At 48.0% G+C, this 143398-nt stretch overlaps 1 protein-coding gene and 1 long non-coding RNA gene across 5 annotated transcripts; both read left to right on the top strand.

The window, feature by feature from the left end:
* Positions 1-24829: 24829 nt before the first annotated feature.
* On the top strand, positions 24830-107162 carry CCDC12 (coiled-coil domain containing 12). Of its 4 annotated transcripts, none has more exons than XM_074943455.1 (8): positions 24830-25042; positions 71728-71798; positions 94899-94978; positions 101504-101565; positions 101689-101723; positions 103248-103324; positions 105010-105093; positions 105806-107159. In XM_074943455.1, the coding sequence occupies exons 1-7, from the start codon at positions 24896-24898 to the stop codon at positions 105087-105089; spliced, it is 552 nt and encodes a 183-aa protein (XP_074799556.1). In that variant the 5' UTR covers positions 24830-24895; the 3' UTR covers positions 105090-105093; positions 105806-107159. The 4 variants fall into 4 exon arrangements, with proteins under 4 accessions (XP_074799556.1, XP_074799555.1, XP_074799558.1 ...); XM_074943454.1 differs by having other exon boundaries at positions 24831-25042; positions 105801-106203; XM_074943457.1 differs by lacking the exon at positions 24830-25042 and adding an exon at positions 36453-36476 and having other exon boundaries at positions 105801-107162.
* Positions 107163-117897: 10735 nt separating this feature from the next.
* On the top strand, positions 117898-124005 carry LOC141981824 (uncharacterized). The gene is made up of 3 exons (XR_012637932.1): positions 117898-118287; positions 122580-122639; positions 123627-124005. It is a non-coding gene; the product is annotated as an uncharacterized LOC141981824 (long non-coding RNA).
* Positions 124006-143398: the final 19393 nt, after the last annotated feature.

Here is a 143398-nt window from a genome sequence, read left to right as displayed (position 1 = left end):
CATTGGCCATTATCTTTGAAAACTCATGGCGATCGGGGGAAGTCCCGGAAGACTGGAAACAGGCTAATGTAGTGCCCATCTTTAAAAAAGGGAAGAAGGAGGATCCTGGGAACTACAGGCCGGTCAGCCTCACCTCAGTCCCCGGAAAAATCATGGAGCATGTCCTCAAGGAATCAATTCTGAAGCACTTAGAGGAGAGGAAAGTGATCAGGAACAGTCAGCATGGATTCACCAAGGGAAAGTCATGCCTGACTAATCTAATTGCCTTCTATGATGAGATAACTGGTTCTGTGGATGAAGGGAAAGCAGTGGACATGTTATTCCTCGACTTTAGCAAAGCTTTTGACACAGTCTCCCACAGTATTCTTGTCAGCAAGTTAAAGAAGTATGGGCTGGATGAATGCACTACAAGGTGGGTAGAAAGTTGGCTAGATTGTCGGGCTCAACGGGTAGTGATCAATGGCTCCATGTCTAGTTGGCAGCCGGTATCTAGCGGAGTGCCCCAAGGGTCGGTCCTGGGGTCGGTTTTGTTCAATATCTTCATTAATGATCTGGAGGATGGTGTGGATTGCATCCTCAGCAAGTTTGCGGATGACACTAAACTGGGAGGAGTGGTAGATACGCTGGAGGGTAGGGATAGGATACAGAGGGACCTAGACAAATTGGAGGATTGGGCCAAAATAAATCTGATGAGGTTCAACAAGGACAAGTGCAGAGTCCTGCACTTAGGACGGAAGAATCCAATGCACCGCTACAGACTAGGGACCGAATGGCTAGGCAGCAGTTCTGCGGAAAAGGACTAGGGGTGACAGTGGACGAGAAGCTGGATATGAGTCAGCAGTGTGCCCTTGTTGCCAAGAAGGCCAATGGCATTTTGGGATGTATAAGTAGGGGCATAGAGAGCAGATCGAGGGACGTGATCGTTCCCCTCTATTCGACATTGGTGAGGCCTCATCTGGCGTACTGTGTCCAGATTTGGGCCCCACACTACAAGAAGGATGTGGATAAATTGGAGAGAGTCCAGCGAAGGGCAACAAAAATGATTAGGGGTCTGGAGCACATGACTTATGAGGAGAGGCTGAGGGAACTGGGAATGTTTAGTCTACGGAAGAGAAGAATGAGGGGGGATTTGATAGCTGCTTTCAACTACCTGAGAGGTGGTTCCAGAGAGGATGGTTCTAGACTATTCTCAGTGGTAGAAGAGGACAGGACAAGGAGTAATGGTCTCAAGTTGCAGTGGGGGAGGTTTAGGTTGGATATTAGGAAAAACTTTTTCACTAGGAGGGTGGTGAAGCACTGGGTTATTTAGGGACGTGATGGACTCTCCTTCCTTAGAAGTTTTTAAGGTCAGGCTTGACAAAGCCCTGGCTGGGATGATTTAGTTGGTCCTGCTCTGGTCAGGGGGTTGGACTAGATGACCTCCAGAGGTCCCTTCCAACTCTAATATTCTATGATTCTATGAAATGCAGTACCATGGAGTCTCTTCTTTCTGGTAATAAGAACATAAGAACGGCCGTCCTGGGTCAGAATAAGGGTCCATCTAGCCCAGTATCCTGCCTTCCGACAGTGGCCAATGCCAGGTGCCCCAGAGGGAATGAACAGGACCGGTCATCATCAAGGGATCCATCCCCTGTCGCCCATTCCCAGCTTCTGGCAAACAGAGGCTAGGGACACTTCAGAGCATGGTTTGGGATTTTAATTGATTCCTCTGCATACGTGTCAGACATGAGGTAGACTTTGTCATAGGTTCAATATTGTCCCTCTAGCGTCATAATGAAGTGTTCAGCCAAATCGTGGCAGGTGTTAACAGTTTCTGATTTGTCGAGAGTTTGTACATCAGCCATGCCATCTATGATTGCTACGCTGAAAGGCGTCTGCTGGCGTAAGGTACCAGTCATGTTGTCAGTAGGTGCTCGTTTAGGAAGAGCATGCAAGACGTGCGTTAGTTTACTTTTCACCCACATGTATACCTTGTTCTGTCGCATTCAAACGTCGATCGTGGTACCATGGAGAACCTGCACGTTCCCAAAGTCTCACAAAAATCAACACCACGCTGAGATCTGGACACGACCAGGAGATAAACATCCGCTATGAAACCCCCACCTACTGCAGGACAATATGCTTTTGCATAAAAATTTAGCAGCTGCAGACTGAGTCTCCGTATTACTGTTGGCATCAGCACTTTCTTCCTCTTTTGACAGTGCCACGTCTTTTGCAGCTTTTAAAGATATGGGCTGTGATTCATTTCTGCGGATAGGATGGCTAAAAACGATACCCATATCCAGCAGTTCATCTTCAATGCACGCTTGAAGAGCCTTTTCGCTGTGCAGTTGTTCCTCTTTAATCCCATTTGATGCACATTTTCCTCTGCTCTTTGCCTCTTCATCAGTCTTTGCCACCACTTCCCATCCATTAGCGCCTCTGCGAGCAACTCATGAACTCCAGCTGAGTTGCACAGCTCGCAGAAGTGAAATCAGTTTTCTGTTGCTTTTACCTTTTGACCCAACACATTGCATATGTTCTTGGTCTAGCAGTCAGTGAGATACGCAATGTGATATGTGCGGGCGTGTTTTTGGTCCATGCACCCTCTTAACTTTACTTTCCATGCAATGTTCTCACTAAGGCTGCCTGCTTCATACAGTTTCTCACCTGTCTCACATGTTGAAACTGTGCTTAATGCATGCCTTCTGGCTTCCCGCTTACTGCAGGAGAAGCAGGTATTCTTCTCAAAACACATGCCAGGGGATCTAGTATAAGGTGAGTCTCATCCACAGAAGATGTCATGGCATTTTCCACTTTTTCCTGGTGCGGGATGTTCTTCCTCTCCAACCTTGCAAAATTCAGTTTAGGGTGCACGTCTCATGTAAGGTGCCACCAAGCGTTGTGTTTAACCAGATCCTCGCGGTGGCATTCTCCAAAGATTCAGCTACTAGTTGGTACTCCTCATCTCCCGCCAATGCCTAAAAGTTATAAGACTAACGTAAAAACAAGGATTTGGTAATAAATTGCTTTGGGACTGTAATTAATCGTGTTGTGTAATGTATGTTAGGTAACTATGTGTGTACCTTTGCAGACAGATTCCCGTAATTTCTGGCTGGATGCTGACTTCTTAACCAGTAGCTCGGCCACTCTTTTGCCATGATAAACAAAGCAGATAATCAATGCCACTGAACTGCTTCTTTTTTTGCCAATGTTGGCAAAGCAACTTGCAGCCCTCCTTCCATTTACAGTAATGAGCGGCATTAAACAAAGCAAGTATCACGTGCTCAGCATTAACCAATCACACAGAGCTGTCAGTTCAGAGCCACCAGTGAACTTTGTGAGGGCTGCATGTTTGACGTGCCAAGGTTAAAGTATAATTAAAAAACTTTTGACCTGTAAACATTTTTGACTATATATCGACATAGTTGTTCTAGGTTTGTCATGCTTAGTACCATTGTGTTCGTGGGAGAAAGGGCTTTTGAGTGATACCCAGCTTGACCCACATCCCACAACACCGTATGACCAAAATGTCCACCAACTGGAAGACTTGGCATGAGATGGCAGCGAATCCCCCCTGCCACATCCCAGAGGGTGACACCACTGAAATTAGGAGTCGGTAGATTTTTACAAATCAAATGACACCTCCCTACGGAATTACATCTGCTCCAGAACCAAAATCCCTTCCAAGGTGACGTCAGCAAAACTGAAAAAAAGCACTCTTTGACTGGAATAAGAGTGTCCACGTGGCAGTTTGTAGTGGTAAAAACTCATGCCTTAGCTTGCACTGGTATAACCTTCCCATGTAGACAAGGTACATGGCAACAAGAGTATCTCATCTGTATCTTGTAACCACTGGAAGCTCTTCCAGATGAGAAGGGCAGTGTTCCCCCCGGCTCACTTTTCACAGCTGTATATGACAACACACAGTGCAGGGCTGGGGAGGTCAGGCACATCATTCATAGCCAGGCAGCGCCCCTGGAAATCCAAACGAAAGGCCATCTTTATTACCATATTAAAAATTAGGTTAAAGCCCATGTTGTGGTTTTCCCCTTTATTTAAACTCCCTGGCAGCCCCCATTTAATTAAATCTGAGACTCTTCCCCAGTGATTTGCTAAATATATTGGGCCAGATTCTCTGCTGCAGCATGCTGGGTTTAATTTTCACTCATTAAGGTCCACTAGCTGTCTGCTCTGCCGCTCGGAGTGCGTTTCCCCCCTCCCCTCGGAATTTCACCCTGGTGGCCCCGCTCCTGCGAACACTTACACACGTGGGTAAATATACACACATGGATCATCTCAGGCTGTGTCTACGCTACAGACTTCTGCACTCTGTTGGTCAGGGGCCTGAAGGGGGGTGCCAAAGATTAAATGACTCGGCCAAGGTCGCCTGTGTTTGAACGAAGAATCAAACGCAATTTTCCTGAAACCCAGCCCACTGGCTTAGCTGGGAGAGGATGCTTCTGCCAAGCAAGTGCCTCCCACCCTCTGCACCATTAGGTCACCTCAGGGAACACCCCACTGCCAGAGGCTACTTCCATTGACTAAACTCGGTCAGGTGACTACCAGCAGATGGTTGACTGGACACTAGTGAGCATAAAGCTTCCTGCTGCATGCTGTCCCACCCTCTTTTCTGAGCAGCTAGTTGCTAGGCCTGCTGCTGATCAGACCCCTGTTCCTGCCTCCCCCTTTGCCTGGCTCTTGCTCCTGTTACTGCCCCTTGTTCCTAGCTCCTGCCACCTTGCCTGGTTTCCACGCATTGCTCCCATTACTGCTTCTGCTGCTTCACCCTAACTCCAGTGGCTCACTCCAGCTTGTCCCTTGGTTTGACTTTTGACTCCAATTCTGGCTTAATCCTTGGTGTGGCTTCCGACGCTGGCACTGACCCTTGGCATGACTTCCAGAGGCGACCCTGACTCCATCCCTGGCTCTAACTGCTAGGTCAGACTGACGGCGACCCATAGGTCACTCAGTGTTCTTGCCCCACAACTGCCTACAGCTGTTTCAGCAGCCTGCAGGGCTCCAGGAGACCTTGTGGATACCCAAAGTAACTGCAGGTTCATTGACCTGCCCCCCACTCCACAAATCCTCTGCATCCTGCCCAGGGAGCCTCTAGAAAGCACAATTCCATGCCATGCAGAGGGGAGTGTAGTGTATTGAAATCTGTATTAAAATTGTAAGCTACCACTTTAAATGTTCAGGAGTTTTTCCTGCTTGCAGGCCAGGAGGCTCTGTAGGGAAGCATGCAATCAGGGACTAGCAGAGTCAGTTCTCCAGATAGGCAGCCTACAGTAAAGCGGAGTGAGTTGTGCCTCGCTGTTTTAGGGAGCAGCCTGCTTTGTCTCTTTCTGTTTTGGGTTCTTGTGTGTTATTGGTCTGGATTCTAAGAAAGAAAGTCATGCTACATTGCAACCTTCTGGCAAGAGTATTTATGGTTTTTTGAAATCTAGCATCTCTGTGTGTGTGTGTGTGTGTGTGCCGTAAACATAACAGGGAGGATATCCCAGGATCCTGCCACCCACCCATTGAGCTGTGGAGCCCGTTTCCATCCAGGCTTTCCCAGGATACAGAAGGGGAGGGCAAGACTTGATTTAAATATTGGCTTTCCTGGCCCCCGCTAGACTCATTCCCAAACTATGCTTTATACTGGGTTTGTAGAGCGCCTCTCCAGCAGTCTGCTTCTCTGGGGCCAAAGCCTCCGCTGGAGTAAATTGGCACATCCCCGCTAAAGTCACCAGCTGAGGAGCTGAGCCTTGTTCTGCATGAGCAGATGTATTATGAGTACTCCTTTTCATGCGCTCCCCTCCCTTCCTGTGTGACATCAGCCTGCCACACTCCCCTCTCTGGGAACGTGTTGCTTGCACAGTGCGGTAAAACGCCTGCTCAGGAAGCATCTAGTCCTGGAGGTCAGGCCATCCAGATCCTTGCCAGGCAGAGAACCAAAGTCCATCTAAATGGGTTACATAAATAATCCAGTGCCTGGCAGGGGCCCTAGGGTAGGCTAGGAGTTCTTTGGCTCTTCCAGACAAAGGGAAATAGGTTTTATTTTGAGGTGACTCATCCTGTGCTGAGCTTGTAATTGTGTCTCTGGGCTGCCACCTTCCTGTCCCAGGCAGCACTTGGACCGGGGCTGGGGGTGGGAGGGAGCCTGAATTTTCCTGTGGGAGGGCGAGAGGTTACCTGCCAAGTAGCGCCGGCCCAGAAATGGAAGAGGTAGAGATGGCAGCCCGGAGGTCTGGGAAGTGGGGAGCTGTGGGGAGAGAGACCAGCTGGAACCTCTCCCCCATATCCTACTGGGTAGTGTCTATGCAGGGACGGGGGGAGGCCTAGACCTCTTGAAAACTCCCCTGCCCCCCCACTGGCTTGGACAGCAGCTAATTCAGGGTGGGTTCTGTACTGCTGAGCGGGGCCAGCCTGACAGCGCCGGAGAGCGACCTCGGCTCCTCCACAGAGCCCTGTTGCTCCCAGCCCGCCTGGAGCTCAAGATATGGGGGCTCTCTCTGTGCCTCTGCTTGGGCCGGTCCCTTCCCTTCTCTGAGCCTCAGTTCTGTACCTGTAAAATGGGGCTGCTCATTCTGCCTTTGTCTCAGCTGTGTCTAACGGGCAGCTCTTTGAGGCCGGGATTGTCTCTTCCTCTTCTACCCCAGTGGGGCTCCAACCCCAGGTGCAACCAGGGCCGGCTCTAGGTTTTTTGCTGCCCCAAGCAAAACATTTGCCGCTCCGAGCTCTGAGAGCACAACTGCCCCAGCCAAGAAATAAATAAAAAAATAAAAGGAAGGCCGGAACGCCGCCCCTGGAAACCTGCCGCCCCAAGCTCGTGCTTGCTGGTGCCCAGAGCTGGTCCTGGGTGCGGCTGTAATTCAACCAGTGATCCCAGCTGCAGCAGCAGAAGTGGGAATATCCCCTCCAACTCCTCCCTAGGATTCTGGACCATCCGAAGAAGAGTCCGTCCTCCAAGAGGAGCATCCTTGGGTTTTCTGCCGAGCCCAGTGCATGCCGGGACGGGACGTGGAGCGTTCGATCAGCAGCGCCCCAGAGACCTGGCAGCGCAAGGCTCGGAGCCCATCAATACTTCTGCACGGGAACAATCCCGCAAGTCAATGGGCACTGAGGCTCCTAGAGCACTCGTGGAAATTAGGCTCTTTAGCCCTGTTGTAGGTGCAGCTCCTCAAAGGTATTTAGATGATTCTAGGGGGAGTTAGGTGCCGAGGCAGAACCTTCCCAAAAGTGTGGGGGGACAGGACACCAGGAGCCCCTGCCCTCTCTGTGGCCCCACTCCGACCCCTCCTCTTCCCCTCGAGGCCCTGCCCCCGGCCAAGCCAGAAGCTGGAATGGGGCCAGTGAGCCTGGGGCCCTCCACCTGCCTGGGGTGGGGAGGCCCGAGAGCAGTCCCCAGCCTGTGTTCCCCTCCCCCCGCCCCCAACAGGCAGGTGAAGGGTCCGTGGCTCCCCACAGCTGCCCAGGCTCCAGCTGCTGGACTGGCCCGGGGCAGGGGCAGGACCCATGGTGAAAAGTGAAGGGGCCAGGCCCGTCCACTATCATGGCCCCCTGGCTCACCCCTGTTCCGGCGCCCCTGCCTTAGGTGCTTGGGAAATGTTACCCATAAACTCAGGGGGAAGGACATCCTCCTGGCTGGGCATTAGACTATGTGTCAGGTGACTGGAAAACCACCTCCTGGGCCTGCCTCAGGCTTGCTGTTGAATTCTTGCAAATGATCCCAAATCCCTGCTCAGAAGAGTTTTCAGACTCAGCTCACTGAATACGTGCACTCTAGGGCACCTGTAATCTATGGAGGTATCTTCCATACAGCCATCATCGTGGCATCTGGGCCCAGCCAGACGGTGGCACGGGGTAGCTGTGGCTGGCAGGTCTCACACAACACACCAGCTTTCAGCAGGGTTACCGTAAGGGAAAGCCCGGCGTCCGGAAAGGCAGCAGGACACAAAGGGAAGAGGGTACAGGGGTAGATTATCCCACCTCTGCTGCTGCACTGGCCTCAGGGACTAATTCTGTGTGCTTCCGTGCAATTCATACAACTTCTCCTCTCTTGGTTACCCTGAAATCGGCGGGGCTCACCCAGGGTGAGAGAGAGGAGAGTCCAACCCACCGTGTTGACAAACCAAAGGCAAGCGCTGATCACACCCAACGAAAGCAACACTTGCCAGGAGCACGAGAGCACAGTCAACAGCACGAATGGGAATTGCACAGTGCTAAAATCCCAGGCGGGTGTGACATACCCCACCCCACCTCCTCTTCTGCGATCGCTCCCGCACACATCACGTTGTTATCCTTGTTTACTATTTCTATTATTATTCTAGGAGCCAGTCAAGGGCAGGCCCCTATTGTGCTAGGCGCTGTATGAACATAGAATAAGAGCCCGTCCCTGACCCAAATTGTGTACAATCCTAAGGACAGGGGAAAGGTCAGGGATAGAACACACAAGCAGTGTAACGGGCTGCCAACATCTGGTTAACGCCATCGTTTCCTGGAAGGGACGTGTGGGGCAGGTGGAGGGAGGAAGGTTGAACCCACCTAGGGCAAAAAGAAAAGGAGGACTTGTGGCACCTTAGAGACTAACAAATTTATTTGAGCATAAGCTTTCGTGAGCTACAGCTCACTTCATCGGATCAGCTCACTTCATCAGAATGCATCCGATGAAGTGAGCTGTAGCTCACGAAAGCTTATGCTCAAATAAATTTGTTAGTCTCTAAGGTGCCACAAGTCCTCCTTTTCTTTTTGCGAATACAGACTAACACAGCTGCTACTCTGCCACCTAGGGCAGTCATCATGCCGGGTTGCAGCTGTTCCCAGCATATCTCAGTTTCCATCGTGTAATGTGACTTCATAGCTTCATAGTGACCATTTGCTCATCTAGTCTGATGCAGGACAGAGACCTGGTCCTGAGCCCAGCGGCAGATCCTCAAAGGTAGTTAGGTGTCTATCTTTGAGGATCTGGGCCCTTGCTCTCCTTGCTTGTTTCTCATGCTCCTTGTTTCTCATCCACTCACGCTACACCACGGATCTTTGTTCCCATCTTCTGGGTGGTCCCCACAAGAAGCTATGAGTTTGCTACAGGTCAGGGTTATTTCTGTAGCTCGGGCTCATGCTTTTCTGGCTGAGGGACTGAGGTTCTGACCCTGCCTTCGACCCAAGCAGGGCTGGGTATGGGCACCCCTGCTAGATGTTTTAGCTTGTTTCCATTCTTCTAAGGGATCATGTGTCACCCAGCCTCCTTGGGATGTGACCTCGTCAGCACTCACAAGCTGAGCTGGGCCAGTACTTGCATTCCTCCCAGGGAAACCCAATCAATGGAGGAAGTGCTATTGAGGATTCAGAAGGTGGAGCTCTTTCCCTAGGGCTTCAGTTCAGCACTGCCCCAGAGGGAAGACCTGCTGCTGGACCTGGTGTCTTTTGGAAAGGGTGGGAAGCCCAGGTCTGGAACTCTTCTATTCAAGATCCCCTGGTGCTATCTGGCCTTATTTATATCTGCTTTGTCAGGAAGCTTTTTCTAAGTGTGGAGCCTGGTTCTCAGTCATTCCTTTCCTGCGCATGGGGCAGGGATGGAGCGGGAGGTTAGGGTGGCTTTAATCACCTTTGTGCTCCCTGTACTCTGAATCCATGCAGCCACCGCTGTAAGTTAGAGCAGTTTCAAGGTTGCTGTGGCTTACACACTCCCCTGTGGGCCATGGGAAGCAAATAGCCCAGCCACATTCCTGTCATCGCTCTGATCCATCCCCTACACCAGGCTCTGGGAGAAGCATATGTCCCCTCTGCACAAATTGGGGAGCTCTCTGCCCAGGGAGTATTCTCATGGGGCCATTCCCGCTCACCTTGAGGCCCCTATACACTACCAGATCGGCCTCCAGGTAACGTAGCTTAACTAACAGCAAGACCAGATGTGGTTTGTATCCACCTTGTCTGTTAACACTCTGGTGCTGGCCAGGGTGGCTAGGGCAGAAGTTCGTTAAAGCCAGTCTGGAGACGGGTAGCTATATTAAGCAGCTGCTGCATTCCACCCCAGAGCTGGCTGCACGTCAGTGGTGTGTGAAGTCCTTTCCTATTGTTTTGGCTGAAATAATATTAAGGTCTTATCGTAGCCTGACTCCTGACATCTGGCCATTACTATGTATTATCTGTATTAGAGTAATGCCCAGAGATCCCAAGCAAGATAAGGTCCCATTGTACTAGGCGCTGTACATATATGCATGTAACAGGGGAGCTAGCCCATTAAATGAACCTGGGCTCAACATTCCTGTTCCAGTCCAGGCGCTCCTAGCTGGGCCAGTTAAGAGGGTGGTATGACCCTAAACACCCTGTACTCACACCCCACACACTACTTGTACAAAATACGCCTTGTGAGGCATCATTTGAAAATTTAATAGCACGCTGATCATTGCTACCGTTGTCAAATGCATGTGTTACCCTTAGACGTGAAGTTACGAATTCCCTCTGTATCATGTGACTAGAGCAGATTTAAGAAGACAGCCTAGCCTAGGCAAAGGGGACCAACAGGTCTGTCCTAGGCAGAGGAATGTGGGGTTACCTCAATGTACATATTAGCCATAAACAAAGCCATTAAGAAAAGCAGCAGCGGTTTGAACTCGAGAGACAGAGAATTAATATGGCTGCTGCACCCCAGAGAGAGACAAGAGACTGAATGATCCGCAGGCCTTTCTGACTTTGAGAACAAAGACAATTCTTTTGGAATATAAGGGTCAGAGAGAGACTCCATCTTTAGCTGTCACCTATGAAGGCAAGGGAAACTAGCAACTTATACTGCGGTGGAAGGTCCCGACTGAGAGGCAGCCAGCCGGGCTGGACCAAGAGTAATTGGTGAGCAAAACCATCTTAAGCAAAGGCTGTACCTTGCTAGATGAAGTGTTAGCCTTTCCGATGCGTGTTCTCACGTTTCTTTGCATGTAACCAGCTTCACCTTTGCTTCTTTCACTGGGCATCACTTCACCGATGTCCTCCTGTTAACAAACCTGTTTTATTTCAATCCAAACCAACCCAGTGCAGTGCTTAAATAGAAGTAATTATTAACTCCAGTTCATGTGGTGAGCAAACAAACCTTATTATTTCTCCAAGTTATCCGGGGAGGGGGCTGGACACTTCAGGGCAGGCGGTCTGGGGGAAATTTGGGACTGGAAGTATGCTGGTGTCATCTTGCCAGGTGTAACCAAAGCTGGTGGAGAGCAGGATAGGGCTGTTGTGTGGAAGGCAGGCAGGCTCGGAAGCGCTGACTCAAGGCGATGCAGCTCACAGACACTCTGGATGCGACATGCTTGTCTGCTGGTGTCTGGGTGGTGAGCCACGCAGCAAAGCATTTAAGGCACACAGGTCAGGCAGCCTCACAAGCCTGGTTGCACCTGAGAAGGTGACAGGCAGGGCAGCCCCTGGGAAGCTATAAAAGGGCAGTCAGGAGATAGACAGGAAAAGAGAGCTGCTAGAGGCAGAAGGTGGTTCCTAGGAAAAGGCTGAAGTCAGGAGAGAAGCAAGAGGGGTTTCATTGTTGGCATCCTGGAGCCATGGCTGGAGAGGGCTGAAGGCAGGGGAACAGCTGGGCATTTACCCTCTGATTTCAGTGAGAGGGCCAGAGGGAGTGAGGGATGCTCCTAGCAGAGAGGCTGGGGCTGCACTCCAGAAGGAAGGGTAGGGGTGGATGTCCTGGCAGACGGACGGAGGTGTGGCAGAAGACACCGGGGGATGGGGAGAAGGAAGCCGGGTTGAAGGACGACCTGCACGGTGGTGGTCTGGATTATGGCTTGGGAGACTTGATTATGGACTGGCTGTGCTATGCTTTGTTAATAAACTATGTTGCTGGGCTAGAGGGCAAATGGGCACAGATTTATCAGAGACTCAAGAGGGAAACTGAGGCGAAGGGCCACTGGCAGGCCTGCTCCGAGGGTGCTCCTAGGAAGAGGCCACTCGTTTACATCACAATGAACAGAGAGTCCCTGCCCAAGGATCTTGCAGTCTCAATAGGAAGGACAGACAAGGGTTGGAGGGGAAACAGCCTGGCTGTCCTCTGTGAAGGGCCACTGTTCCAGCGGGATGCTGCCATGGCAAAGAATTCAAAGGCCACGTAAGCGCGGCCTGTGGTGCTATCACAGCCCTGCTGGGAACCTCCTTAAAACGCACACAGCACCTAACCAGGCCACGACAGTGTGGGCTGGCCTGGATGGACCCAGCTGGGATGATCACCACATTAAAGGACCCATTCTGAGCAGCCCTGAGAGGGGAAGGATGGCCTGGTAGGTATGGCACAGGCCTGGGACCCAGCAGATTTGGCTCTGCCACAGACTCCACGAGCATCCTCTGGCAAATCACTTAACCTCCACTTCCCTACCTGTAAAACAGGGATAGTAATTCTCCCTTCCTCCCACCCTGCGCCTGTCTCGTCTATTTAGACCGCAAGCTCTCTGATGCAGGGACCATCTCTGACGAGGTGTCCAGGCAGTGCCCAGCACAATGGGGCCCTGATCTCAGCTGGGCCTCTGAATCTTACTGCCACCTAAAGAAGCAGCAGGAATGAAAGTGGCACCTAGCCCGGCACGTACACCTCCTCCCCCAACGCCTGCTTGAGCGCCTGTGAACATCTCTTGGCAGAGCCCTGATTCTGCAGACAGTCCAGTGCCGTCCTGTTGGACATTGCAATGCAAGGCAGCATTTGCTGGGCTAACAACGCTGGGGAAATGCCAGCCAGATTAGCCAGGGATGTTTTCAGCAGCAGGGGAGTATTTTTCCTCCTGGGCTTCATAAACTTTCCACGTTCCAGGAGGAAAGGAGGACGGGGGAGGGGGTGGGGGAGAGCAGTGCGTGGCCTCGGGGTTGGAGCAGCAATATTACCACCAACTCCTCCAGTAAAGGGTTGGGGGGATGGGGGACAGCAGCAGAAGCAATTCCTCCCCCATCCATTTTGTACCTGGCTGAACCCACGTGGGTCATTTCACGAATCGTTCCAGGTCCGCCAAACGGCTTTGCAGCAAATAAACGATGCATCCAAAAAAGACGTGGCCTCGCTCTACTCTCAAGCTGGCTGCAGCTCTCATGCATTTGCACCCCGGATCTCCCCCAACGCTTGTAGCTCTGTCTTTCGCCCCCAAGCCGTGCTGTGGCTAAGGGGCAAGCAGGGCCTTCAGCGGCTGAGATTCCAATCCCAGCTCCCTCTGAAGTTCCCGTGTTGGTCCACCTGGCTCACCTCCCTCTGGATAGCCCCAGCGGCTACTCTTGGGCCAATCCGTTAAGCTCAGGTTGCTTGGAAGCAGTGGCATAGCTAGGAGCAGAAATTTGGGTGGGCCCCGACTTTCGAGTGGCCGGGCAACGACAGACGGTGCTAGCGCAGCGTCTCCCCCAGTGCCATGCCCTCATCCGAGCCCTGGTGCCCCCAGACACCGGGCTTCACCAGCCGAGCTGGGCCCACGCATGGGGCGGCTCAGAATGTGGCAAGGCAGAGCTGCCGGAGCGCACAGCTCCGTCCTGGATTTCAGGGGCCCGAGTGACGCTCCTGGCCGCTGTGGCAGCTCTACACCCCTGCTCAGATTTCGGTGGGCCTGGATGCTAAGTGGGTGGGCCGCAGCGCACCCCTGGCTGCACCCCTGCTAGGAAGGTGCATTAGACAGGCCCTGGAAAAGAAGAGCAGGAAACTCTGGCAAATGAAAAGGGAAATAATGATAATGCCACCTGCCATAGGTCCCTGTGAGCAGTTGCACTTGCTGCCATAGCACCCCCTATTGTCAGAGCTTCGCATTGCCTGGGTTCAAACCCTAGTAGCCCCTGCTGGGCACCCCCCTTTGTGTAGAGTTCTGTCCTTCAGCTAAGCAGCTGCTAGTTCACATCCCTTTTGGGGTAACCAAGAGTCACTAACAGCCAAAATGTCTCTGTAAATTAGCCCTTCCCCTGGGCTCTGTCTTCCTTCCCCTTCCTCAGCTATCCTCTGGTCTCCTCCCCAGTGAGCACTGGCCCCCCAGGCTCAGTCTTGCCAGGGTCTCCATTTCCCCCTCTGACTGAGGTCCAGTCACACCCCACAGCCATAACCTCCTCACCCCCAGCCCAGCCTCTCTCCCCTTTATGAGATCCATGTGTCCATTAAAGGATCACCTGACCCTGTCATCCCACCTCTCTGGCTGAGGAGCAGCTAATTGGTTAATTACAGCACAGGTGTAGCAGATAAGACTAACTTTTAACCCTGTCTAGCCCATGATGGGTTTCACCCCACCAAAGACCCTAGTGCTCACAAGGGGCCCAATCCAAAGCCCCCTGAAGGGACCAGAAAGACTCCCACTGACTTCAGCTCAGGACCAGATTCAGTTAGTTTGAAACCTCTGCAGCTGACAGCTCAGTTGCTCTATCATCTTGTCTCGCCAACCCCAGCTGTTCAGAAACCACCCGATGGGCTTAAAAATCACATGTGGGTTTTTTTTCTAAAGGAATGTTTGGGCTCTGTTTATTTCCCTTTTGGTTTCTTAGCCTTGAGGTCACCCTCAGGCCACATATTCATGTTTTTCTCCGACTGCAAGGGCTCCAATCTTTCTCTTTTTAAGAAAATGCAAACGGGGATCCTCAGCAAAGCCCATGGCTCCGGGAGCTGGGGCTTCAGGAAAACATCAAACATGGCAAGCTCGATGCTAAAAGGGCTGTCAGGCTCCCAACCAAGGCAGTCAGGACCCAGGGGCAAACCCAAGGCTGGGAATAACGCATAGTCAGGTTCCAGGCCAGGGTCGATACCAAGGGTCAGAGTCCCACTCAGGAGGCAAAATCCAAATCAAGCCAAGGTCAAAGCCAGGAGCAGAAATAGCCATGAGAGAGCTACAGGAGAACTACACTATTACCTGGATGCCCCTTAGGTTTATATGGGACGGGGCACCAATCAGGAGCCATGGGGCTGCTGCCTATCAGACCCCTTAAGACAGGACTTCCCATGGTCTGTGTCCACAGTGGGTGATGGGCCATAGTACACAAGCTGGTTACATCAGCTGGGAGATACCAGGGACCTAACAGCTCTGCAGACCAGGGTTCTAGACCTGTAGGGCCTTATGGCAGCAAAAATTGGTAATGCGGTGGCAAATCACATGCTGTGACTCCCCCTGCCCCAGCTCAGCCATCCCATACATGAAACACAAGGTGAGGTACAGATCATTTGCCACTGAGCATCTCTGCATTCGGCACCCCTAGATCTCGGCTCCCTGTCTCCTCGGAGCCACTGTCACAGCAGCTCAGAGACCTTTGAACCGGAGAGGAACATGATGAGGAAAGTGATCAGGAACAGTCAGCATGGATTCACCAAGGGTAGGTCATGCCTGACTAATCTAATCGCCTTCTATGATGAGATTACTGATTCTGTGGATGAAGGGAAAGCAGTGGATGTATTGTTTCTTGACTTTAGCAAAGCTTTTGACACGGTCTCCCACAGTATTCTTGTCAGCAAGTTAAAGAAGTATGGGCTGGATGAATGCACCATAAGGTGGGTAGAAAGTTGGCTAGTTTGTCGGGCTCAACGGGTAGTGATCAATGGCTCCATGTCTAGTTGGCAGCCGGTGTCAAGTGGAGTGCCCCAGGGGTTGGTCCTGGGGCCGGTTTAGTTCAATATCTTCATAAATGATCTGGAGGATGGTGTGGATTGCACTCTCAGCAAATTTGCGGATGATACTAAACTGGGAGGAGTGGTAGATACGCTGGAGGGCAGGGATAGGATACAGAGGGACCTAGACAAATTGGAGGATTGGGCCAAAAGAAACCTGATGAGGTTCAATAAGGATAAGTGCAGGGTCCTGCACTTAGGACGGAAGAACCCAATGCACCGCTACAGACTAGGGACCGAATGGCTAGGCAGCAGTTCTGCGGAAAAGGACCTAGGGGTTACAGTGGACGAGAAGCTGGATATGAGTTAGCAGTGTGCCCTTGTTGCCAAGAAGGCCAATGGCATTTTGGGATGTATAAGTAGGGGCATAGAGAGCAGATCGAGGGACGTGATCGTTCCCCTCTATTCGACATTGGTGAGGCCTCATCTGGCGTACTGTGTCCAGATTTGAGCCCCACACTACAAGAAGGATGTGGATAAATTGGAGAGAGTCCAGCGAAGGGCAACAAAAATGATTAGGGGTCTGGAGCACATGACTTATGAGGAGAGGCTGAGGGAACTGGGAATGTTTAGTCTACGGAAGAGAAGAATGAGGGGGGATTTGATAGCTGCTTTCAACTACCTGAGAGGTGGTTCCAGAGAGGATGGTTCTAGACTATTCTCAGTGGTAGAAGAGGACAGGACAAGGAGTAATGGTCTCAAGTTGCAGTGGGGGAGGTTTAGGTTGGATATTAGGAAAAACTTTTTCACTAGTAGGGTGGTGAAGCACTGGGTTATTTAGGGACGTGATGGACTCTCCTTCCTTAGAAGTTTTTAAGGTCAGGCTTGACAAAGCCCTGGCTGGGATGATTTGATTGGGGATTGGTCCTGCTTTGAGCAGGGGGTTGGACTAGATGACCTCCTGAGGTCCCTTCCAACCCTGATATTCTATGATTCTATGATTCTATGATTCCTCAGCCTCTCCGCCCGGCTGAGCGGCTTGGGGGCCAGGTGGATATACAGCGTAACAATCATCATTGCATCATCATCTCCGGGCCCAAAACTAAGTCAGGGCCTCCCGAGCTGGCCTAATAACAGTGAAGACGAGATACTTAGCTCCCGACACACGCGAGCTGATTGTCTCTGGGGCTGGGTTGTTGACCCAGGTGCCTGATGCTCAGGCTTGGTATTATTTTAAGTTCTGTATCCAGGTGCCTTTTTTAGCAATTGGTGCTGAAGCTATTGAAACCAAGGAAAACATCCCATCTACAGCCAGCCCAGCTTGGCTGGGTTCCCTTTTCTCTCCCACAAGCTAAGCAGGGCTGGGCAGGGTCAGCACTTGGAGGGGAGGCTGCCTCGGAAGAGCTGGGTCCTGTAGGCTCTGCTTTTGTTCGGTCACTGGTTGGTGCGCTCCGCTGGGAGCCAGTATTACAATCATGTCCTGGGAAGGGCACTGGCTGCACTATCGTCAGTGGTAAGTATGGTCTAGTCCAGAGGTGGCCAACCTGGAGCTCTGGGAGCCCCACGCGGCTCTTCAGAAGTTAATATGCGGCTCCTTGTCGAGGCACCGACTCCGGGGCTGGAGCTACAGGCACCAACTTGCCAGTGTGCCGGGGGGTGCTCACTGCTCAACCCCGGGCTCTGCCACAGGCCTTGCCCCCACTCCCCCCCTTCCCACCCCCTCCCCCTGAGTCTGCCGTGCCCTCGCTCCTCCCCCTCCCCCCCAGAGCCTCCTGCATGCCACGAAACAGCTGATCGGGAGATGCGGGGAGGGAGGGGGAGGTGCTGATCAGTGGGGCTGCCAGTGGGCGGGAGGTGCTGGGAGTGGGGTGGGGGGGAGCTGATGGGGGGGCTGCTGACCTATTACTGTGGCTCTTTGGCAACGTACATTGGTAAATTCTGGCTCCTTCTCAGGTTGGCCACCCCTGGTCTAGTAGCTGGAATGTTTGACTGGAAGTTGTAAGACCTTGTTTGCTGTATGACTTTGAGTAAGTCTCTTCCTCTCCCTGTGTCGTGTCTGTTTAGACTGTAAGCTCCTCTGGGCAGGGAGCTTCTCTTCCGATGTGTCCATCCTCGCACAACAGGGCCCTGAGCTTGGCTGGAGTCTCTAAGGGCTACTGCCATGCAGCGAACAGCAACCTGAAAACTTTGGGCCTGGCTCTTGAAGGCCCCATGGTGCTTCTGCAAAAGTTTCGGTTCATTTTGGTTATGCAGCACTAACAGCGTGTCCAGTGCAAATGGGAACGCGAGGTCCCCGCCCTGAGCAGCTTACAGTCTCCATAGGGCCTTGTCTACGCTTGTGGCGGCATGCAAGTCTGTGTAGCTACATACAGCTGTGAAAGGCTGGCTGTCCCCACTCTGCAGGGGGTAGCTACAGGTGGCAGTGAAAGGCTCTGGCAGAGAGCAGGCCGTGGGGAAAGGCTCCGGCACTGTCTGAAATAGCAGTAGAGACGTGGGAGGCGTAGGGTGTGTACCCTGGAGGTTCTGGCACATCTGTACTCTACTCGCCTAAGCAGCCTCACTTTCCACACTGCTGTTCAGGCCTGGGCTAGCTGCGTGTGCACCTGCTGTAAGTGTAGACCTACCCTAGGTTGGGTCTGGGGAAAGGGGTGTCACGCAACCAAAAAGCAAGTCAGTTCAGCTGCCTCAGTTCCAGTGGCGGCCCTAATATTATGCTGCACCTCCCTCCCCCCGATGCATCAGCCTGCTATGGCATTCATTTTCACTTCCGGTCCTATACTGTTGTCGAGCGTGACTTTTGGCTGCATCTCCTTGCTGGAGGGAGCAATCCCTGGAGAAGGTTGTCACTGCAGCGTGGGAAGTGTCCAAATTGCTTCGGGAATAAAGCTGCTATGTAAATGTCAGATGTTTTCCTCTTCTAAAAGCCAGACCATTTAAAACAGAGGAGGGGAGTCCTACAGAGCAAGTGGCACACCCCACAAGAAAAGCTGGGACCCCTGGCGAGGGCCAGCACTGAACTGAAACTCTTAAAAAGTGGGGTAGTGTCCAAGTGCAGAGGCTTAAGGAAAAGGCCGCTACCATAGCGAGCTCAGATCCAGGAGGGGGTAGGGTCTAGTGATTAGAGCAAGGGGCTGGAAGCCAAGCATCCTGTATTCTGTGTCTGGCTCTGCTAAATCCATGCCGGCTAACCTCACCACTTAATCTCCCAGACCTCAGTTTTCTCAGCTGTAAAATGAGAATAATAAGACACATACCAGCTCCCAGGGCTGCTGGGAGGCTCCATTTATTAATGCCCATAAAGCTCTCAGAAGTCCATGGATGCGAAGTGCAAAGTATTCATCCATCATCCTTTATTACATGAATGGCAGGTCTCAGCGCAGGCTCAGGGAGGCCACCGGCGAGCACAGCAAAGGACGGCACCCGCTCGTCTTCATATTGTCCTTTGGATCATTGCAATGGAACGCATTCTGTGCTTGATTTATATTTTCGGGGAATTCATCCACGCCCACTGTGAATTTCAGGAGGGGATGATTTGACCAACCTAATGCTGCTCCTACTTCAGTGCTAGCTTCCCAGGAATGAGCTTTCTGAGACAGAAATGTACTGAGGTAGAGAGACCAGACTGCCCCCCGCATCTCCTACACACGCTGGCCCAGGGCTGGAAGGGTCAGGGGTCTGTCCTGAAGCTAGTCCCACCCTGGAACATCTGTCAGTAACATCAAGCCTAAGAGGCAATCATAAAGGAGGAAGCAGACTTCAGAAGGTGGTTGTCCTCGTAGAAGGATCGGGAGTCCGAGGCTGTGTCTACACTGCAGTTGGAGTGTGATTGCAGCTTGGGAAAAGGTACTCACACTAGCTTTAACTGAGCTAGTGTAGCTAAAAATAATGCGGAAATGTGGGCTGTACAAGCCTGCCCGGAACCTTGGGCAGGTACTTGCATTGCTAGCCCGTGTTGAAGCCCACACCCCTGCATCTTCACTGCTCTTGGTACCTGCCCTAGCTAGATTAAAGCTAGCACAGGTATCACACCTCCAGCTGCAGAGTAGACGTAGCCTGAGGCAGAGAGGACCAAGGGGGTGAGCTGAGCAGGCCTAAATGAGGAGCCCTAAGAGCAGCCAAGCCTGGCTTGTGTTGTGTTGTGTGTTTGTTAACAGAGTCAAGCCCCAGGAAGGGGGTGAGTTTTGACCCAACACAGGGCAGACAGACTACATTTTAGAGCTGGGGGATGGGAGAAAGTCAGCTGTTCTCACATACACTTTGGCTTTATTTTAAACACCAGGAGGGTTTCACTGACTCAGCATGTTTTGAGGAATGATTTTATTAACTTCTGTTCCCGACCAATTACTCTCCATGCAGCATTACTGCTGGAAGAAAACGAACAGAATAAATTGCTGAGGCATTCATGACAACTTCAGCATTACAGCTTATTTAGTGGGGGCGGGAGGGGGGGAGGAAATTGCAACTTGTGCCCTGGATATATTATTTTGAAGGCCTGATTTTCAGTCAGAAAATTCTCATGCATTTGTCCATGTGCAATTGTGCGCCTACTGTAGATGTGCACTATTGCACGTGCCATTCTGTGTGTGTGTGTAATCCACTGGTGAGCGTGTGTTACAGCTCCTGCTCTGTGCCAATCTGCAGCGGATAAGAGTTGTCACAGCCCTTACCTATAACAGCTTGCCTTTTTAGCACATGATCTAGCTGCTCATATTTTTCACTCTGGAAGCCCCTGGTTCAATCCATAGGGTGTTGGGCAAGAGGGCGGCTGTCACATATGGAAAGATCGGTGCTGGCCTAGATTCCTGTTTGCATAAATCCCCAGCACCCAAGTTGCCAGGGTTCCTTCCCCACTCTGAACTCTAGGGTACAGATGTGGGGACCCGCATGAAAGACCCCCTAAGCTTATTGCTACCAGTTTAGGTTAAAACTTCCCCAAGGCACAAAGTCTTTGCCCTTGGATTAGGTAAACGCTGCCACCACCAAGTGATTTAACAAACAATCAGGGAAAGGACCACTTGGAGTTCCTATTCCCCCAAAATATCCCCCCAAGCCCTTACACCCCTTTTCCTGGGGAGGCTTGAGAATAAACAAGATGAGCACAGACCAGTCTTGGATTTTTAAGACCCCAAAAAACCCAATCAGATTCTTAAAAAACAGAACTTTATTAGAAGAACAAAAAAAGATAAGAGAACAACTCTGTAAGATCAGAATGGAAGATAATCTTACAGGCAATCAGATTCAAAACATAGAGAATCCCTCTAGGCAAAACCTTAAGTTACAAAAAGACACAAAAACAGGAATGCACATTTCCTCTAGCACAGCGAATTTCACAAGCCAAAACAAAGAAAACCTAACACATTTTCTAGCTAGATTACTCACTAACTTTACAGGAGTTGGAGGGCTTGCATCCTTGATCTGTTCCTGGCAAAGGTATCACACAGATCGACAAAAGCCTTTTCCCCCACTCCAGATTTGAAAGTATCTTGTCCCCTCATTGGTCATTTTGGGTCAGGTGCCAGCCAGGTTACCTGAGCTTCTAAACCCTTTACAGGTAAAAGGACTTTGCCTCTGGCCAGGAGGGATTTTATAGCACTGTATACAGAATTCCCTTTATATTTATGACACATGTGGTGGTGTAGGTGCAATTGTGCCTGCAACCAGCAACACTGACACGCTGTGAATTTGGTAGGGCCATATTCATAAGAGTTTCACCTGAGGATCTTTAAACACTTTACAAATATTAATAAATTAACTGCTCCGGCATGTAGGTGTTAGCTGCATTTTACATGTGGGGAAACCGAGGCACAAAGCTGTGATGATATTTAGCTAAGATTAGCGAGCTGTGAGTAGAGCCCAGAACCCCGGACTCCCCCTCTCTGGGCAGTGGGGCCTCTTGGACAACACATGAAATGGGATGAGATTAAAAAAGAGGTGTGTACATTGCAACTATGAAAATACAGTTTTATCTTTACATACCCAATACAGTGCCTATAAAATCTCATTACACATCAGTTTAAAACAATGCGGGCACTTAGATGGCCCAAGTACAAATTCTGTAAAGCACTGTACATGTCATAACAAACAAGCATGTTTACAAAGGCAGTCTATCAAATTTAAACTTAAAAATAGGTCCCCTCTCCTGCTGGATGTCTCTGAAAGACCTCTAAGCAGATAAGCAATATGCTAATGAGTTGCATTTGCTCCTGCCCTTCACCCGTTCTGACACTGAACCTACAGATTCCTTTGTCCAATATCTCATTATGCACGTTCTTGTTGCTGACAGTGCTACTTCCATACGTTTCCCTTGACGTCTACTTAATATAACCGCTTTTCAATTCTTTAAAATGCAGACACCAATGGGCCCATCTAGCTTAGTATCATTCCCAAGGCCTTCTATTGTGCACAGCCAGTACCCTCATACCTGAATCTATCTAGATAGCCTCATGCTTTGTTTACATTTAGGCAGAAACCAGCTAACATGTGGATTCAGGAGACCCTAAAATAACAGTAGTCTTTAATGTAGCATGTGAACAGTTGTTTGGGTGTGATATTTTCCCTTCCAAAATGACCTGCCTAATACCTGTGGCATGGGGCTCGAGAAAGTTTTCATGGTGTAATTTACTGCATTTTGAACTGTTTAATTCTTCTTTGATTTTGTCTCTAGCTATTTTTAAAGCAGGATTTCCTGTTTAGTTCACTGCCAGAGTCTGTTGTGGGACTGAATTTCTCTTGAAAACAGCTCGTGACACTAACGTAATTCTGACAAGCACAGAGGCACATTTGTGTTGTGCATAAAGAAATACTAACACCTAACTTGAAAGAGGTGTTTCCTAGTGGTCTGATTACGGGTCTGTGAGTCAAAGAACCCTGGAGCTCTAATCCATCTGTTACAGTGACTCTGTATGTATGCCCTTGGGCTAGTCACTTAACCACCCCATGCCTCAGCTTCTCCATCTGTAAAATGGGGATAATGATACTTTCTTCCTATTGAATTTAATGGGCACTGGATCAGGGCCTAAAATGGTTACTCTAAAGCATGTGAGAATCTCTCTTAGTCAGACATAAGCGTCTGTCCTGTAACCTAGCCAAGCATGCTTCTGTTCAGTCTGGCAGCCAAGAAGTTACAGCAGCTGCCACCCGAGAAATGCAAAGCTTACAAACGTTCTTTATCACCAGCAGGCAAGTAGCTTGCTCCATAATGTCACAGACCCACTGCGGATGTAGTGACTGTATAAACGGTTGAACAAGGGCTCCTCTCCGGGTTTGAAGGTTGTGCCACACTGTATCATCAGAAAGGTTATTTCCCCCGGAGGGGTCCTGTTTGATCTTTGCTCAGTGCATTGAGTTGTTAATGATTCCCACACATGTAACAAAAAAGCAAAGCAGCTTGCAGTTTGTTGGCAGATTTGCTGGAAAGTTCTGAACTTAAAGGCTAAATGAAGTTAGTATAACTTATTCGCTTCTCAGATGTCACTTATTTACTAATATTTACTTAGTTACTGGTGGGTTTTTTGGTGAAATGAATTTGATGGGTCCCAAATGTTCACATCCCAGAAACCACTAGAATATTCAACACTAACTGGACTCACTGAGCCCAATTCTTCTCTGCTGCCAGCCTTGCCAAGGGACCTTATACCAGCGGTCAGTGAAACAGAGCTCTGGTCTGCCACGCCTCTGGAGTACCCGCTACCCTGGAAGGGAAGGGTAGCAGCTGGTGCAGAAGTTGCCTCCGTTGGCACAAACCCAACAGGAAGGTCCCGTTCACAAGTGGAATTCTCCTCTGGCTGTTTTTGCCCATGATTGTCACTCTCAGCAGAGAGGCCAGGCACTGAAAGGGTCATGGGGACTCTGCTGTCCTCTGTGGGTTAGGACCCAGCTACATTCATGACCACACTTCTAGTCACGATCCCTGAAGACAGCTGTCCCTTCGGGTAGATGTCAAGCCCCAGGACGAGGTGTGTGAGTGACACAAATTGTTCACAGTCAGAGGGCTGTGGGATGAGCAGGAAGAAAACAAGGAGAATAATCCTGGGATTCTGCCCTTTTAGCTTTTTTCAAGCCATATAAAGGGCTGAAAGAGGGACCGTGTAAGGGTTATTTTCTTCTTGTTCTTATACATTAGAAAATCCATCTATACTCACGCCCCCCTAAATCCACCTGTCATTTCAATTGGACGTGAGACTCTTCCCTCTTTCTGCACTAACCTGCTGTCTAGCGCTGTCCATGTGCTGCAGCCTCCCACCCCAGGAGAGGGTGAAATGAACCCATGGTCCCGTTTGTGTCTCCGTTCGCACATTGCTTTGGGAGAGATGGGGCGAGAGATTCCTAGGGCTAGAGTGTCATCCTGTGGATGGAGAGATCTAGGGGCCAGGTGGAGTTTCCCAGTGACAGGAATCCTAGGTAGCATGCGGGGAGCCAGGGACAGGAGCCTACCAACCCCGGCAAGCCTAGAGACTAGCAGGGAAAGGGAGGCCTACTCCTGAGGGCAGCTGCTGCTGTCCTGTCCCTGATTCTCCCCTGCCTTCTCCTCTCCCCCTCCCTTCTACTTCCCCACTCTCCCCTAGTCCCTTCCTCCTTCTCAGTCCTGTTACCCCCTCTCCCAGCCTGCTCCCCTCCCCCACCCTGCTCCCTCCTCCTGCCCCATCCCTTCTGCTCCCCTCTCCCACCCTGCTCCCTCCTCCTGCCCCATCCCCTCTGCTCCCCTCCCCTTTATCCCTCCCCTCTGCTCCCCTCCCCCACCCCGCTCACTCCTCCTGCCCCATCCCCTCTGCTCTCCTCCCCCACCCTGATCCCTCCTCCTGCCCCATCCCTTCTGCTCCCCTCCCCCATCAGCTCCCTCTTCCTGCCCCATCCCCTCTGCTCCCCTCCCCCACCCTGCTCCCTCCTCCTGCCCCATCCCCTCTGCTCCCCTCTCCCATCAGCTCCCTCTTCCTGCCCCATCCCCTCTGCTCCCCTCCCTCACCCCACTCACTCCTCCTGCCCCATCCCCTCTGCTCCCCTCCCCCACCCTGCTCCCTCCTCCTGCCCCATCCCCTCTGCTCCCCTCCCCCACCCCACTCACTCCTCCTGCCCCATCCCCTCTGCTCCCCTCCCCCACCTGCTCCCTCCTCCTGCCCCATCCCCTCTGCTCCCCTCCCCCATCAGCTCCCTCTTCCTGCCCCATCCCCTCTGCTCCCCTCCCCCACCCTGCTCCCTCCTCCTGCCCCCCGCCCCGGATCCCCTCCCCCACCCTGCTCCCTCCTCCTGCCCCCCGCCCCGGATCCCCGCCCCCACCCTGGCTCCCGCCCGAAGCGCTCAGGCTCCGATCGATGCGCTCGGGGCTCCCCCTGGCCCCGCGGAGGCCGCTCGATTGGCCGGGCCTGTCCCCCGCGCGGTGTCTGCCGGGCGTTGGGGAAAATGGCGGCCCCCGTTGCCACCTCAGGTCCCGGCCCCGACCCTGGCTCGGCTCCTGCTGCCGGCTCCGGCGTGGGGCGGCTGCAGGAGGCGGCGCTGCGGCGGAGGGAGCGGCTCAAGGCCTTGCGGAGCCGGACAGCGGCGCACAAGGTGACCCGGCCGGACCCCGGGGTGGGAGTGTGGGGGCCCTGTGGGGGAGGGGGGGCGGGGGGATGGCTGGAGGAGCTGGGGGGGCCCTGTGGGGGAGGGGGATTGGGAGCGGGGGGGATGGCTGGAGGAGCTGGGGGGGTCCTGTGGGGGAGGGGGATTGGGAGCGGGGGGGATGGCTGGAGGAGCTGGGGAGGGGGATTGGGAGCGGGGGGGATGGCTGGAGGAGCTGGGGAGGGGGATTGGGAGCGGGGGGGATGGTTGGAGGAGCTGGGGAGGGGGATGGGAGCGGGGGGGATGGCTGGAGGAGCTGGGGGGGTCCTGTGGGGGAGGGGGATTGGGAGCGGGGGGATGGCTGGAGGAGCTGGGGAGGGGGATTGGGAGCGGGGGGATGGCTGGAGGAGCTGGGGAGGGGGATGGGAGCGGGGGGGATGGTTGGAGGAGCTGGGGAGGGGGATGGGAGCGGGGGGGATGGCTGGAGGAGCTGGGGAGGGGGATGGGAGCGGGGGCGAGAGGGGAGCTGTGGGTGTTACAGGATTGGGGTGCACCAAGGGGTGGGTTGTGTGGGGAGGTCTGAGAGCTGCTGGTGTTGGGGGAATGGGGGGTGTCTCGTGGGTGTGAGTGTACCCAGTGGGGGGGGGAGTTGAAGGGGTTCCTGGGGCTGGGGGAGCAAGGGCAGCTGAGTCCAACCAGGGTGAGAGGAGCTGAGGGAGACAGGTGCGCTCAGTATTTGCGTGGGGCACAAGGACAGTGGGGGGCACTGAGGAATTGGAGGGGGGCTACAGAGGAGCAGGGTAGTAGGGAGGTGTGCATGGGAGTTGGGACAAGACTGGGGGATGTCTGGGGGAACCTTTCAAGAGTGGCAGGAAGGGCGTGCGCCCCAATGGACCTGCCTGTGGTATATAGCTAACCAGTAACCTGCTGATTGAGCCCCTGATCCGTAATTGGATATCTGTGGGCAGTCGCCTCCATCTGTGTAGGGTTCCTACTGACTTCATAAAAGCTCTGTAAGGGTTGCAGGGGATCCCCTGTGTGGGTCCAATTGCAGAACCAGAGCCCATCTCTGCTACTTATTAATTCATTGTTATCTTTGCTCCATGTGCTGTATATTCGCCTTTGCTGAATAACCATGTAACCTTGCTGATGTACAATTCCATTCCTGCTCTTGGCTGTTGTCTTGTCATCCACCTTGTTTGCCTTGTGTCTGTTTTAGCTTGTAAGATCCACGGGATCGTGTCTGCTGTCTGTATTGAATGGCACTTAGCTCATTTAGTTTTGGGTGGTGTTAAAATAATAAATAAGCCCCAATATGAAGTGCACAGATGGGAATCGGTGGTCAGAGTTAAGTACAAACTGGGGATTAATTCTGTCATGTTCAAATATTTTTTATTTTTTAAAGCAGTTTCTGATTTATCGGGGTGGGGGGAGAGGTTTACAAATCTTAATTAATCCCCCAAACAATCTATCAGAAGGGTGTTACCTGCATGATACTTATGGGGAAACTGAGACACGGGGTCTGTGATTTACTCAGACCATGCACATGTCAGTCCCATGATTATGACTTGGGAGTTTCATGGCTCTCAGTCCTTTGTTCATTGCCTGTCACCTTGGTTTCCTAACTTTGTGTTTTGTGATGGTAAATTTGCAATGATAAATGATAGAATACTAGCCCCAGATCAGCTGTGTGGAAACACCTAGCATGAGGACAGTAAGTGAAAGAAGGGGTTGGGTTGGGTGAGCGGGGAAAGAGTCCCTTGAAGAAGGAGGAAAGATGGGCATGAGTCCTGTGGAGAGGTGAGAAGTTACTCAACAATCACTGGGGAGAAGGCAATGAATGACTCAGATGGCTTGATCGTCATTACAGTGCCTGAACTCTGTGTGTAAAGTAGACCGAGTTACCACCTCGTGGATTTTGTCCTTCAGGGAAAAACCATTTACTACATGATGCTGAGATATGATATTGTCTCATTGTGATGTGACTGTACAGTGCTGTAAGTGTACTTATTGCTGTACAGTAGATGATCTGTACCAAATGGATAACGGGTCTCAGCTACAAAAATCAGCCTAAAATCAGTAGCAGGAACATTACAGGGCAGTGCAAAACACAACAGAAAATAATATATAGTCAACATACCTGGAACCTTAGATTGTGTGCCCTTTGGAATAGGAACTGCCTCTTTGTACAGTACCTAGCACAATGGGGTTCTGGTCCATGACTGCACCTTCTAGGCCTTTTTTACTGTATTAATAATAATAATTAATAATGTGGTGTTTTTCTAGGCTGAAATTATTTCTGGGATAGTTAAAAGTGGCTTTGCAATCACTGCTTGCTGAATCACTCTGGACTGATGTTTAGGTACTAAGGTGGTGGGGTTTGTATAAGTAGCTTGGCAGGTAAATTCAGGATGACCTTACAAAATGACTTAAGTCAGTTTTGGTCAGGGCATTCTCTTTTCTCCCTCAAAGGTGGAACTGGAAGATTGTTGGAAGGAGGGTTGCAATTGTTAGTCTCATCAGGACAGTTTTATAGTCATTTTGAAGACACATACAGAGTTTGTTTAGCTGCGGCTTCTTGAAAACTATTAGTTCCACTTCTTTTATTATCCTTGGTCTTTAATGGGGGTTGCAGAACATACGACTCTAGTTTGTGTCCTATTTGGACTGGCACACAAGATAAGGAACCAGGTAGCACAGAGCCTTTGTACTTTTTCTAGGGTACTTTCAAAAAAGTTGATATATATTTTCCTTCCATCTATTAAATCCCCTTCCTGTACATGGTACCATGTGTTGCCCTGTTCTTTTGTCTCTTTGCTTTTTGGAAGACAGATGAGGCTCGGGCATTCCTTTGTTAGTGGGAGACATTGCTTACACTATGGGAGTCTTGTCACGTCTCTTGGACAGGGCTGGCCAACCTGAGCCTGAGAAGGAACCAGAATTTGAAATGTACATTGCCAAAGAGCCACAGTAATACGTCAGCAGCCCCCCATCTGCTCCCCAGTGCCTCTGCCTGCCGGCAGCCCCTTCCAATCAGTGCCTACTCCATCCTCCCCACGCCCACCACAATCAGCTATTTCACCTGCGCAGGAGGCTATGGGGAGAGAGGGGAGGAGCGAGGGCATGCAAGGCTTAGGAGAAGGGGCAAGGGCCTTGGGGGAGGGGGTGGAGTGGGGGCAGAGCAGGGGGTTGAGCAGTGAGCACCCCCCAGCAAATTGGCAAGTTATCATCTATTGCTCCAGCCCTGGAATCAGTGCCTCGGTAAGGAGCCGCATATTAACCTCTGAAGAACCGCATGTGGCTCCGAAGCCACAGGTTGGGCACCCCTGCTCTAGGAGTTGTCAGCTACAACTGTAGTGTCCACCTAGTGAGAAAGAGGCTAATTCTGAGACTTCCACTCTGTTTCCTCAGGGGTATCGAGTCACTTCAGGCTGGTTAGAGTCTTTGGAAATTCAGAAGAAATCCATGCAGTTAAGAATTTGGGCTTTTCTTGGAAAACCTGTATTACACTACACATCTGTAGTGCCTTTGATATTGTACGCCAGGCGTGAACGTGGCCCACTTTTTCATTCAGTTGCTGGCTTAGACATCATGATGTAAATCCTTTTCTCAAGCAAACTAAAGAGTGAAAGCTTCCATTGTTGTGCTGCTCAGGAACATGCAAAATAAATGTGTTGACCTCTTTCTGGGTAGGAAACCGTTGCTTCATGCTGGGTAAGTGTAATGTGTGGCTTACTTTGTTTCTTCATTTGGGTAGTTTTCAAAATTAGGTAAACAAATGCAATGTGCGGCAGATAATTTTTTGAGTTCCTGTTGGATGCCACTTAATCATAGTGCTACACCTCAACAAGAGATCAAATAAAGGTGTGCTCTTAAATTTGCCTGTGTTGGTGTCCTTAAGAATTCCTGTAAGTTGGGTTGTATCAGTGCTTGACTTAGTTTCTGCAGTATGTTTATAATAGGTGTGAACCAAATGATGACTTATCACTGTCTTCATTATTGGGGCTTGACCAACTGAGTGTAAATGACAGGTTTCAGAGTAACAGCCGTGTTAGTCTGTATTGGCAAAAAGAAAAGGAGTACTTGTGGCACCTTAGAGGCTAACCAATTTATTTGAGCATGAGCTCACGAAAGCTTATTTAAATTTAAATTGGTTAGTCTCTAAGGTGCCACAAGTACTCCTTTTCTTTTTGAGTGTAAATGGTGGATGTTTCTGAAGTAGCTCATAGGAGCATCAAAGTCATCAGCCAGAGCTTGAAACACTTATTGTTATTTGCCACTTTAAATAGCAAAATTGGAAAACATATTCACGTTCTCTATATGTGTATATATCTATCTTCTTACTATATGTTCCATTCTGTGCATCCGATGAAGTGGGCTGTGGCCCACGAAAGCTTATGCTCAAATAAATTTGTTAGTCTCTAAGGTGCCACAAGTACTCCTGTTCATATTCCAAAACAAACTCCCTCTTAAAGAAAGGGATAACATTTGTTGAGATACACAATAGAGACGTGATTGGTGCAATGCACACCGTGATTACCTTATCTGAACTTGGCCTGTACAACATTTGAAAAGCCCATAGTCATTGCTATGCAATCTGAATTTTGGTTTGAGCTCTTCTTACTCAATTTGTGCCACTGCCAAAGCTGATGTTATTCCCTGTGTGATACCATCAGCTGTCCCAGATTCCAAGTGTACTCTATCACAAAGATAGTACAAGGTTTCCATCCTACACAAAACTGATGTATGCAGACTCTTGGTTCAGCTACAGACCTGTCAGTGGATCCAACAGCAAGTATGGTAATAAAACCTAGCTTTCTGATTGTATTTCTGAGAAACTTTTTTAAGACCCTGTATTTGTCTTTGTAAAGCATTTCCCTGTGGATGTTAAATATAGCTTGCTCCAAGAGTAAGGCCATCTTTGGCTTGCAAGTTGCAATGTATTTCAAAATCTCAAACTGAAGTCATGTTTAACTGCTCTATAACCGGTGTTCAACAAGCTCGGCAAGTTTAAGATCTTCTCATGGAGCAATCGGTAATGGGAGCTTTTTGGGGACAAAGTGATGCGTTTCCTGCTTCCATGCATTTCACATGAGCAGCAGAGTGGTTGTGTATGTTTAGGAACCCAATTCTAATGGTCTTACACCCACTTACAAGCAGAGTGTCCTGATGACCAAGATTTTCATGCTTTCTGCAAAGTACACAAGATTTTATCTTTCTGACATGAAAATGATAGCCACTTTCCGACTGTGACCTTTAGCGTGCAAGCTTTATTCTCCCTCTTAAAATCAAATCAAAGTCTGCCTGGCCAAAGCTTCTGCTGCTAAACTTACATGGCTCTAGAAGTTGCTATGTAGCCTATTTCAGCTTGGCTGGAATATTAAACATTTGCTTGCCTTTGAACTACCTGAGTGTAACTAAAAAGCCTAAACCACATCTCTTGGTTCTCCACTCACCATAGACCACTGATCAGTGCACTAAAAAACACATTCAAGCTGAGGCCCAGCAGAGGTTCTTTCCAGGATGCTATCACCTTCTCCCAAAGCATTGTATGTAGTTGGCACCAACGAGGCCCATTCGTCACCCCTCTGACTAGCAGCTCAGTAGTTCTGCTCTGCTCAGCCCCTACTCCCCTTACCACTAAATTCTTTGGTTCACTGCCACTCAGCCCTCCTGGTCACCCTCACCTCTAACTGACAGCTCAGTTTGCTGTTGTTCAGATCCTGCACCCATCCTCCCCTGTTCTCATCCAATGGGCAGGAAACCTGACCCTCTTATTTACTCAGATGGTGCTACGTCTTGCCTTGGGCTCCTAGGCAAAAGGGGTTTCCCTAGCTGGGTTGGAAGATCACTTCAAGCTAAGTGACTAGCATGTATGGAAGGTGCTTTTAACCCTGTATGATTATTTGTGTTGTGCTGGTACCTAAGGGAGCCCCGGTCATGGACCAGCACCTGATTGTGCCACACCATTTTCCTAAAAGCTGATGTATTTGTGAGTAACTGGGGAAGGTGTAAAACTGACAAAAGTTCAAATAGCCTTTTATCTAGTATCCAACAGAAATCCATATGAAGGGACAACATGGGAGCAATGCTTTCTGAAGAATAAACTTCCCCTCTTTTTGTTTCTTTCTAGAAGAGGAAATGTGCCAGACAGTGTCTTGATGTTTAATATGGCCTTGCACATTTTCTGCAGGCTTAGGATATTTAAATATCTTTGATAGAGGTTGGTTATATAATTGGCACTTAGCTGATGTTTTTGGTGCCACGTCCAATTAAGAGGAAAGCAGCACCGGGTTTTCTGATGCCAGCCTTGGTTAACACTCACATGATGATGTCGATCAGTCTTTTTAACTTTTAAGAATTTTAATTTTGAAACAGAGTGAGAAGTGCTTCCAGCTTTTGGGGAAAAACGGGGGTGGTTGTTCTAAGTAACTGAGTGTGCGTCATATTATATCTATAAGAGCAAGCCTCTCCCAAATGGAGAGCATAAGAGAGAATGCTTGGAGAGCATAAGAGAGAATGCTTGGGGAGCAGTTTATCACTTAGTCATTCGGCACAGCAGTGGGGCAGAAGAATCTGACACTGCATGCGTTTTATACAAAAGTGTAAAACCGCATAATAAGTACTAGAAGCAGCAGCTGCATTTGTACTGTAGTTGCATCATAATGTTCTCAACTTGCTTAAATCTTCTAATGTTAATTCTAATTAACATAGTAACGTTTTTCTTATCGTACCATGTAGTCCAGCCCACTTATTATCTGCTTCTTTCACATGACCTATCTTTTTTCCATTAAATAGCTGAAAATCAAATAATTAAACAGAATGCTGCTTTTCACCCATTGTTAAAGGCTATTATTGCTAAAGAATTAAGTTAGGCTCATTTTAAAGCTTAATACTACATGCCTGGTTGTTTTTAGTGCCCATCACTTAGCTACCAAGTACAGCATCACTATCTGATTATAAATCTTGGAACACAGTTAGAGAATGTGGTCTCTTAGATTTATTTAAAGCTTTTAGGCACGTGATTACCTGACTTCTCATGACTCCTAGCTTGCTTAGGCTCCGGTCCTTCCAACATTTAAACACATACCTAACTTCATGCACTTCAGCAGTCTCATTGTCAATGGGACTACTCTCATGTAAGTGTTTGCAGGATTGGGGCAGTAAAGCATAAGCCTCAACATCATTCATTTACAGTAAATGAAAATAAGATGGAGGGTAGCTGTATCATTCCTCGTGGAAAATTGAAAACCCACTTGTACTACAGGCCTCAGTTGACTCTTAGATCCCAGCACTGCAGTTCCTAATTGAAATTACTGGCGAGCTTTGCCTACATAAGAAGCGCAGGATTGGGTCCAAAGGGCTGTTTGGAGCAGGGAAAACTGTTTAACAATTAACCCCAAATCAGAAATTGGCCACTGGTATTAAATGGGCACACTTGCATTTAATCAACATCAAAACATTTAGGGTTGGACTTCCTAAGTGACTTAAGAGCACAAGCTCTGTTGAATGTCAATGGGACTTGTAAATCTAAATCATGTAAGCACTTAAAAATTCCACCCTTAGTACATAGAGAATCTTATTCCCACTTACCACAATTTTCCATTAAGCTAGTTGACATTACAGACTGTTAGCTTTATCTTTTTCTGTTGCAAATGTTTGAGTTTGTATGTAGTGATGTTATAACCATTTTGGTCCCGGGATATTAGAGAGACAAGGTGGGTGAAGTAATATCTTTAAATGGACCAAATTCTATTGATGAGAGAGACAAACACAAAGCTCTTCTTGAGGCCTGGGAAATGGAATATGTCAGAGCTAAATACAAGGTGGAACAGATTGTTTAGCGCAAGTAGTTAACACATTTCAAGGGACCATTCAAGGTGAAGTGGCCTGTTAACTCCCGTCCAATCATAGGGGGAAAGGAAGGGTGGGAGGGGGGAAAAAGGCAGTTTGGGGGGTGATCGCTAGTGGGTTACAGATTGTTGTAATAAGATGTAAATCCAGTGTCTCTATTAGTCCATGATTTTTAATGTCTAACTGAGTTAAGAATTTAAGCTCCCAGGCTCGTGTTTTGAAGGCATTGTGCTGGTTTCCTTGGAGAACAAGGACTGAGTGGTCAGCTATAGAGTGATCATTTTGTGAAAAGTGTTCACCCACAGGTGACTGGGTGGTTTTGTCTTTTATCATTTTTCTGTGAGAGTTTATTCAAGGGTGTAGCGATTGTCTAGTTTCATTGACATAGTTGTTACTGGGGCATTTAGTGCACTGGGTGAGGTCTCATCTTTGGTTATCCCTCGATGCGAGGATGATGTCTGCCAAGGGGGTTCATTGGTGGCTTTTTAAGTGGTTGAGGAGCCCAATTCGTGCCCTGCAAATTTTCCCACAGAAGTGACAGATGTAATCTTGGAGGAGACAGAGTTGCTGGCTGGACTTTTGTGTCTTTTCTTTCCTCCTTTGTCCCTAGCCTCTGTTTGCCAGAAGCTGGGATTGGGTGACAGGGTACGGATCACTTGATGATAACCTGTCCATTTCCTTTGGGGCACCTGGCATTGGCCACTGTCAGAGGACAGGATACTGGGCTTGATAGACCTTTGGTCTGACCCAGTATGACCGTTCTTATGTTCTCTGGCTCATGAGCACATCTGTTCTCCTCAAAGTGAGCTGTGGCTTGGTGTATGGTGTGACGCCACCGTGTTCTCCCAGTTTGTTGCATTGATGCCTCACTTTTTAAGATGTACTTTCAGTATGTCTTTGAAATGCTTCTGCTGCCCTCCTTCCCTGATTTAACTGAGAGAAGAGTACTTGCTTTGGGAGGCGAGCGTCAGGCATACGTACAAAGCGTCCAGCTCAGTGGAGTTGGCGTTTCATGGCCTTTGCTTCTATACTGCTGCTGACGGCTGCAGAGAGAACCCTGATGTTACTGCGTCGGTCTTCCCAGCTGATCCTGAGAATCCTCCTGAGGCAGCGCTGCTGGAACCACTCCAGCCGCTTGAGATGTTGTCGCTAGGTTACCCAGGTCTCTCACTCAGAGAGAAAGGTGGGGATGACAACTGCCTTGTAAACCAAGATCTTGGTGCCAGTTTGCAGACCCCTGTCATTGAAGATTTGTTTGAGTAGTCTTCCAAAGGACGTGCTGGCACAGCGGATCCTGTATTCAACTTCTGTATTAATGCTGACTGTTTGGGAGAGGTGGCTGCCAAGGTAAGGAAAATGGTCCACGTTTTCCAGGGGTTCTCCACTGATGGTGGTTTGTAGAGTGTGAAGAGTAGTTTGTGCAGGTGAGGGCTGATAGAATACCTTGGTTTTCCCGATGTTGAGAGAGTGACCCAGGCTGTGATAGGCATCTGCAAAAAGGTTTAGGGTACTTTGCATGTTGGCCTCTGTGTGTGTGCGAGAATGACGCTGTCATCTTCATACTGAAGTCAGTGATGCCAATTCTCGTGATCTTAGATTTTGTTTGGAGACGTCGAAGATTGAGGAGTTGATCATCCATACGATACTCAGTCCTGATTCCATCAGGAATGTGGTCATGGATGAGAGTTAGGATCACGGCAAGGTAAGTGGAGAAGAGTGTTGGAGCAATGACACAGCCCTGCTTGACACCAATGTGAATGATGAATGGTTCGGTCTCTGAGCCGTTACACAGCATGGTGGCAGTCATCCCATCATGGAGTAATCTGATGATGGAAATGAATATTTGTGGCCAGCCAAACCTGCACAGCGCCTTCCATAGGGCATCACGATTGATAGTCAAAGGCCTTGGTTAGATCGATGAATGCTATGAACAGTTCCTGGTGTTGCTGTCTGCACTTCTCCTGAATCTGTCGTGCCACGAAGATCATGTCAGTTGTGCCTCGGGATGGCCTGAATCCACAATGTGATTCAGGGAGGAGTTCCTCGGCAAGGGGGAGGAGGCGGTTTAGTAGGATCTGGGCAAGGGTCTTCCCTGTGATGGAGAGGAGGGCAATACCTCGGTAGTTCCCGCACAAAGATTTGTCCCCTTTCTTAAATATTATAACAATGTTGGCCTTCTTAAAGTCAGGTGGAATTTCTTCACAGGTCAAGATTTTGTCAAGGAGTTGGCAAAGTTTGTGCTGGAGCATTGTTTCACTGGCTTTAAAAACCTCAGCTGTCTGGGCCTGATGTCTTGTGGGTTTTTTTTGTCTGGGTGATAGCACACTCAGACTTCCTGAGAAGATGGGGGGGATCAGCAAGGGGTTCCATTGCAGAGCCTTGTGGAATAGACTTGATGGTGTCTTTAGAGACCGTGGATTCGCAGTTTAGTAGGCTCTCAAAGCGCTCCTTCCAGCATTGTTTAGTGGCCGCATTGTTCTTGAGGAGGGTGGAGCCATCCTGGGAACTTAAGGTGGTTGGGCCTTTGGAGCTTGGCCCATACGTAGCTTTTGTTGCTTGAAAGAAGCTTCTCATGTCATCCTGATCTACGAAACCCTGGATCACAGAGGCCTTCTCTTGCCACCACTTATTTTTGATGTCACATAACCTCCTTTGGACTTTGACTTTGAGCAAGTGGTAGGCCTCATGTTATCGTTGGTTAGAGGAATCATTTTGCCAGTTACAGAATGCAGTTCTTTTCTGTTGAATTAATACTAGGATTTCCTTGTTGTTTTCGTTAAACCAGTCGTGGTGCTGATAAGTGGAATATTCTATAGTTTCAGCACATGCACTGTGAATGGTATTTTTTAAGCTCTTGAATGTCACTGATGTTATCAGGCAAGTTAGAGTTTCTCAGATAGCTGTTGCTGGAACGTCTCGCAGCTAGCTTGGTCTTGAAGTGCTTTGACGTTCTACTGCTTTTGCTTAGTCTTTGGGTGTTTGTGGTGTGGTGGAGCGAGCTGCAGGTACATGAGTGATCTTACTAATCGATGGTCTGTCCAACAGTGATCTGTACCTCTCATGGCTCATCTTATATGGAGTCAAATCTCAGGCTCTGACTATAACATAGTCAAGGAGGTGCCGGTGTTTGGACTGAGGCTGTTTCTAGGTGGTCTTAAATTTGTTACTCTGCCTAACGATGGTATTTGTGATGAGCAGGTCATGCTCCACACATTTGCTGAGGAGGAGAATACCATTGGGGCTTACATTTCCCACCCCTTCTTTGCCTATTGTGCTGCTCCAGAGTTGGGAGTCCCATCTGATTCTGGCATTGAAATCTCCCAGGAGGATGAATTTGTCTGCTTTAGGTGCGGCTGTGAAGACTGCATCGAGAGCACTATAAAACTGCTCCTTGTTGTCTTCCTCATCATCAAGTGTTGGGGCGTATACACTGATGACTGTGGCATATTGGTTGTTGCTGAGCTTGAGCCGAAGTGTCATGAGATGCTCCTTGATCCCCACAGGAAGCTCCAAAAGCTGACTGGCGATCTTACTTTTGATGGCAAAGCCAATCCCGTGAAAGCCTCTCTTCAGGTGGTGAATGAAGAAGGTGAGTGAGGTACATTACATGTTGTAATAGGCATGTGTAGGGCCCATGGATATTGAAAGGTGTGTTGTGCGGGGTGTTGGTCATCGTAGCAGTGGAGATATGTCTACAGGTTTTGCATCTGTTGTTCTGGCAGAGTCTGGTGCTGTTTTGAGTTGGTATGTCCTGATCTGTGTGGAGCTTGCTTCTAACAATGAGCTTGGAGAGGTTGGGGATTGTTTGAAGGCCGGAAGAGGGGGTTCAGGAAAGATTTCTTTCAGGATGTGGTCCCCATTAAGTATGGATTGCAGTTATTTAATGATAATCCGTATAGATTCCAGTGTGGAGCGGTACGTGACAACTAGGGGTGTGCGTTCGGAGGTGGTTTTATTTCTGTATTGAAGCAGGTTCTCTCAGGGTGTTTGGATGGCTTGTTTCGTGATGCAGTCTACTTCTCTGGTGAAGTATCCTTGTTTGGTAAAGGCAGTTTTAAGTATGTTAAGGTGTATATATCCTGGACTTCTTACTCCGAGCATAGTTTGTGGTATCTGAGTGCCTGGCTGTAGATAACAAATGTCTTGATGTGTTTTGGGTGGTTATTGGATCTGTCCAGATAGGTGTGGTGGTCTGTGCGTTTCTTGTTTATATTTGTCTGTAGGGTTCCATAGTTAAAGCTGATTGTGGTGTCCAGGAAGTTGATGCTAGTGTGGGAGTGTTCTAGAGTGAGTTTAATGGATGAGTGATGGTTTCTGAAGTTGGGTGGAAATCTATGAGGGAGTTAAGGTCATCTATCCAGAGCATGAAAATATAATCGATGTATCTCAGGTATTGCATGGGTTTTGTGGTGCATTTATCCAGAAATTCTTCTTCAAGGTGACCCATGAAGAGGTTGGCATACTGGGGAGCCATTGTAGTACCCACCGCTATTGTCATGGTTTGGACAAAGTGTTTGTTGAATGTAAAATTGTTGTGGTGAGGATGAAATGGATGAGTTTGATATGTTTGGGGAGTATAGCTGAGGGTTGCCCATTATCTTGTAAATATCTGAGGCAGGCAATGCTTGTTGGTGTATAGGGAGGTGAAATCCATGGTCGCAAGGATGGTGTCTAAGAGATTGGCTCTTGAGAAAAGACCTTATTTGTACATCTGCATCTGTCTACTTTAGGGTTCTGACCTTCTGCCGGTCACTGGAGTATTTGAGCGCTTTCTCTGTAGGAAATGTATAGGGTTTCAAAACCAGAAAAATGTCATGTGATACGGATTCTTCAAAGGGCTACTTTATGGGCGTGTACTGGGGTACATCCGTAAGTAGATGAAAACACCGTGTACACTGGAGCGTGCATTCATTAGAATTGCTGATGCCTCAATGTATTTTAAGCAGAGATTTTGGAATCCATTTACCATAGACTGTTTTGAAAACCGAGCATGTAAAATGGGGAAAACCTAGTTTTTCTTAGTTGCTGTTGGATACCACAGATGTGTCAATGTGTGGCCCAAATAGTTAGTTTCACTGTAGGGAGATGTCAAGTTTCCTTCCCCACTCTGAACTCTAGGGTATAGATGTGGGGACCTGCATGAAAGACCCCCTAAGCTTATTTTTACCAGCTTAGGTTAAAACTTCCCCAAGGTACAAACTTTGCCTTGTCCTTGAACCCTATGCTGCCACCACCAAACGTGTTAACAAAGAACAGGGAAAGAGCCCACTTGGAGACGTCTTCCCCCAAAATATAGCCCCAAGCCCTACACCCCCTTTCCTGGGGAAGGCTTGATAAAAATCCTCACCAGTTTGTACAGGTGAACACAGACCCAAACCCTTGGATCTTAAGAACAATGAAAAAGCAATCAGGTTCTTAAAAGAAGAATTTTATTTAAAGAAAAGGTAAAAGAATCACCTCTGTAAAATCAGAACCGTAAATACCTTACAGGGTAATCAGATTCAAAACATAGAGAATCCCTCTAGGCAAAACCTTAAGTTACAAAAAGACACAAAAACAGGAATATATATTCCATTCAGCACAGCTTATTTTACCAGCCATTAAACAGATGGAAATCTAACGCATTTCTAGCTAGATTACTTGCTAACAGAAGTTCTGAGACTGCATTCCTGATCTGTTCCTGACAAAAGCATCACACAGACCTACGAACCCTTTGTTTCTCCCTTCCTTCCTCCTCCTCTTCCCCCCCCCCCCCCCCGCCCCGCATATGAAAGTATCTTGTCTCCTCATTGGTCATTTTGGTCAGGTGCCAGCGAGGTTATCTTAGCTTCTTAATCCTTTACAGGTTTTGCCTCTGGCCAGGAGGGATTTTATAGCACTGTATACAGACAGGTGGTTACCCTTCCCTTTATTTTTATGACAGGAGGCATTTTGATTGTAATTACAATACATAGCAAAGTATTCTTTAGCTCTTTCCTCGCTGCTAGTGCTGTAGTGAAGCTGTGGGTCTGTGAATTATCCATATAAAAGAATCAACTGAGCTGTTTTGCCTTTCTTGCGAGCTGAGCCCTTTTCACACAACCAGTTACTTAGTAATGTTGTTAGCAATATATTTTCGAACAGTGCAGTTGCCTTAAACACTGCTTTGTCACCTGGGGTTTGCTTCTTAATCTCTAATGTGGAAATAATTGTGTGTGTAACCTTTAGATTTTGAAATGGGGGAGGAAATGTTCATTGGCCACTGCTGGTGTGATAAAGTCTGTGGCTTGCTCTTGCTAGGGGAGGAAGCTGCTACTGTATTGTTAATTCAGAGTACATGAGAGCGGGAGGATGTTTCTTTAACAACAAAATTTGAGCATTAAAATCAAGTGTGGAAAATTGTGAGGCCTCACTGTGTGGTGAATTACTGAGTATTTGCATCTGCTTACTATTTGTTGGTTCCTTCTAAAAGATTTGGAGGACAGGAGGGTTGGAATAGAGAGAAAAAGCTTTGAGTGCAGAGATCAAACTCTCCATACGAATATACAGATACAAGGCATGTGCAGTGCAGCACAAATGATGAGCACAAAAGTAGTAATCTGTTTTGAAGGGTGCTGTTAACTTGTAAGATCAGTTTAAAACAAAGTTAAAACTAGTCTTAGGTTCTACACTTGTCCTTTTTCCCCTGCCAGTCTTTATGGTTTTTAATTTTTTTCTTCCATTTTCTAAAATGAGTTACTCTCTGCCATTGCTGTATGAAAGACCCACACAAACGGGGAAAAAGACTATACAGGGGAAACAGTGAAAATGACTGGACACGGTGCTCCTAAATGCACAAAGTAAATAAATGGGGGATATTTTCCAGTGGTCTGTCAATTTACAATAGTCTGGGGTGTTACTTTAACAAAAGTAGGTAAAATTTCAGGCAGAAGTGGTTGTTTTGATCTTTTCGTACTTGTTTCTTTGTCTTTGAATCATATCTAGCTTGTATGTTGTGTTTTCCACTTAGGAAGACATAGTCAAACTATACCGAGGAACAGTGGGTCTTCCATCACTTCCTTTGAGAGACAGATGCAGTGTAGAGCAGTGGCTCTCAACCTTTCCAGACTATTGCACCCCTTTCAGGAGTCTGGTTTGTCTTGCGTACCCCCAAGTTTCACCTCACTTAAAAACTACTTGCTAACACAATCAGACATAAAAATACAAAAGTGTCACTGCACACTGTTACTGAAAAATTGCTGATTTTCTCATTTTTACAATGTAATTATAAAATAAATCAATTGGAATATAAATATTGCACTTACATTTCAGTGTATAGTATATAGAGCAGTATAAACAAGTCATTGTATGAAATTTTTAGCTTGTGCTGACTTTGCTAGTGCTTTTTTATGTAACAGTGTTGTAAACTAGGTAAATATCTAGATGAGTTGATGTACCCCCTGGAAGACCTCTGCATAACCCCAGAGGTATGCATACCCCTGGTTGAGAACCACTGGTGTAGAGCATAGGAAAACCGAAGAGAGGCTGGTTCACATCCTCATTTCCTACTGATGAGCAAACTGAAGCTGAGAGGTTGTCACCTGCCTGTGGTCACATGACAAGTGAATGTCAAACTCAGAAGTCCCTGGCTCCTAGTTCTACGTTTAGACTACAAGTCCATACCTCTCCAAGGTGGCTGTCTCCTTCCTTATGTATGGCAGCACGTGACCACATTTCATTCCTATTTCTTGTTATCTAGGTGTTTTCACGCTCTTTGCTTTTTAATTTTTAAAGCAGCTTTGTTGTTGGTTGAGGTGAGTATTTAACAGAACTTGGCTGGTACAAATAGATGCTCATTGCAAACTAAACATGACTAGCTCTTTTTCTGTGTTGTTGCTTTTTTGCAATTTCCGTAAGATGCTGCTTTCCATTTTTGCATAAAAGCAGCAAAGCAATCTAACACACTGGCATTTAGAGGCAAATCTTTGAAAACTGCTGCAAACTCACGTGGACATCTTCCCCTTCCCCAGTATAAAAACATTGTAATATAATAAAACCCGGTGAGATCCCATATTTATGTTGTAAATGAGGATTAATTTTCACACGAGAAACTGGCAATAAGTTTATGGGATCTGATTTTCATGATGCTCATTATCTTGACTTATTTTTGCATTGCCATGGTAATGGGCAGAGTTTTTACTTTTTCCTTTTTTCTATTTGTATCCATAAAAAAGATTAACTGCTCCTTTTCAACACAAACTGTGCTGTGCTAAACCCGTGGCTCCTTTAATCTGCCGCTCAGTGGTCCCAGCTGTGCAGTCTGACTCTTCTTTCTGCTGGAGCTTTTGAGTGGGCTCCATGGAAATAGATGACTGACAGGCATCTTTTCATCTGTAGCTGGTTGTATGCACGCAGTGAATGGATACAAGCTCCAGACGGTGGTGCAAAGGCAGACAAGTTATGATACTAATACTATATACATGGGGGGTTGGAGGGGAAGAGAGCGTGACAGCTCTCCTGTGGTACACATCCTCTACCCCTTTGCTTCAAATGAAACTTCCGATGTCACCTTCTTCCGGCCCATCAGAAATTTTTGTTCAGTTTGTTTAAATAGCTCACAATGGGAGAATCAGGGCACCTTTTTTCCACTGGAATTTGAGCTACCATCTATTGTTTTTGAAGGAAGTGAGCAATGAATTTGGGGGCAGCATCAACGTGGTATTGAGCTCTTGCTCTTAATGGCCTGAAGTTGACTCACTTGAATTGAATAGCTTGCTGTCTGTTGGAAAATAATGTGGCTAGAACTTGATCTGAGCCCCTCCCGCCCACACACTTGTTTGACTCTCTTTTTCTAACACCTTCTTTGAAACTTGAAAATGTGTTTGCCTTCAGATTTGGTCGGGTTCCATTTAACAACCCACTACCTCTTTTTAATGGGGCTTGACATTTGTTTTCTTTAAAATCTTAGTTCCCTAAATATAGCCAACGCACATCATTCTGCTATTCGAAATGTCTCGCACACAGCATGAATGTTTCAAAGGTGATGTATTTACAGCCATAGAAAAATAATATGAAACACAGATATTCAGTGGCTGGAAGGTGTGTGTGTGTGTGTGTGTGTGTGTACTTCCAAAAGCCTCCTTCAGTTTGAAAGTGGTACTGAAAATTGGGAACCAAAACTGATTATCCTAAGCGGTGAATACCATCTGAATGGATTTAGGAATCTTACAGTGGGTGTTCCATAGAAGAATTACCCTCCTTGGATAGAGCGATATGAGGGATGTCGTGGGCGGGCAAAGCAATATAATGAAGAGGTGCAATGGAGTGACCATAGAGAGACTCAATGAGCATGACATGAGATGCCTGACGTGACAGGCTGGGTCTGAGACGTACCGCTTTGTAAAGGGTCATAGCAGAAGGGACAAACGGGATGGAATAGGAGGTCCCATTGTCCAGAAGTATAAGATTTTGTTTATTCACTGTAACCAGTGGTGAGCTGGAGCCGGTTCGCACGAACTGGTTGTTAAATTTTAAGCAGTTTTAGAACAGTTTCATAGAATCATAGAATATCAGGGTTGGAAGGGACCCCAGAAGGTCATCTAGTCCAACCCCCTGCTCGAAGCAGGACCAATTCCCAGTTAAATCATCCCAGCCAGGGCTTTGTCAAGCCTGACCTTAAAAACCTCTAAGGAAGGAGATTCTACCACCTCCCTAGGTAACGCATTCCAGTGTTTCACCACCCTCTTAGTGAAAAAGTTTTTCCTAATATCCAATCTAAACCTCCCCCATTGCAACTTGAGACCATTACTCCTCGTTCTGTCATCTGCTACCATTGAGAACAGTCTAGAGCCATCCTCTTTGGAACCCCCTTTCAGGTAGTTGAAAGCAGCTATCAAATCCCCCCTCATTCTTCTCTTCTGCAGACTAAACAATCCCAGCTCCCTCAGCCTCTCTTCATAAGTCATGTGCTCTAGACCCCTAATCATTTTTGTTGCCCTTCGCTGGACTCTCTCCAATTTATCCACATCCTTCTTGTAGTGTGGGGCCCAAAACTGGACACAGTACTCCAGATGAGGCCTCACCAGTGTCGAATAGAGGGGAACGATTACATCCCTCGATCTGCTCGCTATGCCCCTACTTATACATCCCAAAATGCCATTGGCCTTCTTGGCAACAAGGGCACACTGTTGACTCATATCCAGCTTCTCGTCCACTGTCACCCCAAGTCCTTTTCCGCAGAACTGCTGCCTAGCCATTCGGTCCCTAGTCTGTAGCGGTGCATTGGATTCTTCCATCCTAAGTGCAGGACCCTGCACTTATCCTTATTGAACCTCATCAGATTTCTTTTGGCCCAATCCTCCAATTTGTCTAGGTCCTTCTGTATCCTATCCCTCCCCTCCAGCGTATCTACCACTCCTCCCAGTTTAGTATCATCTGCAAATTTGCTGAGAGTGCAATCCACACCATCCTCCAGATCATTTATGAAGATATTGAACAAAACCGGCCCCAGGACCGACCCCTGGGGCACTCCACTTGACACCGGCTGCCAACTAGACATGGAGCCATTGATCACTACCCGTTGAGCCCGACAATCTAGCCAGCTTTCTACCCACCTTACAGTACATTCATCTAGCCCATACTTCCTTAACTTGCTGACAAGAATACTGTGGGAGACCGTGTCAAAAGCTTTGCTAAAGTCAAGAAACAATACATCCACTGCTTTCCCTTCATCCACAGAACCAGTAATCTCATCATAAAAGGCGATTAGATTAGTCAGGCATGACCTTCCCTTGGTGAATCCATGCTGACTGTTCCTGATCACTTTCCTCTCATGTAAGTGCTTCAGGATTGATTCTTTGAGGACCTGCTCCATGATTTTTCCAGGGACTGAGGTGAGGCTGACCGGCCTGTAGTTCCCAGGATCCTCCTTCTTCCCTTTTTTAAAGATTGGCACTACATTAGCCTTTTTCCAGTCATCCGGGACTTCCCCCGTTCGCCACGAGTTTTCAAAGATAATGGCCAAGGGCTCTGCAATCACAGCCGCCAATTCCTTCAGCACTCTCGGATGTAACTCGTCCGGCCCCATGGACTTGTGCACGTCCAGCTTTTCTAAATAGTCCCTAACCACCTCTATCTCCACAGAGGGCTGGCCATCTCTTCCCCATTCTGTGATGCCCAGCGCAGCAGTCTGGGAGCTGACCTTGTTAGTGAAAACAGAGGCAAAAAAAGCATTGAGTACATTAGCTTTTTCCACATCCTCTGTCACTAGGTTGCCTCCCTCATTCAGTAAGGGGCCCACACTTTCCTTGGCTTTCTTCTTGTTGCCAACATACCTGAAGAAACCCTTCTTGTTACTCTTGACATCTCTTGCTAGCTGCAGCTCCAGGTGCGATTTGGCCCTCCTTATATCTTTCCTACATGCCCGAGCAATATTTTTATACTCTTCCCTGGTCATATGTCCAACCTTCCACTTCTTGTAAGCTTCTTTTTTATGTTTAAGATCCGCTAGGATTTCACCATTAAGCCAAGCTGGTCGCTTGCCATGTTTACTATTCTTTCGACTCATCGGGATGGTTTGTCCCTGTAACCTCAACAGGGATTCCTTGAAATACAGCCAGCTCTCCTGGACTCCCTTCCCCTTCATGTTAGTCCCCCAGGGGATCCTGGCCATCCGTTCCCTGAGGGAGTCGAAGTCTGCTTTCCTGAAGTCCAGGGTCCGTATCCTGCTGCTTACCTTTCTTCCCTGCGTCAGGATCCTGAACTCAACCAACTCATGGTCACTGCCTCCCATGGTCACTGCCTCCCTGTTGACCTGCTCCCCTGCAGGGGGCGCTGAGGCTTTGATGGGCTCCGGCTGGGAAGTGATGTAATTCCTCCTCTGGCCACCGGGGGCGCTGCACTGCGGGAGCCACGTGGGCTGTCGCCTGGCCCTGGGCACGAGCCCTGGTGCTGCTGCTGCTCCCCTGGCCCTGAGGCTCCCGCTGCTGCCTGGTGGGTCCCCAGCTGCTCTGCTGGGCCTGGGCTGCATCCTGCTGCTCTCCCCGTGAGCACCCACCACCCTGCCCGCAGCCAGCCCCTGCCTCCAGCCACCCCCGCACCCCCTGCCCTGCCTGCAGCCGCACCCCCTGCCCTGCCTGCAGCCAGCCCCGCACCACTTGCCTGCAGCCAGCCCCCGTCTCCAGCCACCCCCTGCCCTGCCTCCAACCACCCCCACACCTCCTGCCCGGAGCCAGCCCCTGCCACACCCCCTGCCCTGCCTGCAGTCAGCCCCTGTCTCCAGCCAGCCCCGCACCCCCTGCCCTGCCTGCAGCCAGCCCCTGCCGCACCCCCTGCCCTGCCTCCAGCCACCCCCGCACCACTTGCCTGCAGCCAGCCCCCGTCTCCAGCCACCCCCGCACCACTTGCCTGCAGCCAGCCCCGCACCTCCTGCCCGGAGCCAGCCCCTGCCACACCCCCTGCCCTGCCTGCAGCCAGCCCCTGCCTCCAGCCAGCCACCCCCGCACCCCCTGCCCTGCCTCCAGCCAGCCACCCCCGCACCCCCTGCCCTGCCTCCAGCCAGCCACCCCCGCACCCCCTGCCCTGCCTCCAGCCACCCCCACACCTCCTGCCCGCAGCCAGCCCCTGTCTCCAGCCAGCCCCGCACCCCCCCTGCCCTGCCCGCAGCCAGCCCCTGTCTCCAGCCAGCCCCGCACCCCCCTGCCTCCAGCTTGCCCTGCCCGCAGCCAGCCCCTGTCTGCAGCTGGCCCCACGTCCACTGGTGCCCTGCAGTTCCCAGGGCAGTAACCCTGCACACCTGCTTCAATGAGGGGGGCAGGGAGCACCTGGGACCCACACATGTGCACACCCTAGGGTGACCAGACAGCAAGTGTGAAAAATCAGGATGGGGGTGTGGGGTAATAGGAGCCTATATAAGAAAAAGACCCCAAAATCGGGACTGTACCTATAAAATCAGGACATCTGGTCACCCTAGCACTCCCCCAGGGAGTGGCGGGGACCCACACATGTGAAACGGAGCCCATTTCTAGTTCAGGCCCATTTTTTTTAAAAAAGAACTTTAGGCAGGGTTAACACACACCCGTATTTTCCCGGACAGGTCAGGCTTTTTGGTTTTTAAATCGCCGTCCAGGAGGAATTTTTAAATTTTTAAATTTTAAAAATTCCTCCTGGGAAAATACGGACATATGGTAACCCTGTTGGTACAAAAAATACATACTGGGGCACATCCCTTAAATCAGAACTTTTTATAGGGAACCGGTTGTTAAGATTTTGGCAGCTCATCACTGACTAACACAAATGGTACCTGTCTAGATCAGCTTTTGCAGCAGTTAAAATGAGGTGTGTGTACTGGTTCTTTTGTTTTATCTACCATTGCTGTCGTTCCTTTGTGCATCATGGGCACGAATGGATTTATTCTTGCAACTCCTCTGTGAGGCATTACCCTGTTGTATAGCGGGGGACTTGAGGCACAGAGGAAAGTCACACAAGAAGTCTATGGCAGAGCTGGCAATAAAACTTGGACCTTCTGAGTCCCAATCAGTGCCTTAGCCACCAGACCGACCTTCCTTCTAATAAGATTTTCTCTTATTAAATAAATCTTGTCTTATTAGCCCCAAACCACTCGGAGTTTATCTGGGAATTTCATAGTTGCTGTATGAGATGAAACAACTGTCAAAGCCTCTAAGAAAAGGTCGGGAAATAAGGCTGTTTGGCCCCAGCCCTTTTGGGATTCTCTGTCAAAGGGCACAGACTAAGGATTCCGCTCCAGTAATGTGTCACTTTCATGGTCCTCTTCCACATGCACAGAGGATGTACTCAGTGACCACATACTAGAGTTGCATTTAAGGAAGTAAGGTGACGGGGTACAGACAACTAGGGGAAAGGGGGGCTTAATATCGGGGAAAATTTTTTCCATACAATGCACTATTTTAAGTATTAGAGACTCATTGCTTTGGTATCTAATCACATCTCCACTGGCTGTGGAATACTCTTCCAAGAGAATGGTGGAAGCCCCATTATTCATCCAGTCTAGTTTTAAACGTACCGTGACAGTAGCAAATAGTGCAAAAGGGAACAATTCTGCACTGGCAGCGCAAAGGACTACATAACTTATTAGATCCCTTCCATCTCCAGCATCTGATTCAGTTTCTGAGTTAGTGTGAGTGAGAGTATATAAAATGTGCATATATAAGCATAATATTATAAGTCTTAAGAGACATGATCTAGTGAACTATGCATGTGAGCTGGGAATTTGTGGGTTCAAATTCCAGCTCTGGCTTGCTGCATGGCCTTAAAGCAAACTGCCCAGCTCCAGTTTCCCCACCTGTAAAATGGAGATGAGAATGCTTTTTTCATAGTTATTGAGGGTATAGTATGGAAAATGCTGTGTAAGTGCTATGTATTACTGACACAACAGGATAGTGTATTATAGACAGACACTTCTTGTGCGGGGATATTCCAAATGTAGTGTTTTTCTTATTTGGGCACCAGCATTGCTCCCATCCAACCCTCTGGGAGCAGTGTTAAACTGCAGTTACAGAGCCAGCTGAATACTAGAGTGGGACTTTTTCCACATTGTGTACAGTAAATAAATCCCATGCTCTGAACCTGTTCAGGGGAGAAGGAGCTGGTTTGCTGGGAGGGGAAGTCTCCCAGCTCCAGTCCAAAAGCAGCTGCCACCGGTATCACAGACAGAGGTGGTGATATCAAGGTGGGGAGAGAGTAGCAGGAACGTGTATGCTCTTTAACCGCTACTCATACCATGGCGATGGGCGTGGTGTTACGACCTGAGTAGAACCAAAATTCACAGCACTGAGTGCAAGTAACGGAAGAATGCAAAGAGCACGCATGGTAGGAACATGATGCTAGCTTGTTTTTGTCTAGAAAATATCAACCGGCAAAGGGAACTAGGAGCTGTCCATGTGCTGTGGCAGGTTCCCAGCTGAGTTCTCTTTCTCCAGCCACTTTATTTGCTACATCGCACTTTCACTGCAGTTCTAAACAGACAGGAAATCTGCAGTAGTTGAAAACTCTAACTAAACCAACCTAAGCTCTAACCAGGGGATCTCTCCACATTGAAGAGAGATGCATAGCATGGTGACTGGGCAGCATGCCTTCTTCAAATGTGTTTTTTCCCTTAGTTTTATTTTAGAAGAAAGAGTGTAGCAGCAGCTTGTGTTCTTGAAAGCAGAGAACAAAGTGGCTGAGAACATAGTTGCTGTGGTAACAACACAGCATAGTAAAGTTACATTACATGGAGACAAAAATGTACACTTCAGGGCTAGCCAAGGCTCTTTCTATTTAGGGCTTATCAAGAAAATAATATGCTATCACTGCAAAGCTCAAGTGTTTGGATGTGGAAACCTGCAGACAAAATTATTTCCCCAGCAATGTACAAGACAATTCGCAATGAAAAATTGTTAGTCATCTAATCCATGAAGAAATGTTACTTAGCTATTCTATCTCACTAGTCAATTTAGATAGTGTCATTTGCAGGCGGAGTGTTTATAGTAGTTAATCCTTTCAAGACTGGGCATGTCTGCCAAAGCATTTATTTGACAGTTAAACAAATGTCCATATTCCAAGAGTTCATACACAAACAAACGCAACCTGGCAAAAGAGCTAACATAAAAAGTAAACAGGTCTATTCTAAGTAAATCATATTTTGCATATCTGTAGCGCCTTTGACCTAAGGCTTTCAAAGTGCTTTGTAAATATTAAATTTCACGACTTCCCTGTGATGTAAGTAAGTAGCAGTCCCATTTATAGACTGGTAAACTGAGGCATAGGCAAGTTCTTTGGTCTCTCTAAGGTCACGCTATATCAGTGGCAGAATTGGAGGTAGAACCTAGGACTCCTAACTCCAAGTCCCTTAGAGTAACCGCTAGACCAGTGACTCTCTGTGCCCCTTTCAGGAGTCTTGTCCGTCTTGCCTACTCCCAAATTTCACATTACTTAAAAACTATTGTATTTTTATGTCTGATTTTGTAAGCAAAATGTGTCCCAGCACACGATTAATGAAAATTTGTTTACTTTCTCATTTTTACCATATACTTATAAAATAAATCAATTGGAATATAAATATTGTACTTACAGTTCAGTGTATAGTATACAGAGCAGTATAAACAAGTCACTGTATGAAAATTTAGTTTGTGCTGACTTCGCTAGTACTTTTTATGTAGCCAGTAGTAAAACTAGGCAAATATTCGATGAGTTGATGTACCCCCTGGAAGACCTCTGTGTACCCCCAGGCGTATGACCCCTGGTTGAGAACCACTGCACTAGACCACACTCCAGTAGTGATGGCTGCACTACTTGGAGAGAGGTTTCCAAGTGGCAGCTGTGTTAGTCTGTATCAGCAAAAACAACGAGGAGTCCTTGTGGCACCTCAGAGACTAACAAATTTATTTGGGCACAAGCTTTTGTGGGCTAGAACCCACTTTGTCAGATGCATGGAGTGGAAAATACAGTAGGCGGATATAAATACACGGCACATGAGAAGATGGGAGTTGTCTTACCGAGTGGGGGGTCAGTGCTAACGAGACCAATTCAATTAGGGTGGATGTGGCCCCATTTCCAACAGTTGATAAGAAGGTGTGAGTATCAACAGAGGGAAAATAATTTTTTGTAGTGACCCAGCCACTCCCATTCTTTATTCAGGCCTAATTTGATGGTGTTAAGTTTGCAAATTAATTCCAGTTTTGCAGTTTCTCTTTGAAGTCTGTTTTTGAAGTTTTTTTGTTGAAGAGTGACCACTTTTAAGTCTGTTATTGAGTGTCCAGGGAGATTGAAGTGCTTTCCTACTGGTTTTTGAATGTTACAGTTCTTGATGTCTGATTTGTGTCCATTTATTCTTTTGTGTAGAGACTGTCTCGTTTGTCCAATGTACATGGCAGAGGGGCATTGCTGGCACATGATGGCATATATCACATTGGTAGATGTGCAGGTGAACTAGCCTCTGATGGTGTGGCTGATGTGGTTAGGTCCTATGATGGTGTTCCTTGAATAGATATGCGGACAGAGTTGGCAACGTGGTTTGTTGCAGGGATTGCTTCCTGAACCAGCAATGCCCCTCTGCCATGTACAACAGAGGAAATGTTCTCCTTCTGAATCAGGCAATTCTGTGCCTAGCTACCAACTAACAAGATTTGCACAAAAGTAATTGAATCTTTAACCAGATGTTCTGGCCTCTCCAAAAGACAGCAGTAAGTGGATGGCATAATTGTTCTCTTATGCAAAACTTAAATGTTCCAGAATTTAAAATAACTAGTGATGGAAGCTGGATTCTTGGTTAATATGTCAGATACTGTAAAATAAGTCTTTTTTTAAAAGCTTCTTTTAAATCTGCATAACAATCGCAGTGGATGCGTTATAGAGAAATATCAGTCAAATCTACTGCCACTTCCTTTTGAGAATACACACATACTGTTTACCAGTTCTTTCCCCTAAAATTCACAGTTAGATTCCTTTCCCATTTGCTTTAACATTTATAAAAATACAGCTATAAATCCTTTCTACATTCCTTCCTATTGTAACTCTATTTCTCTGGCTGGTCCATGAGTTTTGACTAAAGATTTTTTTCTGGATTAGCCCTGTCTTATTACCTAAGTATTTCTTTTCAAATGGAACATGCACTATTTCATCTCCATTCAGAACAAAGCTACGTTCACACCTTCCCTCCTCAAGACTTACAACATGTGGAAATTGTCCCCTGTTCTGAGGAAATATGCTTAGTAAGGTCAAAACTGCAGAGCCTTCACCCAAACCTTGGTTTCTGCAGTCAGAGCCCTTCACAGTGTGATCTCATCCAGCTTCATAAGATAAGGTAGCATTGATCTGTACTTGATTAGGAGACCTAGAAAAAACCCAAATGCTGTAAGCAATGGTGTTGGGGATTCGCAGAGGACCCACTTCCCCTAGAAGTATCATAGCTGTGCCCCAGCATGTCAGGGAGTGCTGTGTTCCTGGGGGCTGGTCTTTCTGATGAGATGAAAAGCCTAATGTTCTTGCAGACCTCTTGTGGTCTTTGCAGATCCCATGACTCTCTCTTTGCAAGACAAGGAGTGCTAATTTCAGTATGTGAGCCAAATTCTGTGTTGTATAATTATACTCTGCCTCCCTAATGCTGCATTTGTTCAATGCACTATTCATTTTTGTCCTTAAACTTGTGTGCTGTTGCCACCAGGTCACTACTGAAATGTAGCTGGCAAAGTAATGCTATCATGTGATATTTGAATATTTATTTGATCATCTGTTAAGGATGTTAAGCTCTTTAGAGAATCACATCCAAATTTAGGAGAGTTCTCATTTTGGGCAGGTTTTTTTTTACAAATAAGTAGCTTTGTAACTCTGAACTTTGAACTTCTCTTCAGCCCAAATTGTGCAATTTTATATTTTTATATATAGCTCCTTTCATTTAATACTGTTGCATTGCGGTTATGTAGCAGCTTTCATCAGTAAATCTCAAAGCACTTTGCAAAGGTGAGTAAGTATTATCCCTCTGTTTTATAGATGTGTAAACTGCAGCACAGAAAGCAACTTGTCCGAAGTCACAGAGCGAGGAATAGAACCCAGGTCTCCGGACTCCTTTGCCCTCCCCGTTACACTATGCTCACCTCAAGTTTTATTCGCTGCTGGGGTTGACCGAAGATTTTCCATCTATACTATTTTTTTGACAGAAGGTTGGGCTTTTGACGCAATGAAATGTTTCATAAAAAGCATCTGGTTTCTGTGAAAGTGTTTTGATTTATTTTTTCCACTGAAAAACTGCAAAGTGAAGTTTTCAACCAAAATTCTAAATATTTTTGATTTAGATTGGCCTCATGGGAGGTGGTGTTCAGTTCCCTCATTTCCCCATTCTCCTTAGTTAGTTAGCTAGGCTTCCGCTCCCACGGCGCACTGTCCTATAAAGGAGAATGGGATCATGAGGCACTGCGGCGGTATTTCTGAATTTAACTATTTTGGTTTTTCATTTTTTCCTGAAAAGTAGAAATTTTCTGCTGGGACGGGGATTTGCATTTTCCAAACAGCTGTATTTCCTACCCTATTGCTGACTTGCACAGTGGCTTTGGGCAAGTCACTTAACGCTCAAGAGATGTACAGAGAGGCTGTATAATTAAAACATTGTTCTTCAGTAACATCCAGTTACTAAAACGATTTAATCTTTCTAAACACATTGGATAAATGTCAGGCCTTCCATCCAAACACTTGACTTGCTTTTCAGGCATGGTGCTCATTTAATATCCAAACATTTCTGTTAGGTAGATATGTACTATCCCTATTTCACATACGGGACACTGAGCAATCCTATTACTACTGTCATAGGAGTGCTAGATGAACAGATCCCCAAGTACAAAGATGAGTTATGGTTGCAGACCTCTGGGCCCAAGATGAGTTTCTCCCATTGATTTGTATGATGGGATGATGATTTATATGACAATATTTCGCTATTTCCTATCCCCTTCGCTAAAGCTATGTCTACACTGCAGACCATACAGTGGCACAGCTGTACAGCTACAGCTGTGTCGCTGGAAGGTCTCCTGTGTAGCTGCTCTTTGCCTGTAGGAGAGAGTTCTCCTGTCCGCATAGCACTGTCCACACCAGCACTTCTGTTGGTGAAATTTACATCAGCCAGGGATGTGGTTTTTTTTCTTTTTTTTTTTTTTAGAGCCCTTGTCCTACAAAAGTGCTAGTGTAGACAAAGCCTAAGCATTCAATTGGTAAAGTGATCTGAGATCCATTTAGCTAGATAACTGCTAGATGATTCTTACTGTAGGCTTTTCGATTTAAGTTTAGTTCCTGTATTGCTTCAGAGCTCACAGTCATGTGTAGATCATGACCAGATGAGAAGATCTTAACTCTCTTTTTGTGAACAAACAGGTTTCTCCAGAAATGTTCTGCCTGAAAGAACAAGGTTGAATGCATACGAGTGTGTTAAGGCAAAGAAAAACCCATGTGTGCGTAGCTGGGGAAGTAGGCTCCTGTTCTTGCATGGCTGACTGGCACTGCCTTTCAACAGGCTTTTTTGTTTAATTTGTGAAGGGAAAAAAAAACCCTCCAGAAAATAGGTTAATCATCAGCTGCAAAAATGCAGAATTAGATCTGTCTTGCACCCAAGTGCAATGCTTAATTAGTGTGTGCAAAGCTGTGAAATTCTCCCCATATGGTTTGAGACTAACCTGTTTTGTAAATATAGGGGTGGGGAGGGGAAAGTTCATCTGCCGAGAGAAGTTTTTGCTTGGTTCTAGCTAAAATGTTTGTCTTTTAACAGGTCCTTGCATGTAAAAACAAACCTCCCTGGTTTTTTTTCTGATGGAGAAGTGAAACCAGCTATGTGTGGCTTTTATTTTTGTTTTTGTCCTAAGACAGCAAAGGTACCAGTCTAGCTGAAATGTTTCTAAAAACTGAACAAGCCACCTATTCTTCCCCCCAACCCTCGGAAAGAGAACAGTTCTCATCATCCAAGATCATTTAAAAACAGTCCTGGGTTTAGTAAAATTTGCCATGGGGTTCTTGGCAACTAACAGTTTCTTGTTGCTTGTTTGCTCAGTGTGAAGCGTGAGGGAGAGTTTCTGTTCTGGGTGATGGAAAGGAAGTGTGCAATCTGAGTGGTAGTGATCTGGGACCACAGCAAGCAAATTGTTTCCAAGTTCTTTAAAATACAGCACTGAGGATTATTTCTTGGTTTTATAAATTTTGTTGAACGATGCAGAGATTGTTGTAGAGCATGATGTACTGTAAATTGGTTACCATATATTGGAAGGAATGCATCTTGCAAGCTATTAGTTTGTCAAACTCCGAAGATAAGTCTTCACTGTCTATTTAACAAGTTACTTTAGTTTTGTCCTCCCATGGTGTCTATGCGCCACTGCCCCATTGGATGGAAGGTCAGGCCCACTCAAATGTGGGAACCCGTTTCTATTTAGTGGCTGCACCCTATAGAGAATATATGCTATGCTAGAATGAATGTATTTCAGGAACCGATACTGATTTACGTTTTAAGAGAGCTGGTGCATGTTCTTAATTGCATAAATCATTGTGAGATGATTGTACGTGCCAGGTTCTACTATTCATCCAGGTTGTGTCATGGGATGTGGGATGGTTTTCTGCTATCTGCAGATGTCAAGAGCATTAGGTAGTCCCTTATGGGTGCTTGTTTCATTTAAGGCATAAGCCATGATAGAGGGGATTTCCTCAGGGAAAGTATCCAGACTCAGATGCAAGAAAACACTAGTTTACCTCTGACATACTACACATTTGTTTTTTGATGCTCTTGCAAACTGGCAGCTGTGTCCATGTTCATGTGAGAGCACTTTCCTAACAGCAAAGACAAAGCTCCCTGCTGGCTCCTGCTGTGAAGGGTGCATCACATTTCTCAGCAGCATTCTGGGTCGACCTAAACAAGGCTGTTTCATTATGGGATCACGATCCCGAAGATGTTGGAAAAACCTCATGGGAACACTTCTTGCAGTAATAAGAAAAGAGAATACTAAAAACACCTGCAAAAGAGATTCTGTTAATGGAAGTCCCCTCTCAACACATTTGAAGGAAGTGCCAGCTTCTAATGCCACAGAATAGTACACTAGCATTGATCAATACAAGTGAAATCTATACAAATCACTTGCTGGGAAAGGGAACTGTGTTAGAGTAGTGTCCCACACACTCAGGAACCCTAGTTGTTCCGTAATGACTGGATCTGGAGGCTTGGCATTTGGAAAAACGTTTTGAAAAATTTTTAAGTACTTAAAATAAAACGATAACCTATCAAGGGATCATTAAGGACTTTACTTAAGGTGACAGCGCAAGTTTGGAATTAAAATTGTGGATTGGTTCTTGGCTAACCCATTGTACCAAAGTCTTGGACTATTACAGAGAGATTATAGCCTCTGCATAGTTAAGGTTGAACCATTGTAATGCGCTATTTTTACACATTCCACCCCCTTATAACTTTGGTTTGGCCTAGATAATGCCACACTTTCTTGGATGGTAAAGGGTAATGTTTCTGAAGCATTGGTGGAAAGTTCACTAATCTATTTAAAAACAATAAAAGAACCCTGATTTTAAATCTTCATTTTTGTTTATCTCCCTCTGCTCAAAAGTGGCTTGTGTCTCATTGAAAGCTCATGTGACTGCACCCTGGTTTCTGCAGCTATAGCTAGTAAATAAAACTATTAAGCTCTGTGTATAGCTTTGGTTTCTGTGGAATTTCTGTGCCATTAATTTCAGTTGTGATAGCAACTGTACTGTCAGTTGCAAAATATATCCACTGATACTTCACATTTAACAGTAGTTGATGAAAGAAAATACTCAGGCACTGACATTTGGATAATGCAAGTATATTTAAAATAGCAAACCCACTATTTCAGAATTTAAGGTTGTGATGAAAAAATGTATTTCTTTATACGTGAATGATAAGCGTGTTCATGCTGATTAGGTAGGACATGTAAGAATTGGTGCCTGTAGTTATTTGCTTAGGAGTTTTAGAGGCATTAATGTGAAAACAGGATATTTAGTTTTCAGAGCCTGTTCCATTCCTTCTGATTGTTCCTTATGTGAAGTCACAATGTTTTGTCTGTGATTTAATCATTTCCATAGCAACCAACTGTGATTGAACAGGGTTTATGACTTCAGTAAGAAATAAGCACCAGGAACACAGAGGTTCTTAAAAACAATCACGTTTTCATACTCTAATAAATAGGGTGGCTATAAGAAAATTGTTTCTAAATAGTGGTTTGTCACAAAGTATCAATGGATCTTTAAGACCTGAATATGTATTTATGAATTTTTATATTTTCCTGGCTCTCCTCTGTAAATGTTAAAATGAAGCTTTTTTACTGCTTGCTTTTATTCATATTAACTACCCAGTCAGGGAATTAAAACTGCTTGATCCTTTGGAATTTGTGTAAAAATTTACTGGTCAGTAATGGAAACTCAGCTACCCAATGATGTTGTAAAGTGGATGGCACTTAATGATGCTCTTGTGTTTTCCATTCGTGGTACTAAGAGAATTAAATGTCCCAAAACTTGTGTTAACACAGAATTAAGGTTACCTAGTGGTGCCTCGTGCCCTTCCCGAATGTGGAGAGTGACTATGTTCCTGAAAACCAGGCAATACAAAGTTAGGGTACAGGCCACCTCCTTCAATACAACCTTACGTCTACCTTCTCTAAGTGAAGCCCCACCATGCCAATAACACACAGACTAGCACTCTACCCTCACAGATGCTACAGAAGACTCCAGGAACAGAGCATATAAGCACTGTAGGACATGGTCTAACTGTGACACTTTCTCTTTGCTAAGGCAAAACTTGGAGTGTAGCAAACAGGAGCTACCTTCACCTGGCCTGCACTCAAACTCTGGCCTACTCCATACAAACCACCCAAGTCCTGCTAATTGTTACCAAATCTTCAACCTTGGCCAGAGGATTTTGTCCGAGACGTTGCCTTCACTTACCCCTCACTGTGCCCCACAGACCTCTGTCATCTGTGCCACCAGAATGCTGACAATTCCTATGGCAAGAAGACACCCCCTCATGCACCTCTAGTGAGACGGCTTACAAAATTCGGCCCTGAAATGAGGCATACCTGCTCTCTCAAGGTACACATGCCCCTCTTCTCATATCATGGAGACAGCTCTGCCAAGCTGTTACAACTAATCCCTCCACTGTTCAGTACAGCTTCAGCTACCACAGGGGACTTAGCTGGAACACATGCAGAGAAGAGCTGAAATTCAAATCTGTGGAATACCAACAACGGGACATTCTCTTAGTCCTTCCTCATAGCTACTTACTATAGATTCATATATTTAATACCAGAAGGGACCACTAGATCATGTAGTTTGACCTCTTGTATAACACAAACCAGAGAATTTTATCTAGTTCCTCCTGTATTGAGCCTAATAACTTGTGATTGACTAAAGCATCTTCCAATAAGGCATCCAGTCTTGATTTGAAGATGACAAGAAATGGAGAACCTGCCACTTTTCTTGACTGTTTAATATTTGCACCACCCTTGCTGAACAATTCCCAACTCAGGGGGGCTGGGTGGGGGCAGTGTTAAGGTTGCACTGAGGAGCTGGCTTGTCCTTTAACTTTTTATCTCTTAATTTTTAGAGACTTAGAAGTTAGGCATGCTTCACATTAGGGAAGAGCACGAGGCACCACTGGGCAACCGTAACTCCGTATTAACGAAGTTTTGGAGCATTTAATTTCCTTCGTTTGTTTAAAAAAAAAAAAATTTCTGCATCCGCATGTACTATAGCTCTGTGTCCCCGCCCCCCCCCCCCCCGCTCCACTGCTTGTGGGAAGTGTCAGGCAGCACGTCCCTGCGGCCCACACCACTTCCCCCAGCTCCCATTGACCGGGAATGGTGAACCACGGCCACTGGGAGCTGCGGGCAGCTGTGTCTGCGGACTGTCAATGTAAACAAATTGTTTCACGGCCTGCCAGCAGATTACCCTGACGGGCCACAGGTTGCCCACCACTGTTGTAGAGAGAACAGTCTTAGACTTTTGTAAGGCATTTGACTTAATACTTTACAACGTTCTCATTAGAAAATTAGCACAATACAATATCAAAAAAGCGCACATTAAATGGATTAAAAACTGGCTAACTGACAGATCTCAAAGTAGTTGTCAATGGGGAGTTATCGAATGGGGATGTTTCTAGTGGGGTTCTGCAACAGTCAGTATTAGGTCTGACACCATTCAATATTGTTGCAGTGATATGGAAGTAAATATAAAATCACTGCTGATATTAAAAAAATTTTCTGGATGACACAGAGATCGGTGGAGTGGTAAATGAAGAGGGCAGGGCAGTCATACAGAGTAATCTGGATTGCTTGGTAAAATGGGCCATTGAAACAAAATTAATACAGCCAAATACAAGTTACACATCTGGGAAAAAGGGATGCAGGCCATACCTACAGAATGTTGGAATGTATCCTGGAAAGCAGGGACTCAAAGGATTTAGGGGTTGTAGTAGACAAGAACATAGTAGACGACATTACCTTGCATTGGCAAAAAGGGCCAGTTTGATCCTTTGATGTATAAACTGGGAGGAGTGAGGAAGAGGAGAGAGGTGAGTTTTCCTCTGGGTATGGCATTGGTGAGATCAGTAATGCAGTACTCCATCTGGTTCTGGTGGCCACCTTTTAAAATGGAAGTTGAAAAATTGGATAGGGTGCAGAAAACAGCACGACAAAAATGATTCGAAGACTGGAGAAAAAGCTTCACAGTGAGAGACTTAGAGCTGTATCAGCTTCGTTTATCAGAAGGAAGATTGAGAGGTGACTTGACTGCAGTGCATGAGTACCTTTGTGGGGAGAAAGTACTGGGCACTAAAGGGCTCTTTAAACTAACCGAGAAAGGCATATCAAGAAGTGATGGCTGGAAGTTTAAACCAGACAAATTCAGATTAAAAATTAGGCACAAATTTTTAACAGAGAGGGTGATTAACCACTGGAACAAAGAAAAGTGGTGGATTCTTCATTTCCTTATGTCTTCATGTCAAGACTAGATGTCTTTCTGGAAGATCTGCTTTAGTCAGACACAAGTTATTGGACTTAATACAGGGGTGTCTGGATGAAATTCTGTGTCCTGTGACCGACAGGTGGTCAGGCTAGATGACTTAAGTTCCTCTTGGCTTTATTGTATTTATCTATAAATGAAAATGCAAAGAGATGGCTCTTCTCTAGTTCTTAAGGGGATAGGATTGTATAGTTAATTGATTAGGTCCTGCTGTTGAAAAAGCCTTATAGCCTTGCCTTAGCTCTATTCATTTTGTATTTCTCATGACCGTGCTGGTCTGTACTCATGATGACAAGCACAATATCCTCAGGTAGTCGAGGCCTGCTCCACTGAGGCCTTTGTAGATTGGGACCAGGACACTGAAGTACCTTGGTACTGAACAGTGGCCCAAGAGAAACATGTTGAGCCCTGGGGTGATGTGCTCCTGTTACTCTGCTCTAGTTGGAAGGTGCATGGCTGCACGCTGAACAAAATGGAGGTGCTTTGCAGCCTTCACCATCCCCCAGTTTTAGGACCTTACAGTAATCCATCTGGGAGGTGATAAACCCACAGTTTACTGCTGCATCTGACAGGATCAAGCTCAGTCTGCTGATCAGCTGAGAGGAAAGATACCTCTGTTGCATGGCGCACGATCTCAGATGTAATATTAAACTGTATAAAGGGGAAAACCAGGAGGTTGAAATGCCTTCTGTGACAACATTCCCTCCTGCTGACCAACAGGGCGTACTCTCCCTTACTGTTCGTGCTTGAGCTCAGGAAGCTGCTATCGTACATAACCTGGTGGTTTCCCCAGTAATGCTGCAGGTATTTGGGGGCATTGATACGGTGATGGAGCGTACAGACCTTGTGATCTGAGCAAAGTCCTTTAGATGCTACCAATAATCCTGATGATGGAAAGGCAGCTCTTTGGGTGTACATGGTGAGTGCTGGGACAGCAATGGCTGGAAGAAAAGTAGGGGGTGGTTTCTTGCTGACAGTTGGCTACACCCACCAGATGTATTTTTCTGCAGTGTCGCCATCTGGCATTTGTTTACTGTACTGCGGCCAAATGTATCTTTATCACCATCTGGCACTTGCTAAGAGAATAAGAAGATAACACATGGACACTGACTATACCCTAACTTGCATCAAAGGTTCTTGCAGGGCCCAGATTCTGCAGTCTTATGTGTCCACATATATGCTGTTAAGTTGGGCTATTACCAGTTTGTTCTTTGTGAATCTTTGCCACTGGCATTGTTTAACATCGGGATGCTAGTCCTCTTTGAATAATTCAGTGTCAGCCTTCTGGGGGATTTTGTGTCTATATCAGGAAATAGTCTAAGTCCCCTTAAGCGTTTTTGTAAAACAAAGTCCTTTTTATCTTAAACCTCTTTGCTTTATTAACTCCATACCTTATCCACCCGGAAGTCATTTTCATACTGGTGGCTTCAAGCCAAAAGTAGTGGATGAGGATTGCGATGTTTGAGACCTAAGTAACTACCAGATTGTAAATGAGCAGCATATATATATATATTTTTTTTATCCTGGCAGTTCATCCAAGGGCTGTCTATGCCCAGCAGACTGAGATATGGGAAAGACTTCCATTTGCAGGCAGCTAGCATGCAGTTTTGTAGGCCTTAGCTATACAGCTACCTCCAGTGGTGTGACTTACTGTTGCTGATAACCAGCATTGTTGGAGTCTCACCACAGGGCATATCAGAAAGAGGATGTGCTAGAAATAAGAGCAGGGCAGAACAATACAAGGGTTGTTTTCAGCTCCCCCTGTTGCTTTCAGTTTAAATACAAGAAAACAAAGTTGAAGCTTATTTGGCTAGTGCCTTGAACTGACTTATTGCTCTGCAGACCTGTGGAAATTGACCACCTCCAAGGAGGGAAGATGACGGAAGCATTTGAAATGTGGAGCTGTTACTGGAAATAGAAGCCAATAGCTGGGCAATGCAGTATTGTGAAGAGAAATGTTTCCTCTCCTGGAGCTTGAGAAATGAAAGATACGGTATTGCACATGACCACTAAGCAGAAGTGGAGACCATCTGGAGAAGATGATGGTGGAAGGCAGCTTGCCAAGGAAGAAGCTGAAGGAAAGGCCGAGGGGGGAAGTAGCTGACAACAGGGCTACAATGAATTATACTGTATTAATTGTATGATCGCTGTGTTAGAAAATGCACATGTTCAGATAGGAATCCCAGATGGTTGGCAGAACTTAGAGTATGCTGGAAAGGACAGAGAGGTGGCTGCAAAAAACAGAACAGAACCATAAGCTGGGCTAAAATGGCACAACGAAGGGCCTCTTTCCCCATCTCAGTAAATGATCAGGATAGTGCTGTCTGGCGATTCCAGCACAGCACTGCTGGCAGTGAAGAGAGGTGTTCTGCTTCTCACGCCAACTCGCTGCGTGGCCTTGGGCTCTCTGTGCCCTAGTTTCCTTACCTGTAGAGTGGTGCTATTGCCACCCACTCCAGCGCTTGAGAACCTCAGACAAGTTTCAGAGTAGCAGCCGTGTTAGTCTGTATCCGCAAAAAGAAAAGGAGGACTTGTGGCACCTCAATGTAATGTAATGACCCATCCACTCCCAGTCTTTATTCAAGCCTAAGTTAATTGTATCCAGTTTGCAAATTAATTCCAATTCAGCAGTCTCTCGTTGGAGTCTGTTTGTGAAGTTTTTTTGTTGAAGAATTGCGACTTTTAGGTCTCTAATCTAGTGACCAGAGAGATTGAAGTGTTCTCCGACTGGTTTTTGAATGTTATAATTCTTGACTTCTGATTTGTGTCCATTTACTCTTTTACGTAGGGACTGTCCAGTTTGGCCAGTGTACATGGCAGAGGGGCATTGCTGGCACATGATGGCATATATCACATTGGTGGATGTGCAGGTGAACGAGCCTCTGATAGTGTGGCTGATGTGATTAGACCCTATGATGGTGTCCCCTGAATAGATATGTGGACACAGCTGGCAACGGGCTTTGTTGCAAGGATAGGTTCCTGGGTTAGTGGTTCTGTTGTGTGGTGTGTGGTTGCTGGTGAGTATTTGCTTCAGGTTGGGGGGCTGTCTGTAAGCAAGGACTGGCCTGTCTCCCAAGATCTGTGTACCTACTACAGGACAGGCCCAACAAAGAAAATAACAGAAAGCCACTAGCCATCACCTTCAGCCCCCAACTAAACCTTCAGCTCTCCAACGCATCATCAAGGATCTACAACCTATCCTGAAGGATGACCCATCAGTCTCACAGATCAAATACATGTAAAGACTGGGAATGGATGGGTCATTACACAAAATAAAACTATTTCCCCATGTTTATTTTCTCCCCCCGCCCCCGCTGTTCCTCAGATGTTCTTGTCAACTGCTGGAAATAGGCCCACCTTGATTATCACTACAGAAGGTCCCCCCCCACCCCTCCCCGCCGCTCTCCTGCTAGTAATGGCTCACCTTACCTGATCACTTTCCTTACAGTGTGTATGGTAACACCCATTGTTTCATGTTCTCTGTGTATATAAATCTCCCCACTGTATTTTCCACTGAATGCATCCGATGAAGTGAGCTGTAGCTCACGAAAGCTTATGCTCAAATAAATTTGTTAGTCTCTAAGGTGCCACAAGTCCTCCTTTTTCTTTTTTCAGATAGACAAAGAATCATCACTGCAAGCTCTCCAATTTACATACAGGTTCTGTCTTACTGTGCATCTTAGCCCTGTTGGAATAGCTCAACGGAAAACTCTCCTACTAGTCTCATAGTCTGCAGTAGACTCTAGCAATGCTAACTAGAAATGCTGATTAGGTAGCTTCTGCTAGTACACAAGCAACAGCCCAATGGGTTACAGGTTTAACTGGCCGAAGGAAGAATATTTCAGAAACAAACATTGCCTTTGTTTGAAAGGACAGCAGCTAACACCTTCAGAAATGTGAAAGACTCTTAGAATTCCTGCAAGAATCTGCTGGTGTTTCACCTTCTGACCTAAGCTGTTGCGTAGGTAGATCCCAGCTTATACTCTGTGTCTGAAGTGATTTTCTGTTTTGGGGAGTATGTGTAAAGAGTCATGGTGTGCCAAGAGGTTGCCGTCCGCAGGCAAAGATGATGGTTACTGACATAATATGCAGTGCATCCTACCTTCTCGGAGGGGGAAAACAGCTGAGGCAAACTACTGATTTACATCACACACTGCTGTGAGCGATTGTTTACCCTTCCTCTCTGTGCTGTTGTCTTTGTGGGCTATTATTCTATGGGGCTACAGGCATTTTCAGGGCCCTTTTCTGTTGCACTGATCCAATATTTTGCTTTCCTATGCAACAGAGTCCTGAAGCTCCAGTCCTGTGGGGGTGGGAGGTGGGTGGGAAATAAATATAAAGCATCTTCAAAGCTCAGCTTCCTAGGCATTACTCAATAGGCAGTCCTCTTGCGGCCAACCTTTTGACATGCTCCGGTATGAAATTGACTAGGAGCACTATGAATCAGCTACATGTTGGAAGACAGAGTTTATATTTTTTAGAAACACATAACCTTCTCCCAGTGCACCTCCGTAACCCACTACTAACTGGTAACTCTGCTTTTCTCAGCTAGCATGTATTGCTAAACTGTTCAAGACCGACACTGAAAGCCCTAGTTTATAATTTGCAGGGTGACTGGAAATGGAATTGAGGGAAATACAAGGATTTCTCCTTGCAGTCTCAAAAGGAAGTATGATCCACACGTTGATCTATTGATTAAGCAGCCATGGGGCTATGAGAAAACAGACTGAACAAAGGCCCTTCTGTAAAAGACTCAGTGACAAAAGAACACTTCACTGTAAAGCCATGACTATTTCTTACCTAGTTTGGTTTCAGAGAGGCTGTGCTGCTCAACATTTCCTGGCTTTTCAGGCTGACTCTGGGAACTGGAAAAATTAGCACTTGGTTTGAATGATCCTGCTAATGAAACCTGAAATCTTGTTTAACAGCCATTGTTGCAAAGAAGGAACCAGCATTAATTTCTCTTGGGAGAGAGAGACCTAAATTTTAAGACACCGGTTTCAGATCTCCTCTGTTTTTGTTCTGTCTGGTGCAGCCATATTAGAAGCAGATAATCAGAAGGAAGGGAATGTAGTTTACAGGTATTTATGCTAGTGATGGGCAACTTGTAGCTGCTTACGCACAGGTTCTGAGGCTTTCCACCTCTTCTGTAACCCATAACTCCACGGTAGCAGTCTCTGAAATGTTTCCCGTTCCACGCAGAGAGTCAGGAAGACTGGCAGAACTGCAGGATCTCAATGTTTGGATGACACGATGGTGTAGGGAGGAGTGTGTTACGTTTATTAGTAACTGAGGAACCTTTTGGGAAAGGAGGAGCCTATAAATAAAGGATGGGCTCCACAAAAACCAAAATGGAACCAGATTTCTGGAATTTAAAATTAAAAAGGTTGTAGAGGATTTTTTGAACTAAGCACTGTGGGAAAGCTGACCCATGTGGAGAAGAATACAGTTTGGGTAGAGACATCCCTTAGGGATGAAATTATTAAAGGGGAAACTCTATATCCTAGTAAAGATAGGAAAGAAGTCAGTAGAGTACAGGTAGGAGGTAGTGAGGAATAGTCAAATGTAAAAGAGTCTCACTGAAATATAACATATGAAGGCAAGCAACTGAATATTGAGAAATTGTACAAGCGTTTATATACAAATGCTAGAAATCTAAATACTAAGATGGGTGAACTAGAGTGCCTGGCATTAAATGAGGATATTGCTATAATAGGCATCATGGAAAGTTGGTGGAAGGAGGATAATCAGTGAGACAGGGTGATACTAGGGTACAAGTTATATAGGAATGACAGAGTAGGTTGTGCTGGATTGGAGTGGCACTGTATGTGAAAGAAAGCAGCAGGTCAAATAAAGTAAAAATCTTAAATGAATCAAACTGTGCCATGGAATCTCTGTGGAGAGAAATCCCATGCTTGAATAATAGAGTATAGCACGAGGAATATATTATACTATAAAGCTGCTGTCAGCTGGGTCATACATCACTATGCATAATTTTCCAGATACAGAGAAGTTGTCCCTCCAGAAAACATTTGGGTACAAATGGACAACAAATTCCATAAGCTACTTTGGAATTTAATCTCAAACAACCTAAAACAGCTGTAAGATGTCAAATCTTTGTTCAGGAACTATAGAGGTATTGCTCTCCTCTCCATCGCAGGGAAGATTCTTGCCTGGATGCTACTAAGCCGCCTCCTCCCCCTTGCCGAGGAACTCCTCACTGAATCACAGCGTGGCTTCAGGTCATCCCGAGGCACAACTGACATGATCTTTGTGTCACGACAGATTCAGGAGTAGTGCAGAGAGCAACACCCGGAACTATTCATGGCATTCATTGACCTAACCAAGGCCTTTGTCTCTATAAACCGTGATACCCTATGAAAGGTGCTGTGTAGGTTTGCCTGTCCACAGAAATTCATTTCCGCTATCAGACTACTCCATGATGGGATGACTGCCACCATTTTGTGCAACGGCTCAGAGACCGAATCATTCAGCATTCGCCCCGGTATCAAGCAGGGCTTTGTCATTGCTCCAGCACTCTTCTCCATTTACGTTGTCGTGATCCTGATTCTCATTCGTGACTGCTTTCCTGATGCAATTGGGATTGAGTATTGTATGGATAGTCAACTCTTCAATCTTCAACGTCTGCAAACAAAATCTAAGATCACGAGAATTGGCATCACTGACTTCAGTATGAAAATGACTGTCATTCTTGCACACACACACAGGCCAACCTGCAAAGCACCCTAAATCTTTTTGCTGATGCCTATCACAACCTGGGTGTCTCTCTCAACATCAGGAAAACAAGGTACTCTAGCAGCCCTCACCTGCACAAACTACTCTTCGTACTCCATAAATCACCATCAGTGGAGAACCTCTGGAAAATGTAGACCATTTTCTGTACCTTGGCAGCCATCTCTCCCAAACAGCCAGCATTGACACAGAAATTGAATACAGGATCTGCTTTGCCAGTACATCATAGAATCATAGAATATCAGGGTTGGAAGGGACCTCAGGAGGTCATCTAGTCCAACCCCTTGCTCAAAGCAGGACCAATCCCCAACTAAATCATCCCAGCCAGGGCTTTGTCAAGCCTGACCTTAAAAATATCGAAGGAAGGAGATTCCACCACCTCCCTAGGTAACGCATTCCAGTGTTTCACCACCCTCCTAGTGAAAAAGGTTTTCCTAATATCCAACCTAAACCTCCCCCACTGCAACTTGAGACCATTACTCCTTGTTCTGTCATCATCTACCACTGAGAACAGTCTAGATCCATCCTCTTTGGAACCCCCTTTCAGGTAGTTGAAAGCAGCTATCAAATCCCCCTCATTCTTCTCTTCCGTAGACTAAACAATCCCAGTTCCCTCAGCCTCCCCTCATAAGTCATGTGTTCCAGACTCCTAATCATTTTTGTTGCCCTTTGCTGGACGTTTTCCAATTTTTCCACACCCTTCTTGTAGTGTGGGGCCCAAAACTGGACACAGTACTCCAGATGAGGCCTCACCAATGTCGAATAGAGGGGAATGATTACGTCCCTCGATCTGCTGGCAATGCCCCTACGTATACATCCCAAAATGCCATTGGCCTTCTTGGCAACAAGGGCACATCCTTTGGAAGACTATTCCAATGAGTCTTCAATGTTAGGAATCTACAGACAGGTACCAAGATCTTGGTTTACAAGGCAGTTGTCATCCCCACCCTTCTCTGTGTGTGAGAGACCTGGGTAACCTTCCGAGAACGTCTCAAGCAGCTGGAGTGGTTCCAGCAGTGCTTCCTCAGGAGGATTCTCAGGATCAGCTGGGAAGACCGACGCAGTAACATCAGGGTTCTCTCTGCAGCCAACATAGTATAGAAGCACAGGTATAGAAGTGTACAGGCACAGTATAGAAGCATAGGTCATGAAATAGCAACTCCGCTGGGCTGGCCACTGTGTACATATGCCTGACACTCTCCTTCCGAAGCAAGTACTCTTCTTTCAGTTAAGTCAGGGAAGAATGGCTCGCGGAGGGCAGCGGAAGCGTTTCAAAGACATACTGAAAGTACATCTTAAAAAGGGAGACATCAACCCAACAAACTGGGAGGACTTGGTGCGGAACAGAACACAGTGGCGCCACACCATACACCAAGCCACAGCTCACTTTGAGGAGAACAGACGTGCTCATGAGACAGAGAAGCAACAAAGGAGTAAAGAAAGGGCACAGCACTCTAGCCAACAACTCTGTCTCCTCCAAGATTACATCTGTCACTTCTGTGGGAAAATCTGCAGGGACGAATTGGGCTCCTCAGCCACTTAAATACTCACCAGTGAACCCCCTTGGCAGATGTCATCCTTGCATTGAGCGATAGCAGAAGAAGATGTCAAACCGCTACTTCAGCAAATGAACAAAGGTTGCATGCTGAGGGAAATACAGTTTCTTGGTGAGGAAGAATAGCTAGAGTCAAATTGAATATTTTGTCAAGGATATCCTCCTTGTTTCAAAATCTTCTGGGAAAGCTCTAGCAAGAATACAAAGAATGTTAGAATTCATATAGAATAAGAAAAGAGAGAGAGTGCAGATACTCTACAGGCCCATTAAATAGGGTGAACTAGTTGTTCCAAATTTTACATGGTACTATCAAGCCAGCCAGCTCAAGCAAACACTGGGTCTTTATTGAACAGGAAAATTATGGCAATCTAAATATTGCTAGGATAGCATGGATTAAAACAAACCAAATCCACCTATGCATATGTCTTCGTGCAATCTGTGTAAATCAAGGGTGGCCAACCTGTGGCTCTTCAGAAGTTAATATGCAGCTCCTTGTCTAGGCACCAACTCTCGGGCTGCAGCTACAGGTGCCAACTTTCCAATGTGCTAGGGGGTGCTCACTGCTCAACCCCTGGCTCTGCCACAGGCCCTGCCCCCTCCCCTGAGCCTGCCGTGCCGTCGCTCCTCGCCCTTTCCCCCAGAGTCTCCTGCACGCCACGAAACAGCTGATGTGGAGGGAAGGGGAGGCACTGATTGGCGGGGCTGCTGGTGGGTGGGAGACGCTGGGAGCAGGGCGGGAGCTGATGCAGGGGCTGCTAACGTATTACTGTGGCTCTTTGGCAATGTACGTTGATAAATTCTGGCTTCTTCTCAGGTTCAGGTTGGCCACATCCGATATAGATTCTTTAGCAAAGACTACTGTATGGGTTTGGGATAGAACCAGAGATAAGACGTTCCATTTCTTTGTTAATTGCACCCATTGCAAATAATCCAAATCATACAGCAGAGTTTTAAACTTTTGGAGAGCGATGAAATTCATGTGTTTGGCCAACTGTTCACCAAAGAACCTTTTCTAACTCATTTAGAAATCAAAACCTGCTTTAACTGGCCTACTCTTCTGTAGTCCCAGTACTTTCAAGTTAGGCATTATGTTTCCCAATTTCCTAGGAAACTTTTCCATAGAAAGCCAACTTTAGTAGAAATGATGGCTTCTTGTTGATTAGAAAATAAAAAATAACTAATTTATGTCAATCTTTGCTGATGACTTTCCTAACAAAGAAACATCCACATATTCACAAAGAAAAAAAGAATTTGATAGGTAAATTACCCCAGAGGAATTGGCTTTGATCTGTGGGGGAAAAAGCCAGCAACCTCAGTCTGTAGCAAAATAAAAGAAAATTCCTTAATATCTATTTCAGTGGTACCTCACATCAGTCAGGTTTAAAAAAATATAGAGTGTGAATTGGGATAAAAGTTGGTGAAATTGTGGTGAAAGAGGTATAGTGCACCTGTCCGGTTGTTGTTAGAGAATTTTGGGATGTGCTGCATAATGAAATATTATAAATTGTTGGATATTTATTACTGTGACCGGAGTCCCAGGGGAGCCAACTGAGGTCACTCAATTAGGGTGAGCTGCAAAGAATGGGGCAGACAATCCCCAAAGCTGGTGGATATGCCAATACTTAGATTTACCAAGCCAGCACAAAACAGCTTCTATAATACCTCACTGGTTACCAAGAAGCCAACAACACAGTTCCCTTAAAGTAACCCAGCCTTAGGCCTCCACCCAGACACCCAAGTCAAATATGATGAGGATTATTGAAAATCTTATTCATCATAAAAGAAAGTTCTACCAGTCCCTAAAGATTGGACACATTACCTCCCAGCTTAACGAATATTCCAGGTCTTACCCAAATACAAGCTTACAGCCAATTCTTCTTAACTAAACTAAAATTTATTAAAAAAGAAAAGAGAGAGAGCATTGGTTAAAAGATCAGTATACATACAGGCATGAGTTCAATTCTTGAGACTGAATTCACAGCAGAGATGGTGAGCTTTGTAGTTGCAAAGAGTTCTTTCAGAAATAGTTCATAGGTTATAGTCCAAATGTTTATATTCAGGGTGGTCCAGTCAGGACTGGGATCTCAGCCTTACGGCTTAAGCTTCCCCTGCATGAAGCATCAAACAGGTCTGAGATAAAAAGGATTGGAACCCAAGGCATCTTTATACAGTTTGGAGTCCTTAGGCAAACAGTAGGCAATCACGGATACTTTGAAGTGGACCGGTTTCCTAAGTGTCACTGGTAATTAGCTACATGGATTTACATAAGGCAATTTATTCATTAGGCAGTCTATCAAACTTTTAGTGACATATAGACAATGACATTATTTCACCCAAGATTCATCTAAATGTTACTATTCCCCTTTGATCTCTGAATTAATAGCTATAGTGACAGACAGGAACTGTTTGTTTACATGGCTAATCGTTAAACAAGATATAAGTAAACACATACAATTAGTAAAAAGAAAAGGAATACTAGTGGCACCTTAGAGACTAACCAATTTATTTGAGCATAAGCTTTCGTGAGCTACAGCTCACTTCATCGGATGCATTCAGTGGAAAATACAGCGAGGAGATGATTTATAAACACACAACATGAAAAAATGGGTGTTGTCATATACATTGTAAGGAGAGTGATCACTTAAGATGAGCTATTACCAGCAGGAGAGCAGGGTGGGGGGGGGGGAGGAGAAAACCTTTTGTAGTGATAATCAAGGTGGGTCATTGCCAGCAGTTAACAGGAACATCTGAGGAGCGGTGGGGGGAAATAAACATGGGGAAATAGTTTTACTTTGTGTAATGACACATCCACTCCCAGTCTCTATTCAAGCCTAAGTTAATTGTATCCAATTTGCAAATTCATTCCAATTCAGCAGTCTCTCGTTGGAGTCTGTTTGTGAAGTTTTTTTGTTGAAGAATTGCGACTTTTAGGTCTCTAATCTAGTGACCAGAGAGATTGAAGTGTTCTCCGACTGGTTTATGAATGTTATAATTCTTGACATCTGATTTGTGTCCGTTTTATTCTTTTACGTAGAGACTGTCCAGTTTGACCAATGTACATGGCAGAGGGGCATTGCTGGCACATGATGGCATATATCACATTGGTAGATGTGCAGGTGAACGAGCCTCTGATAGTGTGGCTGATGTGATTAGGCCCTATGATGGTGTCCCCTGAATAGATATGTGGACACAGTTGGCAACAGGCTTTGTTGCAAGGATAGGTTCCTGGGTTAGTGGTTTTGGTGTGTGGTGTGTGGTTGCTGGTGAGTATTTGCTTCAGGTTGGGGGGCTGTGTCTGTAGGCAAGGACTGGCCTGTCTCCCAAGATTTGTGAGAGTGATGGACAGGCCCAACAAAGAAAATAACAGAACACCACTAGCCGTCACCTTCAGCCCCCAACTAAAACCTCTCCAACGCATCATCAAGGATCTACAACCTATCCTGAAGGACGACCCATCACTCTCACAAATCTTGATTTGCATGATTTTAATTAGGTAATGTCACAATTACCAAATGATCCTTCGATAATCCTCTTGGCGGAATTGGTCAGGTTCAAATAATTAATTTCACATCTACTAATAGCTGCTAGGTTACTCATAGCGCCTTATTGGAGGGGGGAAAAAGCCCCACATTAAAGGAATGGCTCCAAAAAATATGGGGCATTGTTATGGAAAGAATAATGCATCAATATCATACTCAACAAAACAGAGGGGCCAATAAATACTTAGGTGTTTGGTTACCATTTATTGATTATTCAAAGTACATTCCCCTGCAAATAAATCCTAGCACACGTATCCAATTTTTTTAATATTAAGGTTGGTGGATATGGCTGGTTTGATAAATGAGTAGATTCAGTAGTTGCCCTCGCTACACTCACCAGAAAACACAGCATGGCTAGTGGAAGGTGACTCACTCTAATATGGTAACACACTACTAAATAGAAGCATAGAATCTCAAGGTTGGAAGAGACCTCAGGAGGTCATCTAGTCCAAGCCCCTGCTCAAAGCGGGACCAATCCCAATTTTTGCCCCAAATGGCCCCCTAAAGGATTGAACTCTCAATCCTGGGTTTAGCAGGCCAATGCTCAAACCACTGATCTATCCCTCCCCCCGCACTAAGATTTGATTATTCCATTACTGTGTAATGTTTTTCTAAAAAAGATAAGCTCAGTGTTGTAATCATTAATGCTTTGTTTCTGATTTACGTAGTAATGATTTGTAAACCTGTTGGAACTTCCTGCGTAGTTATTTTAAATGATAAAGAAGTCCACAGCTGCCTGGAGCCCTGTCTAAAAGCAGCGCGCTCCCATTGTTGCTTTCACTGGTGTAGCTGACCCATTGCTAGCACACGTGGGATATGTTTCAGAAAGCAGGCTAGTGTAAACACAGCCTGGTTGTATGCTAGGGAATAATCCTGCACTCACAGGGAGATGGACATAATAGGACTCTTCCTATCAACATGTAGCTCCCTTCAGATCCAGTCACTATCACTTCACTTATTGGCCAGAATAGAATTCACCCTTCCCTCCTAGCCAGGGGAGTTCAGGATCCAAACTCAGATCTCCTCCCCAACCTTGTGACTTGGTGAAGCCGTACACAGCTGTTACCAGTTTACTGCATTGTCCTTTGCCCTACAATGCCCTACAATCAACATTACTCTGTTGTTTGAAACAAGGTTTCTACTGCAGACCAGGTCTCTGAATTTACCATGGCTTGCTGTTCGCTCACTGAATTGGCTTGGACAGCCAGAAATAAGGAGAATATTCGTGAATTTTCCTTGTCTTTGGTGCAAACTAGACACAGTGAAAATTGCAGCTATCTTTGCCTAAAAGCAAGTCAGATTTAAATTATAGAGAACACTGGTATGCATATCTGTCCTGTGTCCTCTCTTCAATGTGGCTCTGAAGTGAGCTGTAGCTCACGAAAACTTATGCTCAAATAAATTGGTTAGTCTCTAAGGTGCCACTAGTACTCCTTTTCTTTTTACTCCATTCTTTTGTTACTGTGCATAATTCTGGAAAGTAGAAGTTTGACAGAAACTTTTTCCTTTTGCAGAATAAGGACAATGGTGAACCTGAGAATAAGCAGTTTAGAGAAGATGACGAAGAGGATGCCACCAAACACAAGTAATTTGTTTATTTTTCAGAGGGATGTCTCTGACTGTGTGTTCTCTTTGTGCTGCTTTCCATAGTTTGCTAATTAGGATCTTTCCTTGGCTTCCAGTGCCCAGATATCTTAGTGTGAATTTACTCTCTCTCAGTGAAGATTATCTGACATTGAGGGACTACAGTGAAAAGCCACAGACAGTGTAGGCCTAGCAAAAAAGAAATTATCAGTAAGAAATTTTCCGTTTCAGACACTTTAGGAAATGCAAACAGCCCTTCTGTTTGGGAATAACTCTCTGGGTATGTCTACACACCAAAGGAAAACCCATGGCTGGCCAGTGCCTGCTGGCTCGGGTGCTGCGCTATTTCATGGCTGTGTAGACTTCCAGGCTCCAGCTGGAGCCCTGGGACCCTCCCACTTCACAGGGTCCTAGAGCTTGGGCGCCAGCCTGAGTCCAGACATCTGCACAGCAGTGAAACAGCCCCGCAGCCCAAGCCCTGCAAGCCCGAGTCGGTTGGCAAGGGCCAACCATGGGTGTCTAGTTGCTGTGTAGACATACCCTTAGGGACTGACACACAAGGGGAAGGCCATCCCAAACAGAGGATTATCAGAATCTGAACACAATGTAGCCTTCTTCCATGGTTATATCTTTGTCTCCTCCTGACACGCCTTAAACATGGAGTTATTTTTGGCACCCATGAGTGAAGGCCCAGAGGCCAAATGGGGCTCACATTAATTGTGGCCTGCTGCTGCGCTTTCCTTGTAACTACATGGTGTAAAGACAAAGTTGATCAACTACAGGCTTTCCTTTTTGGCAAAATCCACTGACTCTATAGTTGCTTTTGCCACCAATAAGTATTTGCAGGTCCCAACAGAGGACTTGGTGGGGGCTTTGAATTTAGTGCGATCAAGGGAATTTTATGTTCTTCCTCACCATCTGGCAGTGCAGAAATCCCCCTGCTGGGGAGCTGCATTTGAACTGCTGCCTCTGCACATGAACACTTGCTCAATGGTGCTGACAGGAGCAGAGTGACACTACTGTGTCCCTGGTCTATTTCAATTCTGCTGCGGAAGTGCGGTGTGCAAGGACCGCCCGGGTGTCATTCTGCACTGGGGCTGAGAGCGGCTCTTGGGATGGAACATGGCGAAGAGGCAGACTTGTGTATCAAACTGTTCTTGTACCTGAAAGGGTAGAGGGGCCCTGCAGAAGGTAAGTGAGCTGACAGGCCAAGAGTTGAAGGTATAGAGCTTGGTGAATAATGAATGAGCTGCTATTACATTCCAGCCCTCTGCCACTTGATATACTGAGTGAGCGACAAGATGATGCAGCATATTGTGACGCTGTGACTAGACGTGTCAGACCTGTGGCATCTCTGCCATACGAGATGGCATTATTGTGCCATCAGTAATGCCTTCTGACATCCACACCCTGGTTTCTACTGATATTAATGTTCTCTTTGGAGAGCCCTAACAGTGACGTAAAAACAGCCTCTCCTGACTTTCAGCCCTATGGTTCCTCCCTTTTAAATGTTGATGTCTTGTCAGGCAGCGCAGTGAGGTGCTCGAACTGTGCCAGAAGTCACATTGTTTCATACCAAACCTTCAGCCTGTGTACTTTGGAGTTGGCAAACCACCTTCTCCTCCAGGGACTATTGGAAACTCCTGTCATCTCCTGACCTTTGGCTGGTGCCATAAAGGCCAAAGGGGTTTTCCACTTGTGTACAGTGTCCGTGAAACTTCAGAGTAGCTGTACAAGAGAAGAAAGCTTTAAGTGTGACACCAACTGCTCCCTGTCAGAAGTCTGTTTTGTATCAATGGGCCTAACTCTGCCCACAGGTACATGCTTGGGGCTAGGTCAGTGGGAGTCGCATGCTTTTGAAGGCACAATTTGTTGTAAAAAGAGTAAAGTTTTCTTTCTGTAGCTATTACGATCCAATAGATTGCAAGACCCTTGTGTGTGTCTCTCCAACTACTGTGTTGTCAGGATCCAAATGTAACTTTGCAAGGCAAATTAGAACAGTCTCTTCTCTGTAGTGGATGTTTGAATCTCAAATTCAGTTTTAAGTCTTCAGCTGATAGAGATATTAGCTTTGCAATTAAACTTCTTTGATGTATTTAAGAATTTCACTATTGGCCCACTCCTTTACCAGACAAATATTCTTTGGAATTCTTAGGAAACTGATACCTTGCTTTCATTCTAGATTGCATCTTCCAGTAGTGTCTCTGATTTATCCCAGCCCCTTGAAACAGGGACTAGTGTGTGTACTGCTATAGTGCTTGTGAGTCTGGCTCGTCACGAAAGGTAGGCTGATCGGGTTGATCCTGAACTTGAGAAGCAGTAGGCTCTAGAAATCAAGGCTTATGGGACAGCTGCTAGCTGTCCCATAGTTAAGGTTATAGGAGCATTTCTGTAGCACTGTAGAGGCTATGCAGTAGGCTAAGAAAAACCCTGTTGATTGGAGTTGAAGACAACCAAAAACTTGATCCAGGCAAGTGAATTGTAATTGTCCACTAAATAATCTTGTGACCTACACTTACACCCTGGATGTATTGTCTAACCAACGTGACTGACCTGAGTCTGAAAAAAGAGAACCGAGCCGCCAGCTTTGGTTTCCTTGTGAAAACCATTGGAAGAAAATGATTTAGTTGCCTGCCTCCTCACCAAGCTTTGCTAAGCTCCTTCTGGCTGTCTTTGGCAGGGTGTACCTCCGGCTGCACTTGTGGTTGGGAGAGAGGATTACGTGTTGCCAGTAGTGTAGCTACCAGGTTGCTATGTGGCTGAATTAATAAATGCAAAGTAATGCACGTTGGACAGCATAATCCCAACGATGCACACAAAATGATAGGGTCTAAATTAGCAGTAAACACTCCAAGAAAGAGTGGATAATTCTCTGAAAACATCGCCTCAATGAGCAGCAGTAGTAAAAAAAAAAAAAAAAAAAAAGGTAACAGTGTTAGGAGCCGTTAGGAAAGGGCTACATAATAAAACAGAAAATATCATCATGCCACTATACAAATCCATGATATACATACACCTTGAGTACTGCATACAGTTCTGGTTGCCTCATCTGAAATAAGATACTTCAGAATTGGAAAAAGTACAGAGAAGAGCAGCAAAACTGATTCGGGGTCTGGAACCGCTTCCACATGGAGAGATTAAAAAGACTGGGACAGTTCAGATTGGCAAAGAGATGACTAAGGAGGGATGTGAGAGAGGTCTATAAAACCATGACTGGTGGGGAGAAAGTGACTAGGGAAGTGTTATTTATCCCTTCACACAACACAAGAACCAGGGATCACCTGATGAAATTACTGGGAAGCAGGTCTAAAACAAACAAAAGGCAGTACTTCTTCACACAACACACAGTCAACCTCTGGAACTCATTGCCAGGGGCTGTTGTGAAGGCCAAACATTGTAACTGGGTTAAAAAAATAATTAAATAAGTTCATGGAGGATCGGTCCATCAATGGCTATTAGCCAAGATGGTCAGGGATACAACTCAGTGCTCTGGGTGTCCCTAAGCCTCTGACTGCCAGAAGCTGGGACTTGATGACGGGATGGATCACTTGTTAATTGACCTGTTCTGTTCATTTCCTTTGAAGCATCTGTCATTGGCCACCGTCGGAAGACAGGATTCATGGCTAGATGGACCATTGGTCTGACAGAATGGTTGTTTTTATATACCACAAAGAATGTGGCAATCATCTTTTTGTTGACTAACTCTGTTTAAAATCCAGGTGATCATTAGATAAGTTGCTTTAAAGAGAATTTTTCTAGCCCATTGGATAACTGTTGCACATGTGCTACAAACCTTGGAGAACCTGAACTGAGAAGATGGTTCCCAGGCTACAAGGCATTCGCCTAGGACTTGGGTGACCCAGGTTCAAGTCCTCCCTTTGCCACATACTTCCTTCCTTGTGACCTTGGGCAAGTCATTTAGTTTCTATGCCTCAGTTCCCCATCTATAAAATTGGAGATGACAGCACTGCCCTACCCACATGGGTGCTGTGTGGATAAATACATTAAAGATACTGAGGCACTCAGGTGGTACTGGGGTCAGATGAGTACCAAAAGGAAAAAAGATACTTCTGTGTTAGTCTACAAATCCCACCAAACTGACCCTCCTGGCTGGGACCATTCTGGAGTTGTCACTGTGGTTTAAATAGCACGGAAGACTTTTTTTAAAGCTGCACATATAGTGCTTCAAACCCTGGTGAATTCTTGCTGGGTTTTCTTACCTTATTAATGGGGCTACTTTCAAAGAATCTCTTCTTTGTATATCCCTCAACGCAAGGATGATGTCTGCCAAAGGGGTTTACTGGCGGATTTTTAGGTGGCTGAGGTGCCCAATTCGTGCCCTGCAGATTTTCAGGTGTGATCTTAGAGGAGACACAGTTGTTGGCCGGAGTGCTGTGCCCTTTCTTTCCTCCTTTGTCACGTCTCTGTCTCATGAGCACGTCTGTTCTCCTCAAAGTGGGCTGTGGCTTGGTGCATGGTGTGACGCCACTGTGTTCTGTTCCACACCGAGCTTTGTAGGGTTGATGCCTCCCTTTTTAAGGAGTACTTTCAGTATGTCCTTGAAGTGCTTCTGCTGCCCTAGGTTTCTGAGAATTTTGCGAATTTCCAAGAATTCTGATTTCCAAGAATCTGGTTGCTGGTTGACACTTCTGAGCCAGCCTGGTAACTGGGGCAATTCCCCTTCTGCTGTGGTAAGTCTATTTAAACAGTTATGCTTTGAAGAGTTCTTAACCATAAGCTTCAGCAGCTTTATTTTAAACCATACAGTATAGACAGAAAAGCACTCCACATGCACTGTTCTGATATTTGCTAGTTGTCAGTGGCCAATTCAGTTGGGTGTTTTTCCATTTTCCTGACAAACTCTAGGCTAAGGCCTTGTCTACACTTGCAGTTGTAGAGCGCCAGGAGTTAAACCAGGCCTCGGAGACCGCAGCAGGGAAAGCGCTGCCGTGTGTTCACACTGTCAGCTGCAAGCGCAGTGGCGTGGCCACATTTGCGGCACCTGCAGCGGCATTCGGAGCAGTGCATTATGGGCAGCTATCCCACAGAGCACCTCTTCCCATTCTGGCGCTGAGGCTTGTGGGAAGGGGGAGAGGGGGCGCGGGGCATCCTGGGTCCTGTCCCAGTGACTCTTGCTGCATCGCTTTGCATCCCTGCAATCCCTGTGCTTCCATCCACATTTGGCACCATCTTTAACAGTTTTTGTACTGCGCGCTCTGTCTTCCCTTTCGGTCTGCGGGAATGGATCCCGAACTGCTGAGGAATATGCTGATGGGTCTTGCCAGCATGTCACGAGTTGTAGTCAAGTTACTCCTTAAGCTACAAAGTGACAGTGAGGAGTCCGACGGTGATGTCGACACACATAACGCATACAACATGAAATTGCTTGTGGCATTCATGGACATGCTCACCGCTATGGAACGCCACTTTCAGGCTCGGGAAACAAGCATTTAGTGGTGGGATCACATCGTCATGCAAGTCTGGGATGACGAGCAGTGGTTGCAGAACTTTCGGATGAGAAAAGCCACTTTCATGGGACTGTGTGAGGAGCTCGCTCCACCCTGCGGTGCAAGGACACGAGACTGAGAGCTGCCCTGCCGGTGGAGAAGCATGTGCCGATTGCAGTCTGGAAGCTGGCTACTCCAGACAGCTACTAATCGGTCGCTAACCAGTTTGGAGCGGGAAAGTTGACCGCTGGACTTGTGTTGACGGAAATGTGCAGGGCCAATAATCGCATCCTGCTCAGAAGAACTGTGACTCTGGGCAACGTGCGTGACATTGTGGATGGCTTTGCACAAATGGGTTTCCCTAACTGCAGAGGGGCGATAGATGGCACGCATATTCCAATTCTGGCACCAGACCACTTAGCCACCAAGTACGTTAATCGGAAGGGGTATTTCTTGATGGTTCTCCAGGTGCTTGTGAATCTCCGTGGGTGTTTCACGGACATTAACGCAGGCTGGTCTGGAAAGGTGCATGGCACACGCATCTTTCGGAACACTGGCCTGTTCAGGAAGCTGCAAGACGGGACTTTCTTCCCGGACCAGAAGATCGCTGTAGGGAAAGTCGAAATGCCCATTGTGATCCTTGGAGACCCCGCCTACCCTTTAATGCCATGGCTCATGAAACCGTATACAGGGAGTCTTGACAGCAGCAGGGAGAGGTTCAACAGGCTGAGCCGGTGCAGAATGACTGTGGAGTGTGCTTTTGGCCGTTTAAAGGCCCGCTGGCACTGTCTGTATGAGAAGCTGGACCTGGCCGATGACAACATCCCCTATGGTTATAGCTGCGTGCTGTACCCTGCATAACATTTGTGAAGGGAAGGGTGAAAGCTTCACTCAGGCATGGACCGCTGAGGTTCGATGCCTGGAGGCTGAATTTGAACAGCCAGAGACCAAGGCTATTAGAGGGGCCCAGCGCTGGGCCCTAAGGATTAGGGATGCCTTGAGGGAGCAATTCAATGCTGAAAGCCACCAGTAAAGTTTGGTGACCTGCAGGGGAGTGAAGTGCAGTGGTTCCAATGTTAGCAGGCATCTGTGTTTGCTACGTATGATGCACTGACAAGCAGTACTTGTTGCTTTCCTGGGCTACGGTATCTTTTACTTAATGCAATAAAGAATGTTTCCAAAACAAAAAAAATCATTTATTGGAAAGAAACACAACCGCTGGAGAAACACACATGGCATGCCGCATGGGGGGAGGTGCGGGGAACGGAACAATCACAGATTTGCGTATGTCCTGTTATCATATTCAGCCTGTCTGTCTGGAGTAATGTGCAATGAGTGCTGCACTTCAGGCTGGCTAAAATGCATGGTGGTGGAGGTCGAGTGCAGTGGGTAAGGGTCGTAGTTTGCAGGGCCGGGTGGGGAAGCTACAGGTGTTGGAGGCAGCTGGTGGTGATATAAAACCGGGTATAGGGGAAAGTATGTTGGTGGTGACATGGGGGCGCAAGGGAAAGAGTTTTGGGACAAGAGCTGCGGGGGGGGGGGGGGGCAGGTGCGAATCTGCTTCGTATGTAGTGCTATGAGCGCCTGCATCGAGTCTGCTTAGCGCTCCATAATGCTTAGGAGCCGCTCCGTGGTTTGTTGCCGGCGATCCGCATTCTCCTAGCGGACCCTCCTTTCGGTCTCCTGCCACTCCTGTACTTTTTGATGTTCAGTAAGGGGCTGCTGCATGTCTTCATGCAGAAGGTCTTCCTTGCTTCTTCACGGCCACTTCGTGATTCTGTGCAGCCTTTCGGCCGTTGATAACAAGGACGGCTGGGATCTCAAGATTGCATCTGTAAAGCCAAAATGCAACATTTTACAGAGGCACCATTGTTCACACTCGACAGAGCAACGATTCTGCCAATCTTGAAGACAAGCACAGTGCACTCAATTGCACAAACTGCCTGTCCCAAGGCAAGTGCACATAACCCACAAGAGCCCCAAAATGGTGAGTAACCACAGGGGCAGGGGGGACTGATTGTTCCAGGGCCATATTGTCCTCTGGGGTTCTGTGCCTTGGGGAGAGCCAACAGCTGCAGGGGGCTCCTATACTCACTGTCCCCACGTTTTCCACAGGCTGAGTTCGTCCTGGAAGATATCTGGCTGCTGAGGGTGACCTGGGAAGCAAGGGAGGGTCTTCTGCAACAATGCGGTTTCCGCCCTGGCCCTTATGCGGCTTGCCTGTGTGCAGCAATGGTCTCTCTCTCTCCCCCCATCCCCATGGCACAGTGGCGAGCGTATGTTACCCTTACTGGGACAAGGAGCACGGTAGCTCTGCCAGGGAACCTACGCAAGCGGATTACCCAGCTTCTGCATGAGACCTTCGATGAGATCACTGAGGCCGATTACTGCCATGTGAGAGAGCACGTCAACGGCCTATTCCGCATCTAGGCATGCACGCAGCCCTAACCCTTCCTTCTTTCTGCAACCCTTCTTGCCCCAACAGCCCGCACCCAACAACTCCCTTCTCAAAATTAAAAGCTGCTTACTGGGCACCTCCTCTGCTGTTTGTTCTTCCCCAAGCACCGTCCGCTGCGACTGGCTACGTTCTTCCTACCTTCCTCCGCTCCTGGCTGCATGCATCCCGGCCATCCTCTGGCTCTGGCCCCCCCCTCCTCCTCGGCACCTGTCAAGGTTCCTCCCCCACTCTGAACTCTAGGGTACAGATGTGGGGACCTGCATGAAAAACCTCCTAAGCTTATCTTTACCAGCTTAAGTCAAAACTTCCCCAAGGTACAAAATATTCCACCCTTTTGTCCTTGGATTGGCCGCTACCACCACCAAACAAATACTGGTTACTGGGGAAGAGCTGTTTGGACACGTCTTTCCCCCCAAAATACTTCCCAAAACCTTGCACCCCACTTCCTGGACAAGGTTTGGTAAAAAGCCTCACCAATTTGCCTAGGTGACTACAGACCCAGACCCTTGGATCTTAAGAACAATGAACAATCCTCCCAACACTTGCACCCCCCCTTTCCAGGGAAATGTTGGATAAAAAGCCTCACCAATTTGCATAGGTGACCACAGACCCAAACCCTTGGATCTGAGAACAATGAAAAAGCATTCAGTTTTCTTACAAAAAGACTTTAATAGAAATAGAAGTAAATAGAAATAAAAAAAAAAATCCCCCCTGTAAAGTCAGGATGGTAGATACCTTACAGGGTAATTAGATTCAAAACATAGAGAACCCCGCTAGGCAAAAACCTCAAGTTACAAAAAAGATACACAGACAGAAATAGTTATTCTATTCAGCACAATTCTTTTCTCAGCCATTTAAAGAAATCATAATCTAACACGTACCTAGCTAGATTACTTACTAAAAGTTCTAAGGCTTCATTCCTGGTCTATCCCTGGCAAAGACAGAATATAGACAGACACACATACCCTTTGTTTCTCTCCCTCCTCCCAGCTTTTGAAAGTATCTTGTCTCCTCATTGGTCATTTTGGTCAGGTGCCAGCGAGGTTACCCTTAGCTTCTTAATCCTTTACAGGTGAGAGGAGATTTCCTCTGGCCAGGAGGGATTTTAAAGGGGTTTACCCTTCCCTTTATATTTGACAGCACCCTTGCTCCTGCTTTCCTCCTCCTGCCTTGTTGCACTCTGGGCTGCCACAGCCTCTGAAGTGTCCATGATGCTCTTCGGCATGGAGGTGGGGTCGCCCCCAGTATCTCGTCCAGCTCTTTGTAGAACGGGCAGGTCGTGGGGACAGCACCGGAGCGGCGGTTTGCCTCCCGCACTTTGTGGTACGTGTTCTACAGCTCCTTCACTTTAATCCTGCACTGCACCCCGGTCATGGCCCCTTTCTATCACGGCCCTTGATATCTGCCCGTAGGTATCGTAATTCCTACGGCTGGAGCGCAGCTGGGATTGGACAGTTTCCTCCCTCCAAACGCTGATGAGGTCCAGCACCTCGCCATTACTTCATACTGGGGATCGCCTGGCGTGTGGAGGCATGGTCACATGGAAAGATGCGCTGAGAGCACTTCACGCCTGGCTGAGCAGACAGGAAGGGGACTTTCAAAATTCCCAGAGAATTTAAAGGGCGGGTCTGACGGTTGGTCCCCTGAGGGCAGGGCAGTAGACTTCAAAGTGATGGCCAGTGTGGCTAGAACAGGCATTGAGAGAGACTTCCTGGAGGCCGATCAGAGCACTTCAATAGACCAAGACGTCCACACTGGCGCTGCGGCGCTCCAGCTGGGGTGCAGCAAGCTCTATGCTTCTCATGGAGGTGGATTACCAGGGGCGCTCCAGCCCCGGAGTCCAGGTGCTCTACAAGCCTTGCCAGTGTGAACACCTCAGGAGTTAGGGTGCCCGGGTCTGATTTAATTCGCACCAACTCGCAAGTGTAGCTAAGGCCTAAGAAACCTTCTATTTCTCCTCTCTCCTCAAGCTTTTGTGCTGCAAGATACCACCACAAAAGTGAGTGCTGAATAGGCCTCTATACAAAAGTGTCAAACCCATGGCAATTCTTGCTCCCATGCATCTTTAATCACCAAACTTGACTGTGGTGATTCACCTTGAACATAGTGGCAAGGAGCTTGTGTGTTTTATTTCCCACTTTCTCTAGACTGTTGATCAGGAAACAACAGTGAGGATCAATTGTGTGCTGTCACTCACATGGTCGATGTCCTGCAATTGCAAAGGATGGGTGTGGGTGGGGACTTTGGCCCTTCCTATCTATCACTTTCTGTGATTTGGAGAAAGCAGGTTACTTACGTAAGGTAGGGGCCGTTCTTGCAACTATTGATCTAATGCCTCAGATTCCCATAAACTATCATTCACTGATGATTTAAATCTCCACCCCATGAAGGAAATGCTCTGAGCTTGGAAATGATACTGCAGTTCTGCAAACTGGGCTTGTGGCTCGTCAGGAATGTCAAAGAATGCATGGCGGGCGGGGGGAGGAGAGTGAAAGGAGTGACCTGTGACTTAACCAGACATGCTAGCAATTAAACTTCACAAGGCTGTAATTAATCCGCTGCTGGCATTTCAGCACTTAGTCATCCTTAAGAATTACAACTCCCCACAGTGCTGCTTGCAGAGAATTATTTCCTGGGAGGAGTTGCAGGAAGCCAGGGCTGTGAACATGCACTCTCCCCTGGTTTATAGCAGGATGTCATGGGTCAGGTCAAAACAACCAGTCTTCAGATTCCGTACACAAAAAATAAGATGGCAAACCTGCCTAGCAATAGATTGGAAAGGAGGAACAACAAGGCAATACCAGGAACAACTTCTGTGCAAATACGGTTCCTTTGTGCTTTGGAAGGTGGTACCTATTTCTTGACTATTGTAGTTACTTTTCTACGGGGGAGACCACTGTTGCTATATGCAGGGGTAACATCTGACCCTTAATGATGGTATGTGTGTGTTACCCCTGTGGACACATTGTTAGTGACTGGTTGTCCTGGTAGTGAGAGTTGAGCCTGTTAATGTCATCCTGATGTGGCCTAGTTTGGGGTCCTTGACTGATATCTTGACATCATCTTCGTCCTTTTGTTGCCAGGGTCCGAGCATGTGCCGCCTCCACAGTGCTCCCACCTGCTGCCGTTCCTGGAAGTGAGGACAGACTCCAGTCTAAATTCCACTTACGCAATTGTCCCAGTGCCTGAGTGGCTAGATAGGGGGATAAAAAGCAGCTGACTCTTCCCAACCTGAGTAAAACCAAAGTGAGGCTGGCAAAGAGGAGAAGCATTTTTAGGAACTGTCAGGAGCTTTGGTCCCTCCCTCTGAGGATGCCTATCCTCTGGTGGTCAAGGTGGGGTTTGGCCTTCATGTCCTACAGGATTCAGTGCTACTCCTTGATGCCCTAATAGCAGTAACCAGCGGTGCTGCTTCACTTTTGAGGCTAGCTTGATGTGCCCCCTTCCTTCAGCTGAGCACCGAGTCCTAGCGATACAGGCCTCCGTCCAGGAGAGATTATTGCAACAGGCTCTACCTGGGTTTTATGGCTAAGGCCCCACAGAAGTATTAGCTGGTCCGACACACAGTGGGTCACCTGCTAAACAGAGACTGACTGCACATTGCGCTGGTGCTTCACACTGCATTAGTTCCCTGTGCAATTCCAAACCTGTCCTTGCTGTGCCAAGGCAGTCTTTCTTAGAGCCCTCTCCCCACCATCCACCATGACAGCTGCGATCAGCAGGGACGATGCAGCTGTAAGACCCTAGCGTGAAAGCATTCTCAGCCAGCACTGCAAATTCTTGACAACAGACTCTTGGCTGTCGCATTCCCTAGCAGCACAGTTCATGATGTGCTGGTCTTGTCACTGCTGGGGTGCTACTCGAGTTCCACGGTGGCAGTCTCTTTGCACAGAGGTTCCCTCCATGCCTGCAGAATGGTTGGCAGCATGTGTCTGAGACAACCAAGCAAGGAAGCTGTTGTAAGGGATGGAGGATATGTGGTCCTTTTCAGATGTGGTCCTTTTCAGTTATGTGATTCATAACTTGGGAATATGGCCCCTAGATGCAGTGCTGATTGCATGCGTTAGTGAGGGTCAGGTTTTGGATTTTGTCTATCAGGGCAGCTCATTCTGTTGTGCCATGAAGCTGCCAGGCTGGCCCCAGTTTTTGCAATTCTTTGGGTAGTTCTAAATCTCTTTGGTAATTGGTGGTTAGATTATTTGTATCCAGTTGGAATGTGCCCAGTAATCTGGTCAGGCATCATGTGGGACTTGGTGGACACGTGGCACCTGCATGTGCTTGAAGCTCTTCTACTTCAGCCGTGTGCAGCAGCAGCATCCAGAAATGGCCATCTCCCCCTTGCTCACGTGGTCCTGAGGAGTCCGTCTTGAGAAACTAGACACCTCTCCAGCCTGTGTTGTTTTGGTGTCTGACAGGCTAATGATGTGTTTGTTTTTTTGACATTCCACAGGTGCCTAAAGGAGCCCTAGGCAGAGGCTTGGGGAAGAGAGAATGTGCTTCAACACGCTCAGTTATTTTAGTGAAAGCAGCCAACCTGCAATGCATGGCAGCACACTGATTCTGAAGTTAAATTGTCTTTGAGAAGGAGGCGGTGGGGAGCTACTCTTCCCTCTCTTTGTTTCTCGCTCCTTTTCTGCCCTTCGTTGGGTAAGGAATCCAGGCATGACGGGAAAGAACTGCACCATTGTAAGCAGACAATAGTTTCTGGACTTCTGTGTTGGCAGGTCCTTTAGAGATGCATCTGCCTCCTGCCCCGGGAGGTGGTACTGTGGTATAGCTCTTCTCTTTGTGATTGGACAAGAGGTGATCTCAGCCAGAGGAGAGATCTTTTATTTTATTTTTAACGGTGGTGTAATATACTCTCAGAAAAAAATTCTTGGTTGCTATGTCAACAACAGAGCAAATACAGCAAATTCCCTGCATGAGAATATAAAGGGTGATAGAGTAGCTTGAAAATATAAGAACCCTTCATTCCAAGCCAGTCCACTGAGAATGAGGGTCAAGGATGGATGGATGGCTGCTAGACCCAGAAATACCAAAGGAAGTAGATGGTGGTAGATATGAAAGTGTAATCTTGAAAACGATGTGGGAAATGGGTTATAAAATCAGGCTGAATGGGAAAGTTCAATAACTGGAAGGTGCCAAGATTTTCCTCCCTACCTTACTACGACCTACAAACAGCACCCCAAGAGATAGTAACATAGTATTCCTATTTTATACATGGGTAAGCTGAACCACAGAGAGGTAAATTGACTTGCCCAAGATCACACAGCAGGTTAGTGTTGGAACTGTCTGTAGAAATAGACAAAAGCAGAAAAGTTCAAGACTGTAAGGCTACAAATTCTTCTTTCAGAAATACAGAAATCTTTGTCCAAATGCCATTGACGTATTAAACAACTGTGCCTGTAAAGGTTCAAATCGGAAGTGTAAAAAAAAAAAAGTGGGGTTTAAAGAGACTCCAGGAGAACCAGGTAAAGAGATCAAGGCAACTTCCATAATTTCTGTACATGTTGAAGCAGAGAGTCTGCGTGTGTGACTGTGGGCTACCTAGACCGGGGTTCTCAACCTTTTGCTTTCTGAGACACCCCCCCCCGCCAACATGCTATAGAAACTTCATGGCCCACCTGTGCCACAGTAGCTGGCTTTCTGCATATAAAAGCCAGGGCTGGCGTTAGGGGGCAGCAAGCAGGGCAATGGCCTGGGGTCCCATGCCCCAGGGGTGCCCACGAAGCTACATTGCTCAGGCTTCGGCTTCAGCCCCGGGTGGTGAGGCTCAGGGGCCTGGGCTTCAGCCCCATGTGGTGGGGCTTCGGCTTTCTGCCCTGGGCCCCAGCGAGTCTAATGCTGGCCCTGCTTGGAGGCCCCCCTGAAACCTGCTTGAGGCCTGGACCCCTGGTTGAGAGCTACTGGCCTAGACCAGCCAGAGATAAGTGATGGTTGAAGTACCAGAGGAGTATTCTTTTATATCAGTCTCTCTTTAGAGGACAATGAGGAGTTTCCATTTCAAGGGCACTCTTTTTTTAAAGCAAATTGGAGTGGCTATAACAGAAATTGAAGACTATAAAAATGAAGCTACGGAGCAGCTTGGGAAGTTAAAGTGCGGTGAATAATCAAAACCAGATGGTACTTCTCTGAGGTTTCTGACGGAAATGACCTGAAACAGCTGAGATACTTAGGAGGACATGCAGGACTTCCTTAAACATAGCAACTGTTTCCCAAGAACAGAAAGCCACTAACATGGCACTTGTGCTTCAAAATAGGAGACAGCTGGCATCTTGGGCATTATGAACTATTGAGCTTTGGCTGTGGCTTGGGGCAGCCGATGCACCATCTTGTTTGTAGTCTTTAGCTGGCACCTAGAGCAGTAAGAATTGAGGGAGTGAGTGTGTGGAAAGAATCTAGAAATGTCTAAAGTTTTGTGAGCTTTCAGAATTGGAGGAGGATGGGTGGTTGGCAGGAAGACGAGCCAGTGGGGGGATGGCTTCTAAACTACGCAGGAGCAGAGCCCTTGCAATATTTAGAAGGTCGAAATAACTGCTACCTCCTACTGCAAGCTTCCCCTTGTCTTCCCTCCCGTAAAAAGTACTTCAGCGCCTTCTGCCCCTCCTGCCTTTCAAAATGCTAACAACAATTACTCTTCCCCTAAAAGAATGCGCTTGAGTGTTCTAGACAGTTGTTCCTCGCTACTAACCTTGTCCTCACCAAGATGCGAATGTATTGCATTTTGAAGCATTCTAGTTAATGAGAGTTCAAGTGGCTGCTTTGTGATAGCAGCTGGAGCATGTGATGGGCTCTGCATCTGAGGAAGTTGCTCTCAGAAGATTTCCTGGCAAATTACAGCACACTTCAGACAGGCATGAGGAGATGGCATGCAAAAGCATCACCAAAAGACTTTGAAAGCCCATTTATTAATTGGGAAACAATGTTCACTGCACGCAACACTCAACGCCGTTAGAGTGAAAAGCAAACAAACTGGAGAAAGCGCTTTGTCAGTATCCTCTGTTTGCATCAAGCTAGTTCTTCACATCTTATAGGAATTACTCTTCAAACTCTGTGTTGGTTGCAAATGCCAACTGCGTTTTTACCGTGCAACAGTTCCAAGTACCAGCTGCATCACACCTGGGTGATGCTCGATTGATGCCTCAAAATGAGGTTTTGACCCCCTAAGGAAATTCTTCCCCAGTGGAGGTGCCAGTAGAACCAATGCTAGATGTAGTACAATGAGTCAAAAAGGGGACTTGTAGTGGAAAGTTGGTCTGAAGCTTACCTGCGGTTCCATGACTCTGCTCTGTAGTGCAGATAAATGTAATGGGCATATTTGTTGCCTGTAACCAAGTGATCTAGACCTGTGCTTTCAGAAATACCATGCCATGTGCTATTGCCCCATTAATTACTGTGCTGGTCATTTGGATGCTCAATTACTGCAGTTGTGCATGCAGTCGTCGTAGCTCACCTGTGCATTCCCAAATGTGGGGTTTATGAAGTCATGAGGTAAGAAGCTGTGTTCTCTGGATAATGCTCTATTTCTGTTGAACTACAAAGCCATTTGTACAAAAAATGGTAAAATATTAAAAACAGAGAGATGTAGTTAAAAGGACAATACTTCACTGTGGATTCCATTGGACCCTAGGTGACAGTCGTGCCGTAAATTCAGTAAGAGCTTGCCTTACCGAGCTGCACCTTGTTTGGTGTGAGTGATGGAGGCCCTGGGCCAGTCTTGCTGATACGCCTCCACTCTGGTGCTAAGGTGTCTTATGTTGTATCTGAGAAATATGTGATCACATTTATTAAATGTATCCCAGTGCATGGGCCTATGGGGGAAGGGGTAAAGATAAGGAGATTCATTCAGTCTAAACATCCTTATTGTCTGACTTTGATTCCTTAACACTGCAGCCTTAACATTGCATTAACAGGGTTTTCTTTTTTAGTAACTGGCAGAATGAATGATAACTTTTTTCTAGCATCTAAATGGCCATGTAGCATTGCTGGGTGCTCGTAAACCGGTGTTGCCTTTTACCTCAGAAGAGGCTGTAGTTCATTGGAGTGCCTCCTAAATATAGGGCGTGATCCAAATCCCACTGACGTCAGTGGGCATCTTTCTGTTGACTTCAGCCAGATTTGGATCAAACTCATAGTCTGTGAAGTGCTTTGTGATCTGTTTTTGGGGATGAAAGAGTGCTAGAGAAATCAGTTACCTTGACTTTGCTCTCTCCAGCCTCTGTAAGCCTTTGCTTTTCAAGGTAGCCCATTAAATCCCGCCTCTCCTAGTCTATTCATTTCCTACAATAAATTACTAGGTTTGATTTGTGGCACCTTAGAGACTAACAAATTTATTTGAGCATAAGCGTTCGTGGGATGCTCCGATGAAGTGGGTTTTAGCCCACGAAAGCTTATGCTCAAATAAATTTGTTGGTCTCTAAGGTGCCACAAGTACTCCTGTTCTTTTTGCGGATACAGACTAACACGGCTGTTACTCTGAAACCTAGGTTTGATTTGGCATCACGCTACCTCTTTGCCGTAAAACATTACAGATCATCAACAAGGAGCCACGGGGTGAGGGTGGGCAAGAAGTCAGAGAGTGGGAAAGACTAACATAAACCAGCTCTGTCTCTTCCTGATGAGCGCTGGAGCCTTGGGGATTAAGTCCATAATCCATGAGCACTTCTGGGAGGCAGCTGCCAGGAACAGTGGGCACTGATAATTACAGGAGGCAGGTGCGTGGCATTGTCTTACATTGAACAATTAAAGGGATCCTTTTTTGTTTGTTTCAAACAGTCGTGAGTGAATTTAGTGAGGAACTAAAAGCCATGGCTGGAATTGGGTGTAGTACATCTAGGCACTGAATAGTTTTCTGCACCTGCAGCATCATTGCTGCCCTTATCCCAGACCCCTTACGTGGCTCTCTGCTGGTGCACCTCAGTCCTGGCCCACGGCGTTGTTGCTATCTCAGTCCTGAGCAGCACCAAACAAATTCTGCCCTTGCTGTTTTGTCTCATGGATAAATCTCCATCGGAGGCTGACGGTGATAAAACCCCCGTGTTTTTGTTTGCAGTCTGACATGGGATTTGAATCCAGCTTAGCATCAATGGGCAAAAAGCTGTTTTATTACTAAACTGCGTTCCTGCCTGTTGGGGAATCGGATTTAAACCTTATTATCTTTACTATGCTAGAGCCTCCTCCCTACCTGGTCCATGTGCTGTGTATCCCCAGATGGAGAGTGGGTTTAAGGCTGCCAAAGCCTTGCAACACTGAGGGCTGCAGGGGCTACTTGCCAGGAGCCCATTTGGCTCTGCCTTGTCTGCAGATCAGTTCACTTAACACGCAACCCTGTGGCCCTGGGTTGATATTGGTATTAATAGAAATGGTTTGTGTAAACTTCACCAGCAGTAAAACCCTACAGGCTGATCACTGTGGTCCTCACTCTGTGTTCACAAGGCATGGGGCAGCCAGAAGCCAGGCTGAAGTTCTCCTGGACACGGTTGGGAAAGGTCTGTTTTTCTCCAGGATCCCCCCTCTTACTTCAGGGTCTCAAACTCCTCTGTTGGAGAGGGCCAAATGAGGGTTTTAACACTTTTAAGTGGGAGGTGGGGCCTACAAAATTAGGGTCACAGAGGCCTCTCGAAATCTAGCAGCAAATAGGAGGTTTGCACAAGGATCATAGAACGTGGCCTTCGTGTAGCTTCGGCAAGTTGCTCTGCGTGGGCTGACCCTTTTGCTTGCCTAGAGAAGCTTGCAGAATGGGGGCCTTAGGAAGTGAAGCGCGGGGGACAAATACTATGTTGAGTGCTTTTAGGACCGCTGCTGTTTTCTGCCCTTTGTTTGGCCACTTGTCCAAGCAGTTTCCCAGTCTGAGCACCCGGCTGTGGCATCTGCATATGCAACCAGGCACAAAATTCTACATGGTTATTTGGAAATCTGGCTTGCCAGTGTCACAGTTAGGCTTAATGGTACCACCCTATTGACTTGTTTGCTCTGAGCTATTGTTTTGGAGTGGCTGAATTCCAGAAGTCTGCAGTGGCTTACACTCAGTTAACAGGAAAATCTTCTTGACATGAACTAAAGTGACTAAAGACTTTTAAATGAATGCCTCCATTCTGCAGAGTCTGATTCTACTGGGTTAGTGAGAGAAACCCCTTCAGCGTACTAGATCCGGCCTGCTGGCCAAGTGTCTAACAGCACTGCCTGACATCCAATTACCTTCTGGATGAATTAGTTACTGATGTTTTCTCCAGGCTAGCAACAAAATTCTGCTTAGTGGGGACTGTTAATAAAAACATAAATAAACCTGAGATGTTTGTGTGAAGAGCACTGCGGCCTTGTTCTGAAAAAAAAAAAAAATTGATCAATCATTTGGGACCAGAAGGAATGAAAGGAGCATGCCAGCTAGCAGTTGCTGAAAGGAATTGGCTCTCCTGGTAGGACTCGATGATAGTAAATTAACCTCTATTGATTAAATTCCTCTTCCCACACAGGCACAAAAAGATACATTGCAATGGAGAGAGATGGGGTTCAGTGGGCTGAGAATAAGATGGGAAGCTAGGTGCTCTCGATCCCTATTCCGATGTCTGCCACCACCCCTGTGACCTTGGGTAATACATTTCACCTCTCTGCTTCGGTTTTCCCCACCTATACACAGTATACTCCTGTTTATCTGAAACCCGATTATCTGAACCTCTGTGTTATCTGAATCTGTTCCTTGTCTGCTCCCCCCTCCCCCAAAAAACAACTGCCCATGTGCTACCCTGCCCAGCTGCTGGCGTGCAAACCCCTAGTGAAAGCCCCTGCCCAACTGCTGGCATGAACTCCGCTGCCACCTATGCATGCACATCCCCACTCATTGCTCTCTGCCCACCTCTTCACCTGGTCAGCGTTGTAGCTCTCGCCCTAGCTTATGCAGAACCGAGGTGCTCAGCTCCCTCTTCGACGCAGCCTCTGTGCTGCTCCCTGGGCGGCCCGAAGGAGCCAATGCTGGGGCATGCGTGCCCCGAGCCAAGCAGCCGCAGGAGCCTGGGTGCCGGGGAGTCTGCTGCCGTGCGGTTACTGTACACGCATAATGACAACAGCTAAGTCTGTATCCTGTCCAGCTGTTTCTGACTGAGGAAGAGGACTGGGGTGAAGGGCTGCTTTCTCCATTATCCAAATGGAATCCATCTTGCCTGTGCTATTTGGATAAATAGCAGTGTATTGTAATGGGGCTAAAATTCCCCTGGCCTTGGGGGCGGGGTGGGGGTGGGGGAATTAAAGATTGGAAAGCCCTCTGGGAGGTGATCAGTCAACCATGATAACTGCTGTTATAGCCACTGCTGTTAGTGACTGCTACTCTGCAGCACAAAGGGCTGGTTCTTGTGGGGCGTGGGGTACCCGGCCACTCCTGCTGACTTCATTAAGTATTAAGTATCCTGTCCCTCCTGGACCAGAGCAATCAGCCAGTGCTGCTTTCATTTTAACCTTAGAAATCTCGGTAAACCCACTAATCACTCCAGGCCCTGGGACTGTGGCCTTGGGAGTCCCCAAGATGCTGCCCGGGGGAGTAGTTCTTGTCATCATAACACACCTGGCCCCATAAGGTTAATCAGTCGCTTCCCATCCCCCCCTCAGTAAAGTCTTTCCTTCATAAAACCAGCTTAGCGAACGGTTTCTCCCCAGCAGTTCTCCCAGCACCAACCGTACTCTACACACATCTAAAGGTGAATCCCATAAACTCTGACCTGCATTTGACACAAAGAGAGAAATGTTTGGCTTCCCTTTGTATGTCAGGCCCATGCCAATCTCTGTTGGAATCTGTTTCTTTTCATCATCCTTGTTCTACCAGCATCTGCCCAACGGTGGGAAAGTCGGTCTGGTTCTTGGTGTTATGTTGGGGGCGGGGGGGAACTTGAGATCTGGGCTCAGTTCCAGGCTCAGTCACAAACGTCTTGGCTAAGTCACTGAATCGCTCCGGGGCTTGGTTCCCTCTCCTGCTTATTTTAGATATTTCTGTGCCCCCCTCCTCGTAGTATCTGAGCACCGCAAACTTTCATTTATCTCCCCAATCCCCTTGCAAGTCCTGTGATCCCCATACAGTTGGGGAACTGAGGCATGGAAAGATCAAGTGGCACACACGAAGTCTGTGGCAGAACTGGGAATTTAACCTGGGTCGCGTAGGTCCCAGGCTAGCACCCAAAACTCTGGACTGTCTCTCCTGTCGCTGTGGGGGAAGGGGGTAGATTCTCTCCCTTTCTCTTTCTCTGTGCAGTGCAGCTGATTTAGTGGGATCTGTTTTGGTTCTACTAAACACACGGGAAATTGGTTCCCAGTATCAGAGCTGGCAGACCAACATTGTTGCCCGCTGGCTGGGTGGAGGAATTCATACAGTAGCAAGTGAAACGCTGCCCCTTTTTGTGTGACCAGAATGATTTCAGATTAAAACTGGCAATGGTGGCTGTCATAAATATAAAGGGAAGGGCAAACACCTTTAAAATCCCTCCTGGCCAGAGGAAAAACCTTTTCACCTGCAAAGGGTTAAGAAGCTAGGATAACCTTGCTGGCACCTGACCAAAATGACCAATGAGGAGACAAGATACTTTCAAAAGCTGGGGGGAGGGAGAAACAAAGCCCCCCTCTGTCTGTCTGTGTGATGCTTTGGCTGGGGACAGAACAGGAATGGAGTCTTAGAACTTAGTAAGTAATCTAGCTAGATATGCGTTAGAGTCTGATTCCTTTAAATGGCTGAGAAAATAAGCTGTGCTGAATGGAATGAATATTCCTGTTTTTGTGTCTTTTTGTAACTTAAGGTTTTGCCTAGAGGGATTCTCTATGTTTTGAATCTAATTACCCTGTAAGGTATTTACCATCCTGATTTTACAGAGGTGATTCTTTTTCTTCTATTAAAATTCTTCTTTTAAGAACCTGAATGCTTTTTCATTGTTCTTAAGATCCAAGGGTTTGGGTCTGTGTTCACCTATGCAAATTGGTGAGGATTTTTATCAAACCTTCCCCAGGAAAGGGGGTGTAACGTTTGGGAGGATTTTTGGGGGAAAGACATTTCCAAACGGACTCTTTCCTAGTAATATACTGGTTAGACATTTGGTGGTGGCAGCGAAAGTCCAAGGGCAAAAGGTGTAATAGTTTGTACCTTGGGGAAGTTTTAACCTAAGATGGTAAAAATAAGCTTAGGAGGTTTTCATGCAGGTCCCCACATCTGTACCCTACAGTTCAGAGTGGGGAAGGAACCTTGACAGTGGCATACCTCACATATAACTTGCCTTTAAAGACAGAGGCCCTAGCATCCAGTGGGAAATGGCCTCTGTGTTAAAACTGGCCATTAAAAGTTGAAAAATCCCAAATTGCTCCATCACTGATTTCTTTTTTTTTTTTTTTTAAGGGAAAAAAACAATTCAGTACTTACGCAGGATCTAGATGAAAAAGTGTTGTCATCCAATAAGCTGCCCAGCAGCAGTCAAATGCTCTTCCAGGGCCGTTCTGACTGATGCAAGTGCCTAACCAAAAAGTGAGTTAATTTCAAGGTTCATTACAAATAGAAGAGCCTGCAGCCCCTTAGGTATCGCAGGGTAGGTATGAATTTCTAGGTATGAATTACTCTCCAGTGCATCATTTAAGAAATGGTTTTTAGAACAGCGTGATAGGCTCCCACCCCTTGGCTTTTTCTCTAAGCCTCTTGTCCATCTCCTCTCCCCCACAATTTTTAATGCATTTTGCAGTTTAAACTGAGGGCCTTAAAGATGCATTAACAATTTAAACCAATCGAAAGCTTTAGAGCATCTTGAACAGATAAACCAATCTAAAGTGTTGGATTGTTTTAATCTTCTTAATTTGCCTAATGGCTTAAAATACTATTATATAGCACCAGCTGTTGCTTAGCATTGTTCACAAGCACATGAGACAAGGTCCCTACTCTGAGATCTTGCCTTCCCAGGCCCTGATCTTGCAAAAGCATATGCAGATGCTTGCTTATTATTATTATTTGTCTGACTGTGGCACCAGGGACCCCTATTGTGCGAGATGATGTACCATTAATCCCACTGAAGTAATGAGGTTACACACATGAATAAAGTTACATATGTGCAGGGTCAGGACCTCCATTAGCATTGAAACACCTAAAAAAATAGACTTAAACCGGAAAATGATTATGAAAAGGACCAAAAAATGGACCCAATAGGAGAGGGGTTCGGCAGCATCTCTGGAACTCTTCACATCTGGGCCTGGAAAGAATTGGAAGGGTTAATGAACACATATCTTGATGCTGAGCATAGTTTCCCTCTGCCTGCCCACACAGCCCGAGTGGAAGAACTCTGCACAGAAATCCACATTGCGTTCTCTTTGCATGTTGCTTTGCGCTCACCTTCCATAAATAGCTGGGTTTAAACACTCTGGATATGAGGCAAACAAGGGCTGTTCAATTCCAATTAACCTTTAAATGATCTCTTACCTTGAAATATGCCATTACTTTCTTGCACCTTGACCTGATACCAGTGCTGTGGCTCTGTTGGCTTCAGTCACGTCAGCAATGGCATTATGCCACAGGTGAATGGACCCCACTGTGGCTTTCCTGCGGAGAGAATCAAACCCGCTTGTTTCAGTGTAATGCCATGTGTATCGAAGCAGTGAAATATGGACCCCTCCACAGCCAGGACTTCCCTATTGATGCACTGTTTGCCACAGGGAAAATCCTTGAGTAGGTGGCTGGTCTGTCGAATTCGCCTCTCTTCAAGGGGCAACCAGCCTTAATTGTGTCCATCTAGTTCAAAGTCTCTCTTCTTATTTATTGATTATAGGGATGGAGCTAGGCTGTCCTCAATGGTGGCAGATAATGGAACAAGAAGCAATGGTCTCAAGTTGCAGTGGGGGCGGTCTAGGTTGGATATTAGGAAACAGTATTTCACTAGGCGGGTGATGAAGCACTGGAATGGGTTACCTAGGGAGGTGGTGGAATCTCCATCCTTAGAGGTTTTTAAGGTCTGGCTTGACAAAGCCCTGGCTGGGATGATTTAGTTGGTGTTGGTCCTGCTTTGAGCAGGTGGTTGGACTAGATGACCTCCTGAGGTCTCTTCCAACCCTAATATTCTATGATTAGAGAAAGTGAGAACTTTGGCTTCTGCATTTCTGTTCTTGTGCATGTCTGTTAAGATGGTGGCAGCCTGGTGAGGGGGATGTGCATGTGTTTATGCTTCTCCTGCTTTCTCCCCTTCCTTTCTAGGGAGCTCAAGCTGCGAAATTACATTCCTGAGGATGAAGATCTCAAGAAAAGGAAGGTGCCTCAGGCCAAGCCAGCCTCAGGTAGGTGCTGGAGAGGGAGTTTTTGAGAGCTTGGGAAGGTCGTAACGATGCCTCTCCCCATTCTCCCAGGCAGGATCCCCTGGGAGAATAACGTGAGGGGGAAAGGAGTCCAGGAGAGCTGGCTGTATTTTAAAGAATCCTTATTGAGGTTACAGGGACAAACCATCCCAATGTGTAAAAAGAATAGTAAATATGACAGGCGACCAGCTTGGCTTAACAGTGAAATCCTTGCTGACCTTAAACACAAAAAAGAAGCTTACAAGAAGTGGAAGATTGGACAAATGAGCAGGGAGGAATATAAAAAATATTGCTCAGGCATGCAGGAGTGAAATCAGGAAGGCCAAATCACACTTGGAGTTGCAGCTAGCAAGAGATGTTAAGAGTAACAAGAAGGGTTTCTTCAGGTACGTTAGCAACAAGAAGAAATTCAAGGAAAGTGTGGGCCCCTTACAGAATGAGGGAGGCAACCTAGTGACAGAGGATGTGGAAAAAGCTAATGTACTCAATGCTTTTTTTGCCTCGGTCTTCACGAACAAGGTCAGCTCCCAGACTACTACACTGGGCAGCACAGCATGGGGAGGGAGGTGACCAGCCCTTTGTGGAGAAAGAAGTGGTTCGGGACTATTTAGAAAAGCTGGATGAGCACAAGTTCATGGGGCCGGATGCGCTGCATCTGAGAGTGCTAAAGGAGTTGGCGGATGTGATTGCAGAGCCATTTGCCATTATCTTTGAAAACTCATGGTGATCAGGGGAGGTCCCGGACGACTGGAAAAAGGCTAATGTCATGCCCATCTTTTAAAAAAGGAAAGGAGGAGGATCCAGGGAACTACAGGCCAATCAGCCTCACCTCAGTCCCTGGAAAAATCATGGAGCAGGTCCTCAAGGAATCAATTCTGAAGCACTTAGAGGAGAGGAAAGTAATCAGGAACAGTCAGCATGGATTCACCAAGGGCAAGTCATGCCTGACTAATCTAATTGCCTTCTATGATGAGATAACTGGTTCTGTGGATGAAGGGAAAGCAGTGGACATGTTATTCCTCGACTTTAGCAAAGCTTTTGACACGGTCTCCCACAGTATTCTTGTCAGCAAGTTAAAGAAGTATGGGCTGGATGAATGGACTATAAGGTGGATAGAAAGCTGGCTAGATCGTCCGGCTCAACAGGTAGTGATCAATGGCTCCATGTCTAGTTGGCCGCCTGTATCAAGTGGAGTGCCCCAAGGGTCGGTCCTGGGGCCGGTTTTGTTCAATTTCTTCATTAATGATCTGGAGGATGGTGTGGATTGCACCCTCAGCAAGTTTGCCGATGACACTAAACTGGGAGGAAAGGTAGATACGCTGGAGGGTAGGGATAGGATACAGAGGGACCTAGACAAATTGGAGGATTGGGCCAAAAGAAATCTGATGAGGTTCAACAAGGACAAGTGCAGAGTCCTGCACTTAGGATGGAAGAATCCCATGCACCGCTACAGACTAGGGACCGAATGGCTCGGCAGCAGTTCTGCAGAAAAGGACCTAGGGGTTACAGTGGACAAGAAGCTGGATATGAGTCAACAATGTGCCCTTGTTGCCAAGAAGGCCAATGGCATTTTGGGGTGTATAATTAGGGGCATTGCCAGCAGATCGAGGGACTTGATTGTTCCCCTCTATTGGACACTGGTGAGGCCTCATCTGGAGTACTGTGTCCAGTTTTGGACCCCACACTACAAGAAGGATGTGGAAAAATTGGAAAGTGTCCAGCAGAGGGCAACAGAAATGATTAGGGGACTGGAACACAGGAGTTATGAGGAGAGGCTGAGGGAACTGGGATTGTTTAGTCTGCGGGAGAGAAGAATGAGGGGGGATTTGATAGCTGCTTTCAACTACCTGAAAGGGGGTTCCAAAGAGGATGGCTCTAGACTGTTCTCCGTAGTAGCAGATGACAGAATAAGGAGTAATAGTCTCAAGTTGCAGTGGGGGAGATTTAGGTTGGATATTAGGAAAACCTTTTTCACTAGGAGGGTGGTGAAACACTGGAATGCGTTACCTAGGGAGGTGGTGGAATCTCCTTCCTTAGAAGTTTTTAAGGACTTGACAAAGTCCTGGCTGGGATGATTTAGTTGGTGCTGGTCCTGCTTTGAGCAGGGGGTTGGACTAGATGATCTCCTGAGGTCCCTTCCAACCTTGATATTCTATGATTTAAAAAACAAAACGTAGAAGATGTGAAAGATACTGGATTGATCACCCTGGAGAGTGAAGTCCTCTGCCTATAGGACCGGGTCAGCAGCAGGCCCAATTTCCTGCACGTTGCCCTATCTGGAGAGACCACCTCTGCTAGTGCTGTAGCAGGAACGCTTCATCCTTGTCCTCTGCTCTAGCTGCCAACAAGGGCCCAGTTACAGTTTTCATCTAGATCCTTTCCACTCGTCACTGGGAGGAGATCCACCATACTCATTTGATGTTGGCTGCCAAGCAGCTGTCCATCCGTTAAGCCACTGACCTTCGCTACCTTTGACCCTGTGACCTTGAGGGGAAAGGTTCCATATCACCAGTCCTTTCTTTTTGAATTCAAACCAACTGTTGGAAACCTGCCTAACTTTTTTTTTTTCAGTCCGATTTATTATGATAAACCAGGTGGCGCTGGGCACGTGCCTACCACTCTGGGAATTTAGTACCAGCCGCACTCCCTGCTCTGAAGAGATTAGTCTAACAGTTGGGGAATCTCGAATGGCTCGGAGGTGAATGAAATCATCGTTCCCAGCAGTATCTGAGAATTGAGCAAATAGTCCCTGTATCCTAGAAGCCATCTGAGTGCGACAGTGAATTGGCCCTATAGAGACTAGACTAGAGTGGTTCAGTGCCCATGTCTGGGTTTTTATACTTCATATAAACCTCTCCCACAGACTGTGGCGATTACTAGCGGGAAATGAGCAGGAGTTGGGACGGCATAGGTAGGAACAACAGCGTGGCTTCACCTCCCAGCAGATGTAACTACCACGTCATTTATGCTTATGTTTCCAAAGAATGGGCCAGAGGCTTCTCAACAGAGCAATCAATCCTTTCGTCTCTGGCTCATGGGTTTGACTCCAGCTCGGGTAGAAGTGATGGAAAGGGCTTTCCTGCTTATCGGCAGTGTGAGATGGCCTGTGTGAAATGAGTCTGTGAGGTTCAGAACCAATTCTGTTACACCGGAGTCTCTCTCTCACTAACAGGCTCCGTTGAGCGGCTCGGCAGATGTGCCAAGGATTGAAGGAGCATGGAGACCGTCCTCCAGTGGTGGTTCCCTTGAGGTCGGGGTTGAGGCACATCAGTGTGGCAGCGTGGAGGAGATTATATTGTGACTGCCCTTGCCGAAGCTTTTCTGTGGGCCCACAGCATCGGGCCAAAGGTTCCCAACGTGGGTGCCTAAAATTAGCTATGGAAAGCCAAATTCAGGTCTGTAAAGTAGTCATTTGATTTTCAGAGGAGCAGGGCTCTCCTGGAAGTCAGTGAGAGCTGTGAGTGCCCAGCACCCTCCGAGAATCAGGCCACTTTTATTCAGGTACCTAACTTTTTAAACAACTATGTTTGAAACTATTAGCCATAACTTCAGGGCTTTCAATCTGGCACCGTTCTCCAGCTTGAAAATCCGTGCACCCTTAATTAATGTAAAACAAAAATCCCGATTTGTCTTGCTGCCAGCATGGTGGTGGTAAACCCTCACAGAAGAGAGCTCTTTAAAATATGTGCCAAACAATGGCAGTGGCAGGAATGAGTTCGGGGTATTCCTCTTCATCCTTTCCAGAGTGCTGAGTGCGGGAGTGGTGGCTATAATTAGAAATACTGGGGTCTCTGTGGATCTCAGCTGTGGGCAGAATCTCATAGTTTGCCCTCCTGGGAAACAATAACGGCATTTTCCCACAGTCATCAGAGTGGGAAGGGGGCATAGCTGCCTCGATTGTTTCCAGGGATGTCTGAGAACCGGTCGTCTTTACCAGCCCCTCGACAGAGCTATGACCTCCTTTAAAGAGAACACCAGTGGCTTGTAATAGCCCAACGCTGCCTTCAGGAGCCTTGCCTCTGAAAGCGTGTGGTGCTGTATGTCTTGGGAGAGGAGTTGCTCTGTAGCTGAAGCATGGAAATTTGGGGTTTAGGCTTGTTTAAAATCAGTGATTTGATTGCAGGGGGCAGAGATAAGTCAGGAATCCTGATGTGTATCAAAACAGGGTGTATTCATTTAAAACCACATAAGTAAATTAGTTTGACGTAGAGGTCAGGTAACAAAATGGAGAGGACCTCTCTACTGCAAGTCCTCCCATGTCACAGCCTGATCTTACAGTATGGAGCAGTGATTCTCGACCTATTTACCATTGTGGGCTGCGTGTGCACCTCTCTGTGTTATGTGGGCCGCATCCACACACTATATATACTTCCTGTATGGCCCTGACGATGTCACATGGGCTGCAGCTGTAGTGGGCTGCCAGCAGCCCGCGGGCCACAGGTTGAGAACCACTGGTATAGAGAGAGCTCCTTCCTGTCGCCTGAACTGAACCACGCTCTAAGCAGAGTCGGTATCTAACCATATTATAGTCCTAGCCTGAGTTTGCCAAGGGAGTAGAGCAGGTTCTGCTCTGTGACAGCCCCCTTCACTAATCCTACTTCATCTTTTCCATGTTTCTGTGTTTTTGTTTCCATCATTCAAAGCCGTTTCCTCTCTGGCTAGGAGCATCCATGGAAGCACAAAACAGGCACAAATTAAACCAACAGGCTAGAGTTTCCCACTCCTCAATGGGCATCTGCAGTCTGCATTTCTAACACCCGGGGGAGGGGGCATGGGATAGAAATAGCACTCGCAAGTGCAGAGTCATGTCCACCAGTAAATATTGCTGTGCTCGGCGTGTCCGGGCCTCTCCCTCTTGCAATGTCTGGGCAGAAAGAAAGATGGAATTCTGTCGTTGGTTTCTCCCTGTCTCTTGTTCCACTTCGGACTTTACATTAGTTTTGAAGCAGGGATTTTAATCTAGTTTGGGTACTTCTCTGAGTTCAGAGTTCTCCCGGTCGGGGTGTTTCGTTTCTCAGTGGTGGATGTGCCCATCACAGGAGGGAAGGAGGTATCATATGCTGTGTGTAAGTCTGAGTTCTGGGATGGATAATGTAAAGAATTAAGATAAGGAGTTTAAAAGTAACTTGCCACAGAGCTGTGGAGTGGGAAGTCTCCCATGATTACTCTAAATACAGTAATAGCTGGGAATAAAGTTTGCCAATCATCTTTTCAGTGCTTCAGATTGTGGAGCTCTGTCCTTCCACTAAGACGGTGTTTCTCAGCGACCAGTGGACTGGTGCCAGTCCCTGAGATCTCCCTACCGCAGTCTAGGAAGGCAGCAAGCCAGTCCCTGTTGAGAGGGACGGCTCTAGAAAATGCTACTCCTGCAGGAAGGCTCTGTCCTGTGCATCACTACTTGCTTTAAATTGACATGGTCAACTCAAGTCATATGTTATAAGCAAATCCATTTCCTTTCCAATGTTACAGCAGCAGAGGTTATATTAAAACCCGGTTTGAGTCCAATTGACTTCAGGGCTGCTGCTGTTCACTTCTTGCATTTCTCTCGGTTCGGACGATGGACATCAGTTTCACGTGGTTTATGGTCTGTTTTGCTTCTGGAGTGCAGTGTTTGGGTTGCAAAAGTTGCAGGGGAATGTTTTTGTAGAGAAGCATGCCTGTTGGGGTTAGGTTTTGTAAAAGCTTCTTAAATACCAAAGTGAAGCATCGTCTTCATGCTGGCTTTCTTATAAGTCACTTTGTTAACATCACATCAGCCATGCTATCAGAGGCTCGTTCACCTGCACATCTACCAATGTGATATATGGCATCATGTGCCAGCAATGCCCCTCTGCCATATACATTGGCCACACCGGACAGTCTCTACGTAAAAGAGTAAATGGACACAAATCAGACGTCAAGAATTATAACATTCAAAAACCAGTCGGAGAACACTTCAATCTCTCTGGTCACTAGATTAGAGACCTAAAAGTCGCAATTCTTCAACAAAAAAACTTCAAAAACAGACTCCAACGAGAGACTGCTGAACTGGAATTAATTTGCAAACACCATTAAATTAGGCTTGAATAAAGACTGGGAGTGGATGTGTCATTACACAAAGTAAAACTATTTCCCCATGTTTAGTCAGTCCATCCCGTCCCCCGCCCCCCACCACCCCTGTTCCTCACACGTTCTTGTCAACTGCTGGAAATGGACCATCTTGATTATCACTACAAAAGGTTTCTTTTCTCTCTTCATGGTAATAGCTCACCTTAACGGATCACTCTCGTTATAGTGTGTATGGTAACACCCATTGTTTCATGTTCTCTGTGTATATAAAATCATCCTAATGTATTTTCCACTGCATGCATCTGATGAAGTGGGCTGTAGCCAACGAAAGCTTATGCTCAAATAAATTTGTTGGTCTCTAAGGTGCCACAAGTCCTCCTGTTCTTTTTGCGGATACAGACTAACATGGCTGCTACTCCTGAAATTTGTTAACATTTGTTGTTCTATTGTTCCCTCTAGTGGAAGATAAGGTGAAGGACCAACTGGAAGCAGCAAAGCCAGAGCCTATTATTGAAGAAGTGGTATGTGTCTTGGTCTTCAATACCTGCTTTGAAATATAATTGTGCACACTTGTAAACTCACTCTTTTCCATTACATGAGTTTGGCTGCTCTTAATGAGAATTCCTTTGTTCCTTTTCCCCTAGGATTTGGCAAACCTCGCCCCCAGAAAGCCAGACTGGTAAGCGCGATTTTAGGAATCAGCTTGCATAGATTCAGTCCTTTTAGTCCTAAACATCCGCGTGTGTGTTCATGGTCGCAGGGACGCTCTCCAGCTATTTCCATAACTTTAACCCTGTTAAGGTTGTACCACCTGGGATTACAAAAAATTGGGAAACTTATGTTCAGTATCAAGGGAAACTTCCCAGTAGTGAGATCTGAGTGTAGAACAGTCTCCCAAGGAGAGAAATAAAATCCCCATCCCTGGACATCACAAAAGCTAGACTGCAGAAAACCCTAGTAAATGTCCTGTAGAGAATGAACAAGCTCTGGCTCTTGGGATTAGCTAGATGGGACAGATAAGTGGTGCTGATCTCCACCTTCTGGGAGTTTCTAGGATGGATACAATTTGTCTCGTTTCTATTTGCCTAATGATGAAAGGATCTGGTGAAGCTTGTATTCTTTGCACTGCGGTTGCATGTGGAGGCTCGATTGGGGTCAAGGCCCTGGTGTGCTTGGTACTGTACAAACACACTGTGAACGATGGTCCCACAGCATGACAGCACCCTGATTTCAGCATGTGGACAGGCACCAGGCTTCATGCACACAGCTGGAACAGCATGTGCAGGATAACAAGCTAAGGAATATGTTACTGACAGGGCCCTCCGAAGCCAAGAGCATCTGTGTTCAAAGAGTGTGGGACAGGTTTCTGATGGAAGTGGGGACACAGAAGGGCCTGGCCCAATGTGCTCCTCAGCTGGATTTTCACATCCTCCTGTTCTGAAGCCCGATAGATGGAGGTGGCCTGTGTGGCCGCTCAGCAGTGGGTGCGTTAGACCATTTCTCCCCAAGGGGTCCTCACTGGTTGAGTGTTGGTGTTTTGTGCTCAGCTGGTGAGTTGGCTTCTCTTTGAGGTTGACTATTGTTGTGCCACGTGGATCGCTGGGCAAGGGCGTTGAGGAGGGACTAATGTGAATTGTGGGTCTTGCGAAGTGTCAGCAATTCAGAGACACTTGTGGCCACCAGGAATCTCATGGAATCCTCAGTCTTGTAGATGGTGCTTCTCTTCTCACACTTAGGAAGGGCAAGAATTGCCCTGTGGGGAGGGGCAGTGGCCAAAGATTTCTTCATTCCCCTTCTTCCCCCAGTGAGGTGAAACTCCCCCGCGCCCCCATGAAGCTGGCACTTTTCTTACCCTTTCCATCTAATTCCTGTTTTAAGGGAATGCCGCTGCTCCCCTGCTCTGGCGGTGGTATTTAGGGACCACCAGTGGCAGGGATATTCCATCCGACTGGTCTGCATGGCCCTTGCATTGGCTCTGATGATGATTAAAGTGCTGGCAGCTTGCTCTGTAAGACACAATCTCTGCCCCAAGGAGCTTACACTGCAGATGCGGTGTTTCTGTGGCTGTTCTTCATTTGAGACCCCAGACTGGCTCTGAATAGACTCATGGATCCCTTCTGCTGGGCTAGCTGGTGGGCTAGCTTTGTGTCTGGGTGTGCTTGTGTGTTGGGCTTTTTTGCTAAATTACAATCCTCTCCCCCAGGGATTTAAAGCGAGATGTAGCCAAGAAACTGGAAAAACTGGAGAAGAGAACGCAAAGGGCAATTGCTGAATTGATAAGTAAGTGCGCTGCTGCTGTTGAACTAACGTGGAAATGGTTATAGACTTGGAAGGACTAGGGCCAAGATTTTTCAAAGGCAGGAGACAAAAATTAGGCTCTTTAATTGATCTGTATGCATCTGTATAAGTGCTCCCAGCAGTTGCTTCTGAGCTCAGAAGGATCTCCGGGGGAGCTCAGCCCTTTGAGAAGCAGACTATTTACTTAGGTGCCTCCGTATTTATCTTTGAAAATCGTGGCCTCATTGTCAGGCAGTAAATATTGTTGATGGTCCGTGACACACTTCAGGGTGCAATTCAGACCAGTGGGAGGTTGGATCACTGCTTGTATTACAACCCTGAGTGCCCCGAAGTGCTGCTTTTGCTCTCTGCCTGGATCTCCTCCAGAACCCAAAGGGCTGGTTCCTTTGTCATTTTAGGTGAGAGAGAGAATTTGGGTTTCTGCCCCTTTCTTTTATAGTCCAGTGAACCTTTGAAATGGATTCTTCTGAAGGTTACCCTCAAAGTACGGTTCCTTCAAGCTGTGAGGAAGGCAACGTTGAGTCTGGTGGAGAAGGAAGTTCCCTGCTCTTTCTTCCCTCCCAGGTGTTTGCTAAAATGCAAAGTGTTCTCTTTCCTGTGATCTCCTCCCCTTGTTAGTTTGATGGCCCCATTTACTGCTTATATGTCAATTGAGGTAAACGCCCATTCCTTTCTTTAGGACAGACCAGTTTACCAACTCCCCGGGACATGCCTGATTTAAACACATTTTAGTCATAATTCCAACATGTACTCGGAACTCTTTACACACTACACAAGCCTAGTAATGATCAGTGACTTATTAGTTTTCAAATCATTCTGCACAAGGTGTGTTTTGTATAAAGAGTATTACAGTTGTGTGTAGCGTGTGAACAGAGAGGTGCGTAGGGTCACAGCCAGTTTCTCACTCAGTCTAGAAAGCAACAGAAAGGACTTTACAACATGAGTGGAAATGAACAGAGAGAGTGTTTTAAACATGTTGGACTTGTAGAGAGCTGGAGCTCTCTGGACAACGCTTAGCACCGATGCTGTAACTTTATTTCCAGTTCTGCTCTGAATCTTGACTTTTCCAGCAATTTCATGGCGGAGAACGATCTCCAGTGCAAGCTCAGTGGAGGTCGGCAGAACTTTTTAAAACGAAAGGCTGTGGAATAGTGTCAGGAATGAGCCCCCCAGATGTCCTCTCTCTAGAGGCATTGAGGTGGTCTCTGGAGTGAAGAGTAATGCTGCCTTCCTCTGGCAGTCAGCCAGCCAGATTGTGTAGGTCCTCAGACCATGCTTCCAGCCAAGCCCTCACCGGATATGTCTAAACCATTGTTAGTTCCCCTTGATTGCTTCCCTGATGGGCGGGTGGCTGATTCGGGGAGGGGTAATACTGCTGCCCACCGTGGGCAGATAGACATGTCTATGGGATGTGCCCCGAGGCTACAGTGGTACAGGTTGTACAGTAGAATCCAGATTCGCCCAGCCAGTTGGGTGACACCCACATCCACTCCAGAAATAACTGGGACCTGAGCCAATTCAGAGTCAATGGAGCAGGGAGACTTGCTGGCAAGGTTGGTGGACATCCTGGAAGTTTGGGTAGCACAGTTCAGATCACCCCCTTCACGTGCCGTTCTAAACTCCGGTTACACAATGATCGCTGACTGGCTTTTCTGTTGCCCGCACAGGAGAGCGATTGAGAGGCCAAGAGGAAGAACTGGCATCAGCTGTTGGATCAGCAAAGCAGGAAGGAAGTGATTCTGATTAAGGAGGTCTGGTTGGCTGTCTCAGAGCACAGACACATTGGGACTTGTCAGATTGGTCTTGTCACTCTTGCTAACAGAATCCTTAACTCCCTTGGACTTGGGTAGAGGGTAGTGTCTCTCTGAGACTTGAATGCTTTAGCCACAGCTCCTAAAGGGGCAGGTATGGAGAGCCCTGCAGTCCTGTCTAGACCCACAAGCATATGGCTTGCTGTGTGTGAGCATTTCACACGGGAATGCTCCATGCAACCTGCATGCTGCGCACTGCGTTCTCATCCCCCGGCGAGCGTGCCTGGCTCTCTGGCTCAGCTTTGCAGGGGGTGATCGTTGCAGTATGTGGTTTGGGATTGCTGGGGGGAGGGTGTCCAATGGAGCTTTTCTGGACTTTTGATGAAGGAAAAGTTCTCGGATAAAGCACTGGATCAGATTAAAGGAGCAAATGGCTCATGAGTGGCGTGCGGGACACCACAAAGCCCTGTGCTTAGCGATCATCTCTGGGAACGTCACGTGAGAATTGTGGCCCCTACCTACGCTGGTCAGGGAATGGTGGAGCATCTTTCTAGCCCAAGCCGTGTTTAAGAGCGGTGTGCTAGAGAAGTGCGAACGCTTTCTTTGGCCAGTGCAGACACCGTGTTTCTATGCTGTGTGTGTGTGCGTGCGTGCGCGCATGCATATAGTACCAATTCTTTTGCTGACCTCTGTTATCTCTCCTGCAGTACAGCTGAGCACATGGAATAACTGTGTAATATACAAGAGGGGCTGGTGAGCTGTCGTCACTTAAACGGATGAGGGATGAAGCCTCTCCTTGCATGGGAGACTTTGCTGAGGGCAAGAAAAGACCAATGACTGTACAAAAGAATCCCGAAATGGCCTTGCAGCTGGAAAGCTTTCTGCGTGGTCACTAAAAGCAGCCTTGCCTGCAGTCTAGAAGAGATTCATGTATGATTCATATTGTTCCCTTTTGCTTTTTGATCCCCCACCCCCCTACACACACCCAGGAGGTTGTGTAGCATGTGCCATATCGGTGGGTTTTGTTACGGATAAAACTGGGCTGCCACAAGGGTTTTTGGTTATTTTTTATAATAAAATGATACGGCAACGATGCAAAATGTCCCGTTCCTGCGCTGGGCACATCAGTTCAGTGGGGAGGGCACGAGAGCATGTGCTGCAGAGGTAGTTAATTTCACATTGGGTTTAGTCTATGGGCCGGCTGCATCCGCTTTGTGGGGGAGGGAGTGGTGCCCGGGCAGCATCAGCTCAGGAGCGCACAGGTGAGGAGCCGCAGCCATGAACACGCCCCATTCGGTGTCAGATTATTACTATGACTTTCTAAAACCTGTGTCGATATTCACAGCTCTGCAGGAGCTTGGGCCTTTGGCTCTTTTTGAATAATGAATCCTTTTCAGTGGCCCTAACTTTGCGGAGAGCATCAGGGTGCGTTCCTAGGTCCCCTTTGTGAGAGTGGGGTCCCATTTGCCCTGGGATCTGGACCAGGCTAGCCAACTCCTTGTTGAATCACTGTTGTGGTAGCAGCATTCCCATAAGTGTGGGATTTATTTAAAAGCTCACTTTGTGTGGTATAAATGCAGATCACTCTGAACACATTGTAAAGGATAGACCTGTCGTAGAGAGCAGCTAGTGATGAAGGTTGTAAACACTTTGAGGAAGATGGATGTGAAAAACAGGTGGAAAAAAGGGCCAAGGATCATGCCAACTCCTCAGTGGGAGCCTGCACTTTCCTATGTGACATCAGTTCGTGACCTGATCTAGTCACTGATCAGACTATACAGCCACAAGAGAACAGACCAGATGCTGTGACGTCACCATGGGATATGCTGGACAGCCTATATACATTTAAAAGCTCTGGAGTTCCTGAGATGCAACATCTGATGTGTAAGAATTTGACAGGGATCTTTCGAGCAGAGTTTACACAGGATACAAATAAATGTCCCAGCTAGCAGGTACATACTGCTAGTTAGCTTGTTGAAAGCTGGGGAAAGGTGTTGGGTTAAACATCTCTAGATCAGTCTTCTGTCCACAATTCAGGAGCAGAACAGGCCGCAGGGATTCACACTTCTTCCGGGCTGTCCTATGGATGTGCCTCGGCGCTGACCTGCAGCGGGGAGGAGGGGTTGCTCTCACAGCAAAGCAGTGTAAAAGACACCCCTGCTTGGAAAACTGAGGGGACACAGCTCTCCAGATTGTACCCTGGGGAATGTCACAGGGAGCCACCCTCAACTGGGCTGCCCTTGCTAAACAGGGGGTAGGGTTACCAAATCCCACTGGAAATAAGAGGGGGTGGGAACAGGTGTTTTTATCTGGTGGCAGGGCACCATGGCCCTATCACTTTTTACCTGTCTTAAGGATGAGCGAGGTGGTAGAAAGGAGTGAGTGGGGAGTGGGTCCTCGGAGGGGGGGAAGAGACGAAGCAGGGGGTGCCTTGGGGGAAGAGGAAGGGGGGGGCAGGGCCTGATGGAGGAGGGGCGGAGCTGCCTGTGGTCCACTGAGAGTCGTGGCTTTTGTTCAGCAATTCCTAGAGCTGAAATCACAGATGACCAGGCCCAGGGGCTGTGGACAACCGTCCCCACTACCCAGTGAAATCATTCAGAGCTGGGCCGGGGGACCTCCAAACACAGCAGTGGGAGCGAGTGGCAAGCAGCGACAGCGGCAGATAGACCAATGACAGCAGCCGTGGAGGCATTGTTCTTTGCCATCCTCCCACCCCACCCCACCCCGGGGGTGGTGGGTGGACCCATGTGAATGTACCTCTGAACTCTGGATCTTCACTAACCAGGGACAGCCAGCCGTGAGCGGGGCGCAGCGGAGGGAGCAGGGAGTGGCATGTTAAAGGGATTTTGGTTCATCAGACTTTCATGACACAAAGTGGGAAACTGAGGCAAAGGACACTGCCCAACACGCTGTGGGGTGGGCGTTTGCGGGGTGGGCATGTGCTTTCAACTCATGCTTGTGGAGTTTTCCCAAATTCATGCTGGGTCCCCTTTTCCCTTCTCATCAACATTTTATTTTGTGGCACTGACTCAGTGCTTGTGCGTGGGGAAGGAAGTAGGGCCTCTGAGAGGTGGTGGTGAATTTTCCCACATTACTAGGTGGGAGCTCCAGCCAGTTCTGGGTCGTATTGTTAAGAGGAACCCCTAGATAGCGAACCCACCCCTGGTCGCTGCCAGCTCCATTTGGTGGAAAAGTTACACCAGGGTCATACAAAACTCAGCAAGAGCTGGTCCAGATATTTCAGTCGAAGCATTTCCCAGCTGAAATAGGGGGTTAGGCCCAAAATTGGTGAGAAAAGATCCCTTGATTTAATGGTAGGATTTTCTGACAGAAAATTTTGACTTTGTTTAGTTTCTAATTGTCAAAAACTAAAAATTCAATCAGAACGTTTCCATTTTAGGGGTTTTGTCACCCCACTTTCTCCCCTTTTTACTTTTCCACTGACAAAGGGGGAGAAAAAAAAGAAACAAACAATTTTGGGGTTTTTCTTAAAGTAGACTAGAGCTAGAATTTCCTGTTCATTCCTCCTTCCCTGCCCTGAGGTGTGCGCGCACACACACACACACCCAAGTGCCACGTGTCTGGGTGGTGGTGGTAATTGCTCAACGGTCCTGTTGGCTGTGTCTCCGAGTGACAGATTGCGCCGTCAGAGATTTATCCACACGAATAAATCACTAAACCTCCAAAATATCGACACTGGCTGCAGTTGCCATGGGATGGAAACTGGGACTTTAGTTTCCCATGCTGGGATCCCCAGGAGCTTCTTGGGTGCGTGACACATCTTTTCTTCAAACACTGATTCCCTAGTGGCCTCTATTTTTGTAGCCAAAAGCCCCAGAAAGGGGCTCTCTAAGGTGGGGGGGAGACTTCCCAAGTTCTCTTACCCTCAGGCCTGACAGAGGCTGAGAACAAAAGAAGATGCTGACAAGAAACTGAGACCGACTTGTCCACCCCAAACATTCCAAAATCACGAGTCAGGCTCCAGAAAATCTTGTCACCTCATCACAGGCCTCCAGGAGCTGGCGCTTTAAGAAAAACGCCAAATATCGCAGGAGTCACGATAAAGGCGTGAGAGCTGGCGACGCTGCTGAGAACTGGTGCTTTCATCTCAGGAATGGAACTGAGCCATGTTTTCCTGCCGAAAATGGGAGTGTCTTTCCACAGATCACGGAGGCCTTTCAAGGCTCAGGCAGGGGTTTGGGCCGAGCCGAGCACTTGGGGAGCTGCAGTGACTGGGAGCATGGACAAGCCAGTGGGGATGGAGGGATCGGAGGTTAGGGGCTGGCTGAGCAGGGGGGAAGCCTGAGGCTTGTTTGGGGTAGGGGTTGCAGCCTGGGGGTGCTGCTTTGAGGTGCTGTTGTGGGTCAGATGGTTTGGACTATCTCAGGATGGTTTGGACTATCAGGGCAGAATAACTGAATAAGAAGACAGAGAGCCCCAGAGTTACTGTGCGTAGCCCTGAGAGACTTTTGGGGAAATAGCAGATGACTACCTCTCTGGTCCCCTTTGGGATTACAGATGGTGACTCACCTGTACATAGATTTTACCTGCTTTGACCTCTCAAAAACTCTTTTTTCTTTTTTGTAAGCTAATAAACCTTTAGTTAGATTATTACAGAATTGGCTGCCAGCTTTGTCTTTGGTCTGAGATGGAGGATGCAACTCAACGTGGGTGAGGGACTGGGCTTTTGGGCCTTGGAGTAACCTGGAATATTTGTGATTTTTGGTGTACGTGACCATTTATTACATAGTCCAGTTTGCCGGGGTCGCAAGACAGGCTGGAGTGTCAAAGGGGACTGTCTGTGACTCCATGGTATGACGACTGTAGTACTTTGGGAGTTCGCATTTGGCACGGGGTTGGTGAAATCTAATTACAGACCATACCACCGGGTGTGTGTGTGTCTGCCCTGCTTTTGACAGTCATCCCTGAGTCGGGCACTCACCGTAATGAGCTGCTCCAGACAGCATGACAAAGGCCATCTCCTCCTGCTCGCTGCCTCCCCAGGCCCAGGGGCTGAGGAGGGGCTGAGGAAGGACAGGTGGGGCGGGAGGGGAGGCTGGGTCACTCTGAGTCACACCTGGGAGGAGGGGGGTTCTCTGCCCAGGGCGGGTGGGCTGGGCAGGGCACAGGCTATGCCATCCCCTGGAGTCCTCATCCAGCCTCACATCACCATGAGCACAGCCCCCTCCTGGCAGTGCGCCTCCTCGTGGCCTGGCTGGGAACCGGCCACTCCCTTCGCTGTTAGGGCATGGGCTAGGTCCCAGCTGTCAAAGTGGAGGCTGGGGCAGGGCCTAGTGCTACCCATGGGCAGGTGCGAGGAGACCTGGCTCCATGGGCCTTGCTCCAGGTGTGCTGGGGATGCAGCCTTGCTCCCCACTGGAGAGGAGCGGGGATGGGGTTACTGCAGCGGCTGGGAGCTCTGGGCTGCCTATGGGACCCTGCCCTGCACCCCTTCGAGCCAGGGCTGTTAGGAATGAGGGTGACAAGTTACTGCTCCTCCGGGCTCAGAGGTTCCTGCTTTTATTGGTGCAAGTGAATAAATGCAAACACACAGGAAACTCCAGGCTCAGCCAAGTGGGTTCATCGCCCAGCATGGAGGGAATGAGCCTCCCACGACCGACAGGGCCCAGTCGTGGCCTCTGCCCGCAGCGCTCAGCAGAGGCTGGGAGCTTCTGTACCTCGCAGCCAGCAGCAAGCGCACTCCTGACGTGTCACCTTGGCCGACAGCTCAGCAGTGCCGGGGAACAGGTGGGGGCAGGGAGGCCGGCTGGGTCCAGCCAGAGTGAAGGTGCTGTCCCCTCCCCAGCCATGGCGTCTGTTCAGCCTTTCTGGATTGCACATCTGAAAGGCTTGAGGAAGCCTCTGAGTCTGGTGCTGCCTGGCGGCCCTGGCTTGCGCTTCCTTCTGTGGCCGTGCGGCCCTGGCTTGCGCTTCCTTCTGCGGCCGTGCGGCCCGTCTCACTGAAACACACACGGGCGAGACACAGCGCTAGGGGCCGGAGGAGCTGGAGGCACCAGCCCACTCCATGGCTGCCCACTCCAGGCTCACACTGGGGAGGCCCTGGGTGTGGGTCCCAGCCCAGGCTGGGAGGCAGCGAGTCTGAGAGAAGCCCAGGGACGGTCAGTGTCCAGCAGCCTCAGCCCAGAATCCCCTTTGCATTGGTCCCAGCCGAGCCCCGTCCCCTCCCCACGAGACGCGTCAGCCCCCAGGGGGCCGCGCCCACTGATCTGCTGTGCCCAGGCCCTGTCTGTATTGCAGTGGGGGGTCCAAAGTGGGCCCTGCCCTGCCTGGCTCAGCCATGGGCCCTGCTCGGCCTCTGTCCCCTGCAGGCGTGAGGGGCCCTGGGCACTGGGCGTTGTCTGGGCTCCCAGCAGGTAGGAGCCTGGGGGCAAAGCAGGAACCTCCCAACCAGGGCTGGGCAAGAGAGACATGAGCAGGAGCCGCCCCAGCTCCCTGCAGGGAGCGTGACGGAGGCGTTACATCACCACGGCAAACTCTCATTGGCCGAGCAGGCGGGGAGGCGAGCTGGGTGCTGATGCTCCACAGGGACCGAGAGCGAATTACCCCTGTGGTGGGGTGACGCTCACCACACGTCCAGCAGGGGGCGCTCTGCACCCGGGATATCTCGCACTCCCCCTGGCTTTTCCGGGCAGGCTTCTCCCCATGTTCTCCCTCTGTCATCCCTTTGCCCCCTGCCCCCTAACACTCAGCCCTGAATCGGAGCCAGGCCATGGGGCCCGGCTCGCATTTCCTGCTCTGAAGGGAGCCCCTTTGCCCAGAGCTGAGGAGGAGCTGGCGGCTGATCCACCGGCTCAGCTCTCCCCAGCTACAGGGTGGGGAGGAAGCAGGGTGCAGGGGCCGGGTCTGCCCCATACGGAAGGTTCGGCTGGTCAGGGCAGGGGTCAGTGAGAATCTCCCACGGGGCAGGGTCATTTCTGGGGAGCCCGTGGATCCCCTGGGTGGGGAGGTGTAATTCTCACAGTGGGGAAGGGGGCAGGGAGGGTCCCTGGCTTCACACGGACCATCCTGCCAGAGCGACCCTGTATCCGATCCCATCCCACCCCCCAAGGATCCCCAGGAAGGGGCACGAGGCAAAGTGTCTCCTTGCGGGGACGTGCTCAAGGGCCGGGTGCAGGACTCCTCAGCGGCTGCTCTTGGGCTCCGTCCACCTGGGCTGACGCCCCATCACGCGCTGCCACCATGCCGGGATCCTCCACGCCCAGCGGCTGCTGCAGGACAGGCCCATTCAGGGCAGCCCCAGCCAGCGCCAGAACCAGCCACAGACGCCTCATCGTCCCCTTGGGCTGCGTCTCCTCACGGGACTGTCGAGCTCTGCTACCAATTCTCCTGGGAGAGGGGCCTCGGCCTCGTGTCGCCCTCGGCCTCTCGTGTGCACGAGAGGATTTTAACCAGCTCGTCTCTCCTCAGAAACTCCTCCCTGCCCCAGGGAAACAGGAAGGGCCTTGGTGCCATATGCTGAAATCCCTTCTGGGTTTCCTCACCCCACAGAAGCCTGAAGCAAGTCAGTTACCAGCACTGACCCTGGCCTCTGCCCAGAACAGCCCTTTGTGGGGTTTTGTGTATGGCACAAGTGGGGAACGAAGGGTAGCGGGACAGGAAACGTTCACAAGCTGTTACACTGGATCCTGCCTTTCCAACTGGCCTGTGTCTGACCCTACACCCACCCAGCACCGCTGCTCTGAGATCTTCCCTTTTTGTCCACTGAAAGGCATCAGAGTGGGCAGTAAAAACACCCGGGGCAACCATTAAGATGTAGCTTGAGAATGGGACACGGGCCTTTTATATCCATGCCACAGGCCCAAGTATGGTCAAGCTCAAGTGACCAGAAGTTACCAGCGGATGGATAACTGAGGTAGCCAAAGCGAACTGAGTTGGGGGGCCCAGTAGAGTTTCCCCAAGAACAGATGGCCACATCCCAATGACACTGGTGGTAATTCTGTTTGGCAGGTGTCACCAGGTGGCGCTGTCACATAGTATTCTAAGATTCCTTTCTTGGTGTGTGAGCAAGTTTTCAGCCTTGGGAAGACATACTGTGTGTGAATTTTGTGTTATGCTAGGTTTTGGTGTAAAAGGGAGCTGTGAGAGCCGCAGGAGAGTTTGCTCTCTGCCTTGGACTCTGATTAGAATCAATTCTGGAGACAGAGTGGCTATCTGGCCATCTCCATTCCAGGATTGGGTGGGTGTGTGTGTGTGTGTGTGTGTGTGTAAATAAAGCAAGTTACACTTAGAATATACCTCGATTGTCTGATTTCTCCTTCACTGGGAAGCCAACCTGCAAAGCCCCACACAGCTGCTATTGCTCAGCGAAGGTGTTAGAAGAAGGGGCAAAAGTACTTCGAGATCCTTGGATCAAAGGCCCCAAGAAGCGCCTCAGTGTTTTACAAACAACAACCATCTGCGAGGTAGGTGACACCTCCCAGTACTGAAACAGTGCCCTCTGGTGTGCAGAGCAGCACCACACAACAGGTCCAGCCAGGACATGGAGAATACCATATCCTCATCCCATCATCCCAACAGAAATTCTAGTGGGAAGGTAGGTAGCTAGAGCGTAGTTACCAATTTGGGAAGTTAGCCAGGATTTTGGATTCACGCATCTTTTGTACAGCGTCATGGGTATTTGAGTGGCCCCAAGTGGTCAAGAACTTGGTTTTAATCCTCATTGGAAAGGCAGCATCGCCACAAGTGACGAGAGAAGGAGCCCCACGGACTGAACCGGACCCGATTTCGTGTTCCGTGGAGGTTTGCCGTCGAGCCAACGCGGGTTAGCTTGTGAACGGAGACAGGACCACAGCACAAAGTTCTGTGACTGGGCTCAGAGGAATCAGGGATCCAGTGGGCATGAATGCTGAGCCTCTTGCCAGTAAAGGTGGCCTGCTCACACTCAGCCTGCAAATCACCCCCCAGCGAGGCTGCGAGAATTAGGATCGTCGCCCATCTGGGTTTTACCCGCACAGTCCTGTTTTTGGCTTCTGTATCTGGGTGTCATTTAGGGTTGACAGGTTTTCAACTGGAAAATCCAGTAGACAAGGGGACCTGACCACCCTAAATGACACCTGAACCAAAAGCCCAGTTACCGTGGAGTGGGGCAGGTGCCGAGCCATTAACCCGTGCCAGCCCCTGCTCAGCTGGGGCCACCTCCTACCTACAGGCAGGCTCCTTGAAACGATCCAGCGAACAATTGGGTGTTGGGGGCAGGGGGCGGGGAGAGAAGTGAAGTGGGTGGGACCTCGAGGGGCAGGGAGGAGCCACAGCGACCAGTGCTGGAAGTTTAAGAGGTTACCTTTTGGAGTCTCAATCAAGCTAGTCAAAAGAAAGAGTCTTCTTGTCTCACCAAGTGGGTCAGCTGTCGCTCATCTTCTGGGACCATCATCTCCTCGAAGGGGACAGGTGGTGTGAAACTAATCAGTGACCGTGGGGCGGAGAGAGACCTGGTGGACCCTCTTTGGAAAACAGGTGTTGTTAACGCGGCAGAAGCTGGAGCTTGATGCAGTGTAGCCGGGGAGCGGATTCAAAGAGGGGGAGTAAAGCCCTTGGACCAAGGCAAAGTCCCTAGCAGCTGAGTGCTGTGTGGTTTAGAGGGGAGCAGCCTGGGTGTTGTGATTTGGATCTGATGCAGTGTGTATGCGAAACCCCTGTCTGCTCGGTGTGGCGTGCTGTCCCTCTCTGTGGCAGCTAGACCAGCTAGAGAGGCTCATGCATTAAGGTCCCGCGGTCTCAGGTTTGCTCCCAGCCACTGCCACCCGGAGTCTGTCAGCATTACACTTGCACTGTGGCTGCCCACCAAACTTACATGTGCAGCACTTGGACCAGGGCTCTCTGCTCTCACCCTCACAGATGCAGGCCATTACCTAGTGAGATAAAGGGCCCAGTGCACTAACATGCACTCAGCGTGCAAGTTCTCTCCGATGAGGGCACTCTGCAAGAAGGCATCTTCCCTGCGGCATGAACTTGCGCGGTCCGTGCGTGGGAGCTCACAGGAAATGGAACTCAGTGCGGTGGTGTTATACAAGAACTGATTCTGGGTTGAGTCATTCAAGCTGGGGTGTACTCTGTCCTGTTGGGGACAGCCGATGTGGTACAACTGTGCGCTTAGTGGGTGGCTAACAGAGTGGAGGCATCCGGGAGCTGACGCCCAGTTAAGCACAAGCAATTGTCCCTCTCGCTCAAGGTGGCGGTTGGGGGAACAAGGCGACTCACAGTCCTGGGCATCCTGAGAACCCATCACACTCCTTAAGACTCTCACCATGAAGAGTTTAACATCCTGTTGAATGGGGAGGGTCCAGGTTGTATTTCTGTCTTAAACTCGATTTAAATCCACAGATGATGTGCTTGAGAAAAGGAGATGGTAAAATGCAGAATGGCGGAGACCCTTGGGAGGAAGCGGATGTGTTTACATTATCTATGGCAAGGGGCTTTGTCACGATATGTATTGTGTTTGGAGAATTTCGTATACAGTGATGGAGCAGATAAGACACCAACCAGTGGATATATGGATGCATTTCAAACACTATTTGTCACAATCTGGCACCGGACCCCTCTCTGGACAGACACCGGTCTGTTGTGAGTGGACCCAACTGCTGGATCCCACAAGCTTCTGAGCCCCTGGGCTCTGACTGTTCCCCGCTCCTAGCTCTGGACCTCTCGGGCACACTCCCAGGTGCAGACGCTCTGTCTATCTGTCACCCTTTCTGGGCCATGGGACCATGCAGTCTGGCCATCTTAGACCCCCAAACCAGTGACCCAGTCCTTCCAAGCCCCCTGTTGCTATGATACTTTCCCTCAGAGTTCCACCTTGCTGTGGGGGCTCTGAGCTTTAAGATCAACCCCTTCAGGGATGACATGGTGGACCAGCAAGGAATACAGGCTTCGCAAAGAAATTCCTTAATACTGACCCTTTACTCTTAGCAAAGCACACTGAAGAGTTACAGATATTTGGCAACCAACAAAACCCTGAACGCAGTCTCTCTATGTCTGAACTCTCCCCTCCAGTGAGTCCTGGGTTTGGTCAATGTCTTTACGCTAGGCAGCCAAAACTTCATGCCTTCCTTAGCCTGGTCTTCTTGCATGTCTGATCACCATATTTGCAGTCAGGAAGGAATTTTCCCCCAGGTCAGATTGGCAGAGAGTCCCTGGGGGGTTTTCGCCTTCCTCTGCAGCATGGGGCAAAGGTCACTTGCAGGTTTAAACTAGTGTAAATGGTGAATTCTCTGGAACTTGAAGTCTTTAAACTATGATTTGAGGACTTTGATAACTCAACCCAAAGTTAGGGGTCTATTACAGGAGTGGGTGGGTGAGGTTGTCTGGCCTGCAGTGTGCAGGAGGTCAGACTAGATGATCACAATGGTCCCTTCTGACCTCAGAGTCTATGTTGTGGTGCTCTTGGTACAGAGAAACATCTTCCTTTTAAAGCAGCCTCTGTCCCCCTTTTGCCCATGTGCTTCAGCTGGGGGCGTTCCTGTCTCCAGCCCCTGTCAGTGTCCTTGTAGAGAGACATTAAAGTCAATGGCGTCCACTGGTAGAAAACCCATTTTCCAAGGAGGGGGAGCGTCATTCTGTGATGATGGCCCTTGAGGGCTCTATCATCACTTTCCAGACACAGATAGTCTTGCCACTAGGTATCAAGACCTGCCACAAAATGGAGGCTGTAGACCACAAAGGAGGGTTCAATCCAGCATGAAGGTCACATTCTAACACAGACATACCCCCCCCAGTCTGTCACCCTGTTCATTCCCTGCAGCTTGCCCATTGTCAGGTGGGTTCTGCAAGTGTTGAGCGTTTTTTAAAAAGTAATTTTTGATTAGTTGTAACTTTAGTTTGCTTGGAGGACAGCTGCCTGGCAACTCCCCCCAGTAATGGCCATGGGGGTAACCATCTGGTTACAGAAAACTCTTGTGCTTGTGAAGTCTGCCTGGGATTTCCCTGTTGTTTTCAGAGTTTCATGGAGAGGAATCTTGACGCTCCCCCAATGAATTGGTTCGAACACCGACATTTCTAAAGGGTTCCTCTGGTGTGAAGTTGATTGCTATCAAGAATGTCATAAATATGATGTTTTCTATTCTGTGTCCAGGGTGTAAAACTGTTATTTTCAATGTGGATTTCCCATAAGCGCTTCCTAGATAATCCGCTAAGTTTTTATCTCTCTGGGGGACTGGTAGAGAGATGCCTGCACGTCCGCGGCTGGCACAAATGGGGTGCTCTGTTTCTGAAGCCAGCAAAGGGCTTCCTCCATCCTTTCTGCTTCATTGCCCTGACTATAAGTTAATTACGTTATATGCCTTAAGCATTGGAGACTCCCTGTCCTGAGTGTGCTAAACAGAATTAAATCTGCGCGCAACACAGGGAAGGCCTGCGAGCCCTCTCCTATCCAGCTGAAAACAATTACTGCCTTTGTTTTCTTTTGTGTGTCCGCTCCAAAGCAAGACAACCAAAGACACCAGGAGCTCTGATTCCATCCAGGAGAGAGCAGTGGCGCACGTTACTTGCTATTTTAGCACAACTTCTGCCAGTGAGGGATCGGGTGCATCAGCAAATGATTTCCCGATCAGTTCGTATCGGAGTAGCTGTACTCATAACGTCCCTGCTATGACCGAGTATGATGCAGGAACCAGATGTTTGCAGAGGCCTGAGCAGACTCTGCAAGAAATAACAAAGTTAGTGACTTCTCGCCAACCTTCTCATCTGCCTCCCAGATGCCTGCTAAACATTACACAGCCCCCAGTAGATAATCTGCCAGACATCACGGCTGGGGGGTCTTTGTCCTTGATCTGTTTGTTCTTAGCATTGCACAATGCACATTGTGTGGGCTGGGGCGTGGGGAAGTGATTGGTCAGATGGAGCCTCTCTGGGATGGGGCCAAAGAAGGTCTTTGTGTAAACCCTTTCAATTGGATCATCTGTTCAAACAACCCTTTTTCCCAGTTATAGCCAGCAGAAGAGACTCTTGTGATTCCTCCCAGACCAACTGAGATTGTGACCAGAGAGTCGGTGCATTCCCCAGGGGGAGACTGAGACCATGATGAGAAGCCTGCTGCTTCTATTGGCTTTTGCTGTGCTTGCTGCAGCCACCATGGCTAGGCCCACCAGGCAGGAGTTGCTGGCTGTGGAAGATCTGGGTGCAGTAGGACCACATGCCAGAACAATAACCCAGGAGAATGGATTCCAGACACAGCTGAAGGTATGTTTTGCAGGAGGGATAAGGAACGGAGGGGAAGTTGTTTGCATTGTGTCTGTCCTTTCTTGGGATCTGCTGGGAGATGTGGGAGCGGGGACATTCAGGATGAGATCCACTGTGTAATCCTCGCTGATGAAAAGTTGAGCTTGGAGAAGAAAGTGGAGTGGGTCATTCCCCTTCTCCTGTCTTTGCTGTGGGGTTGTGTGGACTAAGCATGGGGCTGGGAGCCAGGAATTATATTCCTGGCTCTGCCAGTGTCTTGTTGTGTGACCTTGAGCACATCACTTTGCCTCTCTTTGCCTCAGTTTCCCTATCTACAAAACAGGGACAATGACTGGGACTTGCCTGAGGGTGGTCAGGCGGCTACATCACTCCTGTTTCTGTGAAGGGCTATTGTGAAATGCTAGTGAAGCTTTGCTGGCAAAATCCCATTCACTGAAAGGCTTTTCCCCCAGGATCTCTGGTGGTGTGAGAATTCCCGTGCGGCTCACCAGAGCACAGAACACCTATCAGATCACTGTATCTGCAGAGGGGCGGATCACCTGGGGAGCGAATGCAGGGATCATGCAGGGCTCCTAGCAGAGGGGAGGTGGGACTCATTCTGGGTAAAAGTTGTGATCTCCTGCTGTCAGACATGCTCCCCTATCCCCAGACTAACATCTCCAGACTTCCCAGCATCCAAACTCTCTGCCCGGTGCATCTTGCTCCTGGTGTCACACTGACCCACAGGTAACCTGCACAGACAGGCTTCTTCTCCCCTGGGGGCAGCACCAAAGAATAATCACGCCTGTGGCATCTCTGTGAGAGCATTGTCTGGTGACTTCAGTGGAGGCTGGCCTGGCCCGCTCCAAAGCTGAATTGTGTCCAGCGTATAGGCATTGTGTTCCTATTCATAGGCCGTGGCTGGTGATTAAAGGCAAGGGGAGAAGGAGTCTGGTGTCATCGGTTCTGTTCCTGCCTCTGCCTTGCTGTGTTACCTTAGCCTCTCTGTGCCTGTTTGCAGTTGGGCGAAGTGGGGAAATACCGCTTGTCTACCCCAGAGGGGTGTTTTGAAGCTTAATTCATTCATGTTGGATGGTCTAGATAATAGATAGACCAGCCATGAGTGCAGGAGACTGGACTAGATGGCCTCTTGAGGTCCCTTCCAGTCCTCTGATTCTGTTTGTAAAGTGCTTTGAGATCCCTGGTTACAAGGCACTAGATAATGCAGGGGCAGGAGATTACATGATAACAGTCTGTACAGTGGCTCTAGACCCATTAAAGGCCACACACCACACCATAAACGAATACAGTCTCCTTCTTGGTCTTTGCTAGGACACTTTACAGTTCAGCCCAGCCACGTAGGGGAAAGAATGAGCCAGGTAAAGCTGAAGATGCAAACAGGGGAACATCTCAGCCCTCTAGTCAGCTGGCTTTGGTCTATCTCCAGTGCAAACATTTAACTCTTAGCTGGTAGCCCATTAATCCACTAAGAGTCAAGCAGCTCACACTATATTTCTAATGTCAAGCATAATTTATCATATGCTGAGATTTACAAATATTAACTAAGCCTGTGAAATAGGTTAGTGCCATCTCTGTTTTACAGATAGGGAAACAGAGGCATGGAGGACTTAAGTGACTTCCCCAAGGTCACTGAACAAATCCGTGTCCTGGGCTTAGAACTGGCTCACAGCGTTGAGATCAATCCATGACACCGGGCTGGCCCGCAAATTAGAAATCTGCTAAAAGCCTAACAGAGGATGGGAGAGGCCTGGGCCAGGGGCCTGAGCTATGGCCTAGGAGCCAGGAGTTCTAATACCACCCTCTTTCACTGGCTCCCTCTGGGGACTGCTAATTTAGGATGCCTCAATTTGTGTGTGTCTTTCAGACACCTCGGGCCAGTTTTTAATGGTAGCTAGGTGCCTAAAGATGCACCTAGGGCCTAACTCCCACTCAGTGTCTATCTGCATCATTCAGTGTCTAAATACCTTTACAAATCTGGCCCCTGCAGCTTGATTTTCTGAAGCACTGAATACCCATAACTCCAGCTGACCTCCCCCAGAGCTGTGGGCGATTACCCCAGCCGACCATCAAGCCATAGGGGTCTGCAATTTGGGGTGCCCAATTTTAGACCAGTTTTGAAAACTTGGGCTTTAACCGCTGTCTCTCAGGCGCAGCGATCCCTGCCTCAGGGGTGCTATCAGCATTGATTATGTAGGTCCCAATCCTGCCGCCCTCTCTTACGTGAGTTCAGTGGTCTACTTCACTGAATCAGGGCGGCAGAATCAGGCCCTTCATGTTTATCAAGTGCTTTGAAGATGTAGAAGTGATTTTTATTTCGTTAAGATTAAAGTAGAACAGATCACGTTACAACAGGGCCCTCATTATTGTCGCAGGCTGGCTGGCCCCGTCAATGAAGCAAGTCCAGTGGGCTTGTGCCAGAACACGTGCACGCAGTTTGGCCAATTAAGAGGGCAGGTCAGCACCTGGGGCTGTAAAGGATGAAGGAGAAGGTGAGGGGGAAGAGACCTGGTGAATCAGGACTGCCTGAGAGCACTGGCTGGAGGATTAAGGAAAGGGGCAGGGGAGAGACAGAGTCTACAGAAAGTGGAAAGCTCTGTAGGCCCATCCTGGAAAGAGAGACGAATTGGCTAGGAGGCCAGGCAGAGGGGCTAGTCAGCAAACTAGAGCTAGAGAACCAGTGCTGGGAGGGTGAAAGGGGTTGAGTGGTTGGATTGTGTTTGAGCAGAGGAAAGGAACTGGGGACTGAGTGCTGGTGGATCACAGGTGAGGAGCTTGGAAAATTGTCATGTGTTTCACTGTGGCAATGGGCAGGGGGGGCGGGGAACCAGGTCGGTGTGCCTGTCATGCTGGGGGGCCTGCTGCAGTTTGATGACAATTACATTGAACTGGGACCCTCCCTTTCTCCCTCTTCACATCTGAGGCAAGGGGGAGAGAGGAAACAAAATCTAGTGAGATGTAGAAGTAGGAGAAGTTGTACAGCCCTGCATTTCCTGTGCCCTAAACTCAGGCAATCTGCTGCCATTGCTGAGGTCTGGACTTAAAAACGGTACCTTGTGGCATCCCTTGCTCTGCTCCCGTGAGATAAGGACCATGTCCCCAGGGGTGACGTGATGGCTGATTAAGCAGGGCAGCCACTCTCCTGACCTGCTTAACAAACACTCTGTTCATTACAAGAACCCCCCTGAAAAAACTAATTTAGAGTCCCTTCCTGGTACCTTTAAAGCAGCCCCAGAACAACCCCGCTCTCCTTCCCAGCACTCCTTGCCCCTCTGCTGGAATTTGAATGAACGCTCCTAGTGATCAAAAGGCCCCTGCAGGATCCTCACCTGTTACGTCACTGCCTCACGACCAACCCCAGGTTTTACTTCCCATAACCCCCATTAGACACACTAACAATCTCCACAAGAAGTTTGAAAATGAAGGAACCTCCCCGCATAAAAACACAATTCACAGCTGGTAGGTTTTGTATAGTTGTCTCTCCTCAAATTAACGTTTTGGTTCCTTATCTCCTGCCAATGGTGCTGAGGAACTGAAGATGGGGTCTAGTCATTCTTTGCTCCAATATCTCCCCCGCACGTCTACCTCTGGCTCTCCCTGTGTGTCTACAAGAGACCTGACCCCTCTCTTTGCTCCTTTGCTCTCCTCAAAACACCCAGGTGATGGGAGTGTGGGACACTGGAGAGAAGGGGAGGGGAACCACCTCTCTACAGCCGTTCAGGACAGAAAGTGAAGAACGGTGGATCTGAAGAATGTGGGACTTTTGGAAGGCATAACTGTGACAAGCCCTGGGAAGGCTGCCCCCGCTGAGACCCTTTTCCAGTCCCCTGAGTGTACCCCTGCCTCTGTTTCTTTTTTAGGGTTAAAATCTTGCCATCCAGCCACTTTCTGACTGGCTCTCTGGGTTACACCTCTTAGGCTGTCAGCCGTTTACCTCTGCCCGTCCCAGCCCCCTCACGCATCCCGTCTGCCTTCGGGAGCCTGGCCAGTCCCCGGAGGCAGTGACACACAAGCAGAACAAAGGTTACTTGGCCTCAAAGGCTTAGTGAAGTGGATGTAAAATAACAAAGCCACTACACAAAGGTTGCCTTAGCCACGCTTGGCATTCCCCTTGAGCCCCGTAGCCTTGGTGTCTCCTTTCTCCCAGGGGACCCCAGTTACGGCTTGCTTGCTACAGACCCTGACTCCCAGTCAGCCTGTCTGTCAGTCTCAGAGGTGTGTTGACCATTCTGCCCCCACTCTCGCTCTGGAGGGCAGGTCTTTTAACCGGTCACTGTCTTTTGATCTCTCCTCAGCCAAACAGCCCTGGCGCCAGGCTTGGGGCTGAGGATTCCCTCTTCAAACATCATGGCCAGGTTTGTAGCCCGGAAGGGATGCTCCTTACCTAGGCCACTGTTCTACTTTTCCTGCGTAGTTTCTTGAACAACTCCTTTTGATCTAACTATGCGTATCCAGGCAGGGACGTATCACATAGATGCACTGAGGGCCTATGATAGTCATCAAAATATGAATATTTCCCAGGTCGCCACAATAACCTCTCTGGTCACTTGGTCAGGACACCAGGGATAACAGATGAGCTATGCCATGGGGTATTTAATGACCACCGGTGGTCAGGCCCTCACTTCTATTCTGCTGAAACATGGCACCTTTAACAGCCACTATCCCTAGAACTACAGTGGGGCATTGGTTCAGGGCTGACCCAGAGGGAAGAATGCCCGATGTTGAATCATCAACGGTACACCACTTCCTGATGGGCTTTGAAAGCTCCCATCCATGTTCTGACCTAGCCTGTTCCTGCTTAGGTGGGAGATCTGTTAAGTTTTATATTAAAACCAAACCCAACCCTGTAGATCAGAGGTTCTCAACCAGGGGTCTGGCTGTGAGCAGGTTTCAGGGGGGCCTCCAAAATAAACCAGAGAGCAAAGCCAGCGTTAGACTTGCAGGAGCCCAGGGCAGAAAGCCCAAGCCCAAGCCCCGCCATGCGAGGCTGAAGCCGAAGCCTGGGCAACTTAGGTCCCCTGTGGCCCCTGCCCTGCTTGCTACCCCCTCACGCTGGCCCCGGCTTATAATCTACTGGATATGGAGAAAACCAGTTGCTGTGGCACAGGTGGGCTGTGGAGTTTTTATAGCATGGGGGCGGGGGTAGCTCAGAAAGAAAGAGGTTGAGAGCCGCTGCTGTCGAGCGCACAAAGCTACCCACTGCTCTGCGGATGCCGATGGCTCAGTTTGACCCTCCTGCTGCATAGCAGTAAAACTGCCTGGAGCAAACCCAAATTCAGACCCAGGCTCTCACTGATCCTGTTCTGTCCCTTGTCTCTAAATCTCCTGTTTGTCTATTTTAGGGAGGAAGAGTGCGGAGGTCTGGGAAGGGGAAAAAGAAGGCCAGGTGGAACGCAGGCTTTCTCACCGTTCTTGGAGCAGCCGTACCCAAAGGCTGGAGAGGATGAGGCAGCATCTCGGCCAAGCAGTAGGTGGCCATCCTGCTAGCCACGTTCGCTTGGTCTTGAAAGCTCTTGCGGGTGATGGGAAGGAGTCAGGGAAGAGCCCCTCCTACTCCAGCTGCCCCAGGCGTTAGTGGAAGGCATGCTTTATGATGGCTACGTGAGGATGAGGTTGTCTGTTCCTCCTAGATGCTGCTGGGCTCAGGCCATGACTAGCCTCAGTGCTGCCTGGGACATGGAAAAACAATCGTCTTTTTTTCTGTAACGGAATAAAACCAGCCTGTGAAATCTATAGTGGCCTGTGTCTTGCGCATTTATCCCCCGGCGTCCGCGTGCACTAGTGTCGGAGAGGAATACTCTGTGGGTTATATTGCAGCCGTGCCTGGAGGTGTTGGACAGGAGAGGGGCCCAGCGTGTTTGGGTGCGTACGCGTAGTAAGAGACCGCTCCTGTCCAAAAGAGCTTTCAACCCACGGGTACGTCCGCAGTGCAGCTGGAGACGCGACTGCAGCACGGGCAGGCCCAGACAGGCCCGCTGACGGGGTGGGAAATTGCCCAGGGGCCCGGGTGATTTTAAAAGGGCCCGGGGCCCCCAGCCACCTCCGCTGCCACAGCCAGGAGCCCTGGGCCCGTTTAAATCTCCCTTTAAATCACCCTGGGCCCTTTTAAACTGTAGGGCTCCTAGGCGTGTGCAGGGTGGTACCACCGGGGGCGGTGGCCATCCCTCTCTAGGGGGCCCATTGACTGTTCTGCCCTGGGGCCCGGAACTGCTGTCGGCGGGCCTGGGTGTAGCTCTTGCTAGCTTTTCTCTAGCTAGCATGGCCGATAGAAGCAGGGAAGATGTAACCAGTGGGCTGCACAAACCTGCCCGGGACCCTGGCTACGTACTCGTGTTGCTAACCGGGGCTGAGACCCGTGCGGCTGTGTCATCCCCGCTGATTTTAGCCTTGCTCGTGGGAGTAAAGCCAGTGCAGGCACGGCAGCCTGTGCCGAAATCAAGCCTTCGGTGGCAGGGTAGACCGACCCTGAAAGAGAAGAGGTGGCGGGCCCGGGAGACCAAGGGAGTTGGTAGGGTGGGCTAGAACAGCTGAGCTTCCTTGGCTGCTGTGGTCAATATGCCGCCATGAGGAGCGTGAAGTCTGTAAGGCTTATTTCCATGACTTCCCGGCACCCGTGGCAGCCAAGTGGTTTTGGAGCTGATCCTGCAAGGTGCGCCCTCACCGTAGAGCCTGGAGGGACAGCTATTTGTAACTTGGAGTCAAACCTCGGAGGCTCTGAGGACATAAAGCCTGGTCTACGCACCGGTTTTGTACCGGGAGAACTGTCGGTTGAGGTGTGCTGTGTGGTTTGGTTATTTTTTTTAAGCCAATCAAGTTATACCGGTATATCTATAGCGTGGACACAGTTGTAATGGTGCCTTACGCTGAAATTGCTTATTCTCCTTCTTGTGTGGGAGTAGCTATGCCAGTGTAAAGCACCGGAGGGTTGTATGGCACCAGTATAGTTAAAGCAGTACAACTCTGGTGTGTAGAAAAACGCTGATTTTTAAAAATCCAGACGTAACCACTAGGTGTCACTAATACACTATTTTATAATCCGGCCTGGATGCTGGCTCTGAAGCAAACTAAGCGGTCATGGGCTAAGAGGGAAGGTCCTCTGGTGGATCAGTAACTTGTTACAAGACAGGAAACAAAGGGTAGGAATAATGGGTCAGCTCTCAGAACAGGGAGAGGCAAATAGTGTCCCTCAGGGGTCTATACTGGGGACCAGTCCTATTTAACATATTCATGAATGGTCTGGAGAACGGGGTAAACTGTGAGGAGGCAAAATTTGCAGACGATACAAAATTACTCAAGATAGTTAAGTCCAAAGCTGACTGTGAAGAATGACAAAGGGATCTCACAAAACTGGGTGACTAAAAGGAAACAAAATGGCAGATGAAATTCAGTGTTGAGAAATGCAAAGTCATGCACGCTGGAAAACATAATCCCAACTATACATATCAAATGAGGGGGTCTAAATTAGCTGTTACCACTCAAGAGAGATCTCGGCGTCACTGTGGGTAGTTCTCTGAAAACATCCTCTCAATGAGCAGTGGCCGTCAAAAAAGCAAATAGAATGTTGGGAATCATTAGGAAAGCGATCGATAATAAAACATAAAATATCATGTTGCCTCTATATAAATCCAGGGTACGCCCACAGCTTGAATACTGACTGTGTGCAGATGTGGTCGCCCCATCGCAAAAAAGATCTATTCGAATTGGAAAAGGTTCAGAAAAGGGCAACAAAAATGATTAGGGGTATGGAACGGCTTCTGTGTGAGGAGAAATTAAAAAGAGTGGGACTTTTCAGTGTGTAAAAAAGACAACTAAGAGGGGATATGACAGAGGTCTATAAAATCTTGACTGGTGAGGAGAAAGTGACTAGGGAAGTGTTATTTACTCCTTCACGTATCACAAGAACTAGAGGTCACCCAATGAAATTAATAGGTCTCAGGTTTAAAACAAATAAGTCATACTCTGCACAGTCAACCTGTGGAACTATTGCCAGGGGATGTTGTGAAGGCCAAAACTATGATGGGTTTAAAAAACAACTGTATAAATTCATGGAGGAGAGGTCCATCAATGGCTATTAGCCAGGATGGGCAGGGATGCAACCCCATGCTCTGAGTGTCCCTAGCTTCTGTTTGCCAGAAGCTGGAAATGGGAGACAGGAGATGGATCACTCGATGATTTCCTGTTCATTCTCTCTGGGGCACCAGGCATGGGCCACTGTTGGAAGACAGGATCCTGAGCTAGATGGACCTTTGGTCTGACCCAGTGTGGCCATTCTTATGTTAACTAGCATCTTCAAATGCTGAGAAGAGGGTCTGGAACATGACCATGTATTCACTTTAAACTTATACGTGTGATTAAGTAGAATATCCTGGAGATGTCGCCAGTTCTGTATGCAGAAGACAGAATTCTGAAGAGAGGCAGCTGGGGAGAATTTGGAATCTTTTCCCCTGGCTGTCATATCATTATCCATATTGACATGCTCCAATAAATCTATTTACTCACTCTAGGTGTGCAGTTAAACCAGCTTCCTCTTCTGTCCAGGGCTGACCTTCAGGCGGTAGACGGACACTTTCACGAGCTGATAACCTCAGGATTTTAAATGCACGGAAGTGTTATAAAATATAAATAAATTCATACCTCTGCTCTGAGATTCCAAATTCACATGCAGTAGGCTAAATTCACTGCTTTTTCACTGGTGCAATCCCATTGAGGTCAAAGGGTTTGCCATTGTCTAAATGAGAGACGAATATGGTTCATTGACTTAAAAAGGTTAGATTAATATATTGAAATTCCAATCTGCTCTAAAAAGTGTCTGAATAGCTAGCCCCTTTGTATTCTGCACATCTGCTCCCACCATGTATTTACAGTCATAAATGCATTACCGTAGTGACAAAAATAAATTTTTTTATTTTAAATTTCTTACTCCTATTCAATTTATAGAGCTCTGAGCGGAGGAGCTGGATTCTCCTTTGACTCATACAGCATCAGCAGACTAGTTAATTAAGTTATGAATTCAGGGTCTGTCTTGGCTGCAAATTCATCCTCTTTAATGGCATTGCCCAATTGTCACCCAGGGTTTAATCTGCACTGCAAAATCTTCATTACTGGTGATGATTCTGAGTCACTCAAGGACTGGCAGGTGTAGGTTCTAGACCTTGTCAATTAGGGGCATGGAAAAACTCTCATGTGCAGAGATTGCGGATTGTTATTTTAGAAAAGAAATGACGAAGGTAAGATGTGTTAAGAATATATAAAATAATAGTCAAGAGACGGTAAATCTGGAGTTTCTGTTCTCCCTCCCTAAGAACAAAGGACAGTCAATCAAATTAATAAGTGGCAGAATCAGAACAAGAAAATATCCTTTCATACAACATGTGATTAGAGTGTGGCACTCATGACCACACTATGTCATTGAGACCAACAATGTAGCAAGATTCTACAATGGGTTTAAGAATAGCCCAAGTTGTTATAAATAATGATGACAAAAATTTTGGAAGGGCTATTAAACCTTGTGCTTCAGCTCTAACTATCAGCAACAAGGAGGAGACATAATATGGGGAGCAGATTATTCTACATCTGCTTTTCTTGAGGTTTCTACACTGCCAGGCTTTCATGCGCAGTGGCCATTCGAGAACCTTTTGCCTCTTTAAGGGCTTGTCTGCAGGGGAAGTTTGCCAGTGTAATTATACCCATGTTTGCCAGTGTAACTCCCCATGTGAATACTCTTATTCTGGAATAAACATGGCCTTTTTTGGCTTCGTTTAAACCACTTTCATAGTGAAATAAGCTAGCCTGGAATAAAGGCTGTTTAATACCAGAACAATCACTTGGGGTTCATAGAATATCCGGGTTGGAAGGGACCTCAGGAGGTCATCTAGTCCAACCCCCTGCTCAAAGCAGGACCAATCCCCAATTTTGCCCCAGAACCCCCTAAATGGCCCCCTCAAGGATTGAACTCACAACCTTGGGTTTAGCAGGCCAATGCTCAAACCACTGAGCTATCCCTCCCTCCGATATATATATTGGTTATATTGGTCTGATTCAGAGATTCCAAGGCCAGAAGGGACCACTGTGATCATCTAGTCGACCTCATGTGTAACCCAGGCCAGAGAACTTCCCCCAAATAATTCCTAGAGCAGATCTTTTAGAAAACATCTAATCTTGATTTAAAAATTGTCAGGAATGGAGAATCCACCATGAGCCTTGCTAAGTTGCCCAGTGGTTAATTATGTTAAAAATGAATGCCTATAACTATAGAGGTATAGTCATAAACATACAGCTAAGGGTAGCATAAAATCCCTCCTTTACTTGTAAGGGATTAAGAAGCTCAAATAACCTGGCTGGCACCTGACCAAAAGGACCAATAAGGGAAGAAGATCCTTTCAAATCTGTGGGGGGAGGTTTTTGTTTGTGCTCTCTTTGTTGTTCTCTATCGGACAGAGAGGAATCAGGACAGGAAAAAAACATCTCCTAAAACCCTACCTGAAATAAGCATCCAAGATTACAAAAATTGTAAGTAATAGCAAGGAAATGCATTAGATTATCTTTTGTTTTAGCTTGTGAATTTTCTCTATGTTAAGAGGGAGGTTTATTCCTGCTTTTTGTAACTTTGAAGTTGAGCCTAGAGGGGAATCCTCTGTGTTTTAAATCTTATTACCCTGTAAAATTACCTTCCATTCTGATTTTACAGAGGTGCTTCTTTTACTTTATTATAAAGAAAAAAGTTCTTCTTTTAAGAACCTGATTGGTTTTTAGTGTCCTAAAAACCCAAGGGTCTGGTCTGTGCTCACTTGGTTAACCTATTGGTTGGTATATTATTCTCAAGCCTTCCCAGGAAAGGGGGTGAAGGAGGGGGGGATATTTTGGGGAAATAGGAACTCCAAGTGCTCCTTTTCCTGAATCTTTGTCTACCTCACTCGGTGGTGGCAGCAATACTGTCCAAGGACAAGGAAAGGATTTGTGCCTTGGGGAAGTTTTTAACCTAAGCTGGTAGAAATAAGCTTAGGGGGTCTTTCATGCAGGTCCCCACATCTGTACCCCAGTGTTCAGAGTGGGGAGGGAACCTTGACAGGTATAAAGTCACACCTTACCTTCTACTGGTATATCTTCTTGTATGGGCAAAACCGCAGTCCTTCCCTTGTTCCCATCCACTGCCTTCTGAATTCCGTAGTTTTGAATTAACACCATGCACAGAGCTGTTGGAAGTGATTTATCCTATAGTAAAGGATATCGCCAAGCAAATACCTGGTCCAAGGAGGGCGGCACCATATTAAAAAGAGCTGCACAATGCGCCCCAGACAGTTCAAACGGCAGAAGGATTTCTGCTGATGCTGAAAAAATTCCATGGCTGAGTAGCAGGCAGAAAAATATCGCAGGAGTAATTCATGCCTAGAAGGAGTTCTCTTAGAAAAATCTAGGAGAGTATAGATAGGCTGAATTCGCGGATACCTAAGAGAAAAAAGAGAGAGGGAGGCTCAATTAGTGGTAGTTTAATGTTTGGTTCTTTCCAATCAAACTAATTTTTACAGACATTTGCTTAGATTCTGATCTGACTTACATCAGTGTAAAACCATCGGGCCAGACCTGCAGCTTGTGTGAATCAGCGTGGCTGCAGGGGCTGACCAGACGTCCTGATATTATCGGGACTGTCCAGAGCGACAGAGGGATGGGGGATGTAGCGAGTGGGTGACGGGGCCTTGGGAAGGGGCAGGGAGCGGGGCAAGGGTGTTTGGTTTTCTGCAATTAGAAAGTTGGCAACCGTCTGGGTTTGCCTCCTCAGTTATGAAAGTAAAAATATTGCTTGACCCCCGGCAATTTTTTCATTACAAATTCAGCCCTGCCTGTAAGAACCTATTTGAAGGGTTATTAAGGAGGAAAAAGTAGTAATAGACACCTTTACAGGTTAAAGCCAGCAAACATGCACACAAATGAGTTGCAATCTAAATCCTAAGAGTCACAGAGTTGTAGTGATCTGTCAATTCAAAATGTCTTTCAGGGAGGACCCCGGGGTAACTCATGGGGATCTCTGCTTTACTTTAATGTCGCTGGCCCTGTGAGAGTTCAGACAGGAAAGGGATGAAAAACCTTCATGTCAACTATTTGTAAATCCCTCTTCCAGCATTCAAGCCAATGGGATGAGGCCTTCTGCCTGTACTTCTCCATGGGTGGATGGGGCAATTATCAAAGGTTTTGTCTGATAATGGCCCACTTAATTTTTGATAGTCCCCCAGGACAGGCGGGGTGGAGGTCAAGGGGGTGATTCCCGTGCCTGGGTTCACCCGGTCAGAGCACACACTGTCCAAGTTATAAGGCAAAAATTAAATATTTCCTTATAGCGTGGAATCCAGACACTACAGGTGAGATGAGTGCATGCAGCAACTAAATACATCCTTATAACACGAATACCTATTTCCAACAAAACTAACGTACAGGTGAGCTGGTTTGGCTTCCAGCTGTGAGTTTGTCAGTTGCCTACGGCCTTGGCCAGAACTGGCCCTTAGTTAGCCAGCATGGGGTGGTGGGGAAACGCCGGCTCCCCACAGCCACCCTGCTGAATTGGCTGGCTCCTCCGTCAGATGCTAGTGAACGGAAAGGATAAGAGGGGCAAAGCTCAGAGAGACCGTCCCCCACCCAGCTCCTTTGCTGACTTAGCAGGGCCCACAGACAGATGCACCACAGTTGGATTGAGCTCACCCACAGCCTCCTGCCAGGGTCTCTGCCCAGTGTGGGGAAAGAGGAGAGGAGTAACTCCTGTGTTGTCTGGCCCCTTTTCCTGATTTCTGGGTGGCTGAGCTGCCTGAGGGAAGCTGTATCTCCAGAACCACTTCCCACACCGACGAGATCCAGAGATCCCAAGGCCGGAGCTGGCACTTAGTTAACCAGGGTCGTGGGGTGGTGGTGGTGCGTCAGCCCCTCGCCAGTGACACGGGGGACTCGGGCTGGAGCGGGGCCGTTCGCACTGTTTATCGGTTTAGAGTTCTTCTATCAGCGAGGCCTGGGGAATGTATTGCTGTGCACCCTACAGTCATGCTGCCGGGGTTAGCAGGGGCGTGGGGGTGACTCCTTATCTGGCTCTTTAATAAGAGGCTGATTCTGTCCATGCTCATTAGCCGGCTGGGGACGACTCCCCAAGGCTTCTCCATCACAAGGCGACAAGGATGGGAATTTGCCACAACCTAATGGAAAGACGCCCCCGCCACACTTGATTGGCATGTAACTGTAGCATAAATGAGGCCTGCAAAAGACACCTTCAAGGTCCAAAGGAGAAGAAGGCCCCCTACTGTCATTGACCGTCACTGAGAGTTAGGCACCTAATCGCAGTTTGTGCCTTTGAAAGCCTGCCTCTTATTGTTTTCTAAAAGCTACGCTCTAGCTGCAACTAGGGTTGCCAACTTTCTAATCGCACAAAACCGAACACCCTTGCCCCGCCCCTGCCCTGCCCCTTTTCTGAGGCTCCACCCCCACTCACTCCATCCCCCCCTCTGTCCGTCGCTAGCTCTTCCCCACCCTTACTTACTTCCACTGGGCTGGGGCAGGGCATTGGGGTGTGGGAGGGGTTGAGGGCTCTGGGGTGGGGCCAGAAATAAGAGGTTCAGTATGTGGGAGGGGGCTCCAGGCTGGGGCAGGAGGTTGGGGGTGCAGGCTCTGGGAGGGGACTTAGGGCTATGGCAGGAGGTTGGGGTGTGGGAGGGGGTGAGGGCTTTGGCTGGTGGTGCAAGCTCTGGGGTGGGGCTGGGGATGAGGGGTTTGGGGTGTAGGAGGGGGGCTCTGGGCTGATGCTGAGGGTTTTGGAGTGCGGGAGCAGGCTCAGGGCTGGGGAAGGGGGTTGGGGTGCGGGCTTTGGGAGGGGGAGGTTCAGGTTTGGGGCAGGGAGTTGGGGTGTGGGAAGGGGTTCGGGCTCCAGCCGTGAGGCGCTTACCTCAGGTGGTTCCCGGTTGGCAGTGCAGCGGGGCTAAGGCAGGCTTCCTGCCTGCCCTGGATCTGTGCAGCTCTCAGAAGCGGCTGGCATGTCTGGCTCCTAGGGGGAGGCACGGCCAGGCGGCTCTGTGAACTGCTCGCACCCACAGGCGCCACCCCCGCAGCTCCCATTGGCTGTGGTTCCCCGGCCGATGGGTGCTGCGGGGCTGGCGCTCGGGGCAGGGGCAGGGCGTGGAGCTTCCCTGATCACCCCTGCGCCTAGGGTCCGCAGGCACATGCCGGCGACTTCTGGGAGCTGCACGGAGCTAGAGCAGGCAGGAAGCCTGCCTCAGCCCTGCTGCACCACCAACCGGACTTTTAACGGCTGACCAGCACGGCCAGGGTCCCTTTTTGACCGGGCGCCTGGCAACCCTCACTGCAAGAGGAATGAAGTTAGAGAACTCCTACGGCCTGGGTTATGCAGGAGATCGGACTAGATGATCACAATGGTCCCTTCTGGCTTTATAATTGATGCCTCTATTGTCTCTCTCTACATGCACAGACCGTTTGTGAGTGGCAGACAGCACAGCTCGGCGTCAGGATCTGAGCAGCTGTAAAAGATGCCCAGGAGGTCTGGGGTGGGATGGGTTTGGAGGGAGGAGACTGGCGGGTCCAGGCCAAAAGATGAAATGTTTGTAAACCGTCTCCTAGTGCTGCTAAAAGCTTGGTTGCATTTCATTCCCATCTGTGAGCGAGTGCCTCCCAGCCAGAAGGATTTCAGAGCACCAGCTGGTGCTGTCAGGGGCAGGAACTGAGCATATATTCAGACCCAAACCAGCCCACTCCAAGAGCACTCTGGGGCTCTTTGTTCTTTTTCCAGCCACTCGCTCCGCAGGTGATCTGCTGCTTCGGGCAGTTTAATTTTGCAAAGTGTTTTACGATGGGTTCTGCGCGCATGAGGCTATAAAAGTCAGCTGGGGTCTGATTGCTTTTCTTTAGGGTCCTCCATGTTGAGCAGGGCTGTTTCTCTCTCTGTGCGACATGGCTCTGGAAGTGGGCTAGAGCGTCGCTTGCAGGGGTGATCCCAAATCTTGACCTCTCATTGCTACCTGCCTCTCTGGGAGGTGGAATGAGGGTGTGAGTGCTGGTGAGAGAGTGAATTTTGTTTCCTAGTTGCAGTCATGGGACAGGGATCAAGGTTAGCTGCCAAGGGGCTGCAGGAAAGATGATTATGGTGACGTCTCTGGCCTGGGACTTGGGAATAGAACCTGGGATTCCCAGTTTTGTGGCAGGCTTTTTGTATGGCCTTGGGCACATTACTTAACCTCTCAGTGTCTCAGTTCTCCATCTGTAAAGTGGGGATAATAATACTGCCTTTCTCTCTTCTATTGAGAAGGTAAGCTGTTTGGGGCAGGAACCAACTCTCGCTACATGTCCAGCACCTAGCGCAGTTGGGCCCTGGTCTTGGCAGGGACCTCTTGGTGCTATGGGAATGAAAATAATAATAAAGGGGTCATTATCCGCAGACTCCAGTGGCTCCTGTTACAGGCCCCAGGCCGCATGCGTCTCTTGAGACCTCCAAGGTCTAACTTCAGAAGCAAACAGCACCGTTTCGAGTGTCCAGAGTGAAGAAGCCAACCCTGGGTTTTGTGGTTTAAGCCAGTGCTGAGCTCAGCTCTGAGGGCTGGGCAGAGCCAGACGGGCTGGGTCTCAGCACAAATAGGAGCTCTGCTACTAGTAAAGGCCACGGTACACGACCCCTCCCTAGTGCATGAGCTTCGGTGGAAGCCAGGCATGTTTGGTCCCTCTAAACAGAGGCCATTTTAGGTGTCTAAATGTGGATTTGGGTGCCTCACTTGAGGCACTTGAGTTTGAAAATGTTGGCCTTTGTCATCCGTAAATGTTGTGCATGCCTGGGAGAGGCTACAGCACCGGATGGCTTTACTCCTAAAACGTTACACAGAGCAGCATGTTCAGTGTAAGCAGGAGGGAAGGTGACAGGTGCTTTAAAGCATTGCCCCACCCAGGAGCCGTGCAGAAAAGGAGCTGGGGGTTACAGCGGGTCACAAATTGAATATGAGCCAACAATGTGATGCTACTGCAAAAAAGACTGATATTCTTAGGTGTATTAACACGAGTTTTATAGGTAAGACACGGGAGGTGATTGTCCCACTCTGCTCAGCACGGGTGAGGCCCCCGCTGCAGAACTGTGTCCAATTCTGTGTGCCACGCTTTAAGAAAGATGTGGACAAATTGGAGAGAGTCCAGAGGAGAACAACAAAAATGGTAAACGATGACAAGAGCTACATAAGACCTAGGGTAGTACTACTATTATATTTAATGGCTTAGAACGCAGAAGACAAATAAAAAGAACCCCAACATTGGCTTAAAATCATGAGATTTTAAAAATAAATCTCAAGATTCTGGAGGGGGGGCTGATTCAAGATTTTGAATGCTTGGCGCTGACAATACTGGCTGCGTATTTCCGCCTCCCGTCTCTGTGAGTCTGGGATTGCTCTGGAGGAGACAAAGAGCTTTGCTGCCAGGGTGGGAGCTGCCTGAAACGCTCCCATAGTTGCTTCTGCCTTTGCTAGAAGTTCCTGATTAGCCCGGGCCCTGGCCTGTGACTATAACATTGACAACTGTGCAGAACCCTTCAGAAGAGGGACACAGGTCCCTGCCCAGAGAGTGCTGAAGGCTGGAGGCCTGAGACCTCAGGGGCATTCCTGGAGTGGACCACGGAGGGGGCGTTAAAGGTGCTGTTACTGTGAAGCTGACAAATAGCAGTGCCCTACCTCACAGGGGGGTTGTGAGCATTGAAGAGCAGGAGGTTCTCCAGCACTGCGGTGATGGGGGCCATATAATTACCACAGATACTTATTCTTCGGCCTCCCCAGTCTGTGGCTTTGGTCAGTGTAAGCGGTTCCACTCACCGCTGTGGTGCCCGCTGGCGTCAGAGTGGTCTTCATCTCTAGCACCCACCTGGTTAATTGCCTCTTTGGCTCTGCCATGGCCCATCTCCCTCTTCTGTCGCCTAGCCCTCTGGCCACCTCACCTTTCAGTTCAGTCCCCTTCCAGGGTAACGAAATGAAACAACCCACCAAAACAGCAAAACTGACCATGTTTCTGTCCTTCTCCAGCTACACTGAAGCTCCTGGTTCTTTGGCTCTACTCCTGGGCCTGGTAGAGTTCCTTCATTGCTCCTTAGGCTGAGCATGGCTTCCCAGGGCTGTCTCCCTGGAGGCCCTTCTTCCTAGCAGGTTTCCCCACTGCCTCCCCTCCCCTGGGACTCTGGCAGCTTCTTCCAGGGACCTCCCTGCTTCTTATAGTCCATATCCGCAGGCTTCCCACAGGAGCCAAACCTGCTCTCTGCAGTTCTCTTCAGCCTGCCTTTGCCAGGCCTGGCCCAAAAAGAGGGCACTCCCCTTGCTCTTCCCTCCTGGGGCAGAGCCTGGCTTGAAAAGACACCCCAAAATGTTGCAGGGGAGATTGGGGTCCCCCCTGCGACATACTGGGATGTTATCCAGATCAGTGAGGGGCTGAATCACCACCTACCCTGTAACCCGGGGGGCCCTGCAATGGCTGCTGTGGCTCCCAACCTGGATCGCTCACAAACAGCCACCAGTATGCAGGTGTCCCTGAGTGTCTGTGGGTAACTGACGCTTGCCAGGCGCGTTCTGTCTCTCACCAGCCTGGGTTCCTACAGCAGAGTGACCCCAGCACACTCCCATTACCAGAGTTCCCACCCGCCTTCCCAGCAAATGTAGGTTCTGTACTGTCCAGCCCTCTCTTGGACAGTCCAGAAATACGATGTCTGTTGTCCCTCTGAGGGAACAATACACAACAACTTGCCACCTTAAATAGAGTTACCCAGACAGTTTAACTTAAACACACTGGATGAGTTTGAATAACAAGTTCATTTAACTACAAAGAGAGAGATTTTAAGTGACGACAAGTAATGAGGCATAAAAGTCAGAAATAGTTACAAGAAAAATAAAGATGAAACGCTTGCGAGTGTCTCACTTAACAAACTATACTTGATTCAAGGTAAATTCCTTACCATATCCTTCTGACAGCATTACTTACCAACATCTTCAGTCAGGACCCCTCCCGCAAAGTCCAACGGCTATTTCTTTTTGTCATCTTAGGTGCAAAGAGGGAGATGGACAGGGAGAGAGAAGCCTTGGGGTATTTGCCCTCACTTTTAGTTCAGCCCGCCTCATAAAGTTCTATCCAGCTGACCAGAAGGAGACCTGGTCTAGCGGGGAAAGATGCTTCATGCTGTTTTCTTTCACCTGTGTATGCTGAGCTGCAGATTTTTTGGTATCCTTTTCTAGAACCCTAGAGCCACAGGGTTAGGAGGGACCACAAGGGTCATCTAGTCTCATCCCCTGCCAAGATGCAGGATTTGTTGTGTCTAAAACAACTGCCTTTTGTCTCTCACTGTCTGAGGACACCGTTGACGACTTATGCAAACTGTGGTAACCACACATTCCTTTGTTTAAAACCAGCTTGTGCCTTAATTGGTGCTACACGAGTTTGAACATCTGCCTCTAGCATCACACACAGGAGATTTCATATCTTTACTCCCAATGTTGCGACATGCATTTTGCCATGATATTATTGACCCGCGAGGTATTCGTTTTCAAATGAGACCTTGCAAGACATATTTGGTACAAAGGTCATCACACCATACACACTCTTGTAAACACAGGGGTGCATTCGGTTACCCCAGCCATGTCAGAGCCATAGAGTTCAAGGGCAGAAGGGCTCCCAGCACCTGCATGCTAAACCTAACGACCCAAATGAGACCCGGAGGAGACTAGACTATTACATGCTGCCGGCAGAGGACAAAAAGGACTGAGGTGTACCGGTACCTCAGGTCCCTGCAATGACAGGGAAACACGTAGGGTGTCTGCTTTTCCTTTCCCTCTTTCGTTCATTCCTTGCTGTCTTCTCATGCTCTGCTTCTCCCTTCCGCAGGTGAGGTCAGTGTCATGCCTTGTCTGTCACCAGCTCTGCTCTTTGGGGTTCAACCATTCAATGAGCAGCGATTCCCCTGCCCCGACATGTGTCAGAGACCCAGCACCTTCTTCCACTCTGAGCCCACTTGCTCATCTCTTTGACTTCAGTTTCCCACTGGGCACCAATCTGCAGTCTTTGGCCTGGAGTGTGGGGGTGGAGAGAGACTCCAGACAAACGGCAGGGAAGACTTTTGAAGGCAACGTCTGACCTCACCTGTCCCAGGTGTGTTGGAGGTATGGGCTGTGCCGACTGGTGGCAGCATCTAAGTCTGGGGTCTTTAATCTCAGCTGGGACCTGGGTGGGGGGGATCACTAATTGTATTTGAATCCAGATTGGGATCAGCTGGGAGAGTTAACTTCTACTTTACAGGCGTGGCTGAGCCCAGTTCCTCTTAAAGGGCCAGCCAGCCTCTGACAATCAGATATCCATGGAAATCAGTTGACCTGCATGAGTATTGGGTCTAATACTAGTGAAATGTAGCTGGGTTTGAGAGTTGGTATAAAGAATACAGCACAGCAGTGTGTGTGGGGTGGGGAGGGGGGCATAAGATCGGCTATCCTGGGTCAGACCAATGGTCCATCTAGCCCAGTATGCTGGCTTCTGACAATGACCGGTGCCAAATGCTTCAGAAGGAACGAACAGAACAGAGCAATTTACTGAGCGATCCATCCCCTGACATTGAGTCCCAGAGGCGTTTAGGGACACTCAGAGCATGGGGTTATTTTGCCCATGGACACTTGTGCAAATTCTTACTATGGGTATATCTACATTCGAGCTGGGGGTGAAATGTCCAGCGTGGGTAGACGAAGGTGTGTAGCTTTGACCAAGCTAGTGCGCTAAAGATAGAAGTGTAGCCATGGCGGTGTGGATGGTGTGATGGGGTAGCTGCCCGAGTACCTCGGTTCTGGCGCGGGATTGTACTTGGGGAGACTAGGCTGTCCCACTGCCCGCAACACGACAGCTACGCTTCTGTTTTTAGCGCGCTTGCTTGCTCGACGCCAGCGTGCGTATATCTACCTGAGCTGGAAAAACCCGTCCCGCTCGAATGTGGTCGGATCCTGAGAGAGGCCAGGGCCTGGGGGCTGAACTGCATGAATGACACAAGAGTTGAACTGGGGGCAAACTAAGTTGCAGGTGCTATAGCAAAGTATCCCAAATGCCGGATGAACCCGGGGCTGCTTTGAAACCTCTCGGAGCGCTTCAAAGTATCCAGTCGGCATGGTTGTCCTATTCTCCTTTGCATTTAGAGCAGAAAATACTCATTGAAATACATTTCTGATAACAGGAGCTTTTTACATCCTTTTTAAACTTGATTCTGTCATGTTGGATTTCTTAGGCATCACATAGCAGATCCAACTTTCATCGTAGCTGCGTGGTTAACAAACTGGCATCAGGGCAGAAGTGGATGGGCAGAGTAAACAGGGAATGACCATTCTTTAGTGTTGCTCCATGTTCTGTCTGTAGGGCTTATAATGGCATTAAAACAATCCCAAAATATCTTTCGGTCTGACACAATGTTGTCCTTAAGGGATGCAGTGACATAGTGTGATCATGATGCACTGATTTATGTCATGACATGTCTTGGTCATTCGTAGCACAACCTCTGCCTTATGGTCTGTCAGATACAACTGTGTCAGGGGATCCCATTACAACCCAGTTGTTCCCTGACCTGCACACAACATACAGTAAGTAAGTTGACCTTACCTATGTCCCATCACCAGGCTAAAGCCTGGGACACATCTTAGCCTCTTACAGAATATGGCAAAGATAATTCCTTCAATTCAGCTTGGAATCTTCTTGTAACTCTGCCTCTGATGTGATGGTATCTGTAACACAGATATATAGGCCCGTAGAGAAGTCTAAGATAAAGACTTAAAGATAAAGTCTAAGAACAGAAGAGTTTCATAGCAGAACAGACCAATGGCTCCATCAGTTCAGGTATCTTGTCTTAGACGTTGGTTACTTGTGGATGCTTTGCAGCAAATCATAATGCACTTCCCCTTATCATATGCTCCTAACACTTTATTACTAAAACATAAAGAGAAACAATTTCTTGCTAACTCCGTCTGGTGGTCATTTTATGCCCTGAAGCATGAGGAGTGATAGCCCTTGTAAACACATGCGATTTTGCCAGCTAGCCTCTTTCATAGATGGCTAATATCTTTTGAATCTTGTAAGTTGGTAACATCCCGCAGCTGTGAGTTCTGTAGATATATAGTGAGACATTCCTTGTCATGAAGCGCTCAAAATCTGACTAGACCAGCCAGATGAAGGATGGGAGGGAAAAGAGAAGCACAGAGAAACAAAGCAGCTTGCCCAAGGTCACACAGAAAGGCCGGTAACAAAGTCTGCAGTAGAACCTAGGTCTCCCAGTCCCAGCTGAGCCACCAGACCACCGAATAATGCTGTTTCTTCAAGACAATTGGCCTGATTCTCATCTCACAAGGCAGGAAGAGCAACTTAACTGATGTCAGTAGCATGGCCTAGCGGATAGCGGCCTGAACAGAAACTCAGGAAACATGGGGTCTATTCCTTGCTCTGCTACTGGTCTGCTTGGTGACCTTAAGCAAGTCTCTTCATCTCACTGTGCCTCAATTTCCCCATCTGTAAAGTGGGGATAGTAATACTGACCTTCTCTGCAAAGTGCTTTCAGATCTATTGATGAAAAATGCTATAGAAGAGCTAGGTATTTATTATATCAGCATGCAACTGGTGTGAGTGAGATCAGATCAGGCCCAGTATCTGCTACAATTGGTCGTGCATATTTTGGGAGGTGCTATGTGCCCCCCATGAAACTAAGAGGAGCTGAGGGTGCTCCGCACTTCACAGGAGCTGGGTGCACTCTTAGCGTTTGAAAAAACACTTTATAAAAACAAATCTAAATCTGGTGCCTGAAATCCTAGTTGTCTGTGTCACATCAGGTGCTGACAAAGTGTCAGTTAGTGAGCAGCTGAAATCCGATTCGGATGAAGTTTGGGTAAATTGACTAGTAAAGGTTGATGGAACAGATCCAGAAATTATTTCACTCCAGGAGATGGGGCCTGAGATTTTGCCAGCGGTGAAAGGAGGGCGCTCGTTTCTACGCGAAGGCAGTAGAATGTGTTCTTGATAGCAGGAAGCCTTTGTATAGGGTTTAAATCCTGATATTCAGCACAAGCTAGTATTGCATGACAGCTAATAACATCGCTCAGTTTCACAATCTCCATCCAGCCCTGTAATTCTGTAAGAACTGGTATTGCGACGATAACCAATTACGGGCTTATCTTTGCTGTGTCTGGGGGAGGAGGGAGGAAGCCTGAATCTCCAGGATTCATCGTTGAACTGAGTGTGTGAGAGAAAAGAAGTGAGAATGCCGTGATGTCCACTAAGACTGTATCTGCACTGCAGAGCCTATGCTGGCATAGCTCCCTCATGTAAGACGCAAAGTTTGCTGACAGGTCTTCTGCTGCCATACTAATCCCTCCTCCCCAAACACATTAGCTAAGACAGAAATGCTCTTCTGTTGGCATACTGCCCAGAGGATTTTACTCGCACAGCTATGTCACCTAGCGTGTGCGATGTTCATGCCGGCATAATTTTGAAGTGATGATCCGGCCTAAGGATCTTGCTATGCTAATCCTAAGTGATGGGGAATGTGCTTCGATACTACAGAGTCCTGGGGGTTAACCCAAAACACCAAAAATAGAGTTTGGGTAGGAGTGTGTGTACAAGAAAATCAGTCTTCCCCTTTTTAAAGTCCCTTTCTCTCGGGACAGATCTTTATAGTGTGGTCATTACCGGAGTTAACATGTTAAAAAACAGAGGGATTGATTCTCATTTATACCACAGTCCCTTCACGCTGCTGTGGACTGAGGGCTAGAATGCTGGACCAGACTCTGGGGAGGGGGGTTCTATTCCTTGTCCTTCTGGTGACCTGGGGCTAGTCATGTCGCCTCTTTGTGCCTCAGTTTCCCCATCTTTAAAATGCAATGATGGTGACCTCCTCGATCAAATACTTTGGGATCTATGGATGGAATCAATGTAAGTTACACACTCTGTATTAACCTTTTTGGGCTCCCAATGCAGCGTAAAGGGGCCTTAGTGTAAATGAGAAGCAGAATCATAGCCACATCTGGAGTTAAGGCGTGCAACCCCATTGACTTCAGTAGTGTTGCTTGCACTTCCAATAGAATTTGGCCCAGAAGCTGGAGTGTAAGTGGTCTCAGCACTCCGTATCCCAAAGGAGAGTGTGTGGGTATACGTTAAACTAGATGTGTTCAAGTCAAGTCACTTAATGCAATTCTGGATGGTGCCCAGATCCTACGGTGATGGAAGCATGTATAAGCACCTACACGGAACAGAATAGAAGCCAGCGGGAAGGACTTGTTCAGTCCTGAAGGCATGGTACAAAAAGCACGACCACCCGGGTGAGCAAAGAAGGGTTTATTGTAAGATGGCTTGCTTCTCCTTTGGAGTCAAAGTGCATCAGGTCTTCCTGCAATTTGAAAAAGTGAACAATACACAGCTCTCGTCTCAGATTCAACAGCGCATTGATAATTGGGTACACATGGGAAGAGCTATATAGCAAGCTGCCTATTCAATCGTCCTGGTTGGTGCCAAAGAATGTGAGTGCCAGCTGCACCCATCAAAGGGACACTGTGCTTCTGAAAACGTAGCCCCCAGGCATGTGCTGGCCGTGGCGGGCTATGCTTTGGTTTCTCTTAGGCATGTGTGTGAGAGCAGAGGAGACAGCACAGAGAGGCCCCTTGCATGTGGGTAGCCAGTATCCCATACCTTGCACTCCTCAAGGGGGATTTGTAGCCGCGTGTTACAAGGCATGCTGGCCCTTTAAAGACAAGATTCAGCTCCAGCTGGGCCCTGTTCATGGTTTCCCCCTTGGATAGAGGAATTCTGGGAGCTGTAGTTTGCACGGGTAATGGAAGGGTTTGGCCTTGCTGCAGTGTATGCTGGGAAAGGGACTGGGGATGTAAGGACCTTGCAGTGTGCATTGCTGCAAGGCCCACAACTCTCATTAGCCATGGGAATTGCCTCTCATGGGGTTCCTCCATCCGGGGCTGAAACCTGGAACGGGTGCTGTTCTTAAAGGGACAGCAGCCCCTGTTATACATTGGTAGTGGTGGCCTTACCCTGCCTTCTTTCACGCACAATTACATTTTATACTCACTGAAGGCAGCAAGGATTTTAATCCGTCATCCAACAGCCGTAAATCTCCCAGCCCAAGCAGTGGGAGAATGGGACAGGAAATCAATCACGGCAAGTCTCTGTCATCAGAACATGAGCCATTCACTGGGCCCCAAGAATTGGCCGCATGTTTCTGAATTCCATGGAAAGTTAATTCAGTGCAATGTGGCCACATGGGAGAAAGTCCAGCATCGGTGAAGGATGCCCTCTTTATGAGCGACATAGTGAAGCACAGAAGGCCGAGGGTCCTTAATAATAAAATGTCAATTGCGGAGGGAGCTGCAGTTAGTGTAGATCAGAAGTTCTCAAACTGTGGTCAGCGAACCACCAATGGTCCACGAGCTCCATTCAGGTGGTCTACGGACAGTTCCCTCTAAGGGCTCCCGGGGGCGGTGCCTTCGTTGAGGCGAGAGTCCTACTAGCTCGTTGGCCCACCAGGTTTCAGCAGACGGTGGGTGGAGGCCAGGCTGCAGCAGCTGTCGGGGGACTCCCGGGCCTGGGTTGAAGACGTGGGCCATCATAAGACAGAGGCATAGAGAGAGGAAGGGACTTGCCTGAAGGGACTTACATAGCGGGGAACTGGGAGTAGAACTGATTTTTCCTGTGCTATAGCCCTCTCCATGGACCCCTTTGTGCTCCCCATGGTGTCTGTTGTTCCCGGATGATGTCGTGCCTCGGTGGTAGTGCTGACTTGGAAGGGGAAGTCGGAGAATACCTTCTGCACAGTCTGTCGTGGCACCAGAGAGAACACTCACTCTCTGCGTCAGCAAAACATTCAAAAATGACCTGCCTGGCACAGCCCCTCTCTGCATCCTCCAACCCGTGTGTTTTGTCCCTCGGCAGCCATGGGAGGTCCGGGAGCACTAACTTGAACTGAACTCTGCCCAGTGGGATGTGTTTTAAAGTGTGTCTGGTGACGAAGAAATATTCCGGATTGACAGAGACCGAACTCCTCCCAGTTACCTGTGGGGTAGGTAGGGCGTGGGCAGAAGCAACGGATGCTCCCCCCTTCCCC

This window comes from Natator depressus, chromosome 2, assembly GCF_965152275.1.
Source record: "Natator depressus isolate rNatDep1 chromosome 2, rNatDep2.hap1, whole genome shotgun sequence".
NCBI lineage: Eukaryota > Metazoa > Chordata > Testudines > Cheloniidae > Natator > Natator depressus.
The sequence above is the reverse complement of the archived record's forward strand: the minus strand, read 5'-3'. Positions and strand labels throughout refer to the sequence as shown.

Coding starts and splice junctions, on each gene's coding strand:
- CCDC12 (XM_074943455.1), top strand. CDS start 24,896: ATGGCGGCCCCCGTTGCCACCTCAGGTCCCGGCCCCGACCCTGGCTCG. Junction 101,566..101,688: donor AGCCTATTATTGAAGAAGTG/GTATGTGTCTTG, acceptor CTTTTCCCCTAG/GATTTGGCAAACCTCGCCCC. Junction 103,325..105,009: donor GGCAATTGCTGAATTGATAA/GTAAGTGCGCTG, acceptor TTGCCCGCACAG/GAGAGCGATTGAGAGGCCAA.